Genomic DNA, 142636 nt, shown 5'->3' with positions numbered 1-142636 from the left:
AGCGTTTCGGTTGAGCTGTTTTGGGAAAATTAATTTTTCAGCGTTCATTCGTCCATACAAATGTTCATACAAATTCGAGGGGTGGTCATACAAAAATGCTATGTAAAGGTTAATAAGTCTGGCAATTTTTTAAATCGATTTGGTATCTTCAGCAAAGTTGTAGCTAATATGAATTCGATTATTAAGACATGAATGCCACAAAAGTGGTAAAGTTTCTATAATAAAAAAAAAAAATAAATAAATAAATAAATAAATAAATAAAATCGATTATTACACTCGAAAACAAATCTTCCACTATTTAATTTCACTTAAAAAAATAAATAATTCACTTAGAAAATTAAATTATGCAATTTTCTATTTTTTTATATTGTAGATGTTTTTCAGATTACCAAAAATGCAATATTTGTAGCTATGGTTCAAAAGGATCAAAATTGTTAGACCAAGTTATTTGATGTTAAACCAGCAGGATCCAGATCAATAGTGCTCCGATTTGGCATGGGAGTTCCTTGACCAAAATTATTATAACTTTTTACTATTAGGGTGGTCCTATACAAAATAAAGTGATCCAAAATGTGACGTTTTAGGAAAATTTTCACAAATATTACATTTTTTCAAAAATCATCTCTGGTGATTTGTTTGTTTTATCAATGAAAAATACTAAGACATTATCAAAACATATCATAAGACACTTACAGATCAAATGAAAACATTGTTTGCTGATTTAAAGGCCTCAGGACATAAGAGCGCAAAGCTGAGAATATGTTTCTATGAAAATAAATATCGGATTCCGGTACATAAATCGAACTAAAAGTATCATGCTTCTCCATAGAATCGAGATCCCAGTTCATTTTCCTGGAGACGCGTGTACCGTAAAACGGAGTGACTTTGATAGGTTTGAGATTTTTCCTTAAACTGAAGAGTACAAATTTAATACGTATTGAAAGCTTTGGAATAATACTAACCATGGTAGAGAAGTGTTCAAAGTACTTTGTGGAAGTTTTCGTAAAATTATTATAATGAAAATGTTGATGAATGGCATTATTTTAATATTCTCAAAATGTCATGATTTTCTCAATGAACTTGATTTCGAATAGAAAAACGGAACACATTTTCGGATTCTTTTGGCAATTTTCCAGTAGGAGGAGGTAAAATAAGTTTGTAAATGGCTAATTCTCCGCCAACTCACACAGCAGTTGCCCCGACCCCTCTTCGATTTGCGTGAAACTTTGTCCTAAGGGGTAACTTTTGTCCCTGATCACAAATCCGAGGTCTTTATTTTGATATCTCGTGACGGAGGGGCGGTACGACCCCTTCCATTTTTGAACATGCGAAAAAAGAGGTGTTTTTCAATAATTTGCAGCCTGAAACGGTGATGAGATAGAAATTTGGTGTCAAAGGGACTTTTATTGAAAATTAGACGTCCGATTTGATAGCGTACTCAGGATTCCGAAAAAACGTATTTTTCATCGAAAAAAACACTAAAAAGGTTTAAAAATTTCTCCCATTTTCCATTACTCGACTGTAAAAAAAATTAGAACTTGTCATTTTAAGGGAAATTTAATGTACTTTTCGAATCTACATTGACCCAGAAGGGTAATTTTTACATTTCGAACATTTTTTTCATTTTAAAATTTCGTGTTTTATCTTACTTTGCAGGGTTATTTCTTAGAGTGTAACAATGTTCTACAAAGTTGTAGAGCAGACAATTACAACAATTTTAATATATATTATAGACATAAGGGGTTTGCTTATAAACATCACGAGTTATGGCGATTTTACAAAAAAAAAGTTTTGAAAAAGTTACTTTTTGCGTTTCTTTTTGTTTCGTCGTCCGTGTCTGTCGCGGGTGACCATGAACGGCCATGATCAACGACGACCAACATTTTCAAAACTTTTTTTCGTAAAATCGCGATAACTCGTGATGTTTATGAGCAAACCCCTTATGTTTATATATCATTTTTTATAATTGTTGTTGTTTATATATCATTTTTTTATAATTGTCTGCTCTACAACTTTGCAGAACATTATTACACTCTAAAAAATAACCATGGAAAGTTAGAAAAAACACGAAATTTTAAAATGAAAATTTTTGTTCTAAATGAAAAATTGACAAAAAATGAGTTTGTGTGCGAGCTTCGTCGGAGGATGACAGGATTAAGCCTGCGCATGCTCTGGTGAAAAAAAGGAGTGAAAAAAAGAAGAAAATCCAACGAGTTGGTCGGGCGTCGGGGCCAGTTTGTGTGCGAGCTTCGTAGGAGGAGGGAAAAAAATAATGAAGTGTTATACAAATGCCATTTATTTATTTACGCGCTGATCCCTGTTTTGCCTTATGGGATTGGAAGTTTAAAGATAGTTCGAGAACCCGTCTGGTTCTTGCTCTATGTTCAGGCGGGGCCAGACAATGCCCAATGACCTCGGAATTGGGCCGCTAGGATCTCTGCCATTCTGAAATCGGTAATTGGAAGCAGCGCGAGGGCTGTCACCACCTAATACCCGGGACTGAGATATGTTGTATCAGCATAAACCAAGTCTGATACAAACTATACTTTCCCATAATTTCGCTGCCGGCCAGCGGGTATTGGATTGGACCACACATACACACAAATGAAAAATTGACAAAAATGACGAAAAGTACATTAAATTTCCCTTAACATGACATGTTCAAATTTTTTTTACAGTCAAGTAACGGAAAATGGCAGAGTTTAAAAAAAAAGTTTTTTTCGATGAAAAATACGTTTTTCGGAATTCTGAGTACGCCATTAAATCGGGCGTACAATTTTACATAAATGTCCCTTTAACACCAAATTTCTATCTCATCACCGTTTTAGGCTGCAAGTTATTGAAAAACACCTCTTTTTTCGCATGTTCAAAAATTGAAGGGGTCGTACCGCCCCTCCGTCACGAGATATCAAAAAAACTGACCTCAGATTCGTGATAAGCTGGGTGCTGAATAGTGGTTCGCAAAACGGCCTCAATTTTGAACTGTCAAAGTGGAACCAATTTACTGTTCGCCAAAATTAGAAAGTATTGTGATAGATCTTAAAAAAAAAATTTGCCATAGGTTGCTTTTGAGGACCCGGGGTGAAGTCAAGAAACCTTAAGAAAGTTGAAGGTGAGATCGTATTTTTTTAAAATAATTATGAATTGAAGTTGTTTATGGAGTCGACGCGGTTGTGTCCATCCAGAAGCTGTCTCTATTGTATGATTCCGTTTGATACCCTGGTTTAGTGAAAATCCTTTCTGTTTGTTGGATCAGCTTCGCTAGAATTAGCGATGTCTTTTCGTTGGATCAGGAAGAGCTGCAGTATTCTAAAATCAGCCAGGGAATTTATCTGCGACATTGCAGAATTACGCTCTTGTCGCAGTTCTTCGTCACCCGTAAAAAAAAATCTCTTCTAACCGATCGAAACGTGACAATTTTCCAGAAAAAATGTAAAAAACTAGACAAAATAAAACACATACAACTAATTATAAAACAGCTCATTTACCAGTAAGAAAAAAGTCATGCTTGTGCTTGAACATCCTCCTACTTAGTAAATGTAAACAAAGTGGGATCATTCGAAAATCACGTAACGCATTCTCTCTATTCATCACCCAGGTGATAAGGGACAAAAGTTCCCCTTAGAACAAAGTTTCACGCAAATCGAAGAGGGGTCGGGGCAACTTTTCCCGATTTCGTGTGAGTTGGTAGAGAATTACCCAAATAATATAGATTATGTATTTATGAAATATAATTTAAAAAATCTTCAAATTAAAAGGCATTTTCAGTACAAATTTCACATAAAATGTGAAAACTTTTGATTCGTGCTTCGAATTCAGCTTAAAATGCAATATGAATCAATAATTTTATAAACCAAACTAATGTGTGGCCTACCCCAGTATATGTTTTGAAAATAATATCAATGTCACCATGGTTCACGGTACCGTCAACTGGGCGAGTCGGAACACATGGGGCGAATTGGGACAGCAGTTTTAATCATGTAGGAGAACAATTTTTGTGGTTGATTTCGGTTAGAACAGACCTTGGAACAGACTCAGACCAATAAAATGTGTACATCCATTTCCAAATTTAAAACCAATCAATGCTCTAAACACTGCTGTCCCTATTCAGACTGTAGTCCCGATTCACCCCAGATGATGGTACCTTATGCTCCATTAATTTAACAAACTCTGACATTTTTGTTTCAAAAATTCATAATTCACAATCCTGTTCATGTCGATTCAATTTTTAAGCAAAAAAGAACGCAAAATGCTGTAACAGCTATGATGTTTTTTTTTCTTTCTAAACATTAATAAATTCATGGAATTATAATTTTGAAGTGTTTACATTTGATATGTGGCTCCAGAATAAAAAAAAATAAAAAAACTCAAAATAATTTCGAATCGATTGTGCATGTTTTTTTTTTTTAATTAAAATATAAATTTAGCACTAATAATTTTTTGTACTCTGATTTTTCGAGGAAATTTTAAAGGAGGGACAACAACTCGAAATCAAATTTTCAATGACCTAAGCTGCCGCTCTAATCTAGTCCGTCCCATATGTATTTTGGGCGATTTTGAGATAAACTCAAAAAAAGTATTGTTTTTACATCTATTTTAAACCTACTTAATCAAAAAGTTAGTTAGTTAGTCAAATCAAAATTTAAATTTTAGAGTGTAAATAACTTTTTTCAAAAAGACATTGATAACCTACAATTTTGCCAGAGATACCAAATCAGTCGTTTAATCCAGGGTGTAAATTTTGAACAATTAGATCAAAGATTATTTTAATAAAGTATATTTGTATGGACAGTTTCTAACATTGAGTTTTAAGTCAATTCCACAGTAAAAAATCGGCAGAGTAGATAGTGACTTTCAATCGATGTCCTTTTTCAGTGAAATTTAAACAATTATTTTTTCAAAAACATTGCATGAGAGTTTCAAACCAACAGATCGGTTAAAATTATACTTACGTGTTGGGCTTCCGAGTTTGCCGGTGTTTGAATGGATCATAATCATCCTCATCATTTGTGGCAATGTTGCTAAAAATAAAACAATAACTTTAACGTTGTCCTCATTCACCTTCCTCAAATTGTACACCAAGCTTTTCTGCATGGAACGAACCTTGAATGATCCAACCCTCTTATTATCCTCTCGAAACAGGTTGAAATAAACAAGTTTCATGAGCAGCCATTTTTTTAAAATTCGTTTGCAGCAGAATGCGCCACTTTTAACATTAAATCGTTACTTACCCATCTGATCGAACTTCTTCCAGCTTTTCCAACGAAGAATTCATACTTAATTTCCCTCGATCATAAAATCTCAATCTTTGACATAATATATTATACCAACTATCACAGTCTGCGATGTTGCACAAACGGGTTCAATCTGGCTACTGAATCAACTGAATCAGGCGAACGACAATCTCCGCAAATAAGTGGACACATCTGGGGTGACCGCGCATGGCTAAGATAATTTTGATTTTTAAATCCTCCGAACATCAGGCCAATCGTTGTCTGTGACGGTGATAAGTTTGAAATCGATTGGCGGTTTGGTTTTTGGTTGAGAGTGAACAACATTGTTTATAACATGTCATGATTTACCCTTTTTCTAGGCAGGTGTGCTATCTTGTGATACTTTTGTGATGTATTGTTATGCCATGTTTTTAACGTTGCAGTTACCAGGGACCATTCATAAACCACGTGTGAACAATTGTCCATACAAAAAAAATCTCAATGCCTTGATTATCCAAAGCTGCCGTTCTACGCATAATTCGTCGCTAACATTTTAATAAGCGTTATAAACATAAGCTTTGCGCTTATTCACGCAAAAAAATCAAGCTGGTTTGAATCAAAAAAATATTTTGTTGTTTTAACTTCATGATTTTTTAAGGTTTGCTTTTGGAAATACGCTTTTGGAAAGCAGGTAAAAATATTATTTTTTCACTAAAACTACGGTAACATGAAAATTTCAGCAATTTCAATTTTCATAATTGAAAGACGCAACTTTTGGTACCCAAACATGTATCGAGACATTAAAAGTGAGAGTGTGTGCAACATGGAGTTAAACTTTCTGTGCAGTTGCTGTGAAGGTTCCCATGGCACTTCGAAAAGTTTAACTCTATGTTGCACGCACACACTCTCAATTTTAATTTCTCGATAGGTCATCCCTTAAATTTTCATGTTATCGATGTTTTTGTGAAAAAAGATGATTTTTACCCGTTTTCGTCATTTTCCCGCTTTTGTGCGCGCGGTGCGTCGAAAATACTCAGTTTTTATGTTCAAAAAATCATATCTCCGATTCCGAATAATTTTTGGATATGAGCAATTCTCTAAGATTTCGATCATTCGATTTTTTTTTGTATTTTTTAATCCGGCTGAAACTTTTTTGGTGCCTTCGGTATGCCAAAAGAAGCCATTTTGCATCATTAGTTTGTCCATATAATTTTCCATAGAAATTTGGCAGCTGTCCATAAAAAAATCCCACGTTAGAGGAAGGCCATGCCCCGGGGGGCGTAGTGCCAATAGTTTCGTTTCGTTTCCATAAAAAAATGATTTATGAAAATTCGAAAATCTGTCTCTTTGGTAGGATTTTTTTGATCGATTTGGTGTCTTCGGCAAAGTTGTAGTTATGGATAAGGACTACACTGAAAAAATGGGATACATGGTAAAAAATGGGTGATTTTTAATTTCACTTTTTGTCACTACAACTTGATTTGCAAAAAAAAAACTATTTTATTTTTTATTTTTTTTCTGATATGTTTTAGGGGACATCAAATGCCAACTTTGAACGAGTTATGAACTTTTGAATCAACACTGAATTTTTCAAAAAATCGAAATATTGGTCGCAAAAATTGTTCAACTTCAGTTATGCCGTTGCAAATATTTTTCAAAGTTTATGTCGCCCTCCCCTCTTCTTCAAATGTTGTCCGAAAAATCAGGGGGCAAAAAAATAATTTCAAAAAACTTCAAAATTTTAATGAAAATAAAAGTTAAATCAACTGAAAACAATCTAAAATACATTTTTCTGCATTGGTCATATTTAGCATGTTTGGGCTGGATTAAAATTATTTTGAATTTTAATGAAAATCCAATGCATAGCACCGCAAAACTTTTTTTTTCGCAAAAAAATAAAATTTTCGTCAATATTTAGATATTTTGGAAACTAATGATTGCAAAACAACTGGACAGGTGTATAATGCATTTTAAAAAACTTTTTTCATTCAAATGTTGAAACCATGGCTCGTAAATTCAATTTTAAACTTTTTTTTGCCCCCCATTTAATCCAAATTTCATAACTTTTGATTGTTTTTATAAGGCAGAAAAAGGGTGGTCCATTCTGCCCAAAATGAATTTTATTTTAAAACTTCCACCACCAAGCCTCTAAATGATTTGAAGGTTCCGTTGTTGTTTGTCTACCTTCGTAATAGCTCCTGGTAACATTCTAAACATTGAACAAACTTTTTCAAACGAGCAATTCCAGCCCAAAACGCCCAAAACAGGATTTTTATGGTACTTTTTTCTCAACCCTCTCCGATTTCAATGAAACTGTGTAGACATGTTATCCTAGGCATAAATAAGCCATTTTTGTGTATATGGAGCCAGTAACACTCGATAATGACATTTGAGAACGGCGTAAGTGTCTTAAATATTTTTGTATTTCGTAATTCAAATATTGCTGTAACTCTAAACCGTTGCATCGTATCAAAAATTGGTCAAAGACAAACTTGTAGGAAACTTGACGGGCTTTCCGAAAAAAAATACACTGAAAGAAAAAAAACCCCACTTTATTGAGATTTTTTTTATTTTTAAGTTTAAAAGTCAAATTTGAAGATGAGCCCACGATTTTTTTTTGTTCAAAATTTTTGTGAAATCAGTTTAAGATGTTACAAAAAGACTCACGAAAAATGCAGGATGGAGCAACTCACCTAAAAAGTACAAAAATCATTTACTGAAACTTTTTTTTCAAAAGTGCTCTAAACGTCAAAATTTTCAAAAATCGAACACGAGAGTCGTTTTTCCAGTCAATTTTACATAAAAGTCTCCATATTGACTATTGTCCTAAGTCCAATCCTTGTAAAGTTACAGCGGATTTTAAAATAAAAATGTTGAAAAAATAGGTTTTTTGATGGTTTTTGGCGATTTCTATATGACAGACTTAATTTTTCTGTCTCGAAAATATTTTTACCGGAATGCTCGTCCGATTTCCCATAATGTTGTCTTTGACCACATTTCAATTGGATGTATGGTCTTACAGATATAAGCTAATTACATTGCTCATAACTGAAAACATAATATTTTTTCAGTGTAGTATAGCTGGGTGCTGAATAGTGGTTCGCAAAACGGCCTCAATTTTGAACTGTCAAAGTGGAACCAATTTACTGTTCGCCAAAATTAGAAAGTATTGTGATAGATCTTTAAAAAAAATATTTTTGCCATAGGTTGCTTTTGAGGACCTGGGGTGAAGTCAAGAAACCTTAAGAAAGTTGAAGGTGAGATCGTATTTTTTTAAAATAATTATGAATTGAAGTTGTTTATGGAGTCGACGCGGTTGTATCCATCCAGAAGCTGTCTTTATTGTATGATTCCGTTTGATACCCTGGTTTAGTGAAAATCCTTTCTGTTTGTTGGATCAGCTTCGCCAGAATTAGCGATGTCTTTTCGTTGGATCAGGAAGAGCTGCAGTATTCTAAAATCAGCTAGGGAATTTATCTGCGACATTGCAGAATTACGCTCTTGTCGCAGTTCTTCGTCACCCGTAAAAAAAATCTCTTCTAACCGATCGAAACGTGACAATTTTCCAGAAAAAATGTAAAAAACTAGACAAAATAAAACATATACAACTAATTATAAAACAGCTCATTTACCAGTAAGAAAAAAGTCATGCTTGTGCTTGAACATCCTCCTACTTAGTAAATGTAAACAAAGTGGGATCATTCGAAAATCACGTAACGCATTCTCTCTATTCATCACCCAGTAGTTTAGTAACCTGGGTAGTAAATTGAACAATGAATTCAAACGTCGTTTTCAGTATGGTGATGTTATTTGACGTCTTTTATAAGACCTTTGCCCTTGCCTTTGCCTTATAGTTGGTCTAAACCCATTCTAAAGCCCTATCTAAAGCCACATCGAACGTTTAACCTACCAAAAGAAAGGGGAAGACTTTAATAATCATCTTAAAACATGTTTATTATAGCACTTATTTATTTAAGTACCTAAAATTCAACATAAAACTACTGAAGAATAGCGAATGCTGATTGGCTCAGCGCAGCCTTTCCCGAACACATTAATCATAGAGAGCCTATATGGAGAGGCGAAATGTCACTCTCAGGGTTCCAATCGAACTGTCAAATCGGGGTTCCAATCGAGTAACAAGGTCATGTAAGACCAAGATCGGAATCAATTTAAAATCATTTTGGCAAAAAACGAGACTTATAACAATCAAAAGTATTTTAAAACTGTTTTTGATAATAATCTGATAGTTTTTGTTATATTTGTGCTTGTTCGGTACAAGAAAAGTGCCAGCACCAAAGAAAAACTACAAGTTTTTCAACCTTAAATTCGAATGACTTTGAGTGTTTGAAATTTCTCCAAGAACATTTCATTTCCCTATGTAGGTCCCTAATTAATCAGATTCTAGAATCTTATACTTAGCAAATTTTTGACTGCTAGCCGAATGAAGTTACTAAATGATTACCTCAGTCGATAAGCATAAGCTACTTAATCTACACCATGGCACAGTACTCGTCTGTAAATTCCTTCCAAGAAATCTGCAGACTCTTTGGAGCTCGGTAAAAGAAATGTTCAAAACATATATTCCTCAAACAACAAGAAACCAGGAAACAAACTCCTTTTTGGTCTTTTTTTTAGATTGAACCGAATTTACGAATGAAATCAAAGCCTACTTTCCATTTCAAGAATAACCTACCGGAAAAAAGCTAGAGAATCTGGCAGCCTTCAAACCAGGATAACGGCGAAAGGTTAGCGGAGCGAATTACCTTGTTTTCTTTCATTTTTCATCTCGCCCAACACTGATAACTCCGGTCAGCGATGAAAGACTAGTAAGTGCGACTGCCTTGCTGAGCCGCTTTGCACTTCCACACATGTTCCACAACGATTGCAATACAGATGGAAACTAAAGCAGGATCGCAAGAATCTTCTGAGACTGCCGTTAATGGGCGTGCTACCTAGGATAAAAAAAGTGCTGGAAATCGGGAAAACCGACCGCTTCCGTTCGAAACTTGAAGTTCACGTCCGCAGTTGGGAACGCATTTGTGAGATTCAAGGGACTTTTCAAAGAAACAAAAACAATCAATTACGATTTTTTGGTTGCAATTGGATACTTTATTAGCTTTTCAAATCGGTTATTCATGGAGCCACATTATGATAGTGATAGGTGTATGTTTAGGATATAATCGACCTGAAGACGAAGCATCAAGATTCATGTTCCACTTTGCTCTGTCAAGAGTTTGCTCAATCAAACTTTCTAACCTTAAAATCTGTTCAGACCATGAGATAATATTTAGCAGACACAATTTCATACATCAAATAAGTAATAATACTCGCGGCGAGGGGGAATAAATTACTGCGCCTACACGCTCATTTTGTATGCTGTATTTTTTTTTGTGTTTTGTATAAAAAAAAGAAGAACCATACAAACAAAAGTGTATGCAACGTGCAGCGCGCGCGCGCCTCAATCTCAATGATAACCGACGACGAATGTTTGTCACAGTGATAAAATGTAAAAGGTTAGCTTAAGTTTTTTTCTTCTTCTTGCTGTTCTTGTTGGTGTCGCTGGGCGTGGTCGCCGTTTCGGCCTTCCGCTTGCCGGCGGCGGCCTTTTGCGCCCCTCCGCCGGCCCCACCGCCGCCGCCCGTCTTTTTCTTCTTCTCGAGCCGTTCCTTTTCCTCGAGTTCCTGGTTTTCGCGCTCGATCAGCGTGATGAGGGTGTTGCAGCGCCGCTGAAGTTCGAGCGCCGTCCGCGACTTGAGGAACCAGTCGAAGCGGAACTGGGGCGCGGACCGGACGGCGGTGCGCAGTTCTTCGTAGACGTTCTCCTTGTCGAAGCCGAGCTTGTGGAGCATGCACACGAGGAAGCGGTCCTCCTCTTCGGTGTAGTTTTTGCCCTTGTTGTTGCCGTACGCGATGCGGAGCTGGTGGAACGGGGCCCGGTAGCGGGACATTTTGCTGTCGAGGGCCTTCTTGATGGAGGCACGGCGTTGGATTTTCGCCTCGCCGCGCTCGATCTGGCCCATCAGGCGTTCAATGTCCTGGAGTTCGTGGCAGCGCTCCCAGAAGACGGCGCTGTACTCCATGACCTCTTCGGGCGTTTTGCCCTCGACCTCTTTGGCGATGTTTTCGATGTCTTCGCGGCCGTACTTTTCGTTCGCTTTGATGAACTGGTTGAAGTCGCGCTTGTTCCAGTTGGTGAAGCCCTGCGTCAGGAGAGATTCCTTCTCGGCGATTTCGTCCTCGGAGAGTGGTTCGGCGTCGTCGATCTTGCGTTGCTCTTCGCGTTGAACTTTGGTCGCTTCCTGGCCGAGGTCCATGTTCTTGGGGACTTTGTAGTTGACCGTCTTGCGGTAGTGATAGATTTCCTGGTCGAGCAGCTCGAACAGTCTCGGCGGGAAGAACTGGAAGTCCTGGACGATGGGTTGTTTGGGGGGACGCGGGGCTTTCGGGGCCTTTGGTTCGGCGACGCGCAGGGCTTCCTTGAAGTACGCATCGACGGCGTAGTTGGCCTTACGTTCACGCTTGGGCGGTTCGATCCAGGAGCCGAGAGTGTGCAGCTTTTGCTTCTCGCGGTAATCTTCACCCTCGAACTGATAGACGGAACGGTTTTCGAGGTTCTCCGTGTCCAGGGTGAAGCTGCGCAGCGAAGATTCGCCCAGTTTGTCGAGTTTCTCGTTTTGCTCCTGCGTCTTGGCTTCACCCTTTTGCAGGATGTGGTCGATGTCTTCGTCGGTGATTTCCGAGTCCTTCGACTGGAACACGTGATTCGCGCCGAACCGGATAATGTTGAGCATTTCGTCCTTGTTCAGCTGGTTGACCTTGTTGTCCACGAGGCGACCCTGCTGGATAACCAGCTTGTCCAGCTTCAGCTTGATCTCCGCCCGCTCCACAATCTTCTCCTCGATGGTGTTCTCCGTAATGAGACGGAACACGCGAACCTGCTTCTTCTGGCCGATACGATGGGCGCGATCCATGGCCTGCAGATCCATCTGCGGGTTCCAATCCGAGTCGTAGATGATGACCACGTCGGCCGTGGCCAAATTGATTCCCAACCCACCGGCGCGGGTCGACAACATGAAGATGAACTTCTGGCTGCCTTCGGCGTTGTACTCGTCAATCATCTTGGTACGATCCTCGTGCGGCGTCTGACCGTCCAACCGACAGTAGTTGTACCCCCGCCAGTGGCAGTAATCCTCCAGAATGTCCAACATGCGCGTCATCTGGCTGAAAATCAGCACTCGCGAGCCCTGCTCCTGCAGCTTGTTCAGCAGCTTCTCCAAAATAATCATCTTGCCGCTGTTCTCGACCAAATGCCAATCCGTCGTGTACGGTGGACCGGGTTCCGCTCCGTCAAACAGGTACGGGTGGTTGGTACACTTCCGCAGCTGCATCAAAATGTTCTGCAGACGCATCTTCTCCATCTTCCCCGCACCGTTCACAATGTCAATGTCCTTCATCAGGATTTTCGTGTACCACTCGCGCTGCATCTTGGACAACCCCACAAAGATCTTGACCTCCTTCTTCGGCAGCAGCCGCTTCTCCACCTCGCTCTTCAACCGACGCAACAGGAACGGCTTCAGCACCTCATGCAGCCGCTGGATCAACGTGTTGTCCCCGATGCACTCGTTCGCGTCGAACCACGAGTCGAAGTCCTCCGCGCTGTTGAAGATATCCGGCAGCAAAAAGTTCAACAACGCCCACAGCTCGTGCAAGTTGTTCTGCAGCGGCGTTCCCGTCAACAGCAGCCGATTCGCCGTCTTAAACTCCCGCAAAATCTCCGACAGCTTCGACTTTTCGTTCTTGATACGATGCGCCTCGTCAATCACCATATATCTCCAGTTGAACTTCTTAAACACCGCCTTCTCCCGAATACACATCTCATACGACGTAATACAAACGTCCCACTCCCCGGGCATCAACACATCCCGAATGAACGCATTCCTCGTCTCCTGATCACCAATCAGGCAAACCGCCCGCAGCGACGGACACCACCGCCCAAACTCGTTCACCCAGTTCTGCAGCGTCGACTTGGGCACGATCACAATGTGCGGCCCCGGATTGTTCCGGAAGTTCTTCAAGTACCCCAGCAGCGAAATCGTCTGCAGCGTCTTTCCCAGACCCATCTCATCGGCCAAAATTCCGTTGATGCCGTTCTCGTACAGCGAAATCATCCAGTTCAGCCCCCGGATCTGGTAGTCGCGCATCTCGCCAAACTTGATGTACGGCGGGGACGCCTCAAAGCGGAACACCGTCTTGGCCTTGGCGTTCGTCTCGGCGAGCAGCTCCTCATCTTCCTCTTGTTCCGTCTTGCGATGGCGGTGGCTGTAAAAGAAGAAAAATTTTATTAGTGGAAATATACCTATTTTAAGCCTTATAAGTGGTCGTGTTTGAATGATGCTGGATAATCTGCACTGAAAAAAACCAACATAGCAAGTTCACATGCTTTTTCACGTGAGCTAATCCAAAAACTAACACAATGAATTAACATGCTTTTCCTTTGACTTAGACATGACTTTCATTATAAATGCACGTGAAAACCGCGTCAGCTACACCCATCTTGATCCATTCTTTTTTCATGGGATTTTCATCCCAGATTCACGTGAATTGCACTTCGATTCACCCCAATTGATTTTTCCTTTAGGTTTCAAGTGAATTTCACGTTACTATCGAATGTTTTGATATTGAAGTTCGAAAAGAAAAAAAAATAGTCTCAGTCAAGATGGCCACTCACATTAAATCTGAGTCAGAGCTCTCGCGTTTAAATTGGATTATTCGCCAGAAAAGAGGGATTTTTTTGCGAAATTGTGGCAGGATTATTTCTAAAACTACGGTAAGTATTTTCTAAATATTTCTTTGGACAAAAATTTATGCCTAACCATTTTTTAAATCATATTTCCAGGGAATTATCGTCTGCTTCTCACCGCCACTGCCTCATTTTCTTTAAGTATATGCATAATTTTTTTTTGTGGATGATGACTGACCCCCATCGAGGCATGTTTATGATGGTCAACGAGGATCCGGAAATGTCCAAGGAGACCCGCGAGGGTCCCGGTGTGTGGCGCAGGAGCACGGTTTGCTGCTCATACGGAGAGCATTTTTTGTGTGAAGTGTGAATGAAAAAGTGATGTGTGTTCTCGAAGAAGACTGAAAGTGTAATATATGTTTAAAAAATAAATGGAAAACTAATGAATGCACGAAATGCGTTTTTATTTCAAAACATGAATATAAAAAAGAAAAGGTTACCAAAAACCTTCACTTGAAAAGCAATTGAAAAACATTTGATTTTAAAGTGAAATCCATTTAATTTTCATAAGCATTTCTTATGAAAGTCACGTGAAACGACACATGAAGCTAACGTGATTTTCACTAGGTTTGAACATGCAGCGCGATGAAAATTTTCTATGTGATTTACACATGACTTTCACATGCAAAGTGGTATGGGGCAGATTCATGTGTAAAACATGTAATATTACTATGGGACTTTCTTTCAGTGTGGAGTGTTTCTTGAAATTTACTAAAACCAAGTACACCAACGAGTAGAGAAACTTCGCAATTCGCAATTTTCAGTGTAAGAACGGGCCTTGACCGATCTTATGCACCATGTTCCCGACGAACACGCACTGCCCTTACACCTACACATCTCACCCTTGCTCTGAGTCAGTACGAGCAGCACGCTAGAACACGCTTTGAGTGTTTTTTTTTTCTTAACTTATTTTTATTAGGTCCTTTTAGGTGCTGTGACCAGGTTGGGACCGAGGATCAGTAAAACAAAATATAATAACAAAAAAAAACTCCTCAAATTCCATACTTGGAGATCATGTAACTGACGAGGGTTACTTGGTCCAAGCGGGTCTTGCAGGTCTTGAACCTGCCGATGTACTCGGAGAAAATCCCCCACAGCTCAGCCGAACTGTAGAGTACCTCCCCGGCTTCCTTCTCCGTGGCTCCACCGTATCGGGGGCCACCTTGGCTGCTTCCTGCGGGACGAGGGCGATCCTTGGATTTTCCGTCGGGAACTGCGCCCGGCGGCGGAGGGAACTCCGCCGGCGTAAACGCCGGAGCTGCTGGACTCTGCTTCTCCGCCTTCCTTGCCGGCGGTTTCGGTTTCGACGCCTGCTGGGCAGCTGCGGTCCGTGGCTTCGTGGACTCCAGAGCAGTTGGCACACCGCTTCGGCTCGGCTTCTTGGACTTTGCACTCGTCCGTCTTGTGGGGACCCCCACAGTTGTTGCACCTGCCTTTCAGGTGACAGTTCCTCGTTCCATGACCCAGCTGCAAGCAGTTCCTGCACTGGGTCACGTTCGGCCGCTTGTTCCGGTAGGCCTCCCACCGGATGATAGTGCTTGCCACAACTTTCATTGCAGAGAGCTTCTTCAGATTGGTGTATCCCTTGGGGAAGACCACAATGTACGGCGTTTCGTCCACGGTGGACTTTTCCTTCCGCTTGATGATATGCACCTCCAGCGCGTCCAGCTTGAGATCCCTCTTCAGCAGGTACTTGACCTCGTCCGGTTTCAGTTCATCAGGAAACCCACGAAGAACTACCCGATGATTTCGTTCGCTCCGCCGTTCGTGGGTGTAGAATTCCACTTTCTTCTTCTTGAAGAGCTCTTGCAACTTGTCAAAATCTTTGACAGAGAAGCAGGTCACCTTGGTTCCAAATCGGGTTAGTTTGTAAATCGGTTTGGTGCTACTCATTACGTAGGGTTTGATGTAAGTATAAGCGCCTAACCATTTAAAGTGTTCCTATCAACTTTCATCAAAGCAAAAATTGTTTTATTTTTAGTTTGAATTCAAAAACTAGTTGTTATTTTACTGTGTTTTGTTTTCTTCTGAAATCTTTCCTAGTGTTGAGTCGTGTTTGTATGTAGCTATTTCTTTTGTCGCGGTGTTTTGTTACAATTTTTGGTCCTAAGCATGTTATAAAGTTTACCAAAAGTACAATAGTAATGTTTGTGTTAAATTGAGTAAGGGCTCAAACCTCACTTGTTAGAAGAAAAGGGTGAAGATTGAAAACAATAGACAGTAAAAGAGAATATATTTTATAAATAAAAATCAAGAATCAATAGTAAGAGAATGATGATTATATTTTAAAGAATAAAAATGAGATTTAGAATTAGACAAAAGTTAATAAATAAAGATAAAAAAACAACCTTAGATTATAGTAATGATAATTTATTGGACAGATAAAGAATAATTCAAATAAATAAAATCGCAATTTAATAAAATCAAAAAAGATTAGGCATATGATATATAGACTTAAAGTGATAGTACATTAAGGAAAAGTATATTTTTAAGGAAAAAAAACAATGTTTGTTACAGCAGTATCAATTGGTAAAAAAGAGTGGAAAAGCTTTGAGAGAGAATCGAAAGTTAGTAAAATCAAAATCAAATCGACGGTAACATTTCAAAAGGCATCATGTACATTTTGACACTTTCTGGGTTATTGCATATTCTGAAAGTACTCCTAATAAGCTACCTCTCCACTAAAAATGATCAAAAGTTACTTCAGTAAAGTCTGTTTAATCATGATTTTAAATAAAGTAACATAAACAAAATCTCTGCCATCAGCAGTGCCTGTTTATATAGCCCTGTCAACCTGTCAAACAAAAGACTACATGAACCTCGTGACGAAAAAAAAGCAACATGAAAAAAGCGCCATGTACATTCGGCGAAGAAAAACGAATCATAACAAAGCGCCCCCCTCAATGACAGCAGGGTGATATAGACGTTGATAATTTCAAAAGGAGTTATGTTTGTTTTTCTCAAATAAAATTACGGAAATAATGTTTTATTGAATTTGGATGATCAAGTATCAATAAAAGCAACGTTTTTCATCGTTTGTTATCATTAGAACATCTTTTTTTGCTTTTATATTAAAATGGGAATTGAAAATGGATGCTCAACATTCAAATGCGTTTTTCTCAAAACGCATGGTTTGTACATGATGCTTTTTGAAATGTTGGCGTCGAAATGATGGATATTAAATAGAAGAATCAGTGAAGAAGAGAGAATCAGTAGAGCAAATTAAAAATAGGACATAGGTAAGGCTACCAACTCTTGCTGAGCAAAAATCCGTACACTTTGCCGATATGACAACATGATGTAACAAAAACTGTCAATGAATTATTTAGATAAATCAAATTTAATAATTTTGAGAATTAAAAATATAAAACTGTGTCGTTTTTACAGCTAACAAATTTCACAAAATGCTATCAGAGTGCTAATGACTTGCACGTTTAAAAGTATTCATAAAATGAACTGTGATTTGAATCAAATCATTATGTTCTTCATTTTTTTAAACGTTTCAAAGTTTACGAAATGCCAAGTTTGCTTTTAAGAATAATATCGTTCTTAGTGTTTTCACGAACACTTTTCCAGAGATTTTTTTTATTGAAAAGGTCCTATAACATGTGAAACACAACAGTTTATAGGACCTTTAAAAAACTCTAGATTTGTTAATTCAAATGTTCAAATGCTTTCAAAAGTTTTAGAAACCCTTGGAAATGGATAAATATATTTAGTAAGGAATTTCTAAAACAACAATTCTAGAGTTTTTTTAAAGGTCCTATCAACATATGAAAGACAACAGTTCAAAAACTCTAGAATTATTGATAATCAAGTTTGAATTGAGGAAACCCCAGAAAACTCTCCCTTTTCAAATCAAACTCACAGAAAAATAAATAAAAATTAGTTAACAAAAGCTTCGACCAAATCAAAAAAGCAATTCAATGATTAAAAAGTTGTTAAAATTCCGTACAAATCCGTATTATGCGTAAAATTCCCTACAAAAATTCCGGCCTGTTAAAAATCCGCGAAGAGGTTCGAAAATCCGTATGGTAAAGAAAAAAAGTCGTACAGTTGGTAGCCTTAGACATAGGTGATAGCTGAGAATGAAGAGAAGAGAAACCCCGTTGTGCGATGTTTCAGGTACATCCACAGCAGTTGACTCAACATACTGCGAATCAAAACAATACCGTCTACAATCACAAATTACTTCCCTTTCCCACATTGTCGCGCCCCTTTCTTTTAGCCGTCTCGACTTTGACTTTGGTCAAAGGTTTACGATCCGTTTCCACAGGCCACCAGCTAGGTCATCATGAAAACCAAGCCAACGTGGAGGTAAGAAAATAGGACACTTGCAAGGAACCAGAGCTATACTGTCTTGATCAAGAATGATCTAACAGGACTACGGACGTAGTCAGTGACGCTCCTTCCAGGATGTTCCTCGCCTGAGCGTCAACTGAAGAGGTATCATCAGCATCATTCGCACTTGGCCTGCATTTACATTTACAAAAATGCTGATAAATTCGATAATATTTTGGGTATTTTAGAAAGCATTTGAAGAGATTTCAAAGACATTTGTTAACCGTAAAACGTTCTGTACCAATTTAAGCTTAAACATATAATTGTCTCAAAAAAAAGAAATTTTTTGAAGACACATTATAATCATATAATCTTAAAAAACACAAGTGTATCGCCTTCTACAATTTATGATCGATTTAAAAAAAATAATAAGGCCATAGAAATTTTAACTGCACCCTAAAAAATTTTGAAATTAAGTTCCAAAATTCTCAAATTCTGAACTTCTGAACTTCTTAAATTCTTAAATTCTTAAATTTTTAAATTCTTAAATTCTTAAATTTTTAAATTCTTAAATTCTTAAATTCTTAAATTCTTAAATTCTTAAATTCTTAAATTCTTAAATTCTTAAATTCTTAAATTCTTAAATTCTTAAATTCTTAAATTCTTAAATTCCTAAATTCTTAAATTCTTAAATTCTTAAATTCTTAAATTCTTAAATTCTTAAATTCTTAAATTCTTAAATTCTTAAATTCTTAAATTCTTAAATTCTTAAATTCTTAAATTCTTAAATTCTTAAATTCTTAAATTCTTAAATTCTTAAATTCTTAAATTCTTAAATTCTTAAATTCTTAAATTCTTAAATTCTTAAATTCTTAAATTCTTAAATTCTTAAATTCTTAAATTCTTAAATTCTTAAATTCTTAAATTCTTAAATTCTTAAATTCTTAAATTCTTAAATTCTTAAATTCTTAAATTCTTAAATTCTTAAATTCTTAAATTCTTAAATTCTTAAATTCTTAAATTCTTAAATTCTTAAATTCTTAAATTCTTAAATTCTTAAATTCTTAAATTTTTAAATTCTAAAATTCTTAAAAAATAGCTTAAATGTTAGATTTTTCAAAATTGAATTTTATTGTTATTTCTAAATTTCTGATTGCTTAAATTTCTGAATTTCTTCTTTTGATTTTTCAAAATTTTCAAGCCATGAGTTTTTTTTATCTCTAGATTTTTTTTTCTATTATAATATTATTTTTAATTTTGGAATATTGAATTTTGTGTATCTGTTATTTTCTTTTAATAGCAGATTTGAAACATTGTTGTTTTTTATTGTGTATTTATTTTATTTTTAATTTCTCAAGTTCTAATTTTTTGCTTTTAACTTCTGTTTTTATTTTTAGAATATTTGTATTGCTGAATTTCTAAATATCTGTTAATTATATGTGAGAATATGCCAATAAGAAGGAATTCGCCTTCCAAACATATAAATAATTAATCCAATCACAATTTTAAATCACGTTTTAATAAATTATTTTTCCAAAAAAAATGGATTCCGGATGATAAAAAATCTTTTCACATCGTAATATTCCAATTGGTAAAATTCGTGATATACAAGAAACTCAAACAACTTATCGCCACTCTTACCTATTGATTTCGGAAAACCGTGCCCCCCCCCCCCCCCCAACATTTTGGACTAGTCGGCGCCACTGAGAGCTATACTTTTCTAATCAAGATAATTCGGATGTAGTTAGTTGCGCTCCTTCCAGGATGTTCCTTACCTGGACGTCAACCGAAGAGCACGCAACAAGATCAGTACCATTGCATGCTCTTAGGTATCAATCCGTGGCCTGCAAAAAAAAACATCGCAGTTATTTTGTGGGTGTTTGCCTCCCCTTGCGATTTGACTGCAAAAGAACGCTGCTGCGTACTGCTGACATCGGGGTGTCCCACAGCTCAAAAAGCTCGATCCAGTCGAGAACGAACAGGTCGATCTGCTTGTCAGTCACATAGAAAGTTCCGGTTCTGGCGAGTGTGACTTGCCATCGGAGCTCACCGAATAGGGACAGTGACTTACCAGAGGCTGTTCTGGCAATCTGCTTGGTGGGAGACAGCGGCAGTGAATGCTCCCGCTAGATCACTGTGATGTCCGAGCCGGTGTCGAACTGCAGAGATGCTTGAGAACCGTTGATGCTCACCGTCAGGAACTTAAGCTTCGAGGTAGAGTTGACCCGGTTGGCGGCCTACAAGCTGCTTGCTCTTGGGCTTCTTGAGCATGCAGCTGCAGTAACCTTCCTTGTGGCTTGTGTTCCACCAGAAGCAACAAAATGTAATGCTCTGTGTAGTCCAGTCAACGCGCTGTGCATGGCATAGTTCGTTCGGCGAACAGGAACACGCAAGAACGGAGTGTTACGAAGCGTTCAAAGTGGGGTCATAATGTCTAGTCTTCGAAGAATGGCTGGGCACTACAATCTAGATGTCAAAGCGTCGGAGATCACGAGTGCACGGCTAACCTTTCTTCGCACTGCTAAGGTGTCAAGGTTAATCAGCTGACAGCGGCTTTCGTAACTAGACAGCTGAAATGGATCCCAAACCGGATGAATCTTCACTTCACACTCTCAATCCGCACCGTACTGTTCTCGTAGTAGGGACTCCATACGGCAGAACAGTACTCCAGCGTTGAACGGACCAAAGCGCGGTAGAGAGCCTTCAAACAGTAGACATCTGTATAACCTTTTGCTGCAAGGAAGATGAAGCCGAGCTGTCGCGAAGCTTTGGAAATCATGAATGAGATGTGCTGCTTGTATGTGTGTTCCGCGTCAAGAAGCACGCCGAGGTCCTTGACACAATTCTCCCGGGGGATTAATGTGCCGCAGATTTGGTAGTCAAACTTGATTGGGTTGCGTTTCTTGGAGAAGGTAATGACAGAACACTTGGTGGGGTTGACGACCATGCGGTTTGTTTCACACCAGTCCGCGAAGATGTTCAGTTCCTGTTGGAGGGCTTGAGCGTCGGCTGCATTATTCACTTGACAGTAGATCTTCATGTCGTCTGCGTAGGACAGACGCGGCCCAGAGAGGGAGTGGTTGCAGTCGTTGTAGTATAGCAGGAAGACGAGTGGTCCGAGATGACTTCCCTTTGCGATACCCGAAAAGGCCCTCAAGGCAGCCGACAAGCAGTCTCCAATCTTGACGTTGATCTTCCGGCCGGCCAGATAGGACTGGAACCAGCGAAGGAGAGTCCCACCGATTTCTATCCTTTCTAGATTGAATTGTTGATTGATCTAGATTGAAAATGCTAGATTGAAAAGTTTCGAAACGGCGCACAGTGCTGATATCCCACGATAGTTGTCCACGTTTCGTTTGTCGCCTTTCTTGTGTACCGGAAACATGAATGCGTGCTTCCAGAGCTTCGGAAATGATCCACTAGTGAGGGATAGATTGAAGAGGAGATGGAGAGGCTCCAGGAGCCCGTCGATGCATTTTTTCAGGACAATCGATGGGACTCCGTCCGGGCCTGACGTGTTGGATAATTTGAGCTTGGCAACGGCTTCCAGAATCTTGGAGCGATCGATTGTAATGCTGTTCAGGGCCAGACCGTTTAAAGGGACATGGCTGGCGGCGGCGGTGACTTGTTCTGGTCGCAGATCTTCTAGCGTGAACACGCTCGAAAATTTCGCGGCGTCTCTGCGAAAGAGGTCTAGGCAATCCATAACTCACAGCAAACAACCAAGGGGATACCCCACCGCGTATATTATAATGTACTTGAAATTCACATCTGTGTTCGGGAAGCGCATGTTTGCTGTATATTCCCGTAGTAAATCTTCACTCTATGTAAACAAACAATCTATCCCACTTGCTCTAGTTACAGTTCACCTTCAGTAAGAAAGAAATAGGCTGCTTGTTTACATCCAAGGTTTCGCCCTTTGAAAAGTTACTACTTCAAAGAACCAATTTTTAAATTTTTGGTATTTGAATACATCTTTAGCAAGAAATATTCCAAAACGTCCAAAAATTTAAAATTGGATATTCAAAAAAACACAAAAATGAAGTTTAGCAACCTTCGAGTGAGACGTAATCCAATGTCATGAAGTTCCACCCTCCCACCATCATCCCCCCGTTTTCCACTTACTCTCCCGGATCTCCTTCCCCCGTTGACGCCTTCTTGTCCTTGTCCTCTCCTCCCTTTTTATCCCCCTTTTTCTTGCTCTTGCTTCCGCTGGCCTTGGCCGGTGGACTCGCGGCACTCTTCGTCGGCGCCGCCGTCATGAAATGGGCAAAAATTTCCGTCTGCTTCAGCAGAAACTCGAACCGCTTGCTGCGATCCGTCTCCAGGGTGGCATCGTAGTCCGGTTCCTTGGTGTGGGACGACGTCGTGTCCGAGGTGGACTCGTTCTGCAAACAAACAAACAAAAACCCCATGTAAATAAACAAAGTCAGAATCAGCTGGCCTGGCCGCCGGCGGGCGCCGTTACCCCTCTCGCACACCAACTCGGCCCACAAGCCGAAGAGAAGCGTCCTTTTGCCACTCTCCAACAAAAAAAGAAAGACAAAAAAAGAGACCCATTTCACAATCGGCCATTTTTCGCGAAGCAAATTTCCCCACCAAACTCACCGAATTTTCATTCGTGTCCGCCGTCTCCATGGGCTCCTCCTCCTTGGACATCGTTTACGCGCACTTTAAACCACAATCCGCGGGAATTATCAGCGAAAAACAGCGATTTTTACGGCAGTCACAAATTTTACACAAACACTCAGTTCGGGGTTCGGAAAAAGAGCGCGGACGAATGCTTTTTCTCGCACTTTTATTTTCTTGACGTTGGCTGCGCCGAAAACGTAGCGCTCTCTCTCCCTCTCGTGCCGTTGACAGCTTGCGTGCGAGCGCGGAGCTTTTTCGGCAGTGATGCCAGCGATGGATGGTGGAAGTGCTTGGTATGAGATGTACCCAGTTTTGGGTAGAATTGAAATCTCTTGCTTTTCATTGATTTAAATACAGAAAATTATTGAATAAATACATAAAATTATAAATAAATAGAAATTTAAAAAATACTGTAAATAAATATTAATTACCTGGTATTGACGTCGTGGCACCCCAAGTAACCAAATAGCACTAAATCATGTCATTGTACAGCACTAACAGCGCCTTAACAGCTGCGAGCAAAGGCTAAACAGTTTTCATATCTGCACTAACAGCGCTTTTGCAGCAGATTTGCAACCAAGTTTGGACTTTATATTTCTGATTTCCAGCTGGACCCCTACTGTTGTTATTTCAACCCTGCAAAATGTCAAAAAAAAATGGAGAGGCAAAAATGTTGTTGTCTCTCGCCTTCACTCTTCTGCTTCTCTCAATTCTATTTTCGGGTTGTTTTACTACTTTGCCGACTCAGCTGACTGGGTTGGGAAGTTGAAGTTATTTTCTTGAACTTGCGATTTTGACGATTCGATGCTGGATGTTGATGTTTGTCTTGAGGATTCCGGTGACTGTATCCTCCCAGCTAAAGGCTAGTATGGTGATCGGAAGTAAAGGGGTCAAGAAACAGCTTTACGAACAGCAGAACAAAGGAGAGGGAGCGATTTCTTCGGGCTTTTCTTCACCCTCTCTGACTTGCTTGCGCTGCCGCTACTACCCCCAAGTAACCAACCAGCACTAAAACAAAAACTTAATCAGCAATACTTCAGCACTCTAGTGCATGTTAGTCATGCACCGGCACGTGTTAATGCAGATCAGCACTAAGATTGTAGCACTCAGTATTGCTGACTAAGTGCTGCTTAAGTGCTGGTGCTGGCAACTGTGTTCATCATTTTTCTCAAAACTAGCAACTAGGCCTTGCCCACGTAGGAAGAGGGAGTGAGATAGCATGTCTTCATGCAGAACTGTCATCATTTGCTCATTTCATTTACAGTCGAATCTCTGGTTGTCAATATCCAAGGGACCGTCGAGGAAGAGAAGCATCAGTTTACAGAACGCTGCAAAATGAAGACTCGATTGAAATTTGTTTTTTCTTGCTAACCAGCTATGGGAGAGAATCATGGCAACGTCCAGCAAACAAAAACAAAGAAATGTCAAACTCCCTTCAAAGCTTCGTTTCTCAAAGAAAAATGTCTACGCAAGCCATGAGAAAGTGAAATTATTGACAACCGAAATAGATGTTTAAGGCAAATTGAATCCAAGGGACCGTCGAGGAAGAGATCCTTCAAGCAAGAGAAAATATCGAGGAATAAAGACAATCGAAGTATACACTTTGAAGGGACTGAAGAATTCATCGGTACATGGAGCAATATTGACATCGAGAAGATCGACAGCCAGAGAGTCGACTGTATTTGGGTTTGCTGATTTTAAAAAATAATATAAGCACTAAATTCATATATAAAATCTTATCATTTTACTAAAATGCTATGTATTTTCAGAAAACTTCTTCCTGGTTACTCATCTTACTCCCTGACTTGGATCTGGATATGAAGAAAGTACACTCACAGCAGATTCAGCGATGGAAATTAGCATATTTTTCCGGGAGACATGACGACGTCAATGTCGAAATCCGCTTTCTAAAGCCAAAAAAGCCATCATTGAAAAACAAATTAAACTCCAAGTAACCTCCTGCAACTTCCCGTCATTTTCCCCATGGGTTTGTTTCAAGTGCTTGTTATTTCTCGCGTGTTTTTTTTGTGTGAAATAAAAATATGAATAGTTGTTTGATGAACATTGTTGTTTAATTTATCCGATCTTCAATCAATCCATCAATCAATCAAAATTGCATTCACAAAAAGCATGATGATCGTTCGTGTTGGTGTTAAAATTCAAGTCGATAAGATGCTCCAAAATCACATCAATGATCCACTTCCAATTTAGGCGAGAGGATACCGGCTCAAGATCCACACCCGGCGATGGCAGCTTGCAACTAATGGTTTCGAATCCCGAACAACTAATTTTCAACAAAAAAATCCAACTCGGTCAGCTGTGTCGGTAATCGAGTACAGAGTAAACAAAACAGATAAAAATAGCATGGGGAGCTGGAGGAAAGGGAGAGAGAGCAATATTTTTGCCTCTCTCAACTTTTTGACATTTTCTGCAGGGTTGGGTAACAACAGTAGGGGCCAGCACTAAACCAGCCGAGTAAAGTCCAAACTCGGCCATTGTTCAGCACTGGAGTAGCTATTAGTGCTGTTGTCAAAGCAGTTTAGCTTTTACTTGGAGCTGTAAATGCGCTGTCAGTGCTAAACAGTGACCATGTTTAAGTGCTGGATGGTTACTTGGGCCCATTTGATTTTTTTCTTGACCGGTTCCTTCCGAAGTGCGTATACCGCTTAAATGAGGAATGAAATTCATAGATCGATTTCAGAGCTATATAACTGTTTCGTTGTTAATAGCTCGACTTTGATTTTCAGTTATCTGAAAAGTAAACATATAATCCACTTAGCCACTAGGATGTTTCGGATTATATCAAAGAAAATAAACAACACTTTTTTGGCAGATTTAGGATAATTTATTTCTCAGCCTCCAGAACAGGGGCGCCGACTAGTCCAAAATGTTGGGGGGGCACGGTTGTTTTCCGAAATCGATAGGTAAGAGTGGCGATTAGATGTTAAAGTTTCTTGTATTACTGCGGGCGTTAATAATTAGAATTTGTTGGCGTTGGTATGACCGCATAAAAATGGTCGCATGACAGCCGCATGACAGATAAACTAACTGAACTGAAACTGAAACGGTACAGCAAGCATTGAAATGAATATAATTTTCACCAACAACTGTCATTCTGAGGAAAATATCGATTCTTAACCTTTCAAGGTGGTATTTTTTTTAATATTAAAAGTAAATTTGAACACAAATCAATTGTTTTTTTAGACATGGCGCATGCTCGGCAGGAAGTGCTTCACAAGCACGCTTCACCCAACACGGCCCTCCATTGCATTTACGACTTTTTCTACTTAAAACTAAGTAAAACTAGATTGGCCAAAATTTATGGCAAGCACCCATCTACGATTTCAAACTAGATTGAAATGCACGACGAAAACGAGCTTTGCTCGAGAAAGGAAAGGGAGCAGGTTTATATAAAATTTTCACCGTCCGGAAGGTCATATTAGATCGACCTCCTTCTGGACGAGGCAAAACAATGTTTCAGCTCAAGTTCGGCTAGCAAAAATGCATCACAACCATCAATCGCATATTGCATGCCGAAGGATACATCTGGAAAGTTCTGAAGCATCGATCGGTGCAGTTGCGGACTCAAGATGTGTGCCCGGTATCAAGCTGAACTATCTGTTCTGATGTGGGTCATTCATAATTTGAGTTTCTTGGCGAGTTTGCTGTTGACAACCGAGGAATATTGAGGACCAAGGGGTACGCTCCTATTGGAGAGCGGATCGTGTTCCGAGGCGAGCTTACTCGCCGTTCAAGAGCTTCAATGCTTTGTTTTCTGGGTGTTAACGGAATGCTCGAGTCGTTTTGCAACATTTTGGAGTGTGCAGAGATTGTGGATACTTTCCGGGGGGTCTCTTTGATCCAAGTGTGGGTTTTAATAAGGCTCTTAAGGTTTAGCATTAGTTTTTATTGTACATGAAATAATTGTTGAAATGAAGTTTGATTTTCGAATATATTCGCCTTTAAACGGCTTTTCTTTTTGCCTCTTGCTTCCTGACGGCTCGTTCAATGTAGACAACCCGTTCTGTAAGTCGTACAACAAGATCAATCGTCAACATTTTACAAACTGAAACAGATCAATTACCTTTCTCTTGGAAACCGATCTTGGTTTAAAGCCGGAAGCACGTGGTTCGCTTGCGTTGTTCGTCTCTTCTCTATTCCCCGACTGATCACGCGCGAAAAATTCGTTTACGAGGTACGAAGCAGAATCGGCCCCATCACATCGATCCAGTAGATCCTCGTAGCTCGACTCGTCTTCCGATGAATCGGATGCAGAGTTCAATGCGTCATATGTAATCAAATCATCTTCAGGGTATAACATTTTAGCTATACAAATGAATAACTATTAGTAACAATAAAACTTATCAATTTTAAACCAAACCTTCGGGTGAACAGCAAATTTCTTTTTATAAGCAGGAAAAAGCCAACTCAATAAAAAAACAGTTGATTAGTGACAGATATTTTCATAGAACAGAATATTTAACGGTTGCTATGATCGTATTTTTTTAACAGGCCGCACGTCATGCGGTCATACCACCCAGACGTTTTGTAAAATCACTGAAATTGATATTATCTAGATACGCGCAATATATCACGAATTAAAAAAAAATATTACGACGTGATACGATTTTTTTTTTTTCATCCGGAATCATTTTTTTTTAAGGGAAAGATTTTTTATTAAAACGTCATTAGAATGTCAATTGGGGAGATTTTTTTATATGTTTGGAAGGCGAATTCCTTCTCATTGGCATATTGTCACTTATTTTCTAGAAAAACGAAACTATTGGCACTACGTCCCCCGGGGCATGGCCTTCCTCTAACGTGGGATTTCTGCTCCAGTGCCTCTGACGAGACAGGAGAAACCGGGACCGACGTTTTACTTCACCATCCGATAGAAGCTCAGTGGATAAGGCGGGAATCGAACCCGCGTCTCATAGCATCATCGGGATCGGCAGCCGAAGCCGCTACCCCTGCGCCACGAGACCTTTTCTAGAAGTAACAGTCAATAATAAAAATAATCAGATATTTAGAAATTTAACAATACAAATATTCTAAAAATAAAAACAAAAGAAAAAGCGCAAAGATCTAGAATTTCAGAAATTTAAAAATACAAATACACATTAAAAAAACCATTTTTCAAATCTGCAATTAAGAAAAAAATAACAGATACACAAAATTCAATATTCCAAAATTTAAAAAAAAACAATAGAATAAAAATATTCTAGTGTTAAATTTTTTTTAAGAAATCAAAAGCAGAAATCCAGACATTTACACAATCAGTAATTTAGAAATAACAATAAAATTCAATGTTTAAAAAAATCGAAAATTTAAAAATTATTGCATGCATTATTTTTTTAAGAATTTAAGAATTTAAGAATTTAAGAATTTAAGAATTTAAGAATTTAAGAATTTAAGAATTTAAGAATTTAAGAATTTAAGAATTTAAGAATTTTAGAATTTAAGAATTTAAGAATTTAAGAATTTAAGAATTTTAGAATTTTAGAATTTTAGAATTTTAGAATTTTAGAATTTTAGAATTTTAGAATTTTAGAATTTTAGAATTTTAGAATTTTAGAATTTTAGAATTTTAGAATTTTAGAATTTTAGAATTTTAGAATTTTAGAATTTTAGAATTTTAGAATTTTAGAATTTTAGAATTTTAGAATTTTAGAATTTTAGAATTTTAGAATTTTAGAATTTTAGAATTTTAGAATTTTAGAATTTTAGAATTTTAGAATTTTAGAATTTTAGAATTTTAGAATTTTAGAATTTTAGAATTTTAGAATTTTAGAATTTTAGAATTTTAGAATTTTAGAATTTTAGAATTTTAGAATTTTAGAATTTTAGAATTTTAGAATTTTAGAATTTTAGAATTATAGAATTTTAGAATTTTAGAATTTTAGAATTTTAGAATTTTAGAATTTAAGAATACGACCAAAAACGTTTTAAAATTGATTTCCAATAATCAATAATGCTGATTTCCTGAAAATGTTCTATTTTTAGTATTATTCTTTACTCCCTGATTTTTGGCATATTTTTGAGGGTGCAGTTAAAATTTCTACAGCCTTTTTATTATTTTTAATCGATCATAAATTGCTTGTTTTTTAAGATTATAATGTAGAATTGTCTCAGATAAGGTTTTAATTTGTCGGTTTCTCAGTAAAGCGGTGCGCTAGTTTTCAAAAAATTACTTTTTTTGAAACAATTGCTAAAATTGGTAAAGAACGGTTAACGGTTAAGAAATGTATTTGAAATCTATTCAAATCCTTTCTAAAAATACCCAAAAAAATATCGAATTTATCAGTATTTTTGTAAATGTAAAGCAGTCAACAAATTACCACTTTAAAAAGTGTTTCAGCTTATATTCGCTAAATCCTAATCTACAATGGCAAATTGAAGAATGTTGCGTTTGAAAACTTGATGATTGTTTTCGCAAGAGTTTGCGTAAGTTTGATTGTAGATGAAGTGCTTTGGGACAAGAACATTGGTTTTGTTTTTGAAACAACATGCACAGATAGAAATCTTATGAGCAAATCCGTAAAATCCGACGTCTCCGACGAGCACAGTAGTATAGATAAAAGGTTGTCGATTTAGAAAAATAATGCTTCTTAATCCAGCAAATTGTAAACGATTTTGTTCAAAAATTTCAGCGATTTCGAAAACAACAAATGTTTTTGAACTATTTTACGGATTCGCTTACAAGAATTCTATCCGTGTGTACAAACAATGTTCCATTTAAATTTTAAATATTATTTTCAATTATTTCCTTTTTTTCATATTTGATATAAGTATATTTTTCTTCCAAAATTTCTGGGGGGGCACAATGTATGGGCTGCCCCCCAGCCAAATTTGAGGGGGGGCAAAAAGTACCGTGCCCCCCCAGAGTCGGCGCCCCTGAACAGCATCAAATGAGCTTTATTTCATTTAGAGCATTTGTTTTAGAGCTGATATGTATTGAGTTTAGTTGTTTTATGACTTATTTGCTTTTCAATGCTGTTTAGCAGCCAATTTATGATTTCTTTTAGTGCTGGGTGGTTACTTGGGGAATAAGGCTTTCTAGGCCCAGTGAAAAAAATATAATTTAACTCAAAAATGACGAACTCCTCGTCACAGTGTCCTGATGCAAACAATGATCGAGCTGCAGCTGTCACAGCCCTGCGAAGTATGTTGGCTGACATATCGGGCAGTCAGTCAAAAAAACCAGCTAAGAGTCGCCTGACAAATTTTTTTTGCTAGAAAGAGATAGGAAACCTGATGCAAACAAACGTCCAGCTGTCATGTAAACATACTTTGAATGTATTGGTAAATTTCTGACTAGAAAGCCTATCTACAATCACTTAGCTTAGAACATCTAAGTAAAGTAGTTACTTAGGAAAGTCTGCAACTTACGTTCGTCATCCACAATCAACTTAGAAAACTTGCTGGGCTGATATACGTTGCTATGCAGTTGTTTGTTTACCTTTGATATGGAAACGTCAACTTACCGTAGATTTTGAAATTTTCCAAATCAAACGTCAGTTTCTAATTTGATTACTTTTCCATTGTAGAAACTCAGATTCATTTCCATTGATTCAAATTCCTAAGCTAAGTGAAATTTTCTAAGCTAAGTGATTGTAGATAGGCCATTATTAAATCAGCTAGTTACTGAATCTTCGACTAAATATTCCCTAAACGTGATGATTTTACAACAAGAGTGCAAAAGCTCGTTTTAGAGCACGCAAGGAGCCGCTACTGTTAACAAAAGCTTTTAAATCCTTTAAGCCAAAGCTCGCGTGATCGCAGAAGGCGCGCGCAATTTTTGCTCAAAACCAGTTTGACCATCTGCCCGGACAGGTCACATCGTGCTCGTTTTCATGTGCGTTTTCGTCGTCTGGTGAAAAACAGTTTGTTATTTTTTGTTGTTGTACGACTTTTTTAACACTGATTTTTAATGTTTAAAAAGCTTTACAGTTTCGTAGCCTTCAAAAGGCGGTTTTCCGTGAGTATGAACTCCACCGACAGTCCGAACGTTCCGGCGGTCATCGACCCGGCCCCGGCCGTCAGCGAGCCTACCTTGATCGGTATTTCACAACTTCAAGTAAGAGAGGAGTTTCGGCGCGGCGCTTGCTTCGATAGTGCCCTTCATGGCTTGCTTTGTTTTGCAGGACCCCGGCGATGTTTCTGCGGTGGCGTTTGAAACGGAGGAGGAACGCGAGTACCGGGATGGCCTGGAGCGCGATCGGTTAAATCGGTTAGCGTTTCTGGAGACGCAGTTTTCGGTGTTTAACGAGTTTATCAAGGAGCGACGCAACGGGGAGCCGAAGGCGCCTGCCAGGAAGCCGTTGGCCCCGTTGGATGAGAACAATAACAACGGCGGGAAGAAGCGGACCAGGCGGCACGTAAGCCGGAACAAGGAGGAGGCGGAGGTTGAGGCGTTGCCTTATTTTACGGAGTCGCCGCCGTTTATCAAGAACGGGGTGATGAGGCCGTACCAGGTTCAGGGCTTGAACTGGCTGATTTCGTTGTACGAGCGGGGAATCAACGGGATTTTGGCGGACGAGATGGGCCTGGGAAAGACGCTGCAGAGCATTTCGATTCTGGGCTATTTGAAGAATCACAAGTGAGTGTTGCGTTTGGGTTTGGGGTTTGTTGAGAGGATTTTAATTGGGTTTCGATTCTTCCAGGAACATTAAAGGGAAGCACATTGTGATTGTTCCGCTGACGACGATCGACAACTGGATGCGGGAGTTTGCGCGTTTTCTGCCGGAATTGCGCATCCTGCGAGGTCACTGCTACAAGCCGGACAAGAAAGCGTTCTTCGAAAATCTTGCCTCGAACAAGTGGGACGTGGTCGTTACGAATTACGACTTTTTCGTATCGTCGTTTAACAAGTTCAAACAGATCAACTATCAGTACGTGATTCTGGACGAGGCTCAGCGCAGCAAGAACGAGCATACCCGGCTGGCGCGGTTCATGCGACAGCTCACTCACCGGAACATGCTGTTTCTCACCGGAACGCCCATCAACAACAACCTTCACGAGTTGTGGGCGTTGCTGAACTTGCTGCTGCCGGAGTTCTTCCAGAACGCGGACGATTTCGACTCGTGGTTCAAGATGGAAGACTGCATCGATCCGAACCACGAGCGGGCCGTCAGGCTGAAATCGATCCTGGAACCGATCATGCTGCGCCGGATCAAGGCCGACGTCGAGGCTGGCTTGCTGCCCAAGATGAAGACAACGCTTTTTATGCCGCAAACGCGCACTCAACGGTACTGGTCCAAGCGGGTACTCTGCCGGGACGTTCCGCTGCTCAAAGGAGACGGGACCTACGTCGGCATGACAATGGGCATGCTGTTTGTGTACCTGCGAGAGATCACCATCCATCCGTACATGATTCCGCCGGCAGACCCGGACTCCAACTCGCTCGGTCAACACCTGGTCGACTCGTGCTCTCGGATGATCGTTCTGGACAAGCTGCTGACCAGGCTGAAGGCACGTGGCTCACGCGTGCTGCTTTTCTCTCAGTTTGTCCTGATGCTCAACATCCTCGAGGACTATCTCGTCTGGAAGGGTTACAAGTACTCACGACTCACCGGCACGACCCCGCAGGAAACGCGTCAAAAGATGATCGACGAGTTCAACTCCCCCGGGTCGGAAACGTTCATCTTCATGATCACAACGCGTTCCGGCGGACTCGGCATCAACCTGCCCACCGCCGACACCGTCATCTTCTACGACCTGGACTGGAACCCCCAGGCGGACTTTCAAGCCGAGGACCGCGCCCACCGAATCGGTCAGCTCAAGCAGGTTCACGTGTTCCGCTTTGTCATCCTGGGCACGGTCGACGAAGCCGTGTACGGCCACTCCCAGCGCAAAACCCAACTCGACAAAGCGATCGTCAAGAAGAGTCTCGGTGATGCCGACACCCAGCACGCGGTCGAATACCACCGGCAGCAGCTCGAGTCCGGCCAAAACATGGACCCGACGGCCGTCGACGGCAAGCTCGATGAAATCTTCGCCCAAATTGACGGCGGCGAACGCAGCGCAGCACTCGGCAATCTCTGCCAGGAGATTCACCTGAAGGCGCTCCGCAAGCGAACGCTGTCCGAGGACGAAGCGCTCGAGGCGATCAAACCACCGGCGAAGAAGCCGAAACCGGAGCTGGATCTCACCAGCGGCTATCGCTACAGACCGCGCCGGGCCAAGAAGGTCTGGGTGCCGAAGCAGGACACGGACGTGGTGGTAAAGCTGGGCAAGAGCGATACCGCCGACAGTATTCCGGTGCCGGAGCCGACCAACAGCGACAAGGACTGGCAGCCGGAAGTTTAGGACAAAGTCCGTTCAGTATTACTATGATTTGAGTTACCTGATGATTGTTCAAGTTTTCTTTTTATTCGTGTTCCATGTTTCAAAATACTCATGTGTTCTGTTACGCTTCTGTTTGTAACGTTCGATTTTACCGGTGTCGAAGGTCACCGTCAAGCTCTGGAAGCTAGTTCCGTCCGGAATCTTTGTACTACTGCTAATTATAAATGAAATACAATTTTGTTTAAGATTATCGAATCAACTTCAAAAGTGCTTCTTAAACATTTTCAATCTAACTTTATTCATTGTACACACCAGATATACAACACACTTTTCACCACGCCGGCACTAATCCGAAACGTCCATTTCTTCGTCATCATCGTCGTCCTCACTCGACGATCCTTCGGCACTTTGTTCCGCTCCAGCTTCTTCCTCCTCCTCCTCATCATCATCATCTTCCATGCTTCCATTCCGCAACCGCAGAATGCTTCCGACCGTTTCGTCCGCCTCGCCATCATCATCGTCTTCAACGTCATCGGAATCATCATCGACCGACGATGACCCACCCTGACCCCCATCGGCACCCTTCCCCAGCACCGAATCCACGTCCGACTCGTCGTCCTCGTGGTAGACGAGAGCTTGCGCGTTCACCAGCTCCTCCGGATTCTTGGCCAACCGCTCGGTACGATCCAGCTGGTTCACGAGCAGGTCCAACCGGCCACTGAGTCTGTAATGGGATCGCTGTTAACGCGCTGGACTTGAAGCTAAGCGCTTGAACACTTACTTGGACAGCGAGTTGGCATGCTGCACCCGGTACTCGATGATGCCCAGACAGGTGCTGAAGTTGGCCAGCAGATTCTCCGAGCCCAGCGCCATCAGCTGGCTCGTGTGGCTGTGGATGAGGGCCTTCAGCCAGCAAACGGCCGTTGCGACGCTGTAAACAAAAACGAAGTTTTCATATGCTGCCTGCCACCCATCCCTTCAAACTTACTGCACAGTTTTCTGCTGCATCAGCGTGGAAATCTCCGCCAGCAGCGCCGAGATGTACTGCGCCGGAATGCGCTCCGCCGTCCGCTGAATCAGCTCCGGCTCGTTCCGGCCGAACACGCTGCGCAGAATCTCCGCGTCCTTGCTGTGAAGTCCCTGCAGCAGCAAATGGGCCATATTCTTCTGACTAATCCCCGAAGACTTCCCCCCGTCCCCACCGTCCCCCGTCAGCGCCAAGTTCTCCAGCCGATCCTCCATCGGAATCTCCACCGTCTTGAGTGCCTTCTTGCCCGCGTTGACCGGGTTCAAAAACTCCACCGACGCGCTGTCCACCGTCGGCGTGCGCGTCTTCAGCTGCAGCTCTTCCTGCTCCTTGCGCTGGAACGAGGCGGCCGGTTCGCGCACAATCACGACCTGCTTCTGGCCCCGCACCGTGTCCTCCTGGAGCTGTTCGAACTTGAGACCGAGCTCGGAGCCGTACGCGATCAGCACTTCCGGCAGGTTCGGCGAGAATTCCAGGCTGGCGGCGAAGATGGGAAGGCGGCCGACCACCTTGGTGCCGGTGCCCTTGGTGTCCTGCGCCACCTCGAACGTGTGCGTCGGCTTGACCGGCTTGGAGGCGTTGATTCTGGGGAAGGAAGAGGGGGGTTTCATTAGATAATTTCATTGTTTTATCATTTCCAGTCAGGATCAAAAGATAGAATAAAAGTGACAAATTTAGAATATTTTAGGCGGTTCGTTTTTGCCTTTCTTGCTAAAGAAAGGTATAGGTTTTACTTTAAGGCTGGACGTCATTTTCATCTTCGTATATATTACGATTCAGCATGAATTTTCATCGGAAAAATCGTCAAAAAATCACACTGCATCGATTTTCGACGCTTCGTCGCCAAGTTGTCAAGTTGAGCTTCGAATACTGGCGCGAGAATGCTGGCGCATATATGTTTTGGCTCGAGATATACTCGTTTGTAGTAGCTTGTCTACCGATGTTTCCTTCAACATGTATTGTCCGTTTCTCTCGAAGGTACACGCCGCGCGGCATTCAATGATGTGCCGCAGACATTGTTGCCAGCGATTTTCTGCACTTTTGGTGCAATAAAAAACATTCCCGGCAACAATGCCATGCAATTGGGTCCTAAAATGAAGCTTAGATTGCTGATATTATTGTTCACAGCGATAAAGCTTATTTTTCTGAGTACAATGACCCTTTGTACGACCATAAAGAGCTTAAAATGGATTTTTAAATCAATTTTGAAAAATTAACCTCGCGGTCCTTCTTGACAGAAAAGCTCCTACTTGACAGGTCGTTCCAAGGGGACCATAGTTGATCCATCGAAAAAATGTTGTCTTGTCATAAAAAAAATTTGCATTAAAATGAAAAAAAGTGATCAGAAATGGTTTTTAATCGTGTTTTTTACCGTTGTACATAAAAATTGGTATAGGGCTTTAGTACCCAATTCAAAGAAGATCAACAAATACAAAACGCACAGTATGGGATTTGACAGCGCGCATTTGCCGAAAGTGCGGCGCGTCGTTTCGAGGCTGGTATGCCGCGTGTCCTTTCGGGAATACGCGCAATAAGATATCGTAGCTTTTCGGTTTCTTTTGCTCTGTCCGTTTTTGCATAACTGTTCAATGTTTATGCAAAAACTTTTGTGACATAGGACATTCATCCGGCTACAATCATTTTGTTTCCCGTGTGCTCCTAAAATCTCCTAAATGTAGACTTCATTTTTTCGTGATGTCGTAAGTTTATTTAACAGGGTTCATTGGATTACAATAGGAGCTTTCCAAGCTTTTCATCGTTTATATCGTTTTCAAAGTTTTCAATGTTCGCAACGCCAATAGAGATATCCACGCGCGAGAGTGTGTTAGTTTGTAACAAAATTTACACGCAGACATAGGCAAATCGAGTAGAATGATTCGTCTGTCAAAATCAGCTGTGTCTTATGTTATACCACGAGCACGTGGTAAACAGCTGTATTTTACAGGCGAATAGAGATCTCCACGGTTTCTCTCACGCACACCATGATTCTGTGTTAGTATTTGTATTTAAAGTATTGTTTTGGCTGAATTCCAAGCAGCTGATTTTGTTTATACTATTTTTACACATACATAGGCAAATCGAGTAGATCGATCGCCTGTAAAAACCAGCTGTTTACCACGTGCTCGTGGTATAACATAGGACACAGCTGATTTTGACAGACGAATCATTCTACTCGATTGGCCTATGTCTGCGTGTAAATTTTGTTACAAACTAACACACTCTCGCACGTGGATATCTCTATTCGTCTACTCGATTTGCCTATGTCTGTGTAAAAATACTGTAAACAAAATCAGCTGCTTGGAATTCAGCCAATCACAAGCGATCAAAACCAAAACAATACTTTAAATACAAATACTAACACAGGATCATGGTGTTCGTGAGAGAAACCGTGGAGATCTCTATTGCCGTTCCAGAGCCAAACGATATGCGACACCTAGTGTTGAGTAGCAGAATAGAGCGAAGAATGTCGATTGAAATTTCCGCCCTTTGAGGTTATGTATGCGAATTCTGTTTTGTTAAATTCCAGCGTTCAAAACAACTTTTGAGCAAAAATTCGAGCTGATACTTTGTTAACATTTGATGCTCTATCATTTTAATTTTAATCCTAATAAGCGAGTTGAATGATGCTGGATGATGTGGAGTGTTCCTTGAAATTTACTAAAACCAAGTACACCAACAAGTAGAGCAACTTTTTGTGAACATTTCTGTTTATTTTCACTTTTACTAAAAGTTAATCAATTCCTTTTACAAGCATTTAATAAAAATATTTCCCAAATTTATTCTAATCTGACGATAATGCATTGGGCCACGCCCATTTTCCTATTATCAGCCTTAGTTCTTCTTTTCTTCCAGCGCTCTTTTGGGTCTGCTTAGTGCTGCCAAAATTGATGAAATTTTAAGCGAACACTCACGAAAAGTAGCATTTATAGAGAAAGTTTACTGGCATCACTGGCTCACTCCAACAGGCACTGCTGCTGGTCTTGGTAGCCACCCTTTGTTCTTTATTCGCCTTCGCTTCTCGCTCGGTTTTCTTCAGCCTTCGATTGGAATGGGTCGTCAAAAGTCAAACGTCAAAAGACTTGGCGTGTTTGTTTTTTTGATGGGGCTTGCTAATTATTTACATGTTTCGGGATTATTTTTCAAGTGAGTGACTAACTAATGGGCAAAAGAACATGTTGCCGGTAGTTGGAAGCAATTTCATATCTTAAGTGCTTTGAAATCGTTAGCGCAAGGAAAAGATATTGATGGCGGCTTTCGTTAAGCAGTTAACCTTTCATCTTGCGTGTGGATGTGTGTGCCAACAAAATGATGAGAAATGGTATCGCAAAATAGAAATTATGATCAAAAATGCATTCAATTTGATCTTTTTGGCCAGTAAAGAGCATAAATTTGCGTGGTTACTAGTTAATAGCCTATATAGTATTGTTGGAGCTTTAATCGAGCATCAAACTCTTCATATGACGAAGATAGGTGTTTGATTAGAAAGGGTAAATTTTCCCTATTTTTTTAATTTTTCTTCAGTCTTTGTGAGGGGATACTGAAGTCGATTTGCTCTCCATCCGCATTGACCTTTTCGACGCCAACATTTCAAAAAGTATCATGTACAAACCGTGTGTTTTGAGAAAAACGCATTTGAGTGTTGAGCATCATTTTTCAATTCCCATTTTAATATAAAAGCAAAAGAAGATGTTCTAATGATAACTGAAGAAATACCGAATCGAAGAAGCCTGGAATATTTGAAGATTGAAGACAATCGAAGTTACCTTTTAACTATTTGGGAAACGAAATACATTCTGGACTGAACATTCAAACTGAACAGTCGCATTTTAACTACACTCTGCTAAGAATAACAAACGATGAAAAACGTTGCTTTTATTGATACTTGATTACCCATTTTCAATAAAACATTTTTTCCGTCATTATATTTAAGAAAAACAAACATAACTTCTTTTGAAATCACCAACGTTTATATCACCCTGCTGTCATTGGAGGGGAAGCTTTGTTATAATTCGTTTTCCTTCGCCAAATGTACATGGCGTCTTTTTCATGATGCTTTTTTATCGTCACGAGGTTTATGTAGTCTTTTGTTTGACAGGTTGACGGGCACTGCGGATACCAGAAATTTTTTTTATGTTACTTTATTTAAAATCATTATAAAACAGAATTTAATGAACTAAGTTTTGCTAATTAAAATTTTTGGTGGAGGAGTACTTTCAGAATATACAATTAGGTTTTACAGCGTCACGTCACGAGCGCACACGCACACTTATTTTTACAGAGACACACGTGCAAAAAATGTAAACAGTGCAGCCAAGCTATCAAATTTTTAACCTCAAAATCGATAAAACAGATTTGGAGGTTAGAAAGGAGTGCACTGTTTACATGGACTCTGCAAAGTTCGATGCGGTCGTCGATTTTGTTCGGGGAAATTCGTCGACAATCGACGAAGACCATGTAAACAGTGCACACGAGCTGTCAAATGACGTCACGGTGTAAAACCTAATTAGCAGTTTTTAAAGACTTTTAAGATGAGCTACATACCCTTGAGTAGCCAAATTTACCACCAATTTAGAAACAAAAAAAAATAGATAAACTTTCAATCCAATGTTTAAGGACAAAAACAGCCTAAAAAATTTATAATTTAAAAACATTAAAACTTCAAATTAAATGTTTAGAATGTTAAATTTTAAAACTTTTGAATTCTTCGAATTTGTGGAATTTTTTTTTTAGATTTTTATTTTTTTTAATTTGAAAGGTCCTATAAACAACATTCTATTTTATTTAGTTTTTGAAACACCTTGAGTCAGGAGTACACTCAAACCCCGATAGGTTGACACCAACTGTTGTCAAACGAACGGGGTCACTTTTTAGTTTGACACCCCCTTTACACGGAGTTCACACACACTATCAAACGTTTGTTTTGATAGTGTTCGTGAGGGCCGTGTAAAAAGTGACAGTAGTTTGACTTTGACGAACCAACGGGGTACAAACAAAAAAAAAGTGTCAAACGAAAAAGTGACCAACCACCGGGGGTTGAGTGTACTCAAAAACCCCAAAAAACACTCAAAAAGCCAAAAAAAAGACAATTTTGTTTATTGGACCTTTTCTTGAAAAAAAAATAAACTCTAGGTTTATGTTGTACTTTGCCTGAATTTTTTTTATTATTTTTGTATTTTTGCCTTCCTCACCTTACTGAGGAAAGGCTATAAAATCTGAACTTTTTTAATTAAACCTCCTAGACCTACCGTCATTTATACATATCGACTCAGAATCACCAGCTGAGCAAATGTCTGTGTGTTTGGCTGTATGTACAGGGTTGTTACGGACGGCGCGTATTTCGAGGATTTGGCGCAGATTTCGCGCGGATGGCCATTTTGATAAATAATTAGATAGAATGACTTTCAAGTTATTAAGAAAATTATTATTAAGAATTACGAGAATTTGTCTTTTTTCCATTGAGTGCAATTTCAATTTCTCATTAATAGACTTTATTTTTTGAAAAAGTTTGTTTGTATTTTCTTAATACGAACCGTCCAAAAATTAAGATGAAGATTATGTAGAGATTATTTTTTAAATGTATGGTTGAGAATTTCTTAAATAAAATTATTACTACACTTAACTCATTTCTTAATATATCCGGCTCTGAATATGTAATTTCTTTTGAGTTTTGAGTAATGTTTTTTTAACCTTATTTATTTTTAATTTTATAGTGGATATATTCAACTTGCCTTTGAATTTATGATGGGATTCACCCGTAGAAATATTTTTTCTAAATTTAAACATTCTTGGCGAAAAATAAAAAGATCTGAACATTCAAAAATTAATGCTCCATCATTCAAAATTCAAATTTCAAAAATTCGAAACTTTTTTTATATTTTAATAGCTTTTTAATAATTTTTTTTAAAATTCAAATTAAAAATTTTTCGGATTTTTGAAATTGTAATTAAAAAAACCAAATTTCTAAATTCAGAATTTTAAAAATCTGAAATTCATAACTCCAAAAAACTAAAAAATCAAAAATTCAACATTTAAAGAAAAATTTAAAATTTAAAATAATCAAAACTTAAAAAAAAATAAAAAAAAATCTAAATTTAAAAACTAAAAAATATTAAATTTAAAACAATTTTGAAAACAAAAAAACGACAATCTAAAAAATCTCAAACATAATTAAAATTCTTAGATTCTTAAAATCCCAAATTCTTAAATTCTAAAATTGCTTGATTTTTTAATTCCTAAATTCTTAAATCCTTAAATTCTTAGTTTTTTAGAAGAAAATATTTCAAATATTAGAAATTCAATTTGTTTCGGAATGAAATTTTATTCGCAATTCGCAATTTTCAGTGTAAGAACGGGCCTTGACCGATACCTCAAGCAGTTGACTCAACATAGAGGTATCATCAGCATCATTCATCCTTGGCCTGCAAGGCAAATTGGGCGACAACGTAAAAAAAACTAAAAACAGCGAGTTTTTTTTTTCAAAACAGTTACCTGAAAACTTGAAATGTTTTTTTTTTTAATTTTTTGGTTGAACATTTGACTTTCGACTATAAGTCTTTCAAGATTTTTTTAAAAAGGTAAATGCCTTTTAAAATATAGTTTGGTAATTTTTTTTTTTGACTATCCTGCTATTTTCTAAAAAGATTACATTTTATATCCTTAAAATATATACCAAAATTAAATATTTTTTTTTATATTTTTTAGTGAAGAAGCGTTAAGACTACCGCAAACAAACAAACAAAATTTTACTTTCTGATAGTTTGCCAGTTTTCCAAACTCACAAACTTGATTGCGGCAAACTCGCAAACAAGGCTAAATGTATGCAGGCTGATGTTTGTATAAACAAATCCAGGCAAACAAACAAATCTAATCTAATCTAACCCTAGCGCAGCCAGTCATTCGAGGGCATCCTGGAAAATGCCTTAGGTTGATCAACGCCTAGCATCCTCTTGTCATTATTAACACTTGCAGTGCCCCAATGCATCAGATTGCTTTGAAACATCACAAACGTTAAAGCGGCCAGGCCAACTGCGTAAAGTTAACCGCAAAGATGATTCGTTGAAGTGGATTGAGTTTGAGCACGAATGTTCAAACAACAATACATTTCTGAATCTACAGGGGAGGAAGAAACGTGGGGATCCCCCGCGCACGTTCCTGTTTGTTTAGGCAATAAATCGTTGGAAGCCACCATGCTAATAAGTTTTGGTGCTCCGGGACATTCAGGGATGGTACATTGTATTTCCACAAATGCCTAGGACATCATATTACGTGCTGGTTATAGCGTCACAACTCGCTTTACAAATCCCGACAAACAAACAAAGCGTAGAAACTGTCAAAAAGTGCGAGTTTGTTTGTTTGTTTGCCGTAGTGTAATGGCTCCTTTACCGTTTTTGTTACATTTCCACTGCCCTTCTACGCCTAATTGTCCTTTGTATTTTTTCGACGATTTTAACATTTTTAAGTTTAGTTTGACCTATACTTTTAGAGAAACACATAAATGCTCTTACGGCCTTTCATTACACGTGTTTAAATGTGAAGAAAGGTCGTAAGAGCAATGTCTTACCGTTTCTTTTAAATGTTGCTCCAAACATGTGGCCGTCCATTTTCAGATTTAATGTTAAAAAGTGCTTTAAAAACTACTACCGTAAAACGGGGTGACTTTGATACTGACCGTGGTAGAGAAGGTTTCGAAGTACCTCAACAAGAACTTTTCATTAAATTTTGACAAGTTTAAAAAGTTAGTTAAGTATAGTTAAGAAAATGTTGATGAAAGTCATTATACTACTAACTTACGTGAAATTGTCCGAGGATTCCGAATATGACAAAATTGAGACCAAAAAGTGCCGCTATGGCGGCCTACAGGGCAAAAACTAACGTTGTAAAATGTTTGTACGCAATTCGCAATTTTCAGTGTAAGAACGGGCCTTGACCGATCTTATGCACTAGGTTCCCGACGAACACGCACTGCCCTTACACCTACATCTCACCCTTGCTCTGAGTCAGTACGAGCAGCACGCTAGAACACGCATTGAGTGTTCGTGCCAGGCATGCACACCTTCTTTTCCGGTTACGCATTTTAACTCGGCCGGGGGTGGTACATTACGTAGGGTTTGATGTAAGTATAAGCGCCTAACCATTTAAAGTGTGCCTAACAACTTTCATTAAAGCAAAGACTGTTTTAAGAAGCCGCGTTAGAAAATCAGTGAAACAAAATAAACAGAAGATAGGTGGTAGATGAAATAGAATGAAGAGAAACCCCGTTGTGCGATGTTTCAGGTACATCCACAGCAGTTGACTCAACATACTGCGAATCAAAACAATACCGTCTACAATCACAAATTACATCCCTTTCCCACATTGTCGCGCCCCTTTCTTTTAGCCGTCTCGACTTTGACCCGCGGTGGTCAAAGGTTTACGATCCGTTTCCACAGGCCACCAGCTAGGTCATCATGAAAACCAAGCCAACGTGGAGGTAAGAAAATAGGACACTTGCAAGGAACCAGAGCTATACTGTCTTGATCAAGAAATGATCTAACAGGACTACGGACGTAGTCAGTGACGCTCCTTCCAGGATGTTCCTCGCCTGAGCGTCAACTGAAGAGGTATCATCAGAATCATTCGCACTTGGCCTGCCTAACGTTGTAAAATGTTTGTTCTAGAAAAATCGAAAAACTATGAGAAAAACTGCGATTGGCCAAAAAGTTAACACCGTAGGCTTATAGTCCATGTTATTACCTATCTTTTGACCTATGGGAGTATGGGTGTTGGAGGCTGTTGCAAAAAGATATTAAGGTTTTAAAAAAATCCATTTTTGACAGTAATTTGCAAAAGCTAAGAGAAAAAGTCGAACCAATCCTGGATGTCTATGGCACATTTTGAAGTGCTTTAAAAGACCTTTCGAATGCATCAAAGAGAGTTGGAATTGATGAAGTTTTACGGAAATGCGAGCAATTTTAAGATTTTTTAGGTTTTTTGGACCTCAAACTTCAAAGCCCGTTTTACCCCACTTCCCTTTGTCGTAGAGGGCTCATATTTGGCATGAGTTCATCTCATGTATAGACAAACAAACGCTGAAAGTTTCATCCAAATCGGAGCACCTCGATACGACCTCTAGAACAAACCGAGCAATATTTACAAATACTGCCTCTTAATATTCAAAGTCCTAGAAAATTATCTGCGCCCAATTCTACAAAATAAAACTTAACAATCAAAATTTATAACAAAACGCTGTTTTAAAATGATTTTTAAACAATAGAATAAAACTTACTTGTTCAAATCCTTCGCAAAATAGTGCGCAATCCCGGACTTGGCCACCACCAGCAGATGCAGCGTGTTCTCCTCCATCCGCGCGGAAATACTCTCCGGGGCATCATCCAGTGCAAACAGCCCAGCCGGAATCTTCTCGTCTCCCTCCAGCGCCCACAACGAAACGTTCCGATCGTTGGTCGACCCGGTCAGCGCGTAAATCGCCCCATCCAAATCATTAACGACCTCCACCAGGACAATGTTGGACGTGTGGCCAACCAGCTGGCGTACCATCTTTCCCTTCGCAGTGTCCCACAGCTTAAGCTGCTTCGAACCTGCGAGGATCGTTTCCCCCTGATGAGTCGCGGCCAAACTGGTCAGCTTTTCAAAGCCCACATTGTGAACCTTTTTCTGCTCACAATCCGCCACACTCCACTCGATCACCTTGCCATCGTTCCCGGACGTGAAAAGCGCACCCCCCTCGCTGCAGATTCCCGTAATCGCCCCCGTGTGACCCGCCCCCTTGAAGCTCTTCTCGATCTGGGCCGTGGCCGGATTGTACAGCGCGATTCCGCCTTTACTCGTTCCGAACGCCACCATCGTCTGACCTGCCCCACCGCCACCACTACTGGACCGCTTTTTCTTCTTGGAACTTTGCCCTCCCCCACCCGCCTGGACCTGGACCCACGTGAAGCAGGTGCACGGAACGTTCAGGTGCAGGTTCGGCGTGTAAATCTGCGCGACGCTGCTCTTCTCGACGTCGTACGTCACGAACTTGCCCTGGCTGTTGACGAACGCAAACAGCTTGCCGTCGCGGGAGAACCGACGCGCAATCGATGCCGCCATCGTGGGAGCACTGCTTACACAGTTATTTTCCGCTGAATTTGAAACAAAAAATTAGTTTGAAACCGCGATCGAACTGCAAACAGCGTGTTTTGAAGACGGCATGTTCGGCGGCCGAGAACTGTCAATCGGCCAGAGTGACGTTTGCGGAGGGGAGCATACACGAATGGGGTCACGATAAACAAACATTTTCAAAATAGAGATGTGAGCCGTTTGGAGGAAATCAAATGCACTGATATAAAAACGTAGCATTTTTTTTATTATCGAGAAATTAAAAAATCTTTTTCATTACAAACATTGCACCAATTTCTCCACCTGTGCAAATAATAACTGCACACAAAATAAGGCTTTCCGGGCCCAGTGAAAAAAATATAATTTAACTAAAAAATGACGAAATCCTCGTCACAGTGTCCTGATGTAAACAATAGGTCTATTCCCGTACTGCAGAATTCTGCAATTCTGCACGAAATCGGCAGCAGAGCGTTCCCGTACTTTTCTGCAACATAAGTAACTTTTTTCCCAGGCAGAACTTCTGCAGTGAGAGAGACAGAAGTTGCAGCAAAACCGTTCCCGTACTTTTCTGCAAGCTCTCTCTTCTCTTTCTTGTTGAAAAGTGACTGCAAGTTGGTGTGATGAATGTTGAGTACACGCTTACATAAAGTTTGCAATTTTGGTGAAATCAAGCATTTTATTATTAGTTGTAATATTTTTTTTGTTTTATTATCACTAAATCGAATTAGTCTTTTGAAGAGACGTTTGTATATTTTGAATTGAATTGTATATTTTGAATTGCCAAATAATAATTTGTACCTTTAACGGTGCTACCAATTTGTATTCTTATTTGAACCAAAAAATGTGATGTAATTTAGTTGAATTCTTAAATTTTAGGAAGTTTAAATTCTAAAATTCGGAAATTCTTAAATGCGCCATCTTGAATCACAAAAAGTACATTTTTTGGAGTCGTTAGAAAATCAGGTTTAGAGGATTTAGAGATTGAACATTTTGACGAGTTCTTCGGAAAATAGAGTACGAACTGTTTCTATGTTTTTAATATTTGAGTTTTCATTATTTTATGTACAGAATTTTAAAATTTTACTTATTTTAGTTTTTTTAGTTTCTTAATTTTTTATTATTTTTTTAAACTGTAACTTTTGGAATCAAACTTTTGATTCATTTATGTCGAATTTAAAAATATTTGAATTTTTAAGTTTAGGAACTTTTAAGTTAGAAACCTTTATTTTTTATTTCAAATTTTGAAAATTAAGATGTTTTTGAAATTTTCAATGTTAAATTTTTAATTATTTGAATTATCAAGCTTTGAATTTCTGATTTATTGTTTTTTTTCAGAAATAAATATTTGCATTTTTAAATTTCTCTAATATCTGATTTATTTTTTTCAAGTTCCTCAATTTGAAAATATTTTTTTTTATATTTTTAATCACGAATTTCTTAATTTTCAGATTTATAAATTTATGAGTTTCAAAATTGTAGAGTTTGTGATTCATTTTTTTTATTTGTCAATTTCGCTGCGTCACCGTTGTTCTTCGATGTGAAATCCAATCATAATTTATTTATGTTATCTTTCAAACATTTTGCTATTAAAACATGTATTTATGGTCTATATAAATTTACCTTCTATATTAAACCTTTTTCTTTTTTTAATTATGTTTTTTAAACGTACCTGCCATTCTCATTTCTTAAATTGTTTACCTAATGTAAAAGTTTTGAGTTGTTTCTAATATAAAATGTCTACCTAAGCATTATTAATTTCTAGTTTAATAAATGGTACATGCTTGATTTTTTAGATAAAATGTTGATTTGCATAAAAAATAAGTCCCCGTTCTAGAGGTAAACTTCTTTCAATTACAATTTTTGTCAATCCATTTTTTAATTGTTTTGAAATAATTAAAAAAAACTTCAATACCCAATTTGAGTAAATCCACTCAACTGTGTACAACATTGCAGAAAAAGTACTGGAACGCGCTACCCAGGCAAAAGTTTTGCGGCTTCTCTCCTTGCAGAACTTCTGCAAAAGAGAGAGATGAAGAGAGCGAGTTGAAAAGTACGGGAACGTGCTGCAAAAAAGTGACTTATGCTGGCTGCAGAATTCTGCAGAAGCTGCAGAAATTCTGCAATTCTGCAAGTACGGGAATAGACCTAATGATCGAGCTGTAGCTGTCACAGCCCTGCGAAGTATGTTGGCTGACATATCGGGCAGTCAGTCAAATAAACCAGCTATAAGTCGCTTGACAAAAAAAATGCTGGAAAGAGATAGGAAACCTGATGCAAACAAACGTCCAGCTGTCATGCAAACATACTTTGAATGTGTTGGTAAATTTCTGACTAGAAAGCCTTATATTTGCACACTGAAAATCACCACGGGGAACCGAGATATGGCTGGATTTTCACCGGAACTTTTATTCCGACGATATAAAAAAAAACCCCTTTGGCCAAATATCAACAAAATATTTTGCTTTTGACAAACAGTAGACAGTACAGAATTGGCCACAAGAACCATGTTCCGGGACCCCGGTGGAAGATTGACCAGGAAGGTCCAGTAATTTTGGCATGATGCATTTCAAATATCATGATTTCAACAGAGTAGCCTACTACTAGTGTTTAATTAGTAAAGCAATCAATTCTGACCTACTGTGACCGGTAAAAAGGGCAAGATGCATGTCAAACTTCATGATTTTTCTAAACTAATTCATAAAAAGCGTTTTCAAGACCAGTTGAAGAATTTTGAAAACTATTTATTTAAGTCGCGGTTTGTACATGATGCTTTTTGAAATGTTGGCGTCGATTTTACGAAATTGATCACTGTAATGTGAGAAGTTATTTTTTCTTGCCATGACAAGTTTCTTCTTATCGAGAAATTAAAAGTGCAACATGGAGTTAAACTTTCTGTCAAGCTTCTGTGAAGTTTACCGTGACAGTTGCGAAAGTTTAACTCCATGTTACCGGCTCACATCTCTCTTTATCGATATTAAAAGTAAAAAACTTTTGACGATACAACGAGTTTGTTCCAGAAATGCATGATACACGCAGAAAAATCCGATTGTACACCACGCAAAATGTTGGGTGTACTCCACAAACATGATAGTCATCTCAGGGCCTGCAAACATGTTTGACCAATTCAAACCAACAATTTTGTGGATCCAACAAACATGTTTGTTATGTCGAAAAGGAAATTTTTAATCGAACAACTATCATGAGGGATGGTTCAACAAACATGCATGTTTATCGAATGAATAAACTGTTTATAGAACTTATAATCTGGTTTAACAGGTTATTCTTCTTCTCTTCTTTTTCTGTATTTTCAAAGACAGTATTGTTTTTTTATATTTTATTTATAATTTTCATAACAAGATTTCATTTACTATAAAATTTAATTGATTAATCACTACACATTCCACTAATAACACTCTGTTGACCAGAAACTGGAGCCAGGAAAATATTCTATTGAATTTGTTGTGGATCAAATTCTTTATGTAAACTAATGTCAAAAACAAAAACAATGACTTTTATATCCCGCCGTTTGACTTGTGGGTTGGAGTCATCCCGCCAAACAAATCCTAGTAAACTGGGGTTGCGATGGTCAAAAAATACTTGTCAAATATTTTCTGTTTTTGTGTTGAACTACACGGTTCTCACTCCGGCGAACAAAGTTTAGATTAATCCTGTTTTTTTCAGCGTCAAGGCCGCTGTTTGTGATGTCCAGGTCATCCCGGTATGTGGCAGCTCCACGAGGCACGAGATGAGTTCGTCCACCATCTGAAATGATCGAGAAAATAATAGGTGTAACCTAGGGCGTAACTCACTACGGCTGCCAAACTTTCAAGGCAGGTGTGGTAGCCGATTATGACGAGCCTGGCCACGAAAATCATGAAATCGAGAAATCCCATTGCCTAGATTTTTTAAGATCTGCTTTGTCTTTCTGAAAGATCCCGATGTTTTTCGGTTTTTTGTTCTGTTATAGGCTAGTATGGAGATCGGAAGGAAAGGGGTGCTGCCCATTTGAAATTTTTCTTGACCGGTTCCTTCCGATGTGCATACACCGCTTATGACATAACATCAGGTACGAACCAGGAAACCCCGTACCATACTCAAGACCCTGACTGTTAAATCATGAAAATAAAGAAATCAGCATTCATCTGTTGGAAACATTTATCAATGTCAATTTTCTTTCCTTCAACTGGGTGAATTCATCCAGTCCTGGTCGTTCAACCTTTCGTCTTTAGTCACAATTGAACCTTTTTTCATTTGTTAGAACATAATTTATTTTTTGGATTTGATTAGAAATTGTTGAATGGATTGTAATTTAAATAAAATTGGAATTATTAAAGTGAAAGCATTCTTAGCCATTTCGATAGGGGCAATTATGACCCTCATGAACGACTTTTCTGAAAAAACTTGAGTCCGTTACGGTCTAGGTTACGGTCATTATTCCAGGTTAGCTGGTCCGACCGTTAATGGTCGCATAGCTTGCGTTTTTCCGTTCCGATGGAAGTCTTGTTGTAGTGCTGCAAGGGTAGTTGCTCAACGAAAAGTTCGCTCGTTCCGGCCTAAAAGGTTCGTCATCCTGCGCAAATCAATCATGTTCCGGGTAGTGGACGATCACACTTTTCCACTTTTTGTCATTACCAAATGCCGGGATGACCTGGACATCACGAACAGCGGCCTTGACGCTGGAAAAAAACAGGATTAATCTCAACTTTGTTAACCGATTTGGGAACCGTGTGGTTCAATACAAAAACAGAAAATATTTGACAAGTATGTTGAATTGGAAGTAACGAAGCATGCCATGAAGAAGAACCCTCGTTCAGATTCATTACTGTTATATCAATCGTACAATAAACACCTACTTTATAGCGTACTCTCGATAGGTTATGGGCCTATCACTAAAAGTTTAAAAATGTCAAACGGTTCCGGAAGTCGCGCGGATGGCGCAGTAGCTGGAAGCTCCAACACGGGATCCGGCGTTCCGGGCCTCGAAAGGCTGGTGGGACGCGCGAATTGGAGAACGTGGAAGCTGGCGACGAAGACCTATCTTCAGCTGGAAAAGCTCTGGGGCGCAGTGAAGCCGAAGCGGAAGACGGACGGAACGTTCGAGGCGGTTGAAGAGGAAACGGATCTTCGGGCGAGGCTCAAGATCATCACTCTGATCGATCCGTCGCTGTACGTCCACATCGAGAACGAAGAATCTGCGCGGACAGCCTGGGACAGTCTGGAGAACGCGTTCGAAGAAAAGGGCCTGGTCCAACAGGTCGGCCTTCTCCACAAGCTTCTCCGTTTGACCCTGGAAGCGTGCAGTTCGATGGAGGATTACGTGAATCAGGTGATTTCTGCCACGAACCAGCTCAGGAACGCGGATTTCAACATCCCGGATCTGTGGGTCGGAATGCTCCTGCTCGCGGGACTTCCGAAGGATTTCAAGCCCATGATCATGGCGTTGCAGAGTTCCGGCGTGGCCATCACCGGAGATTTCATAAAAACCAAACTTCTCCAGGAGGAGGAAGGTTTCTATGGCAACGAGCAAAACAGTCCGGCCTTCGCAACCACCAAACAACCTGGTCGCCACGGTAAGCAAAAGCAGCAGCAGCCTACTTCGTCCAAAGGTCCCAAGTGCAGGAAGTGTCAAAAGTTTGGCCACATCGCTAAGGACTGCAAGGACAACAAGGAGCCGAAGAAAGGTGGCAGCACGTTTTGCACCGTGCTTTCGACGTTTGATTTGGGCGACGCCGACGACTGGATCTTCGACTCGGCCGCGTACGCTCACATGACGGCCAACAGGAGCATGCTGGACAACTTGGACAACGGATGCGGTAAGGTCATGGCAGCTAACGGCGGACTGATGGACATCGTCGCCACCGGTACTGCCGAAATTTGGCCGAAGTGTTCCGGCGGCAAGGACAGCGTGACGGTCAGTGAAGTGCAGTTGATTCCGTCGATTGCGGCGAACCTTCTCTCCGTGAGCAAGATTGTGGAGAAGGGTTACACGGTGAACTTCACGAACCAAGGATGTGAGGTGTTCAACTCCGACGGCGACCTGGTGGCGACTGGGAGCCACGTCAACAACCAGTTCAAGCTAGAAAAGATGTGCGGCTCGAAGGTTGCGATGGCGTGCGGTGCTGCTCAAGGCATGGACCTGTGGCACAAGCGCCTGGGTCACCTCGGTGCGGACAACATCCGCAAACTCGCGAACGGTGCAGCAGATGGAATCCAGATCAACGCAAAAGCTACGAAGGATTGTCGGATCTGTCCGATGGGCAAGCAGGCGCGGTTACCATTCGGGAAGAACGGATCACGAGCTTCGGAACTGCTTCAGTTGGTGCACTCGGACATCTGCGGGCCGATGGAGGTGAATTCCTACGGCGGCAACCGTTACTACATCACGTTCATCGACGACAAGTCTCGGCGCATGTTCGTGTATTTCCTGCAACGAAAGTCGGAGGACGAAGTCCTGGCAGTGTTCAAGACCTTCCACGCGATGGCGGAGCGCCAGACCGGAATGAAGCTGAAGACGCTGCGCACCGACAATGGTAAGGAATACACCAACAAGGGCATCCAAGGCTACCTGCGGAACGCAGGGATCCGGCACGAGACGACGAACGATTACACCCCCGAGCAGAATGGGATGGCGGAACGAGCCAACCGGACCATCGTGGAGAAGTCTCGGTGTATACTGTTCGAGGCGAAGCTGCCGAAAGGCTTCTGGGCTGAAGCTGTGTCGACCGCAGTGTACCTGATCAACCGATCGCCAACCCGTGGTCACGAGATGACCCCCGAGGAAGCCTGGACTGGTAAGAAACCGAATCTTTCGCATCTCCGTGTCTTTGGCACAAAGGCCATGGTCCAGATCCCGAAGCAAAAACGTCGCAAGTGGGACGCCAAATCCCACGAATGCATCCTTACCGGTTTTGACGAAGAAACCAAGGGATACCGGTTGTACGACCCGAAGCAGAAGACGACGCTGATAAGTCGCGAGGTGATTTTCCTGGACGAAGGAGTCGCCGAACGCGGCGAGGTAGCAGCGCAGCAGGTCAAGCCGATCCCGGTGGTAACATTGGACGTTTTGGACTTCGGAGAGACGAGGTTGCAGCCGACCCCGGCGGAGCCTGTTTCGGTCGAAGCTGTACCGGACGCCCCGATCGACCCCAGATCGGACGATGAAGACGAGGAGGAGCAGTCTGAAACTGACTCGAGCGGTGAGAGCGATTCATCCACGGGAACGTTGACCGACCTTGTGCTCCCTCCGCAACAATCTTCACAACCAGCTCGGTCACAGCTGTTGAGGCGCAGCGGACGGGAGCACGCGTTACCAGGCAAGTACAAAGATTTCTCTGTCAAGTGCCCTGGTCTCCCCGGTTTCAACCCTCCACAGGCAGCTGCATCTGAGGACGAGTTCCCTGGTTCCTCGGACGACGACTACGAATCGGCCGACGAACACGGCTTCGCAGCGATGGCAGCCGGGTCTGGTGTCGACGACCCCGTTACGTTCCAAGAGGCGCTGAAAAGAGACGACAGTGATTGCTGGAAACGGGCCATGCAGGAGGAGTTCCAGGCCCTGGTCGACAACAACACGTGGACGCTCGCCGAGCTGCCGAGAGGACGGAAGGCCATCAAGTGCAAGTGGGTTTTCAAAACCAAGCACGATGCCGAAGGACGAGTGCAGCGGCACAAGGCGCGACTGGTCATAAAGGGCTACTCGCAGCGAAAGGGGGTAGACTTCGACGAAACTTACGCCCCGGTCGTTCGATACAGTTCGCTGCGGTACCTGTTCGCCCTGGCCGCGAAGCACGACCTGGCTGTGGATCAAATGGACGCCGTGACTGCCTTCCTCCAAGGAGACCTCGACGAGGAGATCTACATGGAGCAGCCACCATGTTTCACCGACGGCGAAGAAAAGTCGCTGGTCTGCAAGCTGAACAAGGCGCTGTACGGGCTCAAGCAGTCGAGTAGAGTCTGGAATCAGAAGCTGGACGCAGCTCTGAAGAAGTTCGGACTGGCCCCGACGAAGTACGATCCGTGCGTCTACCTCAGCAAGAGCGATGGCAACATCCTGATTGTGGCCATCTACGTCGACGACCTGATGATCTTCAGCAACAACAGCGCACGGACGAACAAGCTGAAGAAGCAGCTCAGCAGCCACTTTCGCATGAAAGACTTGGGAGCCGCGAAGCACTGCCTCGGAATCCGGATCGAGAGGACGGAAGATGGAATCGCCCTGGACCAGGAAGCGTACATCGAATCCGTTCTGAAGCGGTTCAACATGAGCGAGTGCAAGCCGGTCAGCATCCCGATGAACGCGAGCGAGAAGCTGTCGAACGAGATGAGCCCGAAGACCGAGGCCGAGATCGCGCTGATGAAGGACGTCCCTTATCAAGAAGCGGTCGGCTGCCTCATGTATCTGGCCCAGAGCACGCGGCCGGATATCCTGTTCGCGGTCAACACCCTGAGCCGGTTCAACCGGAACCCGGGACCGAAGCACTGGAACGCGGTGAAGCACCTGCTGCGATACCTTCGCGGCACAGCTACGCGCAGGCTGGAGTACAAGCGGGACGCTGAGTCGGAGATTGTCGGCTACTGCGATGCTGACTGGGGATCGGACCCGGACGAGCGCAAATCCACAAGCGGATACATTTTCCTGGCGCAAGGAGGAGCGATTTCGTGGTCCTGCAAGAAACAACCCACGGTGGCGCTCTCGACGTGCGAAGCCGAGTACATGGCGGTGTCTGCGGCTGTCCAGGAAGCGTCGTGGTGGCGCGGGATCTCAACGCTGTTCGGATCCAACCAACCGATCGAAATTCGGTGCGACAACCAAAGTTGTATCGCCATCGCCAAGAACGGTGGCTACAACCCCCGCACGAAGCACATCGACATCCGGCATCACTACATCCGGGATTCCTTGGAGCAAGGTGTGGTGAAGTTGGAGTATGTGAGCACGGACAACCAGATTGCCGATGGACTCACGAAGCCGTTGCAGAGGACGAAGCTGGAGGAGAACAGGAGTTCTATGGGCATCACTTCTACTTCAGGAGGAGTGTTGAATTGGAAGTAACGAAGCATGCCATGAAGAAGAACCCTCGTTCAGATTCATTACTGTTATATCAATCGTACAATAAACACCTACTTTATAGCGTACTCTCGATAAAGTATTTTTTGACCATCGCAACCCCAGTTTACTAGGATTTGTTTGGCGGGATCACTACAACCCACCAGTCAAACGGCGGGATATAAAAGTCATTGTTTTTGTTTTTGACATTAGTTTACATAAAGAATACGGGAAAAATACTGAAAAAAATGCAATTATTTTAGAATAATTATCCTTGGGAACAGTTCATTGTGGCAGTATTTGTTCCTATAGGAATCCAGGAACATTGGCTGGAACTGGATAAGCAATTCTACGTTGGATTCGCGACCATCACTGGTTGGGTTGATAAAAAAAAGTTATATTCAAAACTCAATACTGAAGATAATCGAGAAATTAAAAAGAGAGATGTGAGCCGGTAACATGGAGTTAAACTTTCCCAGCTGTCATGGAAAACTTTACTTCAGCTTGACAGAAAATTTAACTCCATTTTGCACTTTTAATTTCTCGATAAAAACATACGAACTTACCACATTCCAAAGAATTATCGCTAAAAAGCCGCACACACTGAAAAAACCCAACATACCAAAATCAAATGTTTTTTCACGTGAGCAACTCCAAAAACCAACACGATGACTTCACGTGATTTTCCTTTGACTCTCACATGCTTTTCATTTTAAATGAATGTGAAAATCATTCAGCTCCAGCTGATCATTAGGAAAAAAACATTCACTCATCTTTTGCATGGTGTTCACGTGGGATTCAAATGAATTTTACTTCGATTTGCCCCAATCGGCTTGTCCTTTGGTTTTGAAGTGGAAGTCACATGAGATTCAAATAAATTTCATTCTGATTTGCCCTAATCGACTTGTTCGTTGATTTTTAAGTGAAATTCACGTTAGTTTCAAATGCTATCGATGATGAAAATTAATTCTAAAGCAAGATGGCAATTTTCAATGGGTACGAGTTGGAGCTCGCACTTTTAATTTTAATTTGCTCCCGAAAAAAAGTGGTTTTAATATTTTAAGTTTTTCAGGATTATGTGGTAATTATTTTCTTATTCATTCTTAGCAAAATTGAATACTAAGCAGACATTTCTATACCATTTTTCCAGGAAATCACGGATAGGCTAATTTCCTGCGAAACATAGGGATTACCATGGAAGATATTTTTCCAGGACCTCCGTGAGGTGAGAGATCCGGTGTGTGGCCAAGGAGTCACGGATCGCTGATCGTCCAGAATGTGCGTGCATCTCATTTTTAAGTGTAAATTGTAAACAATTGTGAAAAATAAATTTCTCGAAAAAGTTATGTTTGTGTACACGTTTAGAAGTTTATTAAGTGTTATTTATATTATATAAATAAAAGGCAAAACTCAAAAACATATGAAACGTACTTTAATAACACTGAAAGAAAGTCACATAGCAATACCACATGTTTCACACGTGAATCTGCCCCATACGACTTTACATGTGAATGTCATGTGCAAATCACTTAGAAATTTGTCATCGCGGGACGCGATAAATTCAAAAGCAAAACACGTTAATCTAACGTGTCATCTCACATGATTATCACATGAAATATTTATGAGAATGAAATAAATTGCACATCGAAATCAAATGATTTTCTTTTAATTTCCAAGTGAGGATATTATGTAGCATATTTTTGCCTATTCTGATTGATTGTAAAATAAAAATACGTTTAATATTTTTTGATTTATGCCTTTATTTATGTAGCGTAAACAACACCTAACAAACACTTTTGCATGATTAACACCTTAACTCCCAAGCTCAAGAAAAAGGGGGAATTGGTATGGAAATTCCCCCTTTTCTCGAGCTTGGGAGTTTAGGTGTTAATCAAAAACATCACTTTTTCGAGAACGATTCACACTTTAAAAAAGATGTACATTCAACGATCAGCAAAAATTGTCTTCTATGCCACACACCGAATCTCTCACACTCTCCCACACTGGAACAAGCCTGGACGGGGTCTTGGAAAGTCCTCTTCCATGGGAATCCCTAAAGTTCTCCTATCCGTGATTACCTGTAGAAATATTAGAAATTTTCTGCTAAGTATTAATCATTGTAATGTATTCAATAGAAATTACTTACCATATTATTAAAAATAATCCAGCAATATTTTATTCATTAAAATCAACTTTTTTCGGGATGAAAATAAAATAAAGAGAGCGGGCTCTAGCTCGGACTTTACGAAAGTTGCCATCTTGCTTTAGGATTAAATTTCGTCATCGATAGCATTTGAAACTAACGTGAATTTCACTTGGATATCAAAGGACAAGTCGATTGGAGCAAATCAAAATGAAATTCATTTGAATCTCACGTGATTTACACTTCAAAACCAAAGGACAAGCCGATTGGGGCAAATCAAGGTGAAATTCATTTAAGTCTCACGAGAACACCATGCGAAAAATGAGTGAATGTTTGTTTGCCAATGATCAGCTGGGGCTGAATGAATTTCACATTCATTTGAAATGAAAAGCACGTGAAAGTCAAAGGAAAAGCACGTGAAGTTATCGTGTTGGTTTTTGGAGTAGCTCACGTGAAAAAACATTTGATTTTGCTATGTTGGTTTCTTTCAGTGAATATGCTACATAAAATTTTCACTCGAAACTGAACTGAAAATCATTTGATATTAATGTGCAATCCATTTCATTCCCATAAACATTTCATGTGATAATCATGTGCAATGGCACGTGAGGTTAACGTGATTTACCTTTGAATCTACCACGTCGCAAGATGAATTTTGTTCAAATGATTTGCACATGACATTCCCATGTAAAGTCGTATGGGCAGAATCTATGTGTCAAAAAAAAACATTTTGCGTCCTCTTTCACGCCGGCCATCTTTATAGTTCGGTGAGGGTGAAAAAAATACACTCAAAATTTTCAGTACCGTCATCAGGGGTGACATTGGGTCTGGGGGGTGAGATTGGGTCATACAAATTTCAGCATTTTTGTATGACCCAATCTCACCCCCCAGACCCAATGTCACCCCTGATGACGGTACCCGTTTAAAAAAATCGAATCAGAGACAACTAACATGTTTGACAAAATGTTTGTGAGATTAATAGTATGCGATTATTATGTTTATAAAATTGGTTTGTTGATTTCATAAAGTAAGATTTTTGTTTTTAACAAATTTTTGTGTGTGTAGTCCTACTTAATTAATTTTTGTGCGTGTAGTCCTACTTTTAAATTAAAATGTTCGAACATAATACGAATATTCACCAACACGAACTTTTAATCCAAAGTACGATCTTTTTAAATTTACAAAAATTTGCTTTATGTGTGGAAAAACCTCAAGAAAATCTCAAGCCTGCTCCACCTCCTCCAGTAGGATTTTTTCCAAAACAACTCGAATTAAAACACGTTTGTTGCTGTCAAAAAACTTCTCTCAACATGACAAGATTATTTAATTCACGGTGGGAATGATCTGCCAAATCAGCGCTAATCAATTAGCTAATCAAGAAATTAAAAAGGGCACCATGGTGTCAAACTTTCTGTCAAGCTACTGTGAGATTTTCCATGACAGTTGGAAAAGATTCAATCCATATCTAGCTAAACATTGTAATAGGGCCGAATCCGAAGTGTAAACAAAGAGTCTATCCTGCTCGTTCCAAATGTAAACATCAACTGACGTGAGTACAGTGTTACCACATGCTCGTCTGTATCAGAGGGTCCAAAAATCTGTCTTATCTGCACCAAGCATGGCGAATATCTGTACCATTATCTGTACGGTATATTTTTTGTAAAAAACTTTTTTTTAACATGCATTTTGAACAATCTTATGACAACACTAAATGCTGATATGCAGCTCGGAAGGAACGCAAAACTCCATATAAAAAAACACCCAAGAAACGGCCAAGGAAAGACGTTTCTTCGCGTGACGTTCCTTCGCGCGATGTTTGTTTGCAAAATGTTCTAGTGAAAAAACTAAAATATTCAGAATTTGTTTATTTTAAAGCAACTGAAAGTTATAAATGTATCAATAATTTTGTAATCGATATTATAATATTGAAAATTCCGAATTGCCTTATCATGCCGAATCTCAAAAAGCAGAATCTTGAAATTAAAAGGAAGGATTTTGTATTTTGCTTGAAAAGAAGTAAACCAAAGGGAAAATCCATAAACACACAGATTTAAAAATACAAATATTAAAATAAAAAAAATCTTAGATTAAAAAAATAAAAAGAAATATGTATACAAAAAAATAATTAAAAATAACAAATTCAAAGCTTTAAAATTCTAATAATTAAAAATTAATAAAATTAAAATAATATAATTTAATAATTCATATATTCAAAATCCTTCAAATAAAAAATTATAATCCAAAAAATTTAAAATTCTAAATAAAAATCTAGAATTTAAAATCATACCCAGATTTAAAATTTAAAAAATATCAAAGAATTTAGGAAATTAAGAATTTAAGAATTTAAGAATTTAAGAATTTAAGAATTTAAGAATTTAAGAATTTAAGAATTTAAGAATTTAAGAATTTAAGAATTTAAGAATTTAAGAATTTAAGAATTTATGAATTTAAGAATTTAAGAATTTAAGAATTTAAGAATTTAAGAATTTAAGAATTTAAGAATTTAAGAATTTAAGAATTTAAGAATTTAAGAATTTAAGAATTTAAGAATTTAAGAATTTAAGAATTTAAGAATTTAAGAATTTAAGAATTTAAGAATTTAAGAATTTAAGAATTTAAGAATTTAAGAATTTAAGAATTTAAGAATTTAAGAATTTAAGAATTTAAGAATTTAAGAATTTAAGAATTTAAGAATTTAAGAATTTAAGAATTTAAGAATTTAAGAATTTAAGAATTTAAGAATTTAAGAATTTAAGAATTTAAGAATTTAAGAATTTAAGAATTTAAGAATTTAAGAATTTAAGAATTTAAGAATTTAAGAATTTAAGAATTTAAGAATTTAAGAATTTAAGAATTTAAGAATTTAAGAATTTAAGAATTTAAGAATTTAAGAATTTAAGAATTTAAGAATTTAAGAATTTAAGAATTTAAGAATTTAAGAATTTAAGAATTTAAGAATTTAAGAATTTAAGAATTTAAGAATTTAAGAATTTAAGAATTTAAGAATTTAAGAATTTAAGAATTTAAGAATTTAAGAATTTAAGAATTTAAGAATTTAAGAATTTAAGAATTTAAGAATTTAAGAATTTAAGAATTTAAGAATTTAAGAATTTAAGAATTTAAGAATTTAAGAATTTAAGAATTTAAGAATTTAAGAAGTTAAGAATTTAAGAATTTAAGAATTTAAGAATTTAAGAATTTTAGAATTTAAGAATTTAAGAATTTTAGAATTTAAGAATTTAAGAATTTAAGAATTTAAGAATTTAAGAATTTAAGAATTTAAGAATTTTAAAATTTAAGAATTTAAGAATTTTAGAATTTAAGAATTTTAGAATTTCAGAATTTCAGAATTTAGGAATTTAATAATTTAAGTTAGACTGTAATCCATGTTCATACAGACTGCAGTCCCGATTGACCTAGTTGACGGTACAAAACATAATTTATAGAAAACTTTCAATAAAATTTACTTTGACCAGATTCCATTTATTAAATAGTTTAATGTGACATAATGGCGTTACCTTTCAAGAAACAAATAATAATGTTTTGAAAAACTAGGATTATTTTTTTAATATTCAGGCAACTACAAGGCGTTAATATAATTTAAAAATATATTCAAATTAATAAAAAAAATACAATAAACTTTATGACTCATTATTTTCTGTATGATTCAGTACAACTTTTATTAAATTTTTGAAGTATTTTAGATTTTATTTTACCTGTGTTCTCCTTCATTTCAAAATCATTTTTGAGAAGAATGAGAAATGCTGGAAATTTTGTTATAACTTTATTAGAACGAAATGCTATAATTATTTTTTATTAGGTCCTTGTCGGTACTGAAACCTGGTTAGCAATGAGTCTGCTATTGTAAATGCAGTTTTCTTAAACCTAAAACTACAGAGGATCTTGTGTGTAAATGTTAGTGGGAGGGAGCCAATTACCCGCGGCGTATTAAGAGAGACTCCTAGTTCAAAATATTCTAGCATAAATGGATCTAAGATCGTTAAAAAATATAAGCATGATCCATTTCTAAACGTTTCAAAAGTTAAACTAGATTTAATCAATGAAAAGTTCTTAAATGTTGAGATAATTGCAATAACTTAACTATTCAATAATATCATTTTGAGTAAGAATCTGTTTTATCTGAAAATCTGTACAAATCAGTACGGTGACCCAAATATCTGTCATCTGTACGTACAGATTCTGTACTCAGATCTTTGCTGAAAATCTGTACCATGACAGATAAATCTGTACATGTGGCAACGCTGCGTGAGTAGGATAAACTCTTTGTTTACACTTCGGCTTCGGTCCTTTTACATTGTTTTGCTTGATATTAGGTGTGTCTTCCCGCATAGTCCACAACCATACAGTCACCATTTGTCGAATGATTTTTCCTAAATGATCTTGATAATACACCAGATAGGGTGCAACCGTACATTTTCCATTCCCCAAACAATCCTACAATTTATTAAATAGGTCGTTAGGTAATGTTACAATACATTTTTACAAGGGATTTTTTTTTGTGGATCATAGTCATACCCTACCCCAAACTGTTCAATTCTTATTTTGTGTGAACCGTACCACAAATTAATAAAATATGATTTTAAATGATGAACTGCTTTACCGACACTTACCGACACCATTTGAAAAGGGAGGAGCCAAAAAATAAACTTTACAAATGTTCTGGGAACTGTGTATATAACGGGAATGGTAAGTATATGATTATTAATGGTGAGCGTTTTTTTTTTGTAATGTCCGGGATTTGTTACCGCTTGATGATGATGTCTCCTGTTGATTCTTCCGTGGTGCTGCCGCCTTATCTAATTGAGCTATCTCAGTTACTTTACGTTTGACGGTTTAAAATGTATTTTATTATGAAATGTGGCCTCAAAATTTATCATAAATATATCGTAACTTGTATGGTAAAACCATACAAATAAATTATAGACCAATCACATGGTGAACAGTTTTCGTTCTGATAATGGTAAATGAATTGTTTAATTATTTGGACTTATAAAAATTATCACGAAAATAAATTAGCTTTACATACAAACTATATGGCAAACAGGTATATCGTTCCATGAATTGTTGAACAATGGTTTGAATTGTTGGGACTTAGGAAAATTTTTGCTGAAGTTCAGGTATATCATTCCATGAAATGTTGAACAATGGTTTGAATTATTGGGACTTAGGAAAATTTTCGCTGAATTCAGGTATATCGTTCCATGAATTGTTGAACAATGGTTTGAATTGTTGGGACTTAGGAAAATTTTCGCCATAATTCAGGTATATCGTTCTAGAATTGTTAAAGTATTATTTGAATTATTCGGACTTAAGATTTTTTTGCTGTAGTTCATTTGGCTCAATCATACAATACCTGTTTCAAATAATACTATGCGTTTGGCGAACAGTTATATCGTTCCATGAATTGTTGTACAATTGTTTGGATTATTGGGACTTAAGAGTTTTTCGCTGAACTTCAAGTTAGAAATACTACGTCGGCTATGGTACCCTTATGTTTTAACAATAGCTGTTCCGAAAAATCCTTACCATATGGCGAAAAGTTATATTTCTCCATGAATTGTTGAACAATTGTTTGAATCATTGGGACTTAAGAAAATTTTCGCGAAAATTCATTTTTGGCAAAAACTGTTTGATATAATACCAAACATATGAGGAATAATTATATCGTACCATTAATTGTTGTGCAATTGTTTCAATTATTAGGACTTAGGAAATTTAGGAAATTTTCCGCTTAGGTTTCTTTGACTAAATCATACCGAGTATCATAACTTTTATCATACCGGCTACAATAATATTATGTTCTAACAATAGCTGTTTCGAACCATCCTAATCGTATGACGAATAGATACCGTTCATTAAATTGTAGGAAAAAAAATCAACCATTCGAATATGTCACGATAAGTGTAACAATTCGGGAAATAGTACCATTTTAATTTTGTTATATGGTCGTGACATTATATCAACAATATCACAAATGGTAACCATACCAGAAATAATTTTCTTATGATTTCGACAGTTTCACCTTTGGTATTTGATTATGCGGGTTACCCACTGTCCCACCCCTCCTCTTTAGGACCCTATCGAGAAATTTAATAGAGAGGTCACATCAGATTGACAGAAAGTTTAACTCCAAGTTGCACTTTTAATTTGTCGATTTTGGGAATTTTTGGGAGAAATAATTTTCCATTTCTGAAATGCAAAATCACAAAGCGAACTTTTCCCAGTGCAATCTGTCACTTTCCATCCGCATCTCGCAGCCTCTACTGTCAAACGTCACCGCACGATGTCGCTTTCTCCTCGCGGCGCTGCGCCTGGCATCACTGCAGTGCGGCTTTCTCTCTCTCGGCCGCCGTCGCCGCAGCTCATCATCGGCCTCTCTCTCTCTCTCTGTCTGTCTCTCTGAGCCGATCTCAAAGTCGCCATTTTTGTCCTGCCTGCCTCTTCGCGGTCGGTCACGTCAAGCCTTTTTTTGACCCTGCAAAACGGATTTAAAGTGCCGGATTCGGACCGCAAACAGTGCGTTACGGGGCGCGGAACTGTCCGCCAGCGTTGGAGTGCCGAGTGGACGCGCAGGAGCGCCGAAATCGGCCGGAATTTGGAGCGGCTTTGTCGAGTGGAAAAAAAAGAAAGAAAAAAAAAGTTGGTTCGGAAGTTTTTTTTTTGTGGAGCAGGAGAAGGAGGACGGGGGCGGAGAGAGTTACGGAGCGGCGGCGACGGACCAGTATCAAGAACATTCCGTGTGTGTGCGGTGCGTGTTAATTGCGCGGGGTCACTTGGTCGGGAGGGCTTCGATGGTGGCCGCGGCAAGTAAATAAAGCGGAATCCCGGAACCGGAACGACGACGACGACGATGAGTTCGGACTCGGATGATGAGATTTTGGCCGGTGGCGGCAGTGGCATCGGGACACGGCGCCAGCTGAGACGAAGGGCAGGAGCGGCCGGAGCTGGAACAGGTGCCGGAAGACGCCTTCGGGACGAGGATACTGAGGAGGACAGCGGCAGCGAAATCGAGCAGGCCCGCCCGAAGAAGGGGAAAAAGATTCCGCTGCCGGCGGAAGAGGACGAGGCCGGTCCCAGTGGAGTGCAGCAGGTACGTTGGTGCCCCGCAACATTTCTGTATGCAAACACGGGAGTTGTCTTCTTCGGAGTTGTTTGCTATACTTTTATTTTCTTTTGCTTATTTCTGAAGTGTGTAAAAGAGAATGTTGGCTTCTGCTGGGTGTTGAGGAGCTTTGATATCGATCATCAAACGGCTGCGGCTCGAATGTGTGCGCGTGGCTCGTTTTTTGACGGCTCGCCGAACGTGCGCGCGGCGATCCGCCGGACTGGTCGGTGCGTGCCGTTTTTCTTTTCTTTCTGGGTGATGCGATATCGGGCTCGTTGCGTTGATACGATAATTGCATCAATGAGGGAAGCTTCTGTTAGTGACTGGTTTAGGGTGTTTAGTAGCTGAGTAAGTTTGAGGAATGAGTAGAAATGAGATATTCGTTTGTTCAAAATGCTAAGGACGCTTAATTGATTTGCATGAAATTTTCATGCTAAAAAAATGACAATTTAGTTATACCGTAGGGAAAACCGGGATTGCGTTGAATAACATAATTTGGCGTAGAGGGCTCATATTTGGCTTGAGTTCATCTCATGTCTAATCTAAACTAACCCCAGCGCAGCCATCCTTTCGGAGGCATCTTGGAGAATGTCGGTGTCGGATTTTATCAACTTCCAGGGTTGTTACGGACCGTGTGGATCGCGCGGATTTGCTGGCTAATTTTGCTATGGCTCGGATTTCGCGCGGATGGCAAATTTGACAAATAAAATTGTTCAGAGAGACAGAATTACTTTCAAGTTATAAAGAAAATTATAATCAGGAATAAGGGTAATTAGATTTTTTTTTAGTTGAGTCCAAAATCTTCAAATTCTCAGAAGTTATGACTGAAACGGAATTGAACCTTCTTCCGATTTTTTTTTGTGTTTCTTTTCCTATAAAGAAACGGGGAAAAAATCTTCAAGAAGTGATTATTTTTTTAAAATGTATTGTTGAGGACTTCTTTAATAAATAAATTACTGCACTCAACTTATTTTTTGACGTAGACTTACGTCTTTGTCGAAGGTACTGGGGTGTCATTCCAAAAAACCCGGGCCGAAGGCCCTGGATTACTGCGTCATCCGTCAAACGCTTATATCTTCCTTCCCTCTAATCGAATCGACACGATTTATGTTCCATTCGATTCGAAAATTATTCAGCAATTTGCTATAAAACTTTCATTGTTGGCAAAATAGTTTAACTATTGAAACAATTAAATGTTTTAAAATGTTTTCAAAATGCACAGATTTTGCAAGCAAAATGAGTGTTTCCCACTCACGGACGGGAATGTCAAGTACCTATTTTGAGGGGAAAATCATCCGAGCAACGCGACCGAATGTCGGTCGCGAAAAAGGAGGGGAAGTAGCGGGCCGAAAGGCTATATAAGAACGCGCGCCAGAGCCCATTCTATCATTCACGTCTCAGACGTCGGGCCGGCAGCAGCAGCAGGAAAGCTCAGCCCAGAGCAGCAGCAGCAGGAGGAAGGGACCAGAACTGGAAAAGAAGCGCGCATCGCCTTCTCGTCGTCACCGTCAGCCAGTTGCCTCTCGATGGCCGGACCGTTTGGATCTTTCGTGGTTGCCGTGGTTCGGAGTTGCCTCACTCCCCGTCTCTCGTCCCACCCGTGATGAGTCGGTGAAATGCCTTTCAGGAACTAGTGTTGGTCTTCGGGGGTGACGGATTGCACAGCTTTCTGAACCCCTCTCTCTCCACCACATTATGCTACCAAACTTTCATTCGGTTCGCGAAAAAATCGTTTTTCGTTTTTCTCTCCTCCATTCGATGTTTCCATTGTTTAAATAAGGCTTTCTAGTCAAAGATTTACCAACACATTCAAAGTATGGTTACATGGCAGTTGAGTTGACTGGAGTGTTTAAGTTCTGTTTTGTCGGGGGGTCCATCTCCCATTTACGATCTTATTCCGTTAATGTATTTCAAGTATCTAGCTAATTCTTCAAAATTAAGATATGGAAAACTCAATGTCCACATCTCAAAACTTTACGTAGTCTACGCCATTCCGGTTATGTCTGTGACATAACTACTTTGACTTTTATCATCTGCGTACCGGTTCTGAATATTTAATTTCTTTTGAGTAATTTTTTGAAACCTCTCAATTTTGATTCTTGTGAATGTAATTTCAATGTAACTTTAATCCTAGCTTCTTTAGCGCCTAATCAAACTCATAACAACTTTACAAGACTCTCCTCCTTTGAATTTTAGATGTGATTTAACCTATAGAAAAACATTTTTTTCCAAATTTAAAAATTCTTGGGAAAAATCAAAACATTCCTAAATAAATGCTTTCCAAATTTCGGAATTGAAAAAAAAATCAAAACTTTTTGGTTTTTTTTTATAGTTTTTTAATTCCAAGAATTCAAAAAATCTTATTTCTTATTTCAAAATAAAAAAAAATCAAAACTCCAACAACCTAATTTTAACCAATTGACCTAAATTTTAAAATACAAAGGTATAAAAAATTTCAAAAGTCCAAATTTTAATAATAAAAATATTGAAAATTTAACACCATCAAGAGAATAAAAAAAATAATTTCTGAAATGCTGAATTTTTAAAATTCTTAGATTCTTAAGTTCTCAAATTTTTGACCATTAAAAAACTACAGAAGCCATATTTTAGGTTAAAGAAATTTAGAGAAGAAAATAAAACAAATTGCGTGTTTCGAGTGTCACTTCGTGAGGATCATCGAGTACGAACTATATTTAAATGTAAAAAAACCCAGACTTTTGATTTTTTTTAATTCTCTACCGACTCACACACAGATTTAAAAAGTACATTGAATTTCCCTTAAAATGACATGATCCAAAAAAAAATTACAGTCGAGTAACGGAAAATGGGAGAGTTTTTAAAACTCTTTTAGTGTTTTTCTAGATGAAAAATACGTTTTTTTCGGAATTCTGAGTACGCCATCCAATCGGGCGTCTAATTTTACATAAAAGTCCCTTTGACATCAAATTTCTATCTTATCACCGTTGCAGGCTGCAAATTATTGGAAAACACCTCTTTTTTCGCATGTTCAAAAATGAAAGGGGCCGTTCCGCCCCTCCGTCACGAAATATCAAAAAACGGACCTCGGAATCAGGGACAAAAGTAACCCCTTAGGACAAAGTTTCGCGCAAATCAAAGAGGGATCGGGGCAACTGCTGTGTGAGTTGGCGGAGAATTATCTATAATTAAACACAGTCCAGACACAGACATTGTGATTGTGCCGTGGGTTCCTGTTCACCCTATAAGTCCCAAATCACCCCGGTTAACATTTTATCACTCTTATTTGTAATCTTCTTCCAGGTAAACAAGATAGAATTCTTCGTAAAACTCATGAATTCGTGACAGAAAAAGTCAGAATCGTTCAAAAATGACATGGGACAGTTATGCGTAGAACGGCACTTTAGTGGTGATTCGATTATCCGAAGTGAAATTTTTCCAAGGCCTTCGGATAAGCGAGTCTGGAATTTAAATTTTCTTAGTTTTTATATCTAAACAAATTTCCAAATGTTTTGATTTCTTTTTTCAAAGTTATTTTCATGGCTTTCTCCTCTGGTTTACTTCATTCAAGCAAAAACAAATTTGTCCACATACATTTTGACATTTCAAGATAATGCGTTCTGAGATTCGGCCTCATGAGGCTATTCTGGATTTTAAATTGTATTATTATTACATTATATTACATTATTCGAACGTATGTGATGTGTCGCGAAACATTTTTTGTAATATGGAGCTGATTTCGCGCGGATTGAGTTTTGGGACGTCGCGGATTTTTTTCGACTTCTCCGTAACAACCCTGATTACTTCCTTCTTTGCTAAACAGCCAGGCCAACTGCGTAAAGTTAACCTCAAAGATGACTCGTTGAAGTGGATTAGGGTTGAGCACGAATGTTCAAACAACAATACATTTCAAGAGTTTTTTTTAATAGGTCCCATACACATATGAAAGACAATAACTTATAGGAAAAAACTCTAGATTTCTGAATCTACAGAAACAAACCGAACAAAATCTACAAAAAAAACTGCCTCTTTAACTGTTTTGGATCAACCGTGGTAGAACTGTATAAAATAATCGTGTCATCACTATGGTAGGGAAATTATAGCCAGATAGCTAAGCTTTTCGACCTATTCTCGTCACTATTGCAGTTTGCCGCAACAATAGAGAGTGGCTTGCTCACTATATTAAATATAGTGAGTAAGCTATTAATTGTTTTGAAACGACAGAATATGCCGGTTGAAATTCAATGGCCAGTTCTTCAACCTGAGCACATGGGAAGCGACGCCGATGATAAATACGCTTTCTACGACGTCAAGATTGTCATCGGCGACTTTAACGCTCAAGTCGGCCAGGAGGAGGAGTTCAGCCCGGTTATTGGGAGGTTCAGCGCCCACCAGCAGACGACCGAGAACGGCCTACGACTAATCGACTTCGCTGCCTCCCGAAACACGGTCGTACGCAGGAAGGTGCTGTGTCCTATCCCTCGCCTAGACCAGACCAAAATCCATGATAAAACTGACAGACCAAATCTGTCAGACCAAGACTGTCAGACCAAAGAGCAAAAAGTAAACAATCTTGGTCTTCGACTTAGGTGCACACAAATCAAGAAAAGAAAATTTAAAAAAGAATTTTATTTTTCCAATTCAATGACTGGGTTTGGACTGCAAAATTGAATGTACGTCAGAAAATGATTAAACAGTGTGGCGTCCTGTACACCGACAATTAAATAAGCAGTTAAAAGCCTTATTCTTCCATTTTAATTTTAGACCGCGTTTTCAGTTTACACCTGAAAAATCTTGAAATTATTTATACGGATTTGTGATTCCTCTCTTTCCATCATTCCCTTGGGTCGTACGTAGTACCTTCTTCCAGCACAGCCTCCTCTACAAGTACACCTGGAGATCACCAAATGCCACGGAGACGCAAATCGACCATGTTCTCATCGATGGTCGACACTTCTTGGACATGAAGATGTGATGTGTGCCGCCTCGACGGAGCATGCTCGAATGTTTACAGTGGGTGTCGGTGAATCAACGAATCGAGTACCTACAAACCGTTGTGTTTGTTTATCGTATGGAAAATATGCATGCGGAAGGGATATCCATGGGTATGACTCAAGAGAAGCGGACTATCTCAGATTGCAGAACTGGAAAAAGGCATGCACGCAAAACTCGCTGTTTTACAAAGGATTTAAACTTTACAGCCAGCTTCCAGAGAATGAGAATACAACGAGTTTAAACGAAGCGGCAAGAAGTTCGTACGGCAACGGCCGTTGGAGTAGAAGTGCTGTTCAACGGTGGTACTGTGAGGAAGAGCACGTTATGACGGTCGGCCATCTTCATTATCGGTACGCATTCGCATGGGATCGCTTTGGGCCGCATTTGATAAAACTGATCAAAAGTAACGCGAACCTATGCGCTCATGCAATCTGAGTGATAAAAAACTCTACATAGGATTTGTAAGAGCGCCTTGAGACGAGAGTCCGGATGGGAGTTCACGGAAGTGGAGAAAGATTACAGGACACTCTCTAAACTCGAACGAAGAATTATTGAATCTTCCTTACTACAAAAACTGTGTATAGGTATGAGGTGGGCCGTCCAAGGTACAAAAAAAAAAAAAAAAGATGGATACCCAGTACGCGCGGTAACTCGAGGCTGCATTGCCAAACGAGGGTGAAGCCCCTCTGGGGCCTACTGGAGCCGTCATCAACGTAGCGGACCGTGTTCGACTAAACTAATGGTTCGACGAGGAATGTCAGTCGTTTTGGGCTGCTACATAAGACCCGTGGAAACAAGGAGTCGTACAAACAGTTGCGAAGACAGTAAACCCATCCCTTCAGGGATAAGTAGCGCCGCCTGGAAGAGTTGGAGTGCCACGACATACAAGCAGGCTTGCCACAAATACAGATTTTTTTGGCACATACCAAACACTCAATCGAGTATAACTTTAAAGAATAATATTCTTACCAAAAACTGAACATGCCAAAAGATGCTAACAATGTTTATCTTTTTGGGCAATTTAACAAAAACTGCTCAAATTTATTTTAACTGTAAAAACAAATTCGTTTGTGTTTCGGGCCTGTGCTGAAAAATCTGTATTTGTGGCAAGCCTGCATACAAGATAAAAGAGTTGAACCAGTTTCCGACTGAAAAACTCTATAATAAAGAATAATAAAAAAAAAACATACAAGATACTCTGTCAATCTCGGAAGGGCTTTATGCCGCAAGCCGAAATTTGCCGGAATAAGGTCATGACCACGTTACGCGAGGTTTGTGGAGGTTTAAAAGGTTAAAACGACACTTCGTCAAATGGTACCGTAAACTGGGGTGACTGTGATAGCCCGGGGTGACATTAATAGAAATTTGATTTGGCCACTAATTTTGATACATCCAATATAACCAATATATTTTTGCATATATGTTCGATAATAAGCTATCCCTTAATGCTAACATACTCAAAATTCTCAAAAATGTTCAGATATTAATTTGACGGGCATTTTAAAAACCTATCAAAGTCACCCCGGGCTATCAAAATCACCCCAGTTTACGGTATCTACAATCAGTACTTGCGAAATTTCGCCATTGTTTGTGATAGCTGACAGAACACTCCAATCGTCTTCACCTCGACGACCTGATTTTTACATTCTACTTTCGTTCGTTTCACACACCAAGGAATGAGTGCTACGCAAAGTCACTCACACAATCATTGACTTTCCTCCAGAGAAAAAATCGCCTAGAGAGCGGTCATTTGACATTCTCCCGAGATTCCGATCATCTCTCCAATGATAGCAATCATATGACTGCTGTCACCACGCAGCATACACTAGGAAGAGAGAGACAAAAACGAGAGAAAGAGAATGAGCACGTTGTTTCGTTCGGGCGGCTGCTTGAGTGGTGCTCATTTTTCGTTCGTTTCGTCTTCGTGTTTACGTTCACCGACCGTCACCAAGCAATGACGATCATGATAGGCGTTGTGTGTTAGCGATCAAATATCGTTTTGGTAAATGATCAGTGATAGATCCCTTTTCAAGCCTTGACTACAATGTATTCCTTATGGGAAAACTGTCTTTTCTATGTTGGTGATGTTGGAAGTTTGATAGAAAACTGCTGATTTACTTTTCAATCGAATAGTGTAAAATCGTGGCGTTTTGAATTGTTTTAAGAGATATAAAATCGTATGAAATCTGAGGAATTATTCTCTGGCCTCTGGTTTTTTGGTAATGGCATCCCATTTTTAAGAAAAACATTATCCAACGTCAATGTTTTCAAAGTGCCAAATACGTAATTTAGGAATTTGCACTATCCGAAATCTCCTTGGTACTCTGGCAATTCTTAAATCTAATTTACCAGAAATTTAAAGCTGTGAAGAAGAACCGATCTCAACCAATAATCTTTTCCTTTGCTCTCCCCTTCGCAGAATGCAGCCAGCGACAACGACAGCTCCGCGTGGGAATCGGACTGGAACAGCGACGAGGAGAAGCTGCTCAAGCAGGGTGGCCAGGAGGCTGCGGCCGCCCTGGTCAGCAAGCTGGGCTACGCGTCGGATTCGTCCACGAGCAGCGGCGACGGCGACAAATGTCCGATCTGTTTGCTCTCGCTGAACGACCAGGAGGTGGGCGTTCCGGAGGTGTGCGACCACATGTTCTGCGCGCCCTGCATCGAAGAGTGGGCCAAAAACGTGACCACGTGTCCGATTGACCGGAAGAACTTTGACGCGATCAACGTGTACAAGAGCGTCGACCGGAAGCAGCTGGTTCGCAAGAATCAGGTCCAAACCAAGCCCGCGGATGAAGTGCCGGTGCTGGAGGACCACGAGCTCACTTATTGTGAGGTGTGCCGACGTCCGGATCGCGAGGACACGATGCTGCTGTGCGACGCGTGCAATCTGGGCTTCCACATGGAGTGCCTCAGTCCACCGTTGGAGATCGTTCCGGTTGGGTCGTGGTACTGCGACTGCTGCTTTGCGTCCGCCTCCGAGGAGGACGACGAAGAGGTCAACGATCTGCTGAACGATCTGGACAACGAGATGGGTGGATTGCGTCAGACGCGCCTGCGCCAACGAATGTACAGCCCGCCGCGGATTGTCCGCACGCGCCAGAGCGAGCGCATCCGTTCGACGATCCTAACCCGAACGAGCACGGCCGTCCGGCTGAACGTGGTCCAGGACGACCAGCAGCCGGGTCCGTCATCGCGAAGAACTGCCAGAACAGCGACAACGGCGGCGGCAGCGGCTGCTCCTTCGAGGAGTGTCCGCAAGCGGCGAAAGCGTCGCACCCGGAGAAAGATCCTGCACATGATCATCTCCGAGTACGACGTCAACAACGACGACGAGAAGTTTGCCGTGCGCCGCAAGAAGATCTACAAGACGCTGAAGCGGTTGAGCAAGAAGCGGTCCAAGCGCAAACGCACGTCTCGTGGCAGTCGCAGCACGCGAAAGTCGGCCGCCGGCGTTTCGTCCGGCATGGAGGGGGCGGTGGCGGATTTGCAGCAGCAACGCTTTAGCACCGGCATTCCGACGCTGAAGCTGTTTGGCGGAGCGAACGATCTGGACTACTTTTCGGACGAGGAAGGCGGGGATGATTTGGAGGCGGATGTTTCGATTGGAGGTCGGGGTGAGACGGCCTTGCAGAGTGCCCGTGCTGCGATTCGCAATCCGTTGGGCAGAAGACGAGCGCTGAAGAGTGGGTTTGAGCCGAGTTCGAGCAGCGGGCCGGTGGATCTGCTGGGGAGCATCATGCAGGATCAGGCCCGTTGGCATTCGAAGCAGGGCACGAAGGACATCAAGATTGACAATGGCAAGATTATATTCCAAGCGGAAGTTCCCTCGAAGAAGACGAACCAGGTGCCGGGAGCGTCACAAGCCGGGCTGGGGCAGAACTCGAGTGGAAATGCTGCACTGCCGGAGACGAGCAGCGCTGGTACGGCTGATTCTACCAGTTCCAACGCTGCTGGTGGCAGTGGAAGCACGGCTGGGCCGAGTTCGTCGTCGGCTGGGGCGTCGGTTGCCAGTTCCTCTTCCGGAGGAGCCGGTGAAAGTGGGGGAAATGGTCGGGGCAATGATTTGTTTGACCCACTGGACACGTCCATCTTTGTTGATCTTCCGCCGTTGAAGGGCAAGGAGAACGAGAAGGAAAAGCAGAAGAAGAAGGACGACACTGAGGATCCGATGGACACGTCCATTTTCGTAGATCTTCCTCCGATTGGAGCGCCAGATAAGGATAAGAAGAAGAAGAACGACGAATTCGACATGTTTGGAAAAGAAAGTCCAATTCCACTGCCACAGCGACCGCCCACTTCCCAAGTACCGTTGAATCCGGCACCGGAAATCTCCACGACGACCACACCGGATGGGGCCGAGCCGGGACCTTCCCGCGGATTCGGCAAGTTCAAGTTTACAATGACTAGCGAACCCGACAACGACAACTGCCCAAACATGTCCATGTACTCGTCGGAAACGCTCGAGTACACGAAGAATACGGGTGGCGGCGAAGATCCGTACGACCCGTTGGACAGCGAACAAAAGACGGACGACGAGGGAGGCGAGCGGGACGAGGATCTGGTTCAGCTGGACGACGAAGATCCCGTTGAGCAGCCATCTCCGGACAAACCTCACGACCAGCAGGAAGGCATCCCCAACGGAACGGACAAGCTGCCAACCGGAGATCCCGACCACGATGCGTTCGATTCCGACTCGGAGGATGAGCTCAAGCAGATCGAAGAAGTCGAAGGACCCGAACCGGAACCATCGACCGAGCTGGAAGCCCTTACCCCTCCGCTAACAACGACAGTCGCGGCATCCCTGGTCACTTCCAGCACGGCCGTAACGACGGTTGCCTCGGTGGCGTCCTCCGTCGACGAAGGCAACGGTCCCATTGCCAGTTCCGCCCAGGGTGGCGAAGAAGATCGCAGCTACACACCCTGCCTGGACGAAAAGTATCAGGAAGCACGGCGCGAGCACGACCGCAGCGGAAACACTCCGGATCTGCCGCCGGCGGGTTCGCCGAAAGAAGGTTTGTTTTGTAGATTTTTTGGTGTTGGTTTTGTAAACTTCACAGCATTTTTTTCCGTAGGTATTGATGGCATGGACACGGAGCTAATCTCCGAGGAGGACGAAGATACCTTCAAAGAAGACGAAACGGCAGCGGCGTCCACGTCGAAGGCCACCTCGTCCGGCGCCGCCCGCAAGAAAGACGCTACCTTCAAGAAGGTAAACAAAAGGGGCAAAGAGCGCAACTATCGCGGCGACAAGGACAAGGACAACAGCGGCAAGAAGAAGGATCGTAACGACAACAAGGAGAACGATTCGCGGCGTTCGCGGGATCGTGACAGAGATCGCGATCGAAACCGGTCGTCCCGTCGTCCCCGGCGGAAGGAACTGCCCCGTTACGACGTCCGCACGGTGATTGCCGAGAAGCGTCCGAAGGTGGTGAAAGATCCGTTTGGGCGAGATGTTACGCCGAAGCCGGTTTCAAAGACGCGCAGTCGTTCTCCAGCCGAGCGGCGCCGCGAGATGTCAATTTCGTTGAGTCCGGAGCCGCCACGTCGCTTCAACAGACGCCGATCGGTATCGCCGAGGTTCAACCGTGCCCGGAACCGAACACCGCCGACGTTCTTCAGACGGTCGCGATCGCCCGAAGCGCCGCCTGGAGGTCGTCCGGTTCGGATGAGGTCGGTCAGTCGTTCGCGGTCACCGATCGTACATCGGCATCGCCCGTCGAGATCGGTTTCGCGTTCGGCGTCTCCGCCGGGTCGTCACGGCGGACGGGTTCCGGTGATGGCGCCCGAGTCGCCCCAGCTGGGACGGGGTAAGGCGAAGAAGCCCAAGAAGAAGAAGGGACGTCAGGCGGCATCGCCGAGCAGAAGTCGCAGTCCGAGCGAGGGTCGTGGCGGCAAGAAGAAGGGCAAGAAGAGTCGCAAGAAGAAGAACAAGCATCGCGGGGGTTCGCCGTCTGGGGCGGCAGGTTCAGCACAGAAGAAGAAGAAGAGTCGTAGAAGGTCGACTTCGCCGATGTTGTCACCTTCGCGGTCCCGCTCCGGTTCGCCGATTCCGGGCCAGACAACGGGAGTTCTGACCGAGCGATTCGCCAAGGTACGACAGCAGAACTCGTGGACTCCACCGCCGCCAACCAGGCCCAAAACCAACGGCACCAATCTGACGGTGATCCTAACCAACGAGGAAGCCCTGGCCAAGCAAGCCAAGGAGCGCGAGCGGAAGCGGAAGGAAGCGAGACGTCGAGACCGGGCCCGGGACAAAAATCTGCCCTCGAAGGAAGTATTTACATCAGGTGATAATATATTAGTTAGTGTTAGTTTTAACGACAAAAACTTGAATAAGGAGAACCAGCAGGCTGCCGGCGGCGAGGGCGGAGAAGTTTCGTCCGCGGCGGCACAAAAACGGATGAAGGACATTGCGAAGAAGCGCGCCGAAGCGGAAAAAGCCAAACGCAAACGGCTGGAGCGGCTCAAGAAGACCCGCGGTGAAGCACCCAAACCGGTGGTCATCATCGACCTGGACCGGTCACCGTTCCGCGTCATTACCCCGTCCCCTCGAGCGGTCATCGTACTCAGCGACAGTGACGTCGAAAAGGAGAAGGAACGTCGCGAAGGCACGTCTGGAGTGGCCAACGGCGGTCAATCCACAGCGGAGGCGAATGCCACCGGCGGCGCGTCAACCTCCCAGCGTAAATCACCCGCAGAACGACACGACGAGGACATGTTCGGACCGAAGACACCGCCCGGATTCCCGAGCCAACCGCAACCCTCGCAGGGCAAACCCGCGGCGCCAAAGTTTACGATGCAAGTCAAGTCCAAGTCGACGAACCTCCGCCCGCTGAACCCACTCTACGAGCCGGGCGAACTCGACGAGGGCAAAACGCCCGAGCGAATGGACAACGCCGAGAGCTCCAACTACAACATGGTCGGACCAAACACCCCTCCGGAACCGGCCCCCCAATCACCCTCCCCGGACGTGTACGACCCGTTCGAACCGACCAAATCTCCCTCACCTTCGCCCTCACGCCGAGACAACGCCTCCATCGAACGCCTCTCCGACCTGGACGATGCCGTCCTGCCCTCGAGCAGCGGCAAAGTGGACGGGCCCGACTCGGGTGCCGGCGGTGACCCCAAAGCCGACTCCCAGAACGCGGACGAGTCCATGAACGGCGACCAGGAACCGCCGCCAACCCGCGGAAGCAAAATCACCATCCTCAGCAACATTGTCATCAGCCAGCCCTCGAACAGCGGCCAGGGCGTGGTCAGCGGTTCCGGCGTGTCGTCCGCCAACCAGCAGCTGAACAGCACCGGCGACGACTCGGACGTCATCTTTGACGACTTTGTCTCATCGTCAGCCCCCGCCCCGAGCAACAACGTCGGCTACAGCACGTCCAGCTCGGCGAACCCCATCAAGTCGTACAGCACGGCGGCCAACTCGTCGAGTCTGATCTCGAAACTGCCACTGCCGCCGGGAGCCGCCGGCGGTCAAAAGTTCAGCGACTTTATCAACCCAACCGACTCGCCGTACTCGCCGGGGGCTAGCGACTTTGACGACCTGTTCGAGCCGGGTGGTGAACTGGACTCGCCACCGCCGGCCCCGACCAAGCAGTCCTACAAGCCGACCAAGATCCCGACCAAGGGCGCCAAGAAGGGTGGCGGAGGCGGAGGTAACTTCGACAACCTGTTTGGCGGATCGCCGGCCAACAACTTTGGCAAACGCAAGAAGGGCGGTCACAAGCGAAGAGGTATGTGGGGAAGTTATTTTTGTGGATTTTCAGTTGGCTAATTAATTCTTCAATTTCGCAGGCAAACCCAAAGGAGGAGACGACGAGGAAGACGTGTCCAAGCTGTCCACGAAGGAGAGGGTAGGGAGGGAGGGTTTTAGCCCTCAACTCGGAGTTGCACTTCAGAATGTGACGATTTTTGTTTACTTTTTCTTGCAGTTTATGAGGAAGTTGAACCGTTTGGAGCGGGTCGTGGAGGAGGTGAAACTTGTCATCAAGCCGTTCTACAACAAGAAGCAAATCAACAAGGAGGAATACAAAGACATTCTGCGGCGCGCGGTTCCGAAGGTGAGTAACAGGGTGTCGACGATGTTGACGAGTTGCTTGAAGTCCTCGAATATTGTCTGAAAATCGGTAAATCATCACTGCTAGTGATTGCACTGAAAACATTTGATCCTGCAGAGAAGATCCCAGCGAAGATCGTACGTATAGGATACTAAGACCGTCCGATCTCCGACCTGGAGAAACACCTTGCGGACGTCTTCGTTGCGCTTGTTCGTAATTTATCGACTCTCGATCGAGATTTGTCTATAATATGATTCGATCTTCCATCGAAAAATTACGATCGTGGATCGATAAATTTTGATTAAAATGTGTAACACCCGTGGAAACAAGGAGTCGTACAAACAGTTGCGAAGATAGCAAACCCATCGCTTCCGGGATAAGAAGCGCCGCTGGGAAGAGTTGTAGTGCCAGGACATGGAACAGCTGTATCGATCCAACGGTGGACGGCGAGGACGAGCCAGCACCCACGATGAGGGAAGTTAAGGATGCCATCAAGAAGCTGAAGAACAACAAAGCAGCGGGTGAGGATGTCTTCATCAGCTGAAAGTCAAGGTCTGGGACACAGAACAGCTACCGGAGAAGTGGAAAGAGGCAGTTATATGCCCGATCTACAAGAAGTGGGACAAGTTGGAATGTGAGAACTATCGAGCTATCACTATTCTTAACGCGGCCTACAAAGTGCTGTCTCAGATCATCTTCTGTCGTCTGTCGGAGCGAGCAAAGGATTTCGTAGGGACCTACCAAGTCGGTTTCGTGGAGGGGAAATCGACGACGGATCAAATCTTTCTGCTACGCCAAATCCTCCAAAAATGTCGCGAGTACCATATCCCGACGCACCACATGTTCATTGGTTTTAAAGCAGCGTACGACTCGGTTGATCGCGAAAAGCTATGGAAGATCGTATACTAGAACGGCTTTCCCGGGAAGCTGATCAGACTGGTGAAATCAACGATGGATGGAGCACGGTGCAGCGTGAAGATTTCCGGTGCTATTTCCGACTCGATCGAATCGCGTAAAAGACTGCGACAAGGCGACGGTATCTCCGGCCTCTGTTTCAACATTGCGCTTGAAGGTGTTATGCCAGCCAGTTCATCTGCTATGCCGACGACATGGACGTTGTCGGCAGGACGTTCGAGGAGGTGGTTAGGAAGTACGCGGGAAGCGGATAAGGTTGGATTGAAGGTGAATGTTGCGAAGACGATTTTTCTGCTGGCAGGAGGAACCGAGTCCCTCAGGACTCGCATAGGACCGAGCGTGACGATCGACGGGGACGAGTTCGAGGTCGTGGAGGAGTTTGTGTAGCTCGGATCATTGGTGACGTCGATCAACAACTGCAGTAGAGAAATTCGGAGGCGCACTATCACCGGTAGTCGTGCCTATGGACTCCACAAGACCCTAGGGTCTGGTCATCTTTCCCGGCGTACAAAGTGCACCATGTACGAAACGCTGATAAGACTGGTCGTCCACTACGGGCACGAGACGTGGACGATGCTCGAGGAGGACCTACAAGCGCTTGAAGTTTTCGAACGGCGAGTGCTTAGGACGATCTTTGGTGGCTTTGGTGATTGAACCAATTAGCTAAGACAGGCTCGTACGCCTAGTGTGGCCGCTTCTGGCATCGGTAATCCCTCAAGACAAATTTATGTGAGCAATGATGATCTCTCCATGCTTCCCGAGGTTTTGGTTCTTGCTGACGGGCTTTCGTTCCTGCTGCAACATTTCCAGGTTCTAAGTTAGTTGATGGTGAAGTACACTGCCGCTCGAAGCAAGTCCGTCCCATATGTATATTTGTCGATTTTGAGATAAACCCGACAAAAGTCTTGTTTTAACATCTACTTCAAGAATATTTAATAAAAAAGTCATGTTTGTTCTAGAAATTCCAAAATAAAAATGACTTGTGTGCTGTCCCATATGCAAAATAAAGGCAAGTCAGTTCTTGGTTCGAAAAGGCTCACAAATCGATCAAATAAATGTGTATTTTTTTAAATAACCCACAGACTATGTCTCATAGACCCTGTTGAACTTTAAAAAATACTTAAGTTGTTGATTTTTAATTAATTTTTATATATTTGGAAGCGTTATACTCGATACGTATTCTGCCTTTTTTCCTCATGCAAGGGACAACCACTGTCAAAAAAGAAACTACATACCATTGTAACTATTATTTTTAAAAAGACAGTTATGTTCCTTATTGAATGAAAACCCATGGTCCTGGGTCTGGATGATGTTCCATTTCCAACGCAGATTGCGGTCAATTCAAGGGTCCATATGCTGAGACGTGTATTCAAATATCTCCTTTCTCTGCAGCAAAAGAAATTGACTGTCTCGTCGCCGGTTAAAGTTTCATACTCAGGAATAATACTAAAACTTAGATTAGAATGAAACAAACATACTTTTATAAATTTAATAAAAAATGCTTCAAAAACTACCAAAACAAACCAACATTTAACAGGTAAATTTCTGTTGTAAATGTTTAAGCCTACCTTGATAACCTGACAGACTTGCCTTTATTGATGGACTAATAAAGTCAGGTCAGTCCCAGCACGAAAATTTACCAAATTAACCTATAAATTTTAACTTTTTCAAGTCAAAATTGGAGTAGGGGTATTATTTAAACCAATATTGAAATAATTGTTGAAAAAAATATTTAAAAACTGTTGATTAAAAATGTAAAAAAAGGTGAAACATTTTTCGAGCTTCTCATGGCGTTATCGCAGCACTCACTTTTTACATATGGGACGGACTAGATTCGAGCGGCAGTACATCTACAATTGCAAAGCTGGCTCGTGCTGTGGTGTTTTTGGAAGTCAATAGATCACAACAAACTGTGATTTAGTTTCAAGCTTTTCTATTTCTATTCCTTTCCTTATCAAATTGTTAAGTTTGATTGTTTTTATAATCCACCGACGTGCCACCCAAGCATCAATGCTATGTAGCATCGCCACTACGAAGAGTTTCCTAAGTCTAGGTCTACAATTCCCCTCCTTTCCAACAGATTTGCCACAGCCGAACGGGCGAGATCAACCCGATCAAGATCCAGAAGCTCATCAAGGCGTACGTTCACAAGGTGCGGGCCCGGCGGCGCCTCGCCAAGAAGGGCGGTGCCGGTGGTGGTGGTGGCGGCGGTGGCGGTCCCGTTGGACTGCCCGGCGTCAACATCAACCCGATGATCATCTAAGAGCACGACGCACCACAGATATCCAATTATGGTGGATAGAAAAGGTGTCCTGAGTGAGTGAGAGTGAGCGAGAGAGAACAGGTAAGGATTTTGAGTGAAAAGAACGTAGTTTGCATGTATTGGAATCGCGCCGATTTGTGGAGATTTGTTTCTCCTTCTTCTTTTCTAGTAGTTGTGGGAATGTGGCAAACAGATGCGAATATGATAATTTTACTGATTGAACAAATTCTGAAAAAGTATAATTTAAGCAGAAAGAATACTTTGAAAAGGAATTCCTTACCGAATGTGTAACGCTAAGTTATGTTGTAAGCAGCAGGATAAGTAAAACAAAAGCTAGAGACAACACAAACACACATGATCACGCATCAATTTCACTCATAATATTGTGGTAAAAGTTGATACACTCGAGAGATGGAGAAAAGAAGAAGAAGAAGTTGTAGTAAAAAGGGTATTTATAATAATTATCACGATTAAATATTTATTGAATATACAACAAATTATTAGAGTTAAATGTAAGTTGATTAGATTGTGCTAATTGTAGAGATCGATGTCTCTTTAAGATAACACACACACACACACATGTTGTCGTCAGTGTAAGGTTCTCCAATTAAAATCTACCTGACACTAACAACAAATGTTACAACCTCGGCAAGCACCTTCTATCGTGTCGCCCTTGCTGAAACAAAAACCTCTGATGCTTCCTCCGAATCACGATCGTACTCTCTTTCTGGAGCAACTTGTGCAAATATTAAGGAACAAAAAAAAAACAAATCCACCCTCGCGCTTGAACATTATCCAGTAGGAAAGCGCAGAAATCGCTAACAAAAAAGTACTCTTTAAAACGCAATTCAGGCGCAATACATTAAACTAACCCCACACTAAAAAAAAAGAAGCAGCACCTACTACAACACTATAATTACACAGAATTACTAGTTCCGGAACGACTACCGATTACTACAACTTACACGAGTTCATTTGGTCGTCATTTACATTTTTCGAATGTGAGTAATTTTAAATTTGTAGTATTGCTTCTTCTAGAAAAAAAAAACAACAACATATGAGAAAACAACAAAAAATACAATTACAATTACGACAGAGAGAAATGCTAAATAAAAAGTGAATAGTTTAAGAAATAATGCGCGAGTGTTGACTCACTGTGAAAGAAATTCCTTGAGTTCTGATTGACTTCCGTTGCTTCTGATTTTGGTAGTCCTTTCCTTTGGATAGAAAATTAACTGTTGGTAATGGCAGACAACGATACCAGCAAGTAGATCCGAAATCAACAACTATATTGACGGTGATGTTCAAATCGAATTCTGAACACGAACACGTGGCCTGTGGAAACGGCTCGTAAACCTTTGACCAGCGAGGGTCAGAGTCGAGACGGCTAGAAGAAAGGGGCGCGTCAATGTGGGAAAGGGAAGTAATTTGTGATTGTAGACGGTATTGTTTTGATTCGCAACATGTTAAGTCAACTGTTATGGATGTACCTGAACATGACAGAACGGGGTTTCTCTTCTTTCCATTTCAGCTACCACCTATCTTCTGTTCATTTTGTTTCACTGATTTTTTAACGCGGCTTTTTTTTTTATTATTCTCCATTTGATTTCGATTTCACTTTTTGCCTTCCTCACGTTACTGAGGAAAGGCTATAAAATCACTCGAAAAATGAACATCTCAATTAGACCTCCTAGACCCACCTTCATATATACCTATCGACTCAGAATCAAATTCTGAGCAAATGTCTGTGTGTGTGGTGGGATGTTGATCAAAAAATTGTCACTCGATTATCTCGACATTGGCTAAACCGATTTTGTCCGTTTTGGCGTCATTCGATCCATCTTGGGGTCCCATAAGTCGCTATTAAAAATTATGCAGATTAGTTAAGTACTTCAAAAGTTATGCAAAAACAAATTTGATCTATGCAGGCGTAATATTGAATGTTTGGCCTTTTTGAAATGTTAGTCTTAAAATTTTGAAAATATTTTTTTCGAGAGGATCGGAAATTTTACGAATGTTTCATATTTTAACATTGAAAATCGGACCATCAGTTGCTGAGATATCGACATTAGAAAATGATGTGTTGTTTGGGTGGGACTTAGAAAACATCAATTTTCCTGTTTTTAAACCTTTGCATGGCAATATCTCAGCAACTAAGGGTCGTATCAACAAAGTTCAAAAATGCAAAATATAGAGAATTTTCTCAGCTTTTCAAAAATATTTTTTTCAAAGGTGGGCAAACATGTGACTAATCTAAAAACATGGAAAACTGCGACTATTTTTAAAAAAGTCACCTAAAAATGGATTTAGCTTGAAAACGGTGCACTTTATCAAAATTTCACTAAAGTACTTGTTGATTGCAAATTTTGATTTTACATCAAAAAATGAAGTTGAAAAATTTTTGCGACCAATTTTTCGATTTTTTGAAAAAATCAGTATTGATTCAAAAATTCATAACTTGACCAAAGATTTTTTGCACAACCTGAAAATTTCTGAAAAGTTGGCATTTGATGTCCTCTAAAACATATATAAAAAAAATAAAAATAGTGTTTTTTTGCAAATCAAGTTTAAGTGACAAAAAGTTAAATAAAAAATCACCAAAAAAATTTTACCGTGTATCATTTTTTTCAGTGTAGTCCATATCCATACCTAAAACTTTGCCGAAGACACCAAATCGATCAAAAAATTCCTTCAAAAGATACAGATTTTTGAATTTTCATACATCATTTTTGTATGGCCAACTGCCAAATTTGTATGGAAAATTATATGGACAAACTAATGATGCAAAATGGCTTCTTTGGGCATACCGAAGGCACCAAAAAAGTTTCAGTCGGATTAAAAAATACAAAAATTAAAATTTAAGAAAAAAGACCGATTTCGTAGAGAATTGCTCAGTAAATAACAATTAGTTTTTAAATTCAAACTAAAAATAAAACAGTAAACCGGCCGAGTTGAAATGCGTAACCGGAAAAGAAGGTGTGCATGCGTGGCACGAACACTCAAAGCGTGTTCTAGCGTGTTGCTCGTACTGACTCAGAGCAAGGGTGAGATGTAGGTGTAAGGGCAGTCCGTGTTCATCGGGAACCTAGTGCATAAGATCGGTCACGGCCCGTTCTTACACTGAAAATTGCGAATTGCGAAAGTTCTCCGTTTCCAAGATATATAGCTACCGAAAATTTTGATTTTAGCGCAATATTTGCAGTTTTTCAATTTTGTAAAATAGAGACCATGGGTGACCAATGACCATTTCTAAAAATATTTTTTTCAAAGTTCAAATTTTTTTTATAAAATTGTCTAAGAGACATTGAAGATTGGACCTCTGGTGGCTAAGATGTAGCGGCATAAAGAAAAAGAAACAAACATATCTATTTTTTTTTTAAATCAAGACTAACTTTGTAAAAGAGCGTAATATTCAATGTTTTGCCCTTTTGAAATGTTGGTCTTGATTCAAAAATTTTAAAAGTATTGTTTTCAAAAAGATCGGCATTATTGAAATTAGGGCAGCGAATTACTAAGAAGATTAAAACTGCCAGAATAATATAAATAAACAAAAACAACAATCATCAAAATTGAACTCTTTGTTCTTGGTTCTTAAGTTCAACGCTTGTTCACGATTTAGGGTTCTAATTTTTTCGTGCAACAATGCGTCTAATATCAATGAAGTGTGATTGTTTGCATTTTTTTTTCGACGAAATTTACTCGACGAATTATTCTGAATCGGATTATGAAGACAGAAATGATGTCCACGGAAAACCCCATACCTTTGGAAGGCAAAAAGACAAGTTTTTTTTAATATAATTTATTTGGTGCTCCAAAAATAAATACTCTCAAATAAGTAAAACCTTACATTCTTTACAATATAATGTTAGCAAATTACGCTGGTTGATGATGTTTCTACATTCAATGCTTATGAGTTGGGACAAAATGCATTTTTGTTTGTTTTAATATGGCATTGTTTAAGCAATTAACAATTAATTAATTAGTGACGGATTCTCTAAGCTGGACTACTCTCAATATAAATTATCTCAAACTAGCTTTAATAACAAACGGCGATCGAGTGCCTTTTAAGTGTGCTATCTAATAACTATAAATCGCTTCTAGTTAAACACGCAATTTGCAGTGTTGTTGTGCTCGAGTCGAACGGTATAGCTTCCACTCGTGCCACGTGGCATCGAACCCGCAGCTTCTTCCGTTCCATGGAGTGTTGGTGAAGTTGAAAGTTGTGGAACAGCGCGATCATCGACTATCTCGCACCTGGTTGAGACGCCTCATGCCAACAATTTTCAGCGCACTGTGCGGGACAAGAGAAGAATGAGAGAAAAATGATAATTAAGTTTGTGGCCAATTAGGAACAATTCTTCACACTTACAGCTTCTTCACGTTCGGGTAGTAACAGCCGATGTAGCAGATCGCGTTGATCGGAAAGTTGCCGACCCAGCTGAGGTGGGTCTTGTTGGCCAGGGCCACCGCGTACAGATAGCCGCACCGCGCGCTGGTCATGCGTTTGTCCTCCGGCTGGACGGATTGGTTGTATTTCTGGCAAAAGAATTTGTTTTGATAACACAGTCCAACAAGATTTTGTCTCTGAGACGAGAATATGTGTTCCTAGTAGATTGTTGCCTGCTAAATCCGAATCCGGGTCCAGAATTGCTCCAAATGGTCCCAATTTTGAGATACACTAGTTTGAAATGTTAGTTTAGGCCAAAATTAGCTACTTTGTCGACTATTTTACAAAAGAACTCTTGAATAAACAACTAAACCAATACATGTATCTTAAAGTTCACGTTTTCCCCTTTCTGAATCACCCCTGGTTTTTAAAATTTGATTGTTTCTACGCATATTTATAGCCATTTTAAAATTATATTTTCAGTTGGTTCTCATTCAAGTTTTTCCAACTTGCTTGCAAGTCAAATTCTAATTTTAAAATGGCTATAAATATGCGTAGAAACAATCAAATTTTGAAAACCAGGGATGTTTCAGAAAGGGGAAAACGTGAACTTTAAGATACATGTATTGGTTTAGTTGTTTATTCAAGAGTTCTTTTGTAAAATAATCGACAAAGTAGCTAATTTTGGCCTAAACTAACATTTCAAACGGGTGTATCTCAAAATTGGGACCATTTGGAGCAATTCTGGACCCGGATTCGGATTCAGCTGGCAAAAATCTACTAGGAACACATATTCTCGTCTCAGAGACAAGAAACATTTGATTTTTTGTTGAACTGTGTAATTTAAGTAGCTTCAATTTTGTAAAGGATACTTACAGCTCCCGGAGTGTCGGTGAAGCATTCCTGCAAGAAGTTGGTGGCCGTTGGTCCTGGGCAGAAGATCGTAACGTTGCACTCGAAAGGTTCGTTGCGAAGAGTTTCGAAGTAGCCCTGGGGAGAGGGAAATGAAAATATTTCATGGAGTATTATAAACAGATCAGATCAACTTCACATGATATTTTAAAATTAGGAAATAAAATAATGCCCAAAAATGGCTAAATAATGCCTGAAATGGCAGCGAAATCACAAAAAACTTGCATTGGGAAATTGATTGGTGATGGTTTTCAACGCACGAAATGGTGCAGGTTCCGTTTTGCTCCAAATCTCCATCTATCAAGATATTTTCTTGAAGCTCGCTCTGTGTTTAGAAAGGAGGATTTATAAGGCCATCCGAAATGCACTAAACTTTTGTGAAAATGTCTAAGCAATCCAGTAAAAATAACCACTTGCACCGCACAAATTATTTACGGCCCATTTATTTCCAATTCCGCTAAATAGCATTTTTTACGTTTTCATATGTTAGGTGAGTTTTTAAGATTCTGTAAATATTTTTCTCGGAAGAATCAGTTATTTTTACACAAGAATAAAAATCTGCACTTGATAATTTGACATATTTTAGTTGATATTTAAAAAAATAATATAAATATTATTTAAAATAGCAGTTTATTCTGCGCCTCGGAAAATTTATCCAAGACTGATTCTTCAAACATTTTATTCAATTCAATTCTTATACTTGTGTTTATATCAACATGAATATGTTAAAAAATGGACTGCGTCATCAGATTTTTAGAACAACTTTGAACTAAGAACAGTTTAAATTAGTTTATAAGGTATTAGTCTTAATTGTTATTGAAACAAACTTCAAAAATATCACTAAAATTTGTCCCAGCCTAACGAAAAAAAAAAACTGATGAGTTCTGATCAAATTTTGAACTTTTTTTTACTTAATCTAAAATGTATACACATTTTTTTTAAAAAAGTTATTGAACATAGTCAAACAAACATTTCATTGTGAATTTTTCAAATGGTCAATTTGACATAATGAATCTAATTTGCTCAATTTCAGGCTAAAATTTGTAAGAACAACAGGACTATTAATGTCACCCCGGGTTTTAAAATAACAATCAACGAAACTATTTTTCAACTCACTTTTGAAATATATGTTTAATTTTGGAAATGGAATCAAAAAGATGTTCGAAATTGGCAGAAAATGTAAAATTTCGACCGCGCACTGAACTCACAATCCAGAGGTTGACGGTTCGAATCCCGCGGCGGGCGCTCTGAGATTCTTTGTGTAAATATGGGTCGCTCCGTGCCATACTCTCGTACACTTAGGAGCCCAGGGCGACGAAGTCCTTGAAGATAAAAAGGAAGGCACTAGTGGTTGGTACTAGCCATGGTGGCCGACAGCTATCAAAATCCATCACAGATTACGCTAAATTTTTATTGTGGGTCCAATGAACAAAATTTTCATTTTTCGCTTTTTGTGTGTTTCTACACCCAAAATTCAGAGTCGAGATTATCGTTCTCTCAAAATTTATTGAGGGCTCAGTGCCAAAATCGATAGAATAATGGTACCAACTCACACCATCATAACAAATGAGTTCATTCGTTAGTTGAATCAAAAAATCTCCAACAAGTGTCATACATCGACTTCTGACTTCTCCTTGGTCACCAAGCTGTGGTGGCCGAGGCAGCTAAGTCATTGGATTGGTTTGTCAAAGGTCTCTGGTTCGATTCCCGTTGTCGACACTTTTGGTTTTTTGTTTGACGGATGAACTTTTTTTGCAAATGAACCTCGAGGGAATAGTTCTATCGCCCATCTCAAGCTGTGTTCTCTGCGTCCGTGAATGGTACCACTATTCTCTCGACTCGAAACAATCATTCTCTCAGACTAGCGCTGCCAGTTTTGGGTGTAAAGTCGCCTTGAGTCAGGCGTATTTAAAACACCCAAATAGCTGAATTTTGCCTTATTAAGTCCCCAAAAACATTTTTAAATCATCCAAAATGAAAAATCTATATCTACGGATATTTTCCGTTACCGTAAACTGGGGTCAACCGGGACACATGGGGCGAATTGGGACAGCAGTTTTAATCATGTTGGAGCACAATATTTTGATTTTTCTGGTTGGTTTCGGTTAGAACAGACTCAGGCCAACAAAATGTGTACATCCATTTCCAAATTTAAAGCATAAACTGCTGTCCCTATTCAGACTGTAGTCCCGATTCACCCCAGATTACAGTACCTATTTTTCTGTGAATTACCGAGATTGCCTCAAAAGGCCAAAACTCAAAAAGCATAATCTTGGAAGGCCGAACTTTGTTTTTTTTTTTGCTCAGAAGGCAGAACGTCTCAAAAGGCCGGATGTTTCGAAAGGCAGAATGATTATGGAATTCAGAATTTTGTTCATATTTTCACGATTTTCTTTGATTATGATGTTCAGAGATACAGCAAACTAGGAAACTGTGTTCTTTTTTGTAATTTTAAGCAAAATAAGTACCCATTTTTGTTTATCTTTACCGATTGTTTTGTTACCATGCATACAAGCGCGTAGAGTAGAATGAATTAAAGCATTTTAAAAATGCTCCAATCTTGTTGTTTAATGAATTATGGTGACGATAACCGAAATTCGATCATCCGTCACTAATAACTTAAATGAATTCAAATAATTACAATTATTTTTTTGAGACAAAAAAATAGAAACTTTGAAAAATTAGTTAGCAAAAACCAAATTTTTGTTACATAACTATGGTTTATAACAATAATAATAGCAAACCGCGCCCAAAAGGCGGAAACGCATTTTTTGAATTATTTTTAATTCGAGAAATTTAATAACATATTCTAGAAAATCTTTCCTTTTTTGTACAAAGCTGTATGAAATTTTCAAACTTTGATAACATATTATTTGTTAGTTTGTAATTGAAACTAATTTTTCAGAAAATAATAGTTTCTCACTACCAGTGCTTTTTAGATGATTTAGAAAGTTAATGTATAAATTTTGGCGAAAAAAAACTTGAACAGCCTGAAACATGAATTGATAAGTTTTTATGATTTCGGTAGATTTCTGCCGAATCTCTCAGAAAAATTTGAGTGCGTACATAGCAATTTTTCAACACCGGGCCTAAACTTAAAAACTGATGTTTAGAGTGTGCTCTGAAAAACTTTTTTTTTCTTTTGGTTTTATTAGTGAACATTTACAGCAGTTTTCCTATTTCAAAACTCTAGTATTTCTAAAAAGCTTAGGCAAATTTCAATGCACCAAGTTGCTTATAAAATGGGAAATCGTGTCGAAAATATTTCAAAGGCCATTTTTTTAAACCTGAGAATGTAAAAACTTCAAACGAAAAATATACGATTTCTTGTTACAATAATTCCTGTTTCAAAGAAGCTCAATATATGACCATATTTTTTTTTGGCTGATTGTGATTTACAGCCAAATTAACGTGAAAATAACATATAGTTGGACAATTTTTTAGTCTGGTCTTATATTTCATTACACAACAGTCCAAACTATAATCACAGACAAACAGACGTGACTCTCCATACAAATTATTTTTGAAATCCATCGTCCTTCATCAAACCACCAAATCACGGCGACGCCAGCGCTGCCTGGTGAGCCTATGCCGAAGCGCAGCCCAAACACACCAATACAAACCCATTACTGTCATGTGTCATGTCAGTGTATGCGTGAGACCTCGTGAGACAATCAAGCCTTAACGATTGTAAACATTAACAGCTGTTTCGAAATAATTTTGTTGTTGCTGATCATCAGTAACAAAATCAAAATAAATAAATCAAGACCGACGGCCGAAAATGACGGTGGGTCGGTTCCACGGTCGGTTCCGTTTCCAATGGCTGAACCTCATGAGGCAAATCATGCGGCAGCACCTGCAGCGATGCAAGACAAACACAATGACAGAGACCACACCACTGGTCCTCCCCGTTGCTTGCATGTTCCGTCTAAGACAAGGTCTAAGATTCCTCCTCCACCGAAAACATGAACCATTACACCTGACACCAGATATCCCGGTCACGAAAACACCAGTAGTGGCCGCCGGAATAGGAAAATCCATTTCAAAACTAATGGAATTGATCCCCACGATGGGCGTTTGGAAACATATGCGGGGAACGTGTCCACGGCGCAATTAAGTTGCCAGCGAACAAAACCAAAAGGGCCGAATGACGGAAAAAAGTCGCGAAGAGTGGCGCTCACGATCGACGCAACATCGTCAAAATGCCAAAAGGACGACAGCAACAGCAATCTGAGCAGTCCACGAAGGATAAGCAGGTTGCTCCGAAGGAGATGACTCCACCACAGGATCCTCAGCAGCAGCCTCGACTTCGGCAGGCAGTGGAGCAGGCCTATCTGGTTAATAGTGGGGTAAAAGCAAGAGTGTGCCACTTCAGGTTTTCAGTCCGCTTCCGGTCCGTCACGCTGGCCGAGTCACCCTCGTGAGGTAGATTCGCCTCCGATTGATACACCCAAAGTCGTGCGTGTCGAAGAAGTGCCCGTAAATGTCCGTTTGCTCGTGTTTCCGCCGGAACACTACGTCCGAGACCGTTGGCTCTCGTCGTTCAGGTGCATTCGGCCGGATTCGAACTCTCCACAGATGAAGCGACCTTCCGGCGGGTGCACTCGAGGTGGAAGGCTGTTTTTTTTTTGGTTTTCATTTGCTGCCTCACACGTGCTCACGCTCAACTTAAAAACAAAAAAAAAAAAAAAAACACGCATCACACACACTGAGAAAAGACGGGCGAGCTGTCACGACAGCAGCGCCATCAGCGCCGGGTGAGTGGATGCCGAAACAAAATTCAATTTGAAATAACCGTTTTTGGAGGACGATGGTTCGGCACTCGAGTGTCCCGTCTGTTTGTCTGTGGTTCTACTTTATATTTTAGAGCCGAAAACGTTAAATCGTTCAGAAAATCGCTTATTTATTCAATTTAATTTTCAGATTATTCAAGATTCACAGTAAAACTTTCTGAAAATCCTAAAATTTTCCGCTTAACCATCACAATGGTTAACAAATTTTAAACCATGACCTGGTTTACGAATGTTCCTCTAGATGCTTAGATCATCTCCCATCACCTTATCCAAAGAGAACATTCAGAAGCTAATTAGGGGCGCAATATCGGATGTTTATCATTATTATCGCCTATTAAGCGCGCCGCACAGCTTCTTCAAGCGTTTTTTCTTATCTTCTATTAAAAGTACACACACCGCAGTGTGCCAACAACTTACGTGCAGCGCGTGTTTCGCTCCGGTGTAACTCGCCGAGTTGGGAGCCCCAATCAACCCCGCAGTACTGCTCGTGACCGCCAGGTGGCCCTTGATCGAATTTCGGACGAAAAAGTTGAGCGCAATCCGGGACAGATGAACGACGGCAAAAACGTCCAGCTCGAACAGTTCACGATCGACCTTGACGTTGATCGCGTTCCAGGCTGCCCGCTGCGATCGTCCGGCGTTGTTGACCAGGATGTCCAGCGACTTGAAGTGATCTATGACCATGTTGAAGTAGTCGTTGTGGTGGTTGATGTCCAGCATGTCCATCTGGAGCACGTACACGTCGTTCGGGCCGAGAGCTCCATTGGACTGGGCTATTGTTTTGAGATTGAGATTAGTTCCCATGGTGGGAGGTCGGAGGTGTATCTCGCATTAAGGTACTTACTGATGCAGTCTTGCTTAACCTTGAGCAGCTCCGAAATGTTGCGCGCCGATAAGCACAGTCGAACGCCGTTTTTGGCCAGGGCGAGTGCCAACTCACGACCGATTCCACTGGAGGCCCCCGTAATCCATACTACCTTTCCTTTGAGAGAGGCTGGTTGATCGCAATAAAACGAGAGCAGAAATTAGTTCAAAACTTTCCACGATCATCCGCTACTTTCGACACAAACTTACAAATGGGCTTTCCCAATTTGGTCCGAAGGAACAGTTCAATGTCTGAGTCCAGCACGAACCACAGAATAAACTGAACCAGGAAGTACAAAATCGTACAGATGGCCACAAAGTTGAAGAAGAACGCCATGATGATCGCGCGCGGCCGTACACGCCCCAATCTGGCGACAGAATTCCAAACCCAGCGATTCAGCTGACGCGACAGCGACTCTCAAATTCTGCGACGACAAACGACGACCGACGACAACGTTCCAACTGACCCAAAACGAACGAACGCGAAAGCAGCGACACTATCAATAACAATAAGGTGCTGCGGCTGCTGCTGGTGGTTGATGCGTATTAAAACGTGCACACATGTTTACGACTTAAGCCACAAGTGTGTAGACGAATACCGTAGATAACATGAACAGTTGCGTTAGGGTACCCGAAAAACTGGTTTTGAGACCAAATTTGGAAACTTGACAAAGTTTGACTATACGATCTCGTGAAATCTCTGTGAAACGACGGGGATCATTATTGACATAATTCCATTGATTCGTCAAATAACTGTCACAGAGTTGATATTGCAAGGTATTTTCCTACCAAAAACAAGCCGTATGCTTAATAATTTTTCATTGCTTCATACCCTTAGTGACGTAATTGAAACAAAGCCGTCTATATGCGAAGTGCAAGTAAACATCTTCAAACCTCTAGCAATGTCGGACATCCTAACCTTCCCACACATTAAAGTTAAGCAATACCAACGCACATCCCAAGCGCGTGGCTGTGTGAAGTTTTGATATAATCGCCGTCTCGGCTGTCTACAGCTACAAATTGTGTTACTTTCTTCGGAATTGCATCCGTCGACGCGGTGAAGGGTTCGGCTCAGCCGAGTGAGCTCATACTGAAAAGTTACCTGATCATCGACTCTGACTCACTGGCAGGTTGGTTGAGAGAGAATAAGTCGCAACTTGGAGAGAGAGTTGCTCTTGCATGATGAGTACGGACGGTCACTGTCATGACCACACTATTCGTCTGTATTCGTACAGGTTTAATCAGAATGCCGGTCAAGTCGATGGTTTTCTATGTGGTGTAGCAGACAGTCAAAAATCTATTCAAATTCCTGTGATAACTACTAGCAAATCGGTAGCTAGAATGACACAACTTTGAATGGTTTAGCGTGATCTCATGAATCAGCATAAGTTGTGTGTGTGGCTCATTCAACTTTTATGCAGATGTATGCTTGTGTTTTTAAAGGGTTGGTTGAGTTCGGTCGTGTTTGCTGCTGCGCAACGAGGGATTGGCCAGTAGCGCTGGCTTACAAAATATTAGTGAAGATGGGGGTTGCCCGAAAGTGATGCAACATTTTGTTTTGAAATGATAGTTTCAATAATACTTAATGCGAAAGATGATTATTTATTGTTTTTAAATTATTTATTTATCATTATTTATTGTTTTTAAATTTATTTTTAATAATATGGAAATATTGACACATCTCCGAGAAATTCTATCGCAATGTTTTGGTGCACTGGTGCTACCATGTGCGTTAGAGGATTAAATTGTAAATTTAGGAAACAAAATTTCAGGACCAGTTCAATTTTTATTTCAAGCTCAAATATTCCCCCCTCCCCGTTAAAATGTGCAAAAAAGTAGTAAAAAAACAAAATGCAAACGAAATTAACGGTGCACATCAACCAGAGCTTTTGCACCAAGATTTTTGTTACAACCATTTTAGTATCTTCAAAACTACGGGAACTTTCGATATAATTTTTGATTCATCCCCTAATGTGCAGTAATTTACAACAAAGTTTGACTATTTTTACATTCAGATTTTTGCAGGATTGGGTCCGTAAGTTTGACAGTTTTGGTATAAGAAGACAACATCTTCCTTGGTTGCTGTGCATCCTTAAACGAAAAATATGTTTTTGTCTATGATTTGATTATCCGAAATTTCGAAACCTTCGGATAATTGAGACTGTAATTTTCTTTTTCAAAAATTACTTGTACAATCAACAGTAAACTATTCAGAATATATGAAAAATCGTCACTTTAAAAAAATCTGCAATTTTAAATATTTGGAATGGGATCAAAAATTGAAAACAAAAATTATTTCTTAGAAAAGCGCACACCTGTATTTTTTCTAAGGGACCATCCATAAACCACGTGGACACTTTTTTGGGAATCTGTAATCCCCCCCTCCCCTCCCCTCTTTACCCTACCTGTAGTTATCCTAATCCATCAAAAAATAAAATAAAATGTTGATGAATTCTTAAATTTTCAGATTTTATTTAGTAATAAGTCCAGACTCGATATTCCAAAGGCCCTGAAAAAATATACTTAGGATGATCGAATCATTTTTTTTCGCTGCAAAAAAAGGTGAAATAAACATTTGAATTAAAATGCATCGCATGCTCAATTATGCGACGTTTTATGAGTTATTTGGACCAAAATACTTCTTTTATTATAAAGTTTCGAGAAACCTTGGAAAAAACCTAAATAAACCAAACCTTTCTTAAGTGGGCATAGAAATTAACCCTCTACCGCCCACATTTCTTTTAAGAAATTATTTAGTTTTCCCTTGAGCATCTTTTGTTCTAGAAAAACTTGACTACTCTTGTTTTATGATTTTCATGTTTTATTTTTAACATTTTAATTTGCATTTATCTTGTTTAGTTTATGTTTATTTTTGGTAGTATTTGACCTGTGCTACCACCTCCTATTATTATATTTTGCCTATTTAATTTTTTCATGTTTTTGCAGTCACTTTTTCTATTTTTTGCTTGTTTTCCACATTTTTTGCTATGGAATGGCACTATTATCATTTATATTGTAAAAAAAATGCGTAGAGGCATAGTCTGTCTAATCTAATCTAATCTAATCTAACACAAACGCAGCCAGTCCGATGAAAGCATGCTGGAAAGTCTTGTGATTAGATTACGCCTCAAGCACTTTTCTTGTCATTATTAATAATTGCAGTACATCCGAGAACACCCGAAAATGCATTGCAAAAATTAAAGCGGCCAGCCCTACTACGTTGTGTTTACCGCAGAGAGGATTCTGAGAACGGATCACATTTCACAGAATCTACAGGGGAGGAAGGATGCATGGACATACCATACCAAACGCTCCTGTTAAATGCGTAGAGGCATAGTCTGTGACACTTTTTAAAAAATTACTGCTTACTTCTTTTTAGCTAAAATATAAGAAATATTAGTAAAAATCACAGCCAAAGTTGGCCCCCAAAAACATGAAATTTTTCAAAACATTGTCAAGGTCACATAAAACAAGTCAAACTTCCAACCCTAAAATTTTCTTAAATTTGATGAGTTCTTCTTTCCAATGCTTTTAAAACATCAAAAATTAGTTGAAAAATAGAGGGTTAAACAATTTTGCGTTTATTGTTGAATACGATTTAAAAAACCCTAAAATGCGTTATTTCATATGGGTCATTCCACCTGAAGTGTGCAAGAAAAAATGCAAATTTGAAAATTACCATCTCCGATTCTGAACGTAGAATCCATTTCCGTGGTCAAAATTTAGATTAAAATATGTTTTCTACCTGTATTGCGCAATTGAAAACTTTAAATGGCCGTATCTCAAAACAGCCCTATTTATTTTTTAAATTTGACCTCACCATCGTATTCCTCGGCCAATTTTACAAAAGAATCACTTATCGACAGAAAGGAATATGTTTCGTTCCAGAGATATCGAATTTTAAAGTTTTGAGTATTTGTGATTACCTAAATTAGCTACACTCGCCACATATGCTAGAAGCACTCGGGCGCGTTGATCAATAACTGCTACCTGTTTATTTATTGAAATAAGATTTCATCCCAAATAATCATTAGTTAATTAGTAGGAAACTGCTGTATAATCTTAAATTAAAAAAAAGTATACGGTGCATTTATGTGCTAGCCCACAGGACAGAGCAAGATAACACGCAATACAGGGCAGAATGGAATTCACACAGAGCTAGCAGGAAATTGCAATTGATCTTGTAAGTAACACTTCTTAAGAAAAAGTGTACGATACATTATCGTGTTAAAAATTATGAATTAACATGAATTAAACTCTCGTGAAGCATGATTAAGGAGGAGGATTTCTGGAAAAAAAGAAAGGCTTCATCCATAAAGTACGTCACGCTAAAATCAGCCAAAATTTACCCCCCTCCCCCCCTTTGTCACACTTTTCCTATACTTAAAACACTCAATGTCACACTTGCTCAGACCCTCCCTCCCCCCCTAGAGCGTGACATACTTTATGGATGACGCCAAAGTATAAAACTGAAAAATGTGAGAAAATCACAAAGATTAATTTGACTTATGATCTGATTAAGATCAAATTCAGTTGTGTTGGTTTCTTGTTTTTGATTATTTTTGTTTGTCAATCATTTTGAAATCTTGGAAGACGATGCAGCTGTGTCCACATGTATCAGAAAAATATGTTTTTGTTTTTGAAATTAAATGTATCAGAATTGAAAAAAATATCAATTATTCAGATAAAACTGGCTCACAATATAAAAAATCGGTTTTATATGATCAATCTTTCAAACCCTATGGCAGATTTTGAAGTTTTTGCTGAATGGCACTATTTCGCTACCGCACATGGCAACCCATGAGAATTATTTCATCTACTACAGCCAGCTCTACATTTATTCTTGCTTTAAATAAAAGAAGAAATTAGGAATTAGGAAAAATATGGAATTATATTATTTTCATATTTTTCCTAATGATATGAAAATGATAAAATTATATTGTAAAAACGCTGTAGCATTTGCAAATAAATATTAAAAGTTCAAAATTTACTTAATATGGTTCAAAGACACTGAGATCAGCAAAAACAATGCATTTAAAATTACCCAATAAATAATTCTTAAACAAAAAAAAGATTGTTCAAGGGATTAATTATCTCAAAATCGTATAAAAAAATAAAAATAATTCATCATACAGAACACCAGGTAGTAATTATTGATCAACGCGCCCAAGTGCTTCTAGCAGATGCGGCGAGTGTAGCTAATTTAGGTAATCTCAAATGCTCAAAACTTTTAAATTCGATATCTCTGGAACGAAACATATTCCTTTCTGTCGATAAGTGATTCTTATGTAAAATTGGCCGGGGAATACGATGGTGAGGTCAAATTTAAAAAATAAATAGGGCTGTTTTGAGATACGGCCATTTAAAGTTTTCAATTGTGCAATACAGGTAGAAAACATATTTTAATCTAAATTCTACGTCCAATTTCCTTCAAAATTGAGTCTAAGACCGACCCTCTAAGATTTGCGGTTCCTGAGTTATCGTCGTTTGAAGATAGGGGTTTTGCTCAAAAATCGCCAAAAAGTCGATTTTTTGGGAGGGTACAAAAATGGAGGGGGTGGTCCGATTTGGATGAAATTCGGGATTTTTGCATGTTTTGATAGTCTCAACAGCTCTGCCAAATTTGAGCAGAATCGGAGATGGTAATTTTCAAATGGTGTTCCGCTTCAGGTGGAATGACCCATATACCGTAAACTGGGGTGACTTTAATAGGATTTCAATTTGTTTTTGGAATATTTTCCAACAGGAAAGATTTTTTTCAAGATTATTATTTTTAAAACATGTACTGGGGTACGCCATACCAAGTCCATGCACTATTTTGGAATTTTTTTTCAATAGTGTTTAGCAAAATAGTTACGTTAAAAATTCTTTGTTTAAATTCCGGGTGACTTTGATAGTCATAGTTTTTCTTGTTAAAATCATATTTAAGATGTTCAAACTTTATGTGTACTTTAAATGTACCATCACTAAAGTAGCTGATATAGTTTTTAAGAAAAAAAAAATCATTTTTTTAATATTATTTAACTAAGTTTATAAACTTTTTAACAAAATACATAAAAATTTTAGGTAAAATTGTCAAAAAGTGGAATTTTCTCTGAAATTTCTTAAAACTAGTTTTGTTTATAAAACTATCGATTTAAATTGCATTTCATACTTAATTCGAAGCACAAGTTTTCACATTTTATATGAAATTTGTTCAACTGAAACTGCCTATACATTTCAAAAACACATAATTCTCATATTATTATTATTCACCAACTTTTTTAACCTTCTCCTAGTGGAAAATTGTCAAAAGAATCCGAAAATGCATTCCGTTTTCCGATTCAAAATCATGTTCATTGAGAAAATCATGATGCTTTCAGAGGTTTTAAATAATGACTTTCATCAACATTTTCTTACCTATAGTTAACTAACTTTTAAAATTTTTGAAAATTTTATGAAAAGTCCATGTCTGATGAGTTTCATATTCAAGTTTTGGACTAACATTGCTTCCTTTTGTTGAATTGCAGGCTTCTTGGGAGGGCCTCGGTATTGACTAAAACAAAAAGAGATCTTCAGCGAACCAGTGAACGATAATTGGCAGATCCTTTTTGGATCATGGTCATTTTTGTATTTAGCATGTTTGGACTCGTTTATTATTTTTAATACCGTCTTCTGAGGGGAATTGGGACAGCTGTTTTAGCCTTGCTACTGCATAATGTTTGAACATGTTTGAATGGTTTGCCGATCCGCCCCAGTTGACGGTACACAGAAGATCAAAAACAACGTTCTAAAAACTGTCCCTATTCAGACTGTAGTCCTGATTCGCCCTAGTCGACAGTATTGGTGAAATTTCGATGAATAGTATCGCGCGAAGAAAACAAGGAAAATGCAACTCAAGAGAAGTCCGGTTTTCAGGAAAACAAAATTTGCACAAAATGACCTCCTGAACACGACCAAATTTATTTATTTTTTGAAAGAAAGGTTTTAATTTCAAACGGGATGTCAATTTCACTAAATAAAATACATTCTTATGACATATCTATGATTTATGGTAAATTTTGTTGTTTGTTTGTTTGTTAAAATATAGTTTAAATATTAACTGTTGATTGCTCTCAGTTGGATCCGAGGGGACGACCATTTCGTAGATTATCGATGTTAGAAATTCCAAGTGTTTTGATAAGCCTTGAAAAGAATTGAAAATATCAAATGAACATTTTTGTGCTTTAAATAAATAACCAAATCCACTCACAATCTCTTCACGTTAGGATAGTAACAGCCAATGTAGAAGATGAAGTTCATCGGTTTCGTGCCAGCCCAGCTGAGTGGCGTTTTGTTGGCCAATGCAATTGCATACAATTCGGCGCATCGCTCGCTGGTCAGTCGTTTATCGTCCGCGTTGACCGGTTTGTTGTATTTCTGAAAAGTGTTAAATTGCGTTATTTTGAACAAATATTTAGCAGGGTGATGTTTGTATACGTTACCTCACCGGGAGTATTTGTGAAACATTCTTGCAAGAAGTTTGTTGCAGTTGGACCCGGACAAAAGATTGTGACGTCAATGTTGAAGCATTCGTTCTGGAGTGTTTCAAAGTAGCCCTGTAGATGAAGTTTTTTATTTGTTTTACCAATATGAACATTTAAAAGAAGCCTAATTAGTTCGATTAGTTCGTTCAAAACATTTTCCAACAATCTTTCGGTGAAATCCTAGAACTCTCGATTCTTTTAATGTGAAATTATTGAACAAGTATCGACTGTCTGTAGAACTTTTAACTAGTACAAGGCCAATCATGATATGGAAACTTGTTTTCGCATGAAAAGAAAACCCGAACCAAAATCCTGATTAGAGTAACTGACAAGAAGCTATCCTGGATCATAATAAAATCCAAAATTGCAATTATCACTGTAATACCTGTTCGGCCCATCGTTATTTCGAAAACAACTGGTAGGCAAATTTGAATAAACCCGGCGTTTGTTTTGGCGCCAAACAGGTTTTTCTGTCGTTCTAAGTCTAAGCGCGCAAGCCATCGATCTTTACTTACGTGCAGGGCGTGCTTGGCCGCGGTATAGGTGGCCGAGTTCGGGAACCCGACGAGCCCCGTAACGCTGCTCGTGACGGCGATGTGGCCTTGGATGTTCTTCTTGAGGAAAAAATTCAACGCAATTCGCGACAGGTTCACCACGGCAAACACGTCCAGCTCGAACAGCTCCCGGTCCACCTTAAGCTGGATCGTGTTCCATTCGGCCCGCTGAGACCGGCCAGCGTTGTTCACCAGGATATCGAGGGTTTTGAAGTAATCGATGACCTTATCGAAGCACTTTTTGTGGTTGTCGATTTCCAACATATCCATGGGCAAAACTAAAACATCGTTGGCATGCAGATATCCCCGGGAAGCCTCAACGCATTCCTGCTTGACCTTGAACAGATCGGATTGCTTTCGCGAGGACAGGCACAGGCGAACTCCATGCTTGGCCAGTACGATTGCCAAGTCCCGCCCAATGCCGCTGGAAGCTCCGGTAATCCAGACGACCTTGCCCCGAAGAGTATCTTCGAATTGAGAACGCTCCAATTAGTCGTCGTTGAACTGCCGCAAACCCTCCAAAAATAACTCACCGATAGGCTTGCCAAGCTTTGATAACAAGTACAGCTCCAAATCGGAGTCCAAGTAGTAAAACACTAAAAATTGTATTATGTAATACACAATGACACAAAACCCAACTAACGAGAACAGAAACATGATTGCAGCCCAGAGAATGCAAAATAGAATAGAACAAAAACTTGGAAGCACTCTCGACGGCGTTCAACCGCCAACTGAAGAACGTTTCGCGCCATATCAGCATCTGATGGACAGTCGGGCTAATCTGCAGCAAACAAACAGCCGAAGCCGGTTTTGATTTCAAAACGGGCACACACAACACACTGATCACATTTTGAAAAGGTCGTACGGCGTCGTGAAAGCGGGCTTTGTGTTGTTACTTGTTCTTATGAATTGATTCAAATTCAGAATTTATTTTGATTGACTTTTTTTTTACAGAATTACTCATTAATTCATGAGTTTACTCTTTCGTTTACTGAAAAAACAGAATTTAGAGCTACCGTTGTTGTTTGAACTTTTCTACTCAACCTCAATCCATTTCAACGAAACATCTTTGTAGTTAACTTTACGCGATCTGGCCATTAGGAAAGAAGAATGTTGAATGTTAAAACCTTAACTCATAATTTAAATTTTTAAACTTTTTTTTAATTTTTTTGCCCCCCTCCCTCGACTTTGGTAGGGAAACGAGGGACATAAACTTCAAAAAATATTTACAACGGCCTTATTTGACATTTAAATAAAACTAGCTTTCCGTAAAAGTTTGCGCTAAGGGGTAATTTTGGTTCCTGATCACGAAACCTAGGTCCATTTTATAGATATCTTCTAACGGCGAGGCGAAACGACCACTTTCATATTTCTGGAATTCTACTAAGACAAGTATTTACGTGATTTGTGGTTTAAAACCGTGAAAGGATATAACTTTGGTGTTTAAGGGACTTTTGTGTAAAATTGAAAGCCCAATTTGATAACGTACTCAACATAAAAAAACACACATATTTCATCAAAAAAATTAAAAAAAAAGTTTTAAAATTGCTGCTATTTTCTTTCGAAAAACTAACTTAATCCACCTATGTGGCTGTTGCCTTCCTCACTTTTTACCAACATTTGGTGATATGATGGGTTTGGACACAAATTCTATCTATCTTCTATATATATATACAACATTTCGACGGTTTTGTTCGAACGCGAATCAATTCAACACGGAACGTCCGATCGAGGTGCTCTATGTTGCGTTGGATTCGTATGGTAAGTTCGTGAGTGCCAAAAAGTTACAACCGATTCCGGAAAATTTGCAGATTGTATGGGAAAGGTTAAAATTAAGTTTTGATCACAGGAGGCTGAATAAGCAAAAAAGTCAAAAACGTCAACAAACGAAAAAAGGCAGAACGAAATTTGTCAGGTAAGGCTTGTTTCTCAATAAAAAAATACACAAATGTCACTTAAGCGGTCATAACTTGAGACTGAGCGTTGTCAGATCTTCAATGTTTTGGACTCATTGGAAAGGTCTTTCAATTACCTATCCAACGATGGGCTGGATGATGGATCCGGACATAGTTTACATACATTTAAGTGAGATCCGGCTTCAAAAAAGTACATAAATATCACTTAAGTGGTCATAACTTGAGACAGGGTTGCCAGATCTTCAATGTTTTGGACTCATTGGAAAGGTATTTTGATTACCTATCCAACGATGGGTTGGATGATGGATCCGGACATAGTTTACATGCATTTAAGTGAGATCCGGCATCAAAAAAGTACATAAATATCACTTAAGTGGTAATAACTTGAGACAGCGTTGCCAGATCTTCAATGTTTTGGACTCATTGGAAAGGTATTTTGATTACCTATCCAACGATGGGCTGGATGATGGATCCGGACATAGTTTACATACATTTAAGTGAGATCCGGCTTCAAAAAAGTACATAAATATCACTTAAGTGGTCATAACTTGAGACAGGGTTGCCAGATCTTCAATGTTTTGGACTCATTGGAAAGGTATTTTGATTACCTATCCAACGATGGGCTGGATGATGGATCCGGACATAGTTTACATACATTTAAGTGAGATCCGGCTTCAAAAAAGTACATAAATATCACTTAAGTGGTCATAACTTGAGACAGGGTTGCCAGATATTCAATGTTTTTGACTCATTGGAAAGGTATTTTGATTACCTATCCAACGATGGGCTGGATGATGGATCCGGACATAGTTTACATACATTTAAGTGAGATCCGGCTTCAAAAAAGTACATAAATATCACTTAAGTGGTCATAACTTGAGACAGGGTTGCCAGATATTCAATGTTTTGGACTCGTTGAAAAGGTATTTTGATAACCTAACCAACGATGGGTCGAGTGAGGGGTCTGGATATAGTTTACATGCATTTATGTGAGATCCGATTCGCAACTGTGACACTTTTTTATACGTAACTTTTGAACTACTTATCGGATCTTCAAACAATTCAATTGTGCATTATGGGGCACCAAACCGGATCGAATGCAACTTATTTGACTCAAATCGGATCAGCCAGTGCCGAGAAAACTTGGCAAGAATTTTGAGCACCAAGGGTAATACGCACACACATACACACACACACACACACAGACATTTGTTCAATTTTCGATTCTGAGTCGATAGGTATACATGAATATAGGTCTACGAGCTGTTTTTCAAAAGTAAATTTTTCGAGCAGGATTATAGCCTTACCTCAGTGAGGAAGGCAAAAAGAGTGAAATGTCATTAAAGGGGAAATTTAATGTAGGGGATAGTGGAGAGACTTGATCCCCTTTTTTTAAACGCACATAACTCTGTCAATTTGTCACAAAACTATAAACGTTTTGAATGAATTGCAAGCTTAAACATTTAACTATGTTTGGCTGATAACGGTATTTAATCAGATGAACTTTTCGAATCATGCATGCCAAGCGTTTGAAAAAAAAATATTTTAAACCGGTATTTTCAAAATGCTAGGAATAACTTGATCCCCCTTTCAACATTTTAAAGAAATCTTAAGCAAAATGTTTCTCATTCATCCAAACTTTTGATTTTCTATAAGTTACAGAAATTGATTCGAAATCCGGACACTTAGTACCATATTATTTTTGTTATAGCTGGCAAAAAATCATCTAATAAGTTGGAAATGTAGAAATATCATCAGGATTTAGTATAAACAGTCAGTTTTAAGAGAATGTGTGTGTGTGTGTGCAACCAACCAAACGGGACCACGCGGTCGCTTCTTACAAATTGAGTTGTTTCCATGTATTTTTAGATCTACATTCTATACATGCAAATAACTCGCATAGGCATTTGGAAGGTGTTAGCTCTGCCGAGCTTCGGTGACCCATTTCTACGCTGGCTAGCCGAGCGCGAGGTCCCTCAGCTTTTATCGACAAGCCCCGCCCTGAAGAACATTTGAACCAATCGGGTTCAAACGTTATTTAGAACTTCCGAACCCTTGTCAAATGGACAAGGACCCAGCGCGTATATAGTTTGATAGTAACAGTATTCCTAATTCCAGACGTCGCTCACCAAGCCGTGATGGCCTAATGGTTAGCATTTTTGCTTACCAATCCAAAGGATTTTTCGTTCATGTTCAGAGTTTCAAGATTAATATTTCCTATACTTTCTCGTTGGGAGCAGATGGGAATCGAACCCAGGACCATTCGCTTAGAAAGCGAACACCGTAACCAGTCAGCCACGGCCGCTCCCATAAACAGTCAGTTTTAAGAGAATGCATGCAAAATATGTCTTTTCTAACAATTTTTCATCAGAATTTGAAAATTAAAATGACTTGTTGTGCTTCAAATCCCGGACACTGGTAAAAGCTGATTCGAATTCCGGACACCCGTTTTTGCTAATGAATCGCACAAATTTGGACTGATATGTTAGTGAATGGCATTCTTTAGGTCTCAAATAAGCTGTTAACATCAAAACCATCGATACTTTATATAAAAATTTGTTTGAATTTAAGGAAATCAAAAAAATAAATTTCTGCTTTGCCTTCCCGGTGCTTTGGACGCCTATGAAATATTTCCGTTGAAATGTTTCACATTTTTGGTAAACTTATAATTTTTCTTTATTTAATTGTTTTGGCATTAACGACAGCGTTCAGACAAACTTTAAATGAAAGTTGATGTTAGAATTCATCAAATAACACAGTTTTGACATTCATAATGCGAACTTATATCCAAATGATTGATAAAGCAAGTTGAAGTGTCCGGGTTTCGAAGCGTCCGGGAATTCGAATCATGACGTTAACAAGTTTAGTTTGTAAAATATTTAAAAACATAAAATATTATGTTTTGTAATTCCGCCGTGAAACTACTTACTTTTCCTGTCATTTTTGAACGATGAAAAAGCCTACTTTTCTGTACCAAAAAATAACAGAATCAAATAACAACACTTTTCAAAATAAATGCTGACATGTTCTACTTTTCAGCACTGGAAGTATTTTTTTTCAACATATTTTTGATTTAAAAGATCTACTGACAAAATACATGAACATTTGACTTATAAGTTCACTCAAAGGGTTTTTTTGTAATTTCAAAAACAATTGTATGGAACATTTTTTGAATGAATGTACGACTCGTGCTGAAAAAATCTTCTTTTTGTAACTTGTTACATAAAGTACCATTTTAGGCCAAAATTGAGCATGTTTACTGGCTATTTTTGTTTACAAAAAAAATGGTTTAAACTGCGGTAAGTCATATACAATTATACTAAAGGAAACCACGTACGAAAACCCAAACCAATTAATTAAGCTTGAGGCTGATTCCAGTTACCGTAAACTGGGGTGACTTTGATAGCCCGGGGTGACTTTGATAGGTTTTTCAAATGCCCGCCAAACTAATATCTAAACATTTTTGAGAATTTTGAGTATGTAAGCGTTAAGGGATAGCTTATTATCGAACATATATGCAAAATTGTGACTGTTACATTGGATGTATCAAAATTAGTGGCCAAATCAAATTTCTATCAATGTCACCCCGGGCTATCAAAGTCACCCCAGTTTATGATACTGTAAAAATACAGGGATCAAGTGTCCTTAACGAACTGTTTTAAACAATTGATTGTAACAACAGTATGACGATAAATTTAACGTCAAATGCGTAAGGGTTTTGTAGTTGATAAGTGTATCAAACAATTCACGTATAAACATATTTTTGAATAATTTTTAAGTGTTTTCTATACCTATCAAAACAAGGAAAAAAGTTTTCTACAATGTGTTAGAGTTAATTTTGCAAAAAATTCTAGAACAAAGCTATTTTTTACCAACGTACTGAAGAGGTACAGGCTTGGGATCAAGTGTCCCCGGGGATCAAGTCTGCCCATCCTTAATCCCCCCTACTTTTCAAATCTTTAATAACCCCGAGAGGTATTTTTTCATTTAAATCAAATTCTTTCGTTTTAAAATTACGTGTTTCTTGTTACTTTGCAGAGTTTTACAAAGTTGTAGAGCAGACAAAAACAAAACTGGTATTGCTGCATAAGAGGTTCACATTTGGTTTTTAAGAGTTAACTGATTTTTTGTTTTTATTTTTATTTTGAGAAAGTGTTGACTTGACCATTTTTAACTGTTTTAAGAAGTTTTAACCCTTAAAACTCAATTGTGTTTGGTAAAGTATTTTTTTCCGGAAAGTTCATCCAATTTTGCATAAGAATGACCCTTTGGATGTTTGTTGTAGAAAGATTAATTGAAATTCTATTGAAAATGTAAATGATATTTTTGCAAAACTTATTCAAGTATCGAAGTCTTCAATCTAATAAAATTTAACATTAATTAAATATAAAATCACTCGAAAAATAAGACCAAGAAGGTTAAAGCTGTCAGAAATAAATAAATTAACAACAACAACTCGAAAAATGAACTTCTTTATTCGACATCGTAGACCCACCTTCACGTATACCTATCGACTCAGAATCAAATTCTGAAATGGCTGTGCGTGTGTATGCCCGTAAGTCCGTGCATCGAAAAATATGCACACGATTATCTCCGGACTGGCTGAACCGATTTGGACCGTTTTGGTCTCATTCTATGCTAAAAAACGATTTTAGCTAAACTTTGGAAGATTGTTTAAAAGGTGGTGCAACATTCCGTACGAACGACATCAGACCAATGTCTGACTGCCCTTCATCAGAGGGTTGCAATTTTACGCGCCAAAGAAGGTAAACAAAACGAAATCGGACATAACATGTGTACAGGGACTATTTTAAGTTGTCGCTTGAAAAATCATTTTTGAATGATTTTTTTGTTATGTTTTTGTTAATGTTATTGCATTTTTGCATTATTTTTAGTCAACTGGAATTATACAGAAGTGAATTTTATATTTAAACAAGGTTAACATTTATTTTCTTTCGAAATTATTGAGCCTTTTTCATTGTTAGGTCAAGTATTCTCAGCCGTGACGGTGGCGCCGCCAAGCGTATCCTGCACACTCTAATTTCTTTGATGCAAGATTGTAAGCAACGCATTTTTTTAGTTTACACGGTTTACACACAAGTTAGAACCAAGATGTACATCTGTTCTCTGTGGTGGTGCTATGCATGCTATACATTTTCAGAAAGGTATTTAAAACACCTTTCTAATGAGCCTTAAACGTTGAAGATCTGACAACCTATCAAAAGTTATAACCGCTTAAGTGTTATTTATACACTTTTTTGAGGCCGGATCTCACATATTTTGATGAAAATGTAGTCCGGATCTATCATGCGACCCATCGTTAGATAAGTAATCAAAAGACCTTTCCAACGAGCCCAAAAGATTGAAGATCTGACAACCCTATCAAAAGTTATAATTACTTAAGTGTTGCTTATATACTTTTTTGAGGCCAGATCTCAGATATTTTGATAAAAATAAGTGTTTATTATACACTTTTTTGAGGCTGTGTAGTGTAAACACTTTATGAATGCGAGGAAGGCACCAACTACCTAAAGGTAGATTAAGTTACGTTTATGTTGATGGATTACAATGGATAACTCAATAGTCCAACAATGTAATTAATTACCAACCTTCAAATTTCATTACCTTTTGAATTGAAAGAAAAACATTTACCAGAATTAAATAAAAAAAAACAAGGAACGTGATAGTGAGGTCAAAACTATGCTTGGTTAAAATTAATCATCAAATTTGCATTTACGCAACACACACTAAAACTATTTTAAAATTAAAAATGACTGAGTCAATCGATTTTTCAATTTTTCTTAAAAATGAATCTTGGATTACCGTATTGAGGTTTTTACAATTTTCACCAAAAAAGTGAAACTTTGGAGTGGTATCAAAAGTATAGTGTGATTCGTTTTGGTTTAAAATCTAGATTTTAACTTGTTTTATGATATCAATAGTTCAACAAAATTTGAACATCTAGAAACTCCATGCATTCGATGTCCGTTAAGGCGCACGCATATTTTCAAAGATTAAGCTAGAAAAATGAACAAAAAAAATGAAAGCCTGGTTATCAGCAGTTATCACCTAGCCTATGTATAGATGCGTGCAATCGTATTTTGTTTTAACTGGTTTGGTTTGCTTTCCATTTCTTTGAGAAAATTAAGAAAAGTCCTCAAATGACGTGATAGTGCAAAGAAATCAAACTAGTTATCTTTTTTATTTTATTAACTTTATTGACAGTGTTTAACATAAATATTCACGCTTCCACTAATGGTAAAAAAATCCACAAATCTTTGTCACGATCGGCTTAACATTACTTATCGTATCAATTCGTTCCAGTCCAACATCCGTGCAATATAAAGTAGCTCTATAGACAAGTAAGATAGACCTAAGCATTTTACACAACATTCTACCAACGGCTTCCATTTTTTTACAATCGATCGGTTGAAAATCGATGCTGGTGGGGGTCGGGTCGTCGGGCGCATCGATTATTCGGCCTTGTTTTTGCTCTTGAGATCCAAACTGTTGGAATTGATTTCAAACTGCTTGATCTTGTGCCCCTTAATGTAGGCCTGCGCGTAAAAGTTGCCAAACAGCACGATGAACGAGATCATGTAGCCGATCAGGGTGTAGTGCATCCACAGCGGGAACTCACAGCCGGTCACGATTCCGTTGACTCCCAGCACCAGGGCGATCGTGAACTGGATCTAGATTTTCAGCGGGAAGATTAACAAGAATTAGGAGTGGGATTACCGAGGATTCAAAATGGACTTACCAGCTGCAGGATGGTGAGGTACTTCTTCCACCAGAGATACTTGTTCATGTGCGGTCCGACGGCGGACAGTCCGTAGTACGTGTACATCAGCACGTGGATGAACGAGTTGACCATGGCCGGAAGGAAGGCTGGAAGAGGAAAGAAAGAGAGAAAAACATTCGAGCAACCCTTTCACTTCCAGATATGATGTGATTCTTCTGGTTAAGAAGGATTAGAATTAGATTAAGCCTATATGTTCTTGTTGCCTTACTACATATAATTTCAGATACCATATTGATTTGATGAAAATTAGACTAAAAATGTTGGTGATTTCCACTTTAGTTTTCTCATTCACGAATATAGAGAAAATAATGGCAAGGCGTCAACGTGAGTCATGTTATAATTTGAATCGTCATATTTCCATGCATTCTACTACATATTATCAATTTCTAGCAATTTCAATATTTGTTTCCGAAAGCTTTCATCAAATAATTAAAAACAAATTATATGTCTTTCTAAATATTTTAAAGATGATGGAACTAAATCTATCTGAAATGATTTTCCAGCGACTTCTGAAAAAATATTATTTCCTTAAGATGGTTGACATTTGGTGAGAGGGGGATAGACTCAATGTTTACCTTGGCGCATTAGTGTTTTAGAAAAAGGCCAGAAACATAACGTACCTCATATGACATAATGGTCAATTTACATCTATGATCAGGAACAGCAATATTTGGCTGGTCATTTTTTTTTCAATTTAACACGGACGCCCAAGCCTCCCAAAAAAGGTGGAACGGTAACTTCAACTCGCTGGTTCTCTGGCATTACTCAACCAATCGGGACGATTTTTATTTCCAGTGATTTGTTCGATTGTCTAGATGATCCTAAAATTTTGCAGAACTTGATTTGAACAAATCTGTAATTTCTGCGACCGAAAACATCGTTCCACCTTTTTTAAAAAAATTGCCTCCGCGGAATTTTTGGCGATTTTTTTTTTACACGCGAAAAAAAAAGTTGGAACGATGTTTTTGATCGCATAAATTACAGATTTGTTCAAATTAAGTTCTGCAAAGTTCTAGAATCATCTAGACATCCTAACAAATCACTGGAAAGAAGAATCATCTTGATTGGTTGTGTTATGCCCGAGAACCATTGAGTTGAAGTTACCGTTCCAACTTTTTTGGGGCCTTGGGCGTTGGAATGTTAATCAATTTTTATTTGTTCTTTTGCCTAACCCGGCTCGATTTACATAGATACAGATTTCTCTCTTCATATAATCTCAGTTTTTCGTACATGTTGTACATGTTTTTTTTTCGTATTTTTCTTATATTTTACATTTAAGAGCGAGTCCACGAACAGGGCATACCCCTTTGTATGGGACGTCGTATGGACCTCACCAATCTACCTGAAATTGTCAGGGGTTGTTTGTACATATAAAACTAGCATCTGGCCAAAATATGAGCACTCTAGGTCAACGGGAAGTGGGGCAAATCGGGACACAAAGTTTGAAGGTTCAAAAACGTAAAAAATCTTAAAAAGGCTATAACTTAGGCAAAATTCAATTTAATTTCAAAATTCAAAATGCATCTTGAAGGGCTTCAAAAATGCAACAAAATGCAGGGTAGAGCATCCCAATTGGTTAATTCTAAAGGGAGTTATTGGCATTTTAGTGAAAAAATAGCATAATTTTCAAACTGAAATAAAAAAGTGTTCCATCCAGATATCAACTCGCTTCGACCTGCAGCTTGTAGGGAACATCTGGGACTACCATCTGAGACTGAGACCGCTTTGGGTAAGGCAGTTTAACATATTGAAGACACTTTTACTTTTTGTGAATTTTTTGGTAGTAAATTTTTGCTCGGAGGACCCCTTAGATCCCATTTTCTGGTGATAATTTTATCATAATCGTGTTCCTGAGACAATTTCACATTAGAAACATGCATAAAAATGTTTGTTTTCATCCATTTTAACCCTTTAAAAAATGAAAGATAAAAAAATTAAGAAGCTGCTTTTTTTCTGGTGTCATCTAGTATCCTTGGAAACAAACTTGATTTTCAATAAATGTAAATCAAAGTTTTTTTTAGCTTTCATTTTTTAAAGGGTTAAAATGGATGAAAACAAACATTTTTATGCATGTTTCTAATGTGAAATTGTCTCAGGAACACGATTATGATAAAATTATCACCAGAAAATGGGATCTAAGGGGTCCACCGAGCAAAAATTTACTACCAAAAAATTCACAAAAAGTAAAAGTGTCTTCAATATGTTAAACTGCCTTACCCAAAGCGGTCTCAGTTTCAGGTGGTAGTCCCAGATGTCCCCTACAAGCTGCAGGTCGAAGCGAGTTGATATCTGGATGGAACACTTTTTTATTTCAGTTTGAAAATTATGCTATTTTTTCACTAAAATGCCAATAACTCCCTTTAGAATTAACCAATTGGAATGCTCTACCCTGCATTTTGTTGCATTTTTAAAGCCCTTCAAGATGCATTTTGAATTTTGAAATTAAATTGAATTTTTCCTAAGTTATAGCCTTTTTAAGATTTTTTACGTTTTTGAACCTTCAAACTTTATGTCCCGATTTGCCCCACTTCCCGTTGACCTAGAATGCTCATATTTTGACCAGATGCTAGTTTTATATGTACAAACAACCCCTGAAAATTTCAGGCAGATTGGTGAGGTCGATGCGAGATGGGTATGCTTTGCTCGTGGACTCGCTCTTAAGATGCTCATGTTTAGTTACAATTATTTTTTTTTTTTTTTTTTGAATTAAATATACTTTATTGAATCTTTCTTATAATAATTACATTTGGTTTACATAATAAGTGGTCAGCTGTGGCTCTTCAGCTTTAGTTTGCTTTTCGTGATTTAAACACTGTTCATATTCATAACTTTAAAAGTATATGATTTATCATTTTTGTAACACTAGGTACAATGAAGAAAAAAAAAATAAGAAAACATAACCTAACCTAAAACTAACTTAATCTTACCATAAACTAAACCAATCCTTGAATCAAGGGGTATTCAGATATAGCACATTTTTCCCTGAATTTCAAACATTTTTCTTGAATCTTCTGATCCAACATTTTTACTTCTGCTAATTCATGAACCTCACTTGATCTAGTCCAGCCAGGAACATTCAAAACCATTTTGAGTACCTTGTTTTGGACACGCTGGAGCTTCAATTTATGAGTTCTAGCGCAACACTCCCAAACAGGTACTGCATACTCAATAACGGGGTAAATTATTTGTTTGTAAACTGCTAGCTTATTTTTCAAGGATAACTTTGATTTTCTGTTAATTAAAGGATACAAACACCTGATGAGAATGCTGCACTTGTTCAATATTTTATCTACATGCTGTCGAAACAATAGTTTCGAGTCAAGTATGAGACCTAAATAGACAACTTCCTTTGACCAGGGTATTGAAACATCATTCATTTTAATCAAAACATCATCCTTTGGGACAAATCGGGCCGATTTGGAAAGTGGAAAAATGATGGTTTGAGTTTTGGCTGCATTTATGCGAATTTTCCAGTCGCCAAAGTATTCGGAAAGAACGTCAAGACCCTTCTGAAGACGGCCGACTAAATATCTGGTTATTTTACCCTTATAAATAACGGCAGTGTCATCAGCAAAAAGTGACAACACACCATTACCAGGAAGAGTAGGCAAATCAGATGTAAAAATATTGTACAGAAGTGGGCCAAGAATACTTCCTTGGGGAACCCCAGCATCAATGTTGAATAATCCAGAAGCAATCCCATTCAGAAAAACCCTGAACGATCTCTCCGAAAGATAGTGCTGGATAATTTTGATAAGATACATTGGAAAACCGTATAAATACAGTTTATGTATCAAACCATCATGCCAAACATTGTCAAAAGCCTTCTCAACATCCAACAAAGCCATAGCAGTTGATTTAGACTCAAGCTTGTTCTGCTTGATGATTTTAGTTACTCTCGTAAGCTGATGAGCAGTATTATGCCCCTTTCGGAAGCCAAACTGCTCATTCAAAATTATATTATTATCGTTGGTAAAATCCAAAAGCCTTGAATAGATGACCTTCTCAAAGAGTTTGGACAGACTACTCAAAAGACTAATGGGACGATAACTTGTTGGCGATGTTGGATCTTTTTGAGGCTTCAAAATTGGTATGACTTTGCCCAGCTTCCAATTGGTGGGGAAGTAAGCAAGTTGCAAACATTTATTGAAAATATTGGCTAGATGTTGAAAGAACTGATCACTCTGTTTTTTCAACACTAGATTAAAAATGTTATCAAAGCCAGGAGCTTTCATATTTTTCATTTGTTTAACTGCAACTTTGACTTCCTCACCAGAAACATGGGAATCTGCAGGAAATTCAAAGGTAGAGTCATTGATTGTTGAAATACTATTGGCAACTGATGTTTCTTTACGGCTGGTCATGGAAGCGCCAAGATTATGTGAACTAACAAAATGAAGCCCAAGTGCATTTGCCTTTTCCTCGGATGTAATCAAAGGAGAATCCTCAACAATAAGAGGAGGAATAGGCTTTGGTTTGTTTTTAAGAACTTTTGAAAGTTTCCAAAATGGTTTTGAATAATTCCCAAGCTGGCTTACATGTTTTGAAAATTCTTGATTTCTGATATTGTCAAGTCGGTCTTGTATGATTTTGTTCAAATTGTTAACTGAAATCTTTTTGTCATAGTCCCCAGTCCGTTGATATTGTCTCCTATAAACATTCCTAAGTCTAATCAAGTGTTTAGTATCTACGTCAATATCAGTTACCTTAAAATTAACCGGAACCTCCCGAACGTTGGCAGCCTCTGCTTGGTTGATAGCCTGCTGGATCACCTCCAGCGAACGATCAATATCAGCAGAAGTTTCCGGGTGTTGATCATAGTCGATGTTGCTGTCTACCACTTGCTGAAACTGCTGCCAGTCAACGTTGTGGTAATCTTTCCGGGTTGGTTGCCGCTGCGGAGTAACGGATGCTCCAACCTCCACAACCACCGGATAGTGATCAGAACTCAACTCTTCAAACACCTCAGGATGAGCCACGTTCTCAGCCATATTGGTAATGAAGAAATCGATGATTGAGTGATTCCCAGACCGAGCCACCCTCGTTGGACGATCTGGACTCACAACGTTGTAGTATCCGTTTTGCAGATCGTTGTGCAGAATCACTCCGTTCCGATTCCTCCTGCTGTTGCCCCAAACTTCATGCTTCGCGTTGAGGTCACCAGCGATGATGTACTTTGCGCTCCGCCGTGTCAGCTTCTGGATATCGCCCTTCAGTTTTGCTGCTGAACCATCTCTGGCATTCACCTGACGTGGGCAGTATGCAGCAATGAAGAGTACTGGGCCAACCGAAGTGGGAATTTCCACTCCAACGGCCTCGATGATGTCCAGCTTAAAGTGTGGCAGCCGGCGTGGCTTGAGATCACGATGAACAGCGACAAGCACACCTCCTCCTCCAGAGGCGGTCCTATCGAGCTGCGTCGCGATCTTGTAGTTTTGCAGATAAACTTTTTCACCGGGCTTCAGATGAGTTTCCGTGATGGCAGCTACGTCGATCTCCTTCTCGCGAAGAAAATCCACCAGCTCTAAGTTCTTTCTCCTAATGGAGCAAGCGTTCCAATTCAGCAGCTTGAGGGACCTACGATCCATACTGGATGACGAACGAGGTCAGCACTTCAATCTGCTGGGTCTTGGTTTTGCATCCACGCAGTGCAGCGGACATCTGTTTGAAAATATTGAGGAGTTCGGTTGAGGTGTAAAGATCATTACCATTTTCCTCAACTGCTGGTTCTTGGGTTGGTCTTGGCTCCTGGCTGAAGCCCGGTGGTGGCGGTCTCGGCTCCTGGCTGGAACCCGGCCGTGGATGATTCATCTCAGCTCTCTTCCTGGGATCCAACGGTAACGGTGCCAAGTTCGGGACCTGGCGTCGCGGTTGAAGAGGTGGAAAATTTTGCTCCACCAGGGCTGGAGGAGTTCTACGACGCTGAGGCTGATTCTTCGTCGATGCTTGCTGCCGAATTTTCACGAACTCAGCTCTCTTGGGGCACTTTCGGTCGGTTGACGAATGCTCACCGTTGCAGTTGAGGCACTTCACCAGCGAATCTTGGATGCACTGGGACGTGATGTGCGCATCAGTACCACATTTGGCGCAACGACGCTTCAGGTGGCAGTTCTTACCTCCGTGCCCGAAGCCCAGGCAGTTGAAGCATTGTGTGACGTCACGATGCACTGGTCGGTATCGCTCCCACGACACGATAATGTTGAAAACCGCTCGGATTGCCTTCAGCTCAGGAAGCGTCGTCGATCCCTTAGCCAAATGCAGCAGGTAGAGCTGGTCACGGTACTTGATGTCTTTGTTGCGTCGGCTCATTTTGTGCACGGCCAACACATCCAGTTTCAAAACTTTTAGCTCGGCAGCTAATTCCTCCACTGGCATGTCGTACAGACCTCTGACGACGATTTTGTACGGCTTATCCATGACGACATCATGGGTAAAGTACTCCGCCTCGTTTTCGGTCAAGTAATCCTTGACCAGTTGATAGTGCTGCCTGGATTGCACCAGCACCTTAAATCCGTCCTGACACAGACGAATGTTGCCTTGGACTTTCCCAGACTTGATGAGTTCAACAAGCCCCGCACGAAAGTCGATCGTTGCTGCTGATTGCCTCACATAAAAAGGAGGCAGTTTCTCCTTTCGCTGTTTCACTTCATTCTCCTTTGCTTCCGCTACCTGGTCCTCGTCAGGCAGTCCAGCAAACTTGTTGTTCTTCAAAAGCTGCTCCTCGTGCGATGAAAAGTTCTCCTCCTCCTCATCCATCGGTACAGTACCGTCGCTCTTTTTCGTCTTTTTGCTGTTCGATGTCACTTCCAAAAGCACCTTCCTTTTGGAAATTCCCGGTTTTTGGCCATCAGTTGAGGCCTCAACCTTCCTTTTGGAAATACCCACTTTTTTGCCTGCTTGAGCCGCAGGTAGGGCAATATTGCCGGCGTTTTGCGCCGGGACGCGACGAGTCATGTTGATTCAGACAACCTTCACCAACGAATGCTCGGATAACAATGATTAGTTACAATTATAAAAATATCCTATCTAAATATTTGGTTAGTGGTATTTTAGCAAATTTATTTTCCTTGAAAGAGCACTCTGCTAGCAAAAACTAAACTTGAAATGTTAATCAAATAAATGAATTGAAAATACAATATCCTGCACAAGAACTGTTTAAATCCAATGAAAAATAAATTGATTTGATAATTTTGTATTTTTTTACTAAAGAAGTCATTCTGCATAATCGATTCGTCAAAAAAAATGTCATGCAAATTTAAAAGCATTGAAATTTTGAGTTTTGAAATGGCGGCCCACATTTGAAGCTCACATGAGCTTGCGGGCTAAACGTGGAAAATTGATTATTATAATAATAAAATAACATTAAGTTCTATTAGACTATTGAAGCATCTATCAGTTGAAGTTTTCTATATTTCAGGTATTTTTTGGAATTTTCATCATGTTGAAACAGAAAATTAAAATTTATCAACAATTTTTTTTCAATCAAGCATTTAATCCTGCAATTTATTTGAATCAACAAATTCAAAAAAGCAGAAAAATAATATTCATAAGCTTTTTATTGAGCAATTCCAGCTCAAATCTGGATTTTTTCTGGTACTTTTGTACCCGACCCTCTCCGATTTCAATGAAACTTTGTAGACATGTTATCCTAGGCCTATATAAGCCATTTTTGTGTATATGGAGCCAATTGCACTCGAAAATGACATTTGAGAAGGGCGTAAATTTTTTAGATATTTTTGTATTCTGTAATTTAAAAATGACTGTATCTCGAAGCCGTTGCATCGTACCAAAAAGTGGTCAAAGACAAACTTGTAGGAAATTGGACGGGCTTTCTGAAAAAAATACACTGAAAGAAAAATACACGCCACTTCTATGGGATTTTTATATTTTTATGTTTAAAAGTTAAATTTTAAGGTGAAGTCACGTTTTTTTTTCGTTCAAAATTTTTGAAGAAATAGCCTAAAATGTTACAAAAAGACTCACGAAAAATGCAGGATGGTATGTCTCTCCTAAAAAAATACAAAAATCATTTACTAAACCTGTTTTTTGAAAAGTGGTCTAAACGTCAAAATTTTCAAAAACCGATAGTGGGAATCGATTCTCCAGACAATTTTACATAAAAGTTTCCATATTGACCATTGTCCTAAGTCCAATCCTTGCGAAGTTACAGCGGTTTTAAAAATAAAAATGTCGAAAAAACAGCTTTTTTGGTGGTTTTTCACATTTTCTATTTGACTATTTGACTATTTGAAAATATTTTTACCGGAAAGCTCGTCCAATTTCCCATAAGTTTGCTTTTGAAAGCGAAACTTACTATTTTGAATCACATTCTCACAACTTGTGAATTTGTTTCAATGAGATAGATTTTTGATCAAAATATTTGTGTCGTATAGTCGGAAATGCGGATATATCATAAGTTTTATATTATTAGGGACATTTTACATGATCATCTAAAATAGGCCATATATTGGTCACGCCTGATTTAGTGTCTTCGGCAAAGTTGTAAACTTTGTTAAAGTAAATTAATATGAAACAATGTTCATTGAAACACACAGAGGAACAAAAAGTTTTTTTTTTTTGTCCAAAAGCCCATCAAGAGCAAATATGGTTTGAAAACGTTGCCTTTCTTTTTGAAAATATTATGATTTTTTAACGTTTTATAAAACATGACCAAATAAGATTTTAATATTTTTTTTAATTGGATTAGAAAAGTTCTTTTCATAACTTGTGATAAGAAAATCGTTTTCGAAATAAATCCACTTATACACTGATTTTTGAGATTTTTTTTACAATTTACCGAATTTTTTCAACAGTGTCCACGGTTGCTCACGTCTGAAAATATTCGTTTTCATATTTGATTTCAAATCAAATTTTAAATAAAAAATATGTGATCTTTCATTTTGATAATGTTTTTGAAATTTCTAAAACACATCATTTTAAAAAGAGCAAAAAGGCAAAATTGATTTTTTTTTTCTTGTCGATCAGGGTCAGTCATTCAAAAGGCTGACTGATAAGCAGCCATAAATTTTGCATAATAAAAATTTACCTTTTTTAATGTTCAATTATATTTTTTAATTTATGAAACAAAAGATTGCCTTTTTAGATACGACAGCACCCCAAATATTTCATTGATATTATTTTTTTCTCATAAATTACAACTATTTGATTAAGCTACTTTGTGGGAAAAATCGACATTCGCCAAAATGATAACTTTGAAGATCAAAGTCCAGGCCACGACTGAGTAATAAATTACTAAAAAAGATCCATTACGAATAATAACATGGGATAAAAGCGTAATGACCATGCAACAATGTCATTTAAAAAATGCAAACAATTGAATAGTTGGCATTCATTTGACAAAAAGATACAAATCTTTATTAAAACGGTATATGTTTATTTTTATGTTTATTTCTTTATGTTCATCTGACACTTTTGTCTTCATGAACTTGGGTGGGGAAAAGCCAGAGGCATAAAACCACCCTCAAGGACAACAATTATTACATTACAATGACCAGTTACAATTGATAAACTTAGAATTAAAATATCACAGCAGCTATCACAGTCAAGATGTAAACAAGAGCGATCTAAGTTTGCTTAAAAAACTATTTACAGACATTCCGAAGTCAAACACGTCGTAGACACAATTATAGTATAGGGTGATCATAATGCTCTGAAATACAATATTGACTTATAGTGCAAAATTAATCACTCAGATTGGAAAATTAAACTCTTCTATTTGTTTTGATCATTGTCACAGTAAAAAATAATTTAAATTTGGAAGCTGTAATTTTGGAAGGTTGAATATTACCTCTTTTATGATGTAATTTTACCTCAATTTAGACTGAAAAAGTGACATCACACTAGAAAAGTGGTAAAATTACACCTTTTTTCTTACATAAAAGATGTACCCCTTCCCAGATGTAATATTACCATGATTTTTTGTGTGTGTAGGGACTATTATTTTTTGCGAATTTTTTTGCTGGAATTGGTAGAATTTTGTAAGCTTCTGAAAGGTATCTTTCCCGGTTGGCCATTTGGTGGTCATTTTTGTTTAGAAAAACATTCAAATCTTAATTCAGAATGGATCTATCAAAATATGGGTTTCTTCGTATTGTTTGTAGATATCGTGTTTAATCTTTCATTTTGATTTATTATTTGTGGACCTTAAATTCAGAACCATCATTGCTCCAAGTTTGGATGACACCATCTACGACCTTAAGACATAATGATATTAAAATCATGATTACGAAGTAAGCTTAAGGCATAATTTGACTTCAGATAATTTTTTTACGATTGATAGTCCTATAAATCCCGTTGCAGACCAGATCCCATCTATTTCCGATTGACTTAAGTGTTTAAGATAGGTGTGATTTTAAGGATTAGCTTTCTATCGACCGTGCTACTTACCACCTGTAGTGAAAGGGTTAGTGACGAAAGTGATAGTTTAGTGCATGCGTGTTACCAGATTTGTGTTTGCCATATAATGTTAGGACGAATACCATTATGGTGGTTTTTGGTAAGATAATCAAAAAGATACTCACTACTTCCGCTGGGCACCCACTTGATGCCGATCCACCAGAACGAGAACATGGTACTGTGGTGGTATACGTGCAGGAACGTGAGCTGATTTTCTTTTTTGCGCAGGATGAAGAAGAACGTGTCCATGAATTCCAGTACCTTGGAGAAGTAGTACCACCAGACAGCTCCAACGATCTGGCAGAGGCCAACAAAAAAAATACAGCGATGAAAGCCGAAAAAGAAACGGAAAATCATGTTAAGGAAAGCGAAATTAAAACGAAATCGAAAGTTGGCGGCGGCAGAGGATCCGCGGGCGACCTTTGCTGAGAAAACATCGCAAATTAAGATCCTTATACGAGGAGTTCAGTTTGTAACGACAGCTCGTCGCGGAAGAAGTTGGGGAGATAAATTACAAAATAAAAACTCTGTACAGTTCAGTGGGCGAGTGCCCCGTGGTGCAATCGGGCCTGGCGTCGAGAAGTATGTCAACAATAAATTTCGATTGATAAATTATCGTCGGTGGAAGACACCATGCCGTGGCGGAACGAAACGGTAGTGTAACCCGGGCCCCGGTCAAGTCAAGGAAGTTACACACAAAAAAGGGACCATAATGAAGTTTTCATAACTTCAGGTCTTACCGCACCATACTTGAAAGGTTCACAGGGCTGTTATCAGGTCGCGGACAGGTGGATGCAATTTTTCTTGACGAAGTTGAAATTGATTTGGGCAAAAAAAATGTTGAGAAAATCCTGAGTAATTAATTTAATTTAATTCGTCTTAATATAATTACAGCAAAAGCCAAATGCCGACACTCTTTTTTATTAAATTAATTAGTAAAAACGGTTTTTATATTAAAGTGAAATTCTTTAGACTTGATGTAAATTTCAGCAAATTGAATGATTTTATGTCCAAAAATGTATTATTTTACGCTAAAAACTAGTGAATTTTAAATACTTTACCTTTTACAAACTTATTTACAGAAAACCATATAAAATGAGTAAATTTTCAACCTTCCAAAATCAAACTTGAGAAAAATGCAAGTGAATACACCCCATTTTTTCTTTTGTCACCTAAATAATGCAGAGCAATTCTCTACGAAATCGGTCTTTTTTCTTCAATTTTAATTTTTGTATTTTTTAATCCGGCTGAAACTTTTTTGGTGCCTTCGGTATGCCCAAAGAAGCCATTTTGCATCATTAGTTTGTCCATATAATTTTCCATACAAATTCGGCAGCTGTCCATACAAAAATGATGTATGAAAATTCAAAAATCTGTATCTTTTGAAGGAATTTTTTGATCGATTTGGTGTCTTCGGCAAAGTTGTAGGTATGGATACGGACTACACTGGAAAAAATAATACACGGTAAAAAAAAATTTGGTGATTTTTTTATTTAACTTTTTATCACTAAAACTTGATTTACAAAAAAACACTATTTTTAATTTTTTTTATTTTTTGATATGTTTTAGAAGACATAAAATGCCAACTTTTCAGAAATTTCCAGGTTGTGCAAAAAATCACTGACCGAGTTATGAATTTTTTAATCAATACTGATTTTTTCAAAAAATCGAAATTTTGGTCGTAAAAATTTTTCAACTTCATTTTTCGATGTAAAATCAAATTTGCAATCAAAAAGTACTTTACTAAAATTTTGATAAAGTGCACCGTTTTCAAGTTATAGCCATATTTAAGTGACTTTTTTGAAAATAGTCGCAGTTTTTAATTTTTTTAAATTAGTGCACATGTTTGCCCAGTTTTGAAAAAAATATTTTTGAAAAGCTGAGAAAATTCTCTATATTTTGCTTATTCGGACTATGTTGATACGACCTTTAGTTGCTGAGATATTGCAATGCAAAGGTTTAAAAACAGGAAAATTGATGTTTTCTAAGTTTCACCCAAACAACCCACCATTTTCTATCGTCAATATCTCAGCAACTAATGGTCCGATTTTCAATGTTAATATATGAAACAATTGTGAAATTTTCCGATCTTTTCGAAAAAAATATTTTTGGAATTTTCAAATCAAGACAAACATTTTAAAAGGGCGTAATATTGAATGTTTGGCCTTTGTGAAATGTTAGTCTTGATTTGAAAATTCCAAAAATATTTTTTTCGAAGAGATCGGAAAATTTCACAAATGTTTCATATATTAACATTGAAAATCGGACCATTAGTTGCTGAGATATTGACGATAGAAAATGGTGGGTTGTTTGGGTGAAACTTAGAAAACATCAATTTTCCTGTTTTTAAACCTTTGCATTGCAATATCTCAGCAACTAAAGGTCGTATCAACAAAGTCCAAATAAGCAAAATGTAGAGAATTTTCTCAGCTTTTCAAAAATATTTTTTTCAAAACTGGGCAAACATGTGCACTAATTTAAAAAAATGAAAAACTGCGACTATTTTCAAAAAAGTCACTTAAATATGGCTATAACTTGAAAACGGTGCACTTTATCAAAATTTCAGTAAAGTACTTTTTGATTGCAAATTTGATTTTACATCGAAAAATGAAGTTGAAAAATTTTTACGACCAAAATTTCGATTTTTTGAAAAAATCAGTATTGATTAAAAAATTCATAACTCGGTCAGTGATTTTTTGCACAACCTGGAAATTTCTGAAAAGTTGGCATTTTATGCCTTCTAAAACATATCAAAAAATAAAAAAAATTAAAAATAGTGTTTTTTTGTAAATCAAGTTTTAGTGATAAAAAGTTAAATAAAAAAATCACCAAATTTTTTTTACCGTGTATTATTTTTTCCAGTGTAGTCCGTATCCATACCTACAACTTTGCCGAAGACACCAAATCGATCAAAAAATTCCTTCAAAAGATACAGATTTTTGAATTTTCATACATCATTTTTGTATGGACAGCTGCCGAATTTGTATGGAAAATTATATGGACAAACTAATGATGCAAAATGGCTTCTTTGGGCATACCGAAGGCACCAAAAAAGTTTCAGTCGGATTAAAAAATACAAAAAAAATCGAATGACCGAAATCCTAGAGAACTGCTCTGCAACAAAAATGATGAACTGCCGTTTTACGGCGATATGATGTATACGCCATTTTGGACATTTTCAATTTTATTGTTCAGTTTGATAAAGAATCTTAAAAGCAACCTCCTGATGAAAGATTTTTTCAAAAAGCTGCTCTGGGGACCATTTTATTAAGTAAACAAACAATGATGTATACGCCAATTTAACTAATCATGATGTATGTATACATTGAAAATTGATATAAGTCAAATTCAATGCTGTTTGAATGTTGATTTGAGGTTTTTGGGACCAAATCAAGACCGGGTAATTATTTATTACATTATTTCGATTTAATTTTTGAGGGGACGTCCATTAGGCGTCATCCATAAAGTACGTCACGTTCTGAGGGAAGAGGGGAGCAAGCGTGACATTGCGTGTTAAAAGCATAGGGAAATCGTGACAAAGGGGGGTGGAGTAAATTTTGGCTGATTTTAATGTTACGTACTTAATGGATGACACCTAATCCATATCCACGTAGACACTTTTTGAAAATTCTTGACCCACCCACCTCCCTTGCGGACAATTGTTCATGCAAAAAATGTGTTTATGGAGCGTAGACAATCGCTAACCCCCTCCCCCCCTCGTAACAAAAATTTCATACAAATTTTAAAAATGTTGTAACACGGCCTCCGACCCCCCCTCCCCCCAACTGTGTTACGTAATAAAAGAACGCTCCCTTATTCCCCCCCTTAAAGTATCCACGTGGACAATGCATTAAGGGAAACGCTCAGCTGTCAAAATAGCTGGCACAAAAAATATAGCCTGCCCTGATCAAGCAATGTATACATTAGGGTGGGTACGGATTTTGAAAAGTTCTCAGATCAAGTTCTGGTGTGGTTCCCCTTGTAGGGCATACCCAAAGGGACTCTCACACCAAATTTCAGCTCATTTGATTGAAAACTGGCTTGTCTCAAGCGGGTTCAAGTTTACTTGGAAATTACTATGGGAAATTTTGAATTTTCGTTCATTCGCTCCTACAGGCCTGGGGAAAACATGTAGAAACTTCTAGGATGGCCAGAAATGAGCGGAATCGTCTGGAGAACAATTTTCCCTAAGAGACCAGGTCGATTCGTTCAACCCCCATCGAGCTCAACGGTAATACATCCGGGGTTTTCGGAACCAACGGTTTTCCCCAGAAAAGCATCAAATTTTCCTTAGCATGCTATGAATGCTTGATGAACACAGCGACGCCACATGTCAAACAGCTACCACGTGGACTAGCATCGCCTATGAAAATTTACTTTTTTTTTACTTTTTGAACCATAGAATTATCATTCATGGTGATCAGGCTGTATTCTGAACCTCCAAATAAGAAAAAAAAACTGTTATGGTGCAAATTTTACATTCACATGGTAGCTGTTAGACACGTGGCGTCGCGGTGTTCATCAAGCATCCATAGCATGCTAAGGAAAATTTGATGCTTTTCTGGGGAAAACCGTTGGTTCTGAAAACCCCGGATGTATTGCCGTTGAGCTCGATGGGGGTTGACCGAATCGACCTGGTCTCTTAGGGAAAATTGTTCTCCAGACGATTCCGCTCATTTCTGGCCATCCTAGAAGTTTCTACATGTTTTCCCCAGGCCTGTAGGAGCGAATGAATGAAAATTCAAAATTTCTCATAGTAATTTACATGTAAACTTGAACCCGCTTGAGACAAGCCAGTTTTCAATCAAATGAGCTGAAATTTGGTGTGAGAGTCCCTTTGGGTATGCCCTACAAGGGGAACCACACCAGAACTTGTTCTGAGAACTTTTCAAAATCCGTACCCACCCTAGTATACATACATCATTGGGAAGGAAAAGTAGTGATTATTTATTGCTATTTTTTCGAGCAGACTTTGAATAAGTCATTTTAAATTGAAAAAATGAACAAAAACAGAAAATCGCGTCTAGAGCAAAATCACCTCAATGGCGTATACATCATATCGCCGTAAAACGGCAATAAAAACTTCAACAGATCCTGATGTAAAATTAGATTATGTTTTACATGAAATATTTGTGGCTAAAAAACTGTGTAATTTTACTACAAGACCAAGCGAAATTTCCATCAGATTCTGACGAAAATCTATCCAAATTGCTAATTAGGTTTTCCTAAAGAAAAAAAGGAAGCTATTTGTTGATAGAAATATCTTAGTTTATACTGCATCTCAGTAGAAGATTTTCAAGCATATTATTTACATAATTATTTTCAATGCATCAAAAATCGCAAAAAGGTAGATTTGAAAAACTGTAAGCTTTTAGAAAGATTTTCCTTTACAAAAAATCAATCATAATTCATAATTTTCTTTATATTTTTTATAGAATTTTGAATAAAATTATTTTAAGAAGCCTCGATAAAGTTCATAAAAGAAACAGATTGTTTTGCTAGATTTATAAAGAAAATATGTTTTAAGATAAATTGTACAATTTCAAAACTTACCCTCATCTCAGGCCCACTAAAGCTCTGCTGGCACGGCTCACAGATGTAGCTGTAGCCGAGCTGCGTGGAACCGACAAACAGCTGGACGCAAATGTACAAATTCAGCAGGGCCATCGCCAGGTTGTACGGTATGAGCACCGAGCTGAGGTCGAACGGTTTTCGGCTGGAAGTTAATTAAATATTTGTTGAATTAAATAAAACATATTTTATAGTAATTTCAACTTACTCTCGCATAAGTTTTGGTCCCACCCAGACGACAAGCAGGTAAGCGAGAACACACAGAAGCGTCGGAACGGGGGAATCGACCAGGGGCCATCCTTTCGTCCGGGGGTCGGCCAGTGTCAGCGTCCATTCGTAGTAGCCAAACACGTCGTAGAAGGGTATGCTATCGTTTTGATTTGATGCCATCGTTGAGGGCTAAGAATGCGCCAGTCTGAAACAAATAATTAAATTGATAATTTCAACCCGTACAAAATTATGAAATAGTATTAATACAAATTTGCTCACTATAACCTTGAGCAATGGCAACGTCAATTATTATTTTTTCGACCGGAAACTCTTTTGGTGAACATATAATAAAAATGTGGTGTTGCCTATTTGCATTCTCACACTAATCTTAGACAAATTTGATCATAAACAAACTTGTTTCAGATTTGCAAGGTTCCGACAAACCAAGCCTGTGTAAAATTAATTGACATTTTGACTGAAAGTAAAATTTTCTAGTTCAGTCGACTTTATTGCATGCCAAAAAAAAACATCAACTAAGAGCGAAACTGGGTTAATTAATCTCGTGCGGTTCTGAGTCAACTTAAAAAAGGCGTTAAATAAGACACAATATCGACAATCGCCCAAGGTTAGTGGCGGATCAATCTGGCAGCGTGGCTTGGCGTGGTCCATAGCCGCACCGTTAATTCGTTACGTTTTTGATTTATATTTGACTAGAGAGTTGAAGCGTGTAACTCACGACCGCCTAAGTTGAGTAGAGAGAAAGAGAAGATATCAAAATACACACACCTCTTTTATTGTTGCATATCTATCGATTGCTGGATCGTTCCAAATATTTCGCAATTAAAATTGCGGCAGGTTTTTTTTTATAAAGCGAATATGGAATGAATGGAATTTCTGTATGAGGCAACATATATTTTTTGAAGTTTTTGAATTTTTTCAGAGGGGACCAACAAATTTTGGACCTAAGTGATTAATACTATTTGTCTTCCATCAGATGGGAAAGAAAACGGCAGATTCCAGGTGTAGGAGTCGTCTACCTGCTAAAAGACAAACAATGCAACAATACCATGCCTACTCTGGTGGAGTCGTTGATCTGCAGTTAGACTTGCAATCCAAAGGTCCTGAGGTGGAAGGTTCCTTGGAGTAAGAAGAGGTTTGGATGCAAGCAATACTTGTAATAGAGACCACAAAGGACCTGTGAGTCATTAAGGTGGATGGTTTGTTTTGTAGTTGCGAAGATATCATCAGTTGAAAAATAAGACTACTTTTAACAAAATTTAAGGGGTTTCATACATGTAAATCGTCAAAAATGTCAGCGGTTGGTATGAGCACACATTCAAACTTTTTTTTTTAATCTTTTTGCTGGGCATTAAAAAATACATTTTCATCTATTAACAAAATAAATATGAAGACATTTGGATGTACCATTGCCGAGATATAGCTATTTTAAGTTAGCAGTTTCAAAAAACGGGTGCCACGATATCTCAACACTGCTTTGACCAAATCGGCTCAAAATTTTGGTGAAGACTCGTTAAACCGGTCCTGTGTGCATGACGAAGGCCGATTTTCAAAAACTTAATTTAAAAAAAAAGATAAAAATATTTTTATGTTTTTCATAAAAAAAATCGACAGTTTTTGATTTTTGTATTTTTTAAAAAAGCAAAATTTCAAAATCGGGCTTCGTCATGCACACGGGATATGTCTTGGGAGTCTTCACCTCAAATTTCAGCCAATTCGGTCAATCCCATCTCGAGATATCGTGGCACCCGTAAATCAACTCGGTTTTTAGAGAAAAACGTTTACAAAGTTTGACAGTTCGCTTTGCGCATTGCAAATTTGCGAACTTAAATCGTCTCTTACTCAGTTCAGTCACGAAGTATCATCATGAAACTTTCAGGAGTGATTGAAAATCGTCTTTCTAGTGAATGTAGTGAATTTTCTGTAAAATGAAATTTTGTGATTTTCTACATGTATGTAACCCCTTAAAGATAGAGAGGCAACCAGTTGCTCGACCATTTCCACTTTGTAAAAAATGTGTTAAGTCTTCTAAGCAGTTTTGTAGATTTTTAGGTTAGTTTTAGGTAATGATTAAGATTATTCAGAAAAAAAACAATCATTAAAAAACATGCTTTCAACCAACTTTTAACGAGACCATTAATAAACCACGTGGACACACGGGGTTTGCCGATTGTCCAAGCTCCATACAAAAAAGTTTTTTTTGTATGGAAATTGTCCACGATGGGGGGGACCCTAGCGCAGCCAAAAAGTGTCTGCGTGATTTATGGGTGGTCCCTTACCACAAAAATTCGATTTTTGAAAATTTCGATAATTTTTTGATGTTTTAGTAGACAAAAACTGCCAACTTTTAAGCTATAAAGTACGGCCAAGTTATGATTGTTTGAAAAATTGTATTTTTTTAAAGTATCGAAAATATAAATAAAAATTAAAAAAAAAACATTTTACGTTGCAAAATTGAATTCTTAATCGAAAAATTCTATTGTGAAATTTTGATAAATTGCGCCGCTTTTGAGTTATGGTTATTTCTTGGTTACATTACTCAACTATATCATTTTTTTTAGTTTTGTCCATCCTTGTCCATTATTGAAAGATAAACACATATTTGGAAAGCTGAGAAAATTCTCTACAGTGTGCTTTAGCAAAGAATGAAATGATCGAAAATGAGTTTTCTTAAGTTCTGCCAAATTGACCTTTAATTTTCAATCAAAGATTTCTTGGAAACCATTGATCTGATTTTCAATGTTCAAGAGTGAAATGTTCTTAACCTTCTGAAAAAAATATTTCAAGCTTTCGAAATCAATAGGCCAAAGTAATATAATTTAAGCTCTTCAAATCAGGATTTTTTTAATGCTTAATTTTAGAGAACTGCTCATCTTATGAATCAAAAATATTGTAGAATCAAATTTTAAATTTTTAGCCAAAATAATCATTTTACGAAAAAAATATCTGCTGCCAGATTTGCACCATTCTTAACTCTAGCACAAAATTGCATTTTCACTTATATTGAATTTTGGGCCAAAGAATTTGAAGAACGTATTTTTATCACAAATCAATTGATATTTTGAGACGAAACGGGACATAATTTTCAGCAGTTTTTTGGCACAATATTTTTATATTTTTTATCGGTTTACATACATACATAGCAACAAAGTTCATTGATTTCCAAATTTTAAGCTTTAAAGTGCTCTTAAAACACTGTCTCCGTTCTGTAGTATCGATTCGCCCTATTTGGCGGTAATGAATTAAGCATTCTATGATATATTTTGCTTAAAAACTAGGCTTACATTTGATCTTTTTATAAATTTTGTTTGTTTAGTTTGCTCTTATTTTTTTTTTGATTTTTTTTATTTGAATAACTGACAGGCCTTAAAACAAAATATTTATTTTCACTCGAACTTTTTTTTCCTCAAACAGGTAACAAGTAATTTTGATAATGCATTTTTTTACCGAAGCACATTTTAATTAAAGTATATTTCAACAAAAAGAAGTACAACATGAAAAATACTAAGAGGAGAAAAGGAAATGATTTTTATGTGCGCTAACAAAAATATCAAAACTTGAATAGTGAATAGGAATAAAAAAAAAATAAGAAATAAGAAAAAAACACAGAACAAGAATTAGGTAAAGTAGTTCATCGTACAAAAAATCCACAAATTGTTGAATTTAAAAAAAAACAGAGAAAATATCAATAATATTTGTTTGTGAAAGGTGCTGTACAATTTTGATAGACATTATAAAAATATTGTTTTATTAAATGATCTAAAAAAATTAAAGCTATCTTATAAAATAATAACATTACTTATTTTCAGCTGGTTTTGATGATTATTGTTGCCTTTTGTCCGTAGAAATTTTTTGAAATTTTTGTAATGCTTGAAGATAGAAAATATTGAAATTATATTCACACTGAAACATACAGTAGATGCATCTAACTTGAGTCCATCACAACAATATTCCTATAATTGGTCGCAGTGGTATTAAGAGCGAGTTTTTCACCAATGTGTAACAGATTGTATCGAAGTGCTCCGATTTGGATGAAACTTTCAGCGTTTGTTTGTCTATACATGAGATGAACTCATGCCAAATATGAGCCCTCTACGACAAAGGGATAGTGGGGTAAAACGGGCTTTGAAGTTTGAGGTCGAAAAAACATTAAAAATCTTAAAGTTGCTCGCATTTCCGTAAAACTTCTTCAATTCCAACTCTCTTAGATGCATTCAAAAGGTCTTCTGAAACACTTCAAAATGTGCCATAGACATCCAGGACTGGTTTGGTTTTTTCTCATAGCTTTTGCAAATAACTGTTAAAAATGGATTTTTTTAAAACCTTGATATCTTTTTCCAAAAGCCTCCAACACTCATACATCCATAGGTCAAAAGAAAGGTAGTTTCATGGACTGTAAGCCTACGGAAATAACTTTTTGGCCAATCGCAGTTTTTCTCATAGTTTTTCGATTTTTCTACAACAAACATTTTACAACGTTAATTTTTGCCCTGTAGGCCGTCATAGCGGCACTTTTCGGTCTCAATTTTGTCATATTCGGAATCCTCGGAAAATTTCACGTAAGTTAGAAGTATTGGAGTTGTAAATTTGATTAGAAAAAATGCCATTTATTGATCCTAGCATTGTAACATGGATTTGGCCAGCACTTTTCTCTCGCACTTTTGATAACAAGAATTGGAAAAACTAGGCAACCAGTAGTTGTTTGTTTACATTTCCATTCGCAGTTTCCACCAAACTGGACTTTCGCACTTTAAAATTGCGATTGACAGCTGGAAAACAAGCCAGCAACATCGGCTCGCTTTGATCATTTTTTAGTAAATTTTAAATTTTTCAAGGCAGTTTGACAAGTCGCAATAGTGCGATCGATAGCAATAATTTATTGCAAAGTTCAAGTTAGTGGGAATTGCGCAATAAAATGATTTAAAATATTTTTTAACATTTTGTCGGATTAGGGGTAAAACAGATATTCGCCTACTTGATACAGCATTTGACGTATTGATCACATTGAAAACTAAATCATTTTTTTTTTTTCCAAAAATGATTTATTTAATTATTTTTTAAATCAAATTTACAACTCCAATACTTCTAACTCACGTAAAATTTTCCGAGGATTCCAAATATGACAAAATTAAGACCAAAAAGTGACGGCCTACAGGGCAAAAACTAACGTTGTAAAATGTTTGTTATAGAAAAATCGAAAAACTATGAGAAAAACTGCGATTGGCCGAAAAGTTATTTCCGTAGGCTTACAGTCCATGAAATTACCTTTCTTTTGACCTATGGAAGTATGAGTGTTGAAGGCTGTTGGAAAAAGATATTAAGGTTTTAAAAAAATCCATTTTTAACAGTTATTTGCAAAAGCTATGAGAAAAAATCAAACCAATCCTGGATGTCTATGGCACATTTTGAAGTGCTTCAAAAGACCTTTCGAATGCATCTAAGAGAGTTGGAATTGAAGAAGTTTTACGGAAATGCGCGCAATTTTAAGATTTTTAATGTTTTTTCAACCTTAAACTTCAAAGCCCGTTTTACCCCACTTCCCTTTGTCGTAGAGGGATCATATTTGGCATGAGTTCATCTCATGTATAGACAAACAAACGCTGAAAGTTTCATCCAAATCGGAGCACCTCGATACGACCTCTAGAATAAACCGAGCAATATTTACAAATACTGCCTCTTAAGGCTCTACAAAAAAAGTGGAGTCCATCTTGACGAAGACCTTTCTAGATATCCTTCCGGGTTGAATGCAGATACTAATCACAAAGATTTTGCTGAGATAGCAGTTTTGTTGTTGTTCACTGAAATGTTTTTTTCCATTTAAATAAAAATGATTAAATGTTTTTTCCATATAAAAAAAAAGATAGAATATTAAAAATATCTGTATACATAATGTTTTATTTATTTTCGCAATGAAAAAATCTTTTTAACCTTGTTTTTAAAATTTAGGTCTTTTGGACAAAAATCTGTTTTAGACACAGTCTGCAGATCAAAAGGACAACTCAATTACCCCACCGTTGTGCTCCAGTTAAAAACAATAATATTCAATATAACTTTTAGCAACTCACCCTCGTTGGTCTTGTAGAGTTTTTTTTTCGATGATTGCTTCTTCGAATTTAAAATCAAAATTCCTCACGATTCACAGGTTCGAACTAAAAGTACTGTCCACCGCTGGTTTCCAAGTTTACCACATATTACAAAACTGTCCACTTTCAGCACACTTTCATGAAAGAACAAACAACAATTTCACTTTCTTCACCCCTCGGGTTGTTTGATTTTCCTCCGGTCTTTGCTGGAACAGGTTAGCAGCTCCTATAGGGTCTGTGAGGGTCGCTCCCTCGGCCAACACCAGGTCAATATTTGTTCTTTCTTTCTCAACGAAGAGTCAACTCAGTGAAGCCACGCCAACCAGAAATGACCAAGTGCTGCACTTTTCAGAAACAAACTGCTGACACTGCCTGGGACTGGTGGTCACAACCGAATCCTCGAAAAAAAGTGTGCTCGAAAACCAAGCAAATTCCGCCAACGGGGCAAATACCTGGCCAAGGGCGGACAGCTTCGGACGGAACACACACAGGGACTGGCCTCGCGGGTCTCGCGGAAGTCGCCAAAAAACCGTCGAATGTCGAAAATGTTTTGTTCGAAATTTTAAAACTTTTTTTTTTGGGAGTTCAAAAATTTGAACCGTTTTTTCGCGTATTCGCGGCGGGAACCTGGGTCGCGTGGCGCGCACTTGAACGGGTGGACGAACAATGATGATCGGAGTTGGTCGCGAACTGAACAGGTAAAACTGTCGGCGCGGCCTTTTTTTCTCCTTTCCTCACCGACCGTTGCCGTCACCACCTTCGGAGTTCGTCGTTTCACTACGTTTTCGCGCGCGCGACTTCTTTGGTGTGACATCACACGTGTGGCACAATGTTACAGGTGCGCGTACACAGGATGAGCTGTTAGACTCTAGGTTAGGTCTATTTTTTGCTGTAATGTTTCTGTAACCTTGACTTTAGCGAGATATGAGAATCTATAAGAGCATTTTTTAGGATTTTTAAATTCCCTTGATTCACCTAAAATGTACTGGAAATCTAAACTAATTATGTGCCATAAATAAGGCTACCAACTCATGCTGAGCAAAAATCCGTACACTTTGCCGATATGACACCATGGTACAACAAAAACTGTCAATGAATGATTTAGATAAATTAAATTTAATATATTTGAGAATTAAAAATATAAAACTGTGACGATTTTACAGCTAACAAATTTCACAAAATGCTATCAGAGTGCTTGCACGTTTAAAAGTATTCATAAAATAAGCCGTGATTTGAATCAAATCATTATGTTCTTAATTTTTTTTTTGTTTAAACGATTAAAAGTTTACGAAATGTCAAGATTGCTTTTGCGAATAATATCGTTCTTAGTGTTTTCACGAACACTTTTCCAGAGTTTTTTTTTATTGAAAATGCCCTATAACATGTGAAACACAACAGTTTATAGGATTTAAAAAAAAAACTCTAGATTTGTTAATTCGTAAAATGTTTTCACTAGTTTTAGAAAGCCTTTGGAAAGGGATAAATATATTTAGTAAGGAATTTCTAAAAGAAAAATTCTAGAGTTTTTTTAAGAGGTCCTTTGCAAGACTATAGTTCAATAGTTCAAAAACTCTAGAATTATTGATAATCAAGTTTGAATTGAGGAAACCCCGGAAAACTCTTCCTTTTTAAATCAAACTCACAGAAACCAAAAATTTCAAACTACAAAACCTTCGACCAAATCAAAAAAGCAATTCAATGATTAAAAAGTTGTTAAAATTCCGTAGAAATCCGTATTATGCGTAAAATTCCCTACATAAATTCCGGCCTGTTAAAAATCCGCGAAGAGGACCGAAAATCCGTATGGTAAGGAAAAAATCCGTACAGTTGGTAGCCTTAGCCATTAATTATCTTTTAAAATATTCCAGAATGTTCGAAATATAATACCATGCACATTTCATTGTTTTTGCTAGTTTCTAGAAGGTGAAAACTAGTTCTTACCGATCGTTAGCAACACAGTTGAGCAATTAATTCTCTACGAAATCGGCCGAATTTGTGCCTTTTTACATTTCTGTTTTTTTTCTGTTTTTTTTTTGGCTCAAAACTTGTGGGGATCCTTATGACCAAAGACGCCATTTTGAGTCATTGATTCAACCGTACCACTTAAATTAGAAAGCTAAACTAAATTAGATAAATTAATAGATTGATGGATGGTATGTTTATTTTTAAGGAATTTTGTGATTGATTTGGTGTCTTCGGCAATGTTGTAAATAATGATGAGGATTATTCAGAAAAAATAGGTACAGTCATCCCACATATTCGGAACGGTTTCCAGATCGGCCAATGTTCAAAAAATCATAGCAAATCGAGAATTGAACCTAATAATTTGCTTTTACCTTCATTTGAAAGCTTTTCTTGCGATCTTTCGAATGCTGTATCGAACATCTGCAAATTTTAACTTTTATATGAAGTTTTTGAAGAATTACTTTGACCCTTGAAATCCACAAATTCGGAACACTTTTTTCTTACGAATGTAAACAAACTTTGGATCTCTCCAGGAGTACATATTTATTACCAAATAATGAATTCGCACACTGAAACCAATGAAACTCAAGCTTAGTGATGTTTTATACATGGTTTGAAAACTTTTTTGTGAAAATATCAATTAAATTCAGGTGTTCCACAATTGGGTACTAAAGCCCTATGTAAATTTTTATGTACAACGGTAAAAAACACGATTAAAAACCATTTCTGATCACTTTTTTTCATTTTAATGCAAAATTTTTTTTGACTAGACAACATTTTTTTGATGGATCAACTATGGTCCCCTTGGAACAAGCTGTCAAGTAGGAGCTTTTCTGTCAAGAAGGACCGCGAGGTTAATTTTTCAAAATTGATTTATAAATCCTTTTTAAACTCTTTGTGGTCGTACAAAGGGTCATTGTACTCAGAAAAATAAGCTTTATCGCTGTAAACAATAATATCAGCAATCTAAGCTTCATTTTAGGACCAATTGTGGGAGGCACAACAACATCCCACAATTATGAAACAGGCCATTTGGAGGCAGTGTTTTGCTGCTCTGGACAAAATAGTCTTGGAATGAAGTTTTTTGTTCAAAAAGTCCTACTTTTACTAGTGAAATAGCAAAATAATGTCCAAATGAAGGTTCTCAACATAGTAAGGTAGACAAAAAAGCTACTTTTGGCATGCTATTGACAAATTATCATAAAAGTGTTCCGAATTTGTGGGTGTTCCGAATATGTGGGATGACTGTACACGGAAAAAGGCGATCAACAAACAAAATCAACATAAAAAAACAAATTCCTAAAATCCCTATTTTTGAGTTTTTTGATTTTCTATATGTTTAAGAAACAAAACCTGTAGCTTTTGAGACATAATGAAGTACAGCCAAAAATGTTGCCAACGAATCAACATTTTTGGAATAATATCTATTATTTCTAAAATTACTCAAAAAAAGAAACACATAACTCGGCAATAACATTTTTGGCACTAATTCTTTATGGCTCAAAAGTTGTGGGTTTTTGTTCACTCAAAAATTCTGTCTCCAAACGGCCTGTTCCTTGATTGTGGGATGTAATTGTGCCTCCCACAATTGAGGAACACCTGATTTTAGGTGATATTTTCACCAAAAAAATATAAGGCTATTTTAAAATATAAATTAGTTTGAGTTTCATTGGTTTCAGTGTGAGAATACATTATTTTATAAGACATTTGTTTTCCTGGAGAGAACCAAAGTATGTTTACATCCGTGGATTGTGGATTTCAAGGGTCAATGTTTTCATAAAAAAAATGATATAAAACGTAAAAAATACAGTCAGTCGAATTCACAAAGCAAATCATTATGTTGAATAGGGTCCTAAAGCTTCTTGTAGTTTTTTTGTACAACGGTTAAAAACACGATTAAAAACCATTTCTGATACCTTTTTTCATTTTAATGCAAAAAAAAATTGACGAGTCAACATTTTTTCGAAAGATCAACTATGGTCCCCTTGGAACTAGCTGTCAAGTAGACCATAACTGCAGGAGGGTGTTGTGTCCCATCCCTCGCCTAGACCAAACCAAAATCCATGCTTGCCAGACCAAATCTGTCAGACCAAAGAGTAAAATGTAAACAATCTTGGTCTTTGACGTAGGTGTAAACAAATCAAGAAAAGAAAATTTGAATTTTATGAGAAAATTTGAAAAAGAATTTTATTTTTTCAGTTCAATAACTGGTTTTGGGCTGCAAAATTAAATGTACGCCTGAAAATGGTAAAATAGTGTGGCGTCCTGTACACCGGCAATTAAATAAGCAGTTAAAAGCCTTATTCGTCCACTTTAATTTTTGATCGCGTTTTCGGTTTACACCTGAGCAATCTTGAAATTATTAACAGTATGTAAAAAAAGTATTGACACCCCTTGGGCACTATGCAGTGCACAGTGTATGCACATTTTGTGATGAAACATGTAAACAATTTAAAGTTTGACAGAAATCTAGTACTACGTTTTGTTCAGAAACTCATGCCGAACATTGTGCAACGAAAAACTCATGAAAAGATGATTTCTATAAAAATTTATATAACAAATACTATTACAAAAATCAAAAAAGGTGCAAAAAAAGTTTGTACACCTTTCGAAAAATTAACATAAATAAAGTTATTTGTTGACAAATCACCATAAAACCAGAGAGCGAATTGTGGCGCTATAACCACGGCAAATAGTGTCCAGGGCATTCGTGGAAATACAATGTCCCATCCCAGAGGGTCCCGGAGTACCAAACCTTCTTAGCATGGTGCTCCCAACAAATACAACCACGCTTCTTCCTCCCCTGTCGATTCAGAATTGTGTTGTTGTTCGAACACTCAGTGCTCAAACTTAACCTAATTACGAGTCATCTCTGCGATACGGCTTTACGCAGTAGGCCTGGCCGCTTTAACGCTTGTGATGTTTCAATGAATTTCAATGCAATGGCGCACTACAAATGTTAATAAATGACAAGAAGAGTGCTAGGCGTCATCTAACCTAAGGCACTCTCCAGGATCCCTTCGAAAGATTGGCTGCGCTAGGGTCTGATTAGATTAGATTAGATTAGACAAATCACCATAAAACCAGTCTCCCAACTCCAAATAGGCATCATTGACTGATTAAAAAAATAATTTGGATTGAATATAAAGTTTACTAACTATTTAGTATAAAAGTTTATTTAACTCTGTAAATTCTATATAAAACTTATCTTAACTTCATTTTGCAAACTTTTAATTTAACTAAATGTTAATATATTACCTTAGAATAGCTAGATAAACATTTTGGGGTGGGCATAAAACCGTTTTGGGGGTCTTCGTATCGATAGAATGGGTTATTCGTTGGAATTTCGTTCCAACCCGGAATTACGTCGTCGGAAAATCCGCCGGCATCCGAACCGGTCCACAATTTACAAGTCAACCTATGTGGCATCGGAAAGGGCATAAAATTTCCGATCTTATGATACCCCAACATCTAGGTTTTTTTTATTAAACCCAAGTTTTTAAATACCTGAGCAAAAAGTAACTTTGATCCACGAGAACAAAAATTAAGAAAATCCATACAGTTTTGGCAGGTTGCTCAAACGAAACCATAACAACGTTTTTGCTTAGGTATTTAAAAACGTGGGTTTTATAGAAAACCTGGATGTATGGGTATCAAAAGATCGGAAATTTTATGCCTTTTCTGATGCCACATAGGATGCCACTTGTGAATTGTGGACCGGTTCAGATGCCGACGGATTTTCCAACGACGTAATTCCGGGTTGGAACGAAATTCCAACGAATAACCCATTCTATCGATACATAGACCCCCAAAACGGTGTTATACCCACTCCAAAATGTTTATTTAGCAATTCTATGATAATATATTGACATTTAATTAAATTAAAAGTTTGCAAAATTAAGTTTAAATAAGTTTTATATAGAATTTCCAGAGTTTTATAAACTTTTATACTAAGTAGTTAGTAAACTTTATATTCAATCCAAATTATTTTTTTTAATCATTCAAGGATGCCTATTTGGAGTTGGGAGACTGGTTTTATGGTGATTTGTCAACAAATAACTTTATTTATGTTAATTTTTCGAAAGGTGTACAAACTTTTTTTGCACCTTTTTTGATTTTTGTAATAGTATTTGTTATATAAATTTTTATAGAAATCATCTTTTCATGAGCTTTTTATTGCACAATGTTCGCCATGAGTTTCTGAACAAAACGTAGTACTAGGTTTCTGTCAAACTTTAAATTGTTCACATGTTTCATCACAAAATGCGCATAGTGCCCAAGGGGTGTAAATACTTTTTTTACATACTGTATGTATGTTAAAATAATTCAATTAATATAAAAACTTCATTACTGTTTGAAAAAATGACTGGAGCGTTTGGTACGGCATGTCATAGTTATTCAACACAATTTAAGTTAAATTTCAAAATGACATTTTTATGTGGAATACGATCTTCTTGTTGAAAAAGCTTTCTAAATCTGCTGGTACAAGTTCAATTCAATGGTTTGTTGGGACTCAAAATTGTACCGAATTATTTTGTTTCGATAATAAAAATGCACAGAATGGTCAACCAAACAAAGCGTGTATGTTATTGTTTACATTGCGTACTCATGTTTTTGATTATTCAAGGTCAAACATCAAAACGCGTTTTTCTCGAAACGTCAAAAATCGACAAACGACAAGATAGCACGACCGCGTCGAAATGTCTGTTTGACACACTAGGTTCGGTCCTTTTGAAGTGCTACATACCATACCAAACAGCTTAGAACACCATACGCGGTGCCCGTGCTGTATCGAGAAGGTTGTTCCATGTTGCTCGGTTCTGGGCTGCAGCTCGCCAGTCTCCTAGGTTGCAGATCTTTCTTAGGTCCGCCTCGATCTGATTACCCCATCGTGCACGCTGCGCTCCTGCTCTTCGGCCAGTGCCGCCATCCGGTCGCGCGCGGTCAAAGAGCATCCTGACAGGATGGTCTTCATCCATCCTCGCGACATGGCCGGCCCACCTGAGCCTCCCGATTCTCGCCAGGGTGACGATGGTCGGTTCTCCCAGCAGCGCGTGCAGTTCGTGGTTCATGCGCCTTCGCCACTCGTTCTGAGCTGTACGTACTCCACCGTAGATCGTTCGCAGCACCTTCCGTTCGAAAACTCCAAGGGCTCGTTCGTCCTCTTGCCGCAGCGTCCAGGTCTCGTGGCCATAGAGGGCAACCGGTCTAATCAGTGTCTTGTACAGGGTCAGCTTCGTGGCACGTTGCACTCGATCAGATGTCAAGGTTTTCCGTAATCCAAAGTAGGCGCGATTCGCGGAGTGGATACGAGTCCGGATCTCTAAGCTGGTGTCGTTGTCGGCCGTTACCAGCGATCCCAAGTACACGAATTCGCTCACCTCCTCCAGCACATCGCCATCCACAGCTAGAGGGGTGAGTCTTGGGGGGTCAACGTCCTTTGAGCCCCTCCCTTTCATGTACTTTGTTTTCGTCGTATTCATGGCCAATCCAATTCGTCCTGCTTGCGTCTTTAAGGCGGTGTAAACCCTTTTCACCGTCTCTAGGTCTCTCGCTATAATATCAATGTCGTCCGCATAAGCAAGAAGTTGGACTGTCCTGTTGCAAATCGTGCCTCTCGTGTCTATACCCGCTCTTCGCACAACTCCCTCAAGTCCGATGTTGAACAGCGCATTGGATAAGCCGTCACCTTGTCGTAACCCTTGATGCGATTGGAAGGGGTCCGCTAGCTCCCCTGCCACTCGCACGTGACACATCACACGATCCAAGGTAGCCTTGATCAGCCGAGTCAGTTTGTCCGGAAATCCGTTCTCGTGCATGATCTGCCATAGCTGTTCGCGGTCGACTGTATCGTACGCTGCCTTGAAATCGATGAAGATGTGATGTGTGGGCACGTTGTACTCACGGCATTTCTCGAGGATCTGCCGGAGCGAGAAAATTTGGTCCGTGGTGGCCCGAGCGCCAGTAAACCCCGCTTGATAGGGGCCCACGAACCTCCGTGCGTACGGTGTCAGCAGACGGCAGAGGATCTGGGAGAGGATTTTATAGGCCGCGTTGATAAGCGTGATACCGCGGTAGTTGCCGCAGTCCAGCTTATCGCCCTTTTTGTAGATGGGGCACACGACACCATCCATCCATTCTGCTGGTAGTTTCTCCTCCCTCCAGATCATAGAAATCACCAAGTGGATCGCCCTCGCCAACTGCTCTCCTCCATATTTGAAGAGCTCACCGGGTAACCGATCTTTACCGGCGGCCCTGTTGTTCTTCAGCTGCCTGATCTCCTTCTTCACCGTCTCCAGATCAGGTGCCGGGAACTGTTCGTCGGCAGCGGGCGGTCCAAGTTGGGCTTCAAAGCCGTCTCCATGCGCTACATCGCCGTTGAGGTGCTCGTTGAAGAACTGCTGCCACCTGTTCAACACCTCGCCTTTGTCCATAAGAAGGTTTCCCTCGGCGTCCCGACAAGTGTTGGCTTGCGGCGCATAGCCTTTGCGGGACCGGTTAACTTTCTCGTAGAACTTACGCGTCTCGTTCTGCCGGAACAGCTGCTCCATTTCGGCGCGATCGCGATCTTCCAGCTGGCGCTTCTTGAGCTTGAAGACCGTTCTCTGCTGTTTCAGCGCTTGTTTGTATCTGGCCACGTTCTCATCAGTTGCAGCTCTCAGCTTCACCGCATAAGCTGCTTTCTTCTCGTCAAGTAGCCGCTGGCACTCCTCGTCGAACCAGCGCTGCTTTCCAACTCGGACCGTACTACCTAGCGCGGCTTCAGCGGCACTGCCGATGGCCGAGCATATTCTGCTCCATCCATCGTTGAGCGGACAGCGCCGAGTTCCTCCTCCGTTGGCAGGCTCACTTCCAGCTGCTGCACGTAGTGCTGAGCCGCAGCCGTGTTCTGCAGCCGCTCGGTGTTGAACGGCGGTGGGAGCCGGCTCCGTCGTCGGTGATACGTCGTCGACAGTTTTGAGTGCATGCTTGCACCCAACAGGTAGTGGTCCGAGTGGATGTCCGCACCGCGGTACGTGCGGATGTTCCGTATGTCCGAGAAGAATCGGCCGTCGATGAGGACGTGGTCGATTTGTGTTTTTGTTCGTTGGTTAGGCGATGTCCAGGTGACTTTGTGGATGTCTTTCCGGGGGAAGAATGTGCTCCGTACCACCATACCGCGGGAGGCTGCGAAGTTGATGCACCGCTGGCCATTGTCGTTCGTGACGGTGTGCAGGCTGTTCGGCCCGATCACCGGCTTGTACATCTCCTCCCTTCCTATGCGGGCGTTCATAACTTCTGCTCCAGCTTCGCGTAGAACGCTTTTTTTTTTTTTTTTTTTTTTTTTTTTTTTTTTTATTTTTTTTTTTTTTTATGCCGAATTACGCACTTCCCAGCAGAAGCTGGGAATATTTCACCTACCTTTTATTTTATTTTTTAAAGGTTAGGCTCGGACTGCTATGCACGTATGCCAGTGAGAACAGTTTCTCTTTAAAGGCTGTGCAAACTATTACATAAATTAAAAAAAGCTAAATTCTAAATCATATAAGCACTGGGTGCGGGTTGTAAGCCGCAGTTGCTGGTAGTGGGCGGTTGGTGGCGGGTAGCAGTTGGCGGCGGGGGGGCGGTGGGCGGCGGGCGGTGGGCGGTGGACGGCGGGTGGTGGGCGGCGGGCGGCGGGCGGCGGGTGGTGGGCGGTGGACGACGGTGGTGGGCGGCGGGCGGTGGCGACCGGAAAGCAGAGAAGAAAACTCTTTAGTGGCGGTGTTTAGACAAGGTAGTCTATTATTTTTGACTTGATGTGGTTCCATAACGACAGCTTGAAAGCACCCTGACTCGCATTTTTACAAACCGTCGGCAACTCGTTATGCAGCTTGCACCCAACATAAGCGACCCTTTTCATACCGAACTCGGTTCTCGGTAGGGGCAAGATGAAATCACCTAGTTGTCTTGTAGCTCGATCATTTTCTGAGGTTTGCTCTCTTATTGGAAACGTTGAAGCGGTGGTAGTGCTCAGGTGACATTTTCGGACGTGGGTCAGCATTTGGAGTTTTTGGAGGGCTCGAAGAGGAAGGAGTGAGTCGGTCGGGTTGGAATACAAGAGGCTAGTTGGGTACAGGTACGGCTTGCGAAAGACGGCTTTGATACACCTGTTCTGTATCACTTGCAGGTCATGGAGGTGTACAGCATAAGCAAGTCCCCAGGTCGTGACAAGGTAGTTCAAGCGGGAGTGGACAAGGGAGAAGTATAACTTTTTGAGGCAACTAGTAGGCAGGAACGATGACAGCTTCCAAAGTATTCCGCAGATTGGAGCTAGTTTCTTTTTCAACAGGTCGATGTGTGCTAACCAGCTCATCGTGTCATCAAGGGTAAGACCAAGGAACGGGTACTGGTTAACTTCTTCAATCTGTTGACCGTTGAAGACTATAGGCTGGCGAGCTGGGAGCTGCTTCCGGGGTGATCGAATCAACATGTACTTTGTCTTGGACAGGTTCATGGAGAGCAGGTTTGTTTGGAAATAGTCGTCAAGGAGTTCCAAGTCCTGGGTAATCTGGCGTTGAATCAGAGCACAGTCTTTTCCGTGGTAAAAGACCGAGGTGTCGTCGGCAAACAGGCGTGTTGTCCCCTTGAGTTTCAGCTTCCCGATGTCGTTAATGAAGAGCAAAAACAGAATCGGTCCAAGGTTGCTTCCTTGCGGGACGCCAGTTATAACAGGGCTGAGCGTACTGCGTACTTGTCCGAGCGATACAAACTGGAGTCGGTCAGACAAATAACTCTCAATAACTGCCTTGGCTACACCTCGTATGCCGTAGGTTTCCAGTTTTTCCAGTAAGAGTCTATGGTCGATCGTATCAAACGCCTTCTTTAAGTCGATGAACAATGCTCCAACGAGTTCTCTTTTGTCCAGCGAGTCGTAGATGTCATCTACTAGGTTACACGAGGCGGATAGTGTGCTCAGACCCTGCCTGAAACCGTATTGGTGGGCGTAAAGGAGTTTGTGCTGAGTGATGAAGTCTACAAGTCGCGAAACAATCAATTTTTCAATGACTTTGTCCAGGATGGAGAGACAGGATATCGGACGATAGTTGTTTGCTTCCTTTTTGTCACCCGACTTATGCACAGGTGTAACACGGGCCACTTTCAAGACAGCAGGGTAGACTCCAGTTTCAACTATTTCGTTGAATACGTCAGTCAGCAGGTGCGCGAAGAAAACGAAGTTTGCTTTCAAGAAGGAAGCGGGAATTCCATCTGGGCCGGGGGATTTTTTTGGATTCAATGCATTGATGAGGGCGATTGTCTCGTTGATTGATGCTGGTCTCAGGAACAGGGAGTTTCCCTCAGGTAAAGCAGACAGGGTTCCGAATTTGTGGACTTCACGATCGCTGTTGATAGTTGCTGCAAGGTTGGGTCCCACGTTGCTGAAGAAATCGTTGAAGTGTTGAGCTATCTGGTTCGAATCCGTTGTCTTGTTGCCGTTGATCAGCAGTTCGGTTGGGTAAGCGCGAGAGCTGTTCTTCCCCATAGCTTCGTTGATGACCTTCCACGACGCCTTTTGATCACCGGAGGAAAGCTGATTACTGTAGTAGTTCCGCTTGCATTCAGCCTTCTCCTTCTGAAGTTTCTTGGAGACATGCGCCAGCAGTTCGGACAGGTGGGCATCATTCGGATTATGCCTCTTCCGCTTCAACGTGTTATCTTTTATTTGGATAAGCTTCCATAAGTGGAGCGTCATCCATGGACAGTGCCCTTTGATATTGACCTGGGCTTTGACAGTTCTCGTACATTGGGGCAGTAGGGTATTGTAGCAGTTAATTACGTGAGAAAGCTTCTGATCAGCTGTTAAGGTTTGCGGCAACGTTGTAATGCGATCGAAGAACAGTTGGTTGAGACGACGGTGATCAATGATCTGCTTCTCCAGAGTTCTTTTCAGGATCCGTTCAGCCCTTCTGAATGTAGAAAGGACCACACAATGGTCACTCAAGTCAGAGGGAATTGTTTCATTGGTAACCGAGTGCGATAGTTTCTCATCACATATCACATGGTCCAGAATATTACCACTCGCGGGTCTCGTTACAAAAGTGTTCGTAACCACCATGCCGTACGATGATAACAGGTGAGAATACTGCTGCACAATATTGATCGAGGGTTTGTTAACGGGAATGTTCATGTCACCGACTATGATACAATCGTGACCATTTTTAGTTTTCGACAAGATTTGATCCATCTCGTCAAGGAACCGAGTAGCACCAAATGACGGTGGCCTGTACACAGCATGGCAGTCTATACGTTTGTTTAAGGAACGTAGCTGGCAGTGTATGTGATGAAATCCGTCAGCTGTTCGGTTCTCGAGTACATCCATATCAATATCGTTCCGCACGAACACAGCCAAACCTCCGCTCGATTCATTACGACAGGAAAAAGTTGCGATGTATCCATCCAAATTGTAAATACAAGTTCGATCTGCCTTCAAGAAGGTTTCACCAAGCACCAACACATCGATACGTTCTCCATACTGCTGCAGCATCTCCCGTACACCATCAAACTTGGCCAGATCGTTCATGCCCCATATATTTAGTTGAAGAATTTTCAGAGAAACAACATCAGTACAAAATTTATTTACAATCCACTGTTGCATACATTCAAACTCAATACAGTGGACTCTCTCGTTGTCGATATTGAAGGGACCGTCGAGAGCAGGAGTTATCAAATTATAGAACGGAAAATCAAAGCAATCTATTTGAAGGGACTGAAAAATTTATTGACAGCTGGAGCAATATTGATATCGAGAAGATCGACAGCCAGAGAGTCCACTGTATTACAATACATAGACATAATTTAAGTAGTTTACAGTAAAATCGCTTAGCAGCTAGATCAACCAGATCACTACCATCAGCGTTTCGGGTCCGGCTCGGCCAAGATCGACATCGAGAGATCAGTTGAGTGTAAGAGCGACTCATCACGCGACCGTTTAGACTGCTGCAGTTTGCGGACATCCAGGAGGCTGCGGACCTTCTCGACCTTCGAGTCTGACGATTTTTTGGTGAGAATTACCCCGTCTCGACCTGGCCAGACATACTGTATGTCGGCTTGTTCCTGGAGAGATCTGACGTCCTTGAGTAACTTCATACCGAAGCTGGTCATCTCGTCGCGAATGATGATTCTGTTCGTCGCAGGGCCCGAACCAGCACCTAGAGCAGATGTAAACAGCAAACCGTGGTTCTTCTTCTTTGCGAAGAGATCCTCCTTGTGTTGTTCTTCTGCGAAGACGACTCGAATCGGCACGGATTTACTGGTTCGCTGGGAAGGATCTTTCGATACCAACCGAGTAGCTTCAACGATAGCATCCTGCGGTAGTTGGCATTTGACGGCAGCTGCAATTTGGCGCACGAGTTGTTTGGTGTCCTCAGTTTGGGTTGTTGGTACGCCCAGAATGACAGCGTTTTTGATGAGCGCAGCTCTGTTGACTCGATCAAGGCTTAACTGCAGGTCGCTGATTGTTTCGTTGGTTTGCTTCTGGTCACTCTGGAGGTACCCAACGTCCTGTTTCACCTTCACGTAGTCCCGCTTTACAGACTTGATCTCCGTGACAAGTACCTCGATTTGGTTCCCAACGTAGGTGTTGAACCGTTTCAGCTCCCCCATGGTTTGTTGGATATCATGCATCTCGGTGTTTGTTTTGCGTACCTCGATGAGAATTTCGCTCATGACTTTGTCGTCGATCCCGCTGAACAGCGTTGAATTCTGGCAGCGATGATGAATTTCACAACATTGCACTGAGCAGAAGTAGGGCTTCGCTCG

General features: G+C 39.5%; 8 protein-coding genes and 1 long non-coding RNA gene across 13 annotated transcripts in view; 2 read left to right on the top strand and 7 right to left on the bottom strand.

Moving 5' to 3' along the window:
* Window positions 1–5397, bottom strand: part of LOC120424594 (proton-coupled amino acid transporter-like protein pathetic) — a 6805-nt gene extending 1408 nt beyond the window's left edge. Inside the window, exons 1-3 of the mRNA XM_039588759.2 lie at window positions 5232–5397; window positions 4953–5021; window positions 1–15 (exon numbers count right to left, since the gene is read on the bottom strand). The exon at window positions 1–15 is cut by the window's left edge and continues 136 nt beyond it. Of these exons, the coding sequence (XP_039444693.1) occupies window positions 1–15; window positions 4953–5021; window positions 5232–5275 (128 nt within the window). The 5' untranslated portion in view covers window positions 5276–5397. The remainder of the gene's footprint in view (window positions 16–4952; window positions 5022–5231) is intronic.
* A 4902-nt stretch (window positions 5398–10299) lies between these two features.
* Window positions 10300–23085, bottom strand: LOC120424251 (chromatin-remodeling complex ATPase chain Iswi). Its single transcript, XM_039588316.2, has 3 exons — window positions 22903–23085; window positions 22420–22682; window positions 10300–13532 (listed from the first exon to the last, which is right to left on the bottom strand). Exons 1-3 carry the CDS (start codon window positions 22951–22953, stop codon window positions 10733–10735), a joined length of 3114 nt encoding a protein of 1037 aa, XP_039444250.1. The 5' UTR covers window positions 22954–23085; the 3' UTR covers window positions 10300–10732.
* Window positions 23086–26835: 3750 nt separating this feature from the next.
* On the bottom strand, window positions 26836–27508 carry LOC128092719 (uncharacterized). The gene is made up of 3 exons (XR_008211952.1): window positions 27308–27508; window positions 27011–27252; window positions 26836–26950 (listed from the first exon to the last, which is right to left on the bottom strand). It is a non-coding gene; the product is annotated as an uncharacterized LOC128092719 (long non-coding RNA).
* A 3180-nt stretch (window positions 27509–30688) lies between these two features.
* On the top strand, window positions 30689–33389 carry LOC120424301 (SWI/SNF-related matrix-associated actin-dependent regulator of chromatin subfamily A member 5-like). Of its 4 annotated transcripts, none has more exons than XM_039588404.2 (4): window positions 30689–30781; window positions 30877–31003; window positions 31071–31525; window positions 31590–33389. In XM_039588404.2, the coding sequence occupies exons 2-4, from the start codon at window positions 30911–30913 to the stop codon at window positions 33232–33234; spliced, it is 2193 nt and encodes a 730-aa protein (XP_039444338.1). In that variant the 5' UTR covers window positions 30689–30781; window positions 30877–30910; the 3' UTR covers window positions 33235–33389. The 4 variants fall into 4 exon arrangements, with proteins under 4 accessions (XP_039444338.1, XP_039444322.1, XP_052563716.1 ...); XM_039588388.2 differs by having other exon boundaries at window positions 30734–30781; window positions 30869–31003; XM_052707756.1 differs by having other exon boundaries at window positions 30752–30809; window positions 30869–31003.
* A 95-nt stretch (window positions 33390–33484) lies between these two features.
* On the bottom strand, window positions 33485–44483 carry LOC120424319 (WD repeat-containing protein 43). The gene is made up of 4 exons (XM_039588416.2): window positions 43506–44483; window positions 34202–34825; window positions 33995–34144; window positions 33485–33937 (listed from the first exon to the last, which is right to left on the bottom strand). The coding sequence occupies exons 1-4, from the start codon at window positions 44327–44329 to the stop codon at window positions 33559–33561; spliced, it is 1977 nt and encodes a 658-aa protein (XP_039444350.1). The 5' UTR covers window positions 44330–44483; the 3' UTR covers window positions 33485–33558.
* A 17450-nt stretch (window positions 44484–61933) lies between these two features.
* Window positions 61934–79678, top strand: LOC120425363 (PHD and RING finger domain-containing protein 1-like). Its single transcript, XM_039589872.2, has 6 exons — window positions 61934–62635; window positions 70041–72633; window positions 72694–75360; window positions 75422–75480; window positions 75559–75687; window positions 78680–79678. Exons 1-6 carry the CDS (start codon window positions 62396–62398, stop codon window positions 78860–78862), a joined length of 5871 nt encoding a protein of 1956 aa, XP_039445806.1. The 5' UTR covers window positions 61934–62395; the 3' UTR covers window positions 78863–79678.
* A 3383-nt stretch (window positions 79679–83061) lies between these two features.
* On the bottom strand, window positions 83062–90313 carry LOC120425222 (dehydrogenase/reductase SDR family member 7-like). Its single transcript, XM_039589656.2, has 6 exons — window positions 90029–90313; window positions 89799–89948; window positions 89372–89727; window positions 84126–84239; window positions 83232–83398; window positions 83062–83153 (listed from the first exon to the last, which is right to left on the bottom strand). The coding sequence occupies exons 1-6, from the start codon at window positions 90153–90155 to the stop codon at window positions 83099–83101; spliced, it is 969 nt and encodes a 322-aa protein (XP_039445590.1). The 5' UTR covers window positions 90156–90313; the 3' UTR covers window positions 83062–83098.
* A 6502-nt stretch (window positions 90314–96815) lies between these two features.
* On the bottom strand, window positions 96816–98616 carry LOC120425104 (dehydrogenase/reductase SDR family member 7-like). The gene is made up of 5 exons (XM_039589502.2): window positions 98411–98616; window positions 97839–98344; window positions 97282–97395; window positions 97050–97216; window positions 96816–96982 (listed from the first exon to the last, which is right to left on the bottom strand). The coding sequence occupies exons 1-5, from the start codon at window positions 98532–98534 to the stop codon at window positions 96913–96915; spliced, it is 981 nt and encodes a 326-aa protein (XP_039445436.1). The 5' UTR covers window positions 98535–98616; the 3' UTR covers window positions 96816–96912.
* A 7400-nt stretch (window positions 98617–106016) lies between these two features.
* Window positions 106017–129489, bottom strand: LOC120424481 (elongation of very long chain fatty acids protein 4-like). 2 transcript variants are annotated; one of them, XM_052708179.1, is made up of 6 exons: window positions 129346–129489; window positions 122791–122981; window positions 122565–122727; window positions 117137–117308; window positions 106554–106681; window positions 106017–106485 (listed from the first exon to the last, which is right to left on the bottom strand). In XM_052708179.1, exons 2-6 carry the CDS (start codon window positions 122970–122972, stop codon window positions 106267–106269), a joined length of 864 nt encoding a protein of 287 aa, XP_052564139.1. In that variant the 5' UTR covers window positions 122973–122981; window positions 129346–129489; the 3' UTR covers window positions 106017–106266. The 2 variants fall into 2 exon arrangements, with proteins under 2 accessions (XP_052564139.1, XP_039444557.1); XM_039588623.2 differs by lacking the exon at window positions 129346–129489 and having other exon boundaries at window positions 122791–122996.
* Between the last annotated feature and the right edge of the window lie 13147 nt (window positions 129490–142636).

This window comes from Culex pipiens, chromosome 2, assembly GCF_016801865.2.
Source record: "Culex pipiens pallens isolate TS chromosome 2, TS_CPP_V2, whole genome shotgun sequence".
Lineage (NCBI taxonomy): Eukaryota > Metazoa > Arthropoda > Insecta > Diptera > Culicidae > Culex > Culex pipiens.
Note: the sequence above shows the minus strand (reverse complement) of the source record. Positions and strands in the feature narration are given on the sequence as shown.

What these genes read in the sequence shown, in the direction of transcription:
- LOC120424319 (XM_039588416.2), bottom strand. Translation starts at nt 44,329, where the DNA reads ATGGCGGCATCGATTGCGCGTCGGTTCTCCCGCGACGGCAAGCTGTTT. An exon ending in TTTGCGAAGGATTTGAACAA is followed by an intron (nt 34,826 to 43,505) that starts GTAAGTTTTATT and finishes TTCCTTCCCCAG; the next exon opens with AATCAACGCCTCCAAGCCGG. An exon ending in ATGCAGCAGAAAACTGTGCA is followed by an intron (nt 34,145 to 34,201) that starts GTAAGTTTGAAG and finishes TTTTGTTTACAG; the next exon opens with CGTCGCAACGGCCGTTTGCT.
- LOC120425363 (XM_039589872.2), top strand. Translation starts at nt 62,396, where the DNA reads ATGAGTTCGGACTCGGATGATGAGATTTTGGCCGGTGGCGGCAGTGGC. An exon ending in GGCGGGTTCGCCGAAAGAAG is followed by an intron (nt 72,634 to 72,693) that starts GTTTGTTTTGTA and finishes TTTTTTCCGTAG; the next exon opens with GTATTGATGGCATGGACACG. An exon ending in AGCTGTCCACGAAGGAGAGG is followed by an intron (nt 75,481 to 75,558) that starts GTAGGGAGGGAG and finishes TTTTTCTTGCAG; the next exon opens with TTTATGAGGAAGTTGAACCG.
- LOC120424251 (XM_039588316.2), bottom strand. Translation starts at nt 22,953, where the DNA reads ATGTCCAAGGAGGAGGAGCCCATGGAGACGGCGGACACGAATGAAAAT. An exon ending in CGGACACGAATGAAAATTCG is followed by an intron (nt 22,683 to 22,902) that starts GTGAGTTTGGTG and finishes GTTTGTTTGCAG; the next exon opens with AACGAGTCCACCTCGGACAC. An exon ending in GGGGAAGGAGATCCGGGAGA is followed by an intron (nt 13,533 to 22,419) that starts GTAAGTGGAAAA and finishes CTTCTTTTACAG; the next exon opens with CCACCGCCATCGCAAGACGG.
- LOC120425222 (XM_039589656.2), bottom strand. Translation starts at nt 90,155, where the DNA reads ATGGCGTTCTTCTTCAACTTTGTGGCCATCTGTACGATTTTGTACTTC. An exon ending in GGTTAAGCAAGACTGCATCA is followed by an intron (nt 89,728 to 89,798) that starts GTAAGTACCTTA and finishes TCAAAACAATAG; the next exon opens with CCCAGTCCAATGGAGCTCTC. An exon ending in TACCCGAACGTGAAGAAGCT is followed by an intron (nt 83,154 to 83,231) that starts GTAAGTGTGAAG and finishes TGTCCCGCACAG; the next exon opens with TGCGCTGAAAATTGTTGGCA.
- LOC120424481 (XM_052708179.1), bottom strand. Translation starts at nt 122,972, where the DNA reads ATGGCATCAAATCAAAACGATAGCATACCCTTCTACGACGTGTTTGGC. An exon ending in GGACCAAAACTTATGCGAGA is followed by an intron (nt 122,728 to 122,790) that starts GTAAGTTGAAAT and finishes ATTAACTTCCAG; the next exon opens with CCGAAAACCGTTCGACCTCA. An exon ending in TTAGTGGGCCTGAGATGAGG is followed by an intron (nt 117,309 to 122,564) that starts GTAAGTTTTGAA and finishes GGCCTCTGCCAG; the next exon opens with ATCGTTGGAGCTGTCTGGTG.
- LOC120425104 (XM_039589502.2), bottom strand. Translation starts at nt 98,534, where the DNA reads ATGTTTCTGTTCTCGTTAGTTGGGTTTTGTGTCATTGTGTATTACATA. An exon ending in CGGCCAAGCACGCCCTGCAC is followed by an intron (nt 97,396 to 97,838) that starts GTAAGTAAAGAT and finishes CTTCATCTACAG; the next exon opens with GGCTACTTTGAAACACTCCA. An exon ending in TCACAAATACTCCCGGTGAG is followed by an intron (nt 97,217 to 97,281) that starts GTAACGTATACA and finishes AACACTTTTCAG; the next exon opens with AAATACAACAAACCGGTCAA.
- LOC120424301 (XM_052707755.1), top strand. Translation starts at nt 30,857, where the DNA reads ATGTTTAAAAAGCTTTACAGTTTCGTAGCCTTCAAAAGGCGGTTTTCC. An exon ending in TCGGTATTTCACAACTTCAA is followed by an intron (nt 31,004 to 31,070) that starts GTAAGAGAGGAG and finishes TTTGTTTTGCAG; the next exon opens with GACCCCGGCGATGTTTCTGC. An exon ending in GGCTATTTGAAGAATCACAA is followed by an intron (nt 31,526 to 31,589) that starts GTGAGTGTTGCG and finishes CGATTCTTCCAG; the next exon opens with GAACATTAAAGGGAAGCACA.